Here is a 144179-nt window from a genome sequence, read left to right as displayed (position 1 = left end):
TCTAATTTGTTGTTGCATGTTTTACGTGGTGACCATGGGTATCTAGTAGGATCGCATCTTACTTACGCAAACACCACAACGGAGATATATGAATTGCTATTTAACCTTATCCAAGGACCTCCTCGGTCAAATCCGATTCAACTAAAGTTGGAGAAACCGACACTTGCCAGTCATCTTTGAGCAACGGAGTTACTCGTAGCGATGAAACCAGTCTCTCGTAAGCGTACGAGTAATGTCGGTCCAAGCCGCTTCAATCCAACAATACCGCGGAATCAAGAAAAGACTAAGGAGGGCAGCAAGACGCACATCACCGCCCACAAAAACTTTTGTGTTCTACTCGAGATTACATCTACGCATGAACCTAGCTCATGATGCCACTGTTGGGGAATGTCGCATGGGAAACAAAAAATTTCCTACGCGCACGAAGACATATCATGGTGATGTCCATCTACGAGAGGGGATTTCTGATCTACGTACCCTTGTAGATCACACAGCAGAAGCGTTAGTGAACGCGGTTGATGTAGTGGAACGTCCTCACGTCCCTCGATCCGCCCCGCGAACCGTCCCACGAACCGTCCCGCGATCCGTCCCACGATCTAGTGCCGAACGGACGGCACCTCCGCGTTCAACACACGTACAACTCGACGATGATCTCGGCCTTCTTGATCCAGCAAGAGAGACGGAGAGGTAGATGAGTTCTCCGGCAGCGTGACGGCGCTCCGGAGGTTGGTGGTGATCTAATCTCAGCACGGCTCCGCCCGAGCTCCGTAGAAACGCGATCTAGAGGTAAAACCATGGAGGTATGTGGTCGGGCTGCCTTGGAAAAGTTGTCTCAAGTCAGCCCTAATTGCTCCATATATATAGGAGGAGGGGAGGGGAGGCTTGCCTTGAGGCTCAAGGAGCCCCAAGGGCTGCGCCACCAAGGGAGGAGGAGTCCTCCTCCAATCCTAGTCCAACTAGGATTGGAAGGTGGAGTCCTTCTCTCCTTTCCCACCTCCTTTTTTTTCTTTTCTCTTTGATTTTCTATCTATGGCGCATAGGGCCTTGTTGGGCTGTCCCACCAGCCCACCAAGGGCTGGTGCGCCACCCCCAAGGCCTATGGGCTTCCTCGGGGTGGGCTGCCCCCCCCCCCCCCCCGGTGAACACCCGGAACCCATTCGTCATTCCCGGTAACTCCGAAAACCTTCCGGTAATCAAATGAGGTCATCCTATATATCAATCTTCGTTTCCGAACCATTCCGGAAACCCTCGTGACGTCCGTGATCTCATCCGGGACTCCAAACAACATTCGGTAACCAACCATATAACTCAAATACGCATAAAACAACGTCGAACCTTAAGTGTGCAGACCCTGCGGGTTCGAGAACTATGTAGACATGACCCGAGTGACTCCTCGGTCAATATCCAATAGCGGGACCTGGATGCCCATATTGGATCCCACATATTCTACGAAGATCTTATCGTTTGAACCTCAGTGCCAGGGATTCGTATAATCCCGTATGTCATTCCCTTTGTCCTTCGGTATGTTACTTGCCCGAGATTCGATCGTCGGTATCCGCATACCTATTTCAATCTCGTTTATCGGCAAGTCTCTTTACTCGTTTCGTAATACAAGATCCCACAACTTATACTAAGTTACATTGCTTGCAAGGCTTGTGTGTGATGTTGTATTACCGAGTGGGCCCCAAGATACCTCTCCGTCACACGGAGTGACAAATCCCAGTCTCGATCCATACTAACTCAACGAACACCTTCGGAGATACCTGTAGAGCATCTTTATAGTCACCGAGTTACGTTGCGACATTTGATACACACAAATCATTCCTCCGATGTCAGTGAGTTTATGATCTCATGGTCATAAGAACAAATACTTGACACGCAGAAAATAGTAGCAACAAAATGACACGATCAACATGCTACGTCTATTAGTTTGGGTCTAGTCCATCACGTGATTCTCCTAATGACATGATCCAGTTATCAAGCAACAACACCTTGTACATAGTCAGAAGACCCTGACTATCTTTGATCAACTGGCTAGCCAACTAGAGGCTTGCTAGGGACAGTGTTTTGTCTATGTATCCACACATGTATATAAGTCTTCATTCAATACAATTATAGCATGGATAATAAATGATTATGTTGATACAGGAATTATAATAATAACTATATTTATCATTGCCTCTAGGGCATAATTCCAACACAAAGAACAAGAGAAAGCCAAATGAGGTACCCATGAACAACACTTCTTCATGTTTCTTTGGATCGCATTTGTAACCCGCTTATATCTTTGACGTACAACTCTTGCAGAATTCTCCTCCTGCATCTGGCGGCTCAATAATGTCGACACTTCCGCCAATGATCCGTGTCCCTGGGTAAGTCCTTTGATAATTTTACTTTGACTCTGATGGTGATAAATTTTCAGTCCTTAAACGCGCCTCTTCCCTCTTTCAGGGCACAGGCGAAGAAGAGGAAAACCAGCGGGTCAACTCCTATCATAATCTCCGAGCCCATCAAAGAGCCGGCGCCGATCCAAGATAACCCGGACCAAGACAAACCTGAGGATCAAATGGATCTTCCTAGCTTGCCCAAGGAAACAATGGATGCCCCCAAGCCGCCAAGTCCATTGACAACAGCAGAAGACCCGGACGCTGTAATTATCACTGGTACCAGCTTCTCTAAACCGGCCACAGCGGTTTTATCAAAGCATGTGTCATCATCATCTCAAACCGTTCCTAAGTTTGGACTCTCCAAGGCTAAGCTCTCTGAATATGAACGTCTGGAATTCAAAGAACTTTGCTCTGGTTTTGCAAGTCGCCTGGAGGCGAGTTATGAGATGGAGAAAAGCCTGCTCCGGATGCTAAAAATAAACATGAGGTAAGTTTTGTTATATACTATATTATCCCCATTAACCCCCAAGGGCCGGATCATCAGAAAAAAGATGAGCCGGGTCTTGAGCACTAGAAAAACTTTTGACCAGTAACCCCCAAGGGCCGGGTCATCAGTAAAAAGATGAGCGGGGTCTTGATTACTAGAAAAACTTTCGACCAGTAACCCCCAAGGGTCGGGTCATCAGTAAAAAGATGAGCCGGGTCTTGATTACTAGAAAAACTTTCGACCAGTAACCCCCAAGGGCCGGGTCATCAGTAAGAAGATGAGTCGGGTCTTGATTACTAGAAAACCTTTCGACCAGTAACCCCCAAGGGTCGGGTCATCAGTAAAATGATGAGCCGGGTCTTGATGCTGTATAATTTTTTCTGAAAAAATTATACATTAGCCCCCAAGTGTCAGGGATATTGCTTGCAATAGTTCTGAGACTTGCCCCTTAACATGTACTTCAACAGGAAACTCTTATCCAGACTGAATCAACACTTGTCGACTTGAAGAAAAGCTTATCTGATCAGCAGGATGCCCGAGCCAAATCGGAGGAGAATTACCAACTGGTCCTAGCTGAAATGGAAAAACTAAAAGCCGATTTAAAAAGGGCTCAAGCTGACCAAGATGCTTCAATAAAACGAGCAGAGAAAGCTGAAGCCAAGCTAGCTACTGTGCAGCAAGAGCTGTCCGGTCTGAAACGTCATATCTCAAACATGGCGCAAGCCGTCTTTGGTAAAATACTCAAACCTTTGACCTTTTTAAACAAATAACTCTTATCTTGAGTCGCTGATTATCATTACCCCTTGTATAGGTCCGAGAGCCGCCAACCTTCAGGATGATTCGTGCTGATGCTGAAGGCGATTTACACGCTGACAGAGTAGCTATATACCGGCAGTGTACTAACTGTGAAAGCAGTGATGGGCGCCAAGGAGCCTATAACCTCCATAAAGAAGATGCTTGGCTGCCTATCCACGCTTCCTCCCCAGATTGGCGAGTTAACTCGGTCAGCCGCCCGGAAGGGAGTGCTGACTACATTAAGTCGCTGCTTAGCGTATGCTCCAGAGATCAACCCAGAAGAAGTAGCGGCGGGCTTTCCTCAACTCAAGGATGACGGGTCAGAATTCGCCGAAGAAGACTACCAGCGTGTCGTCAAGGATTCCCGGCTCGCGGCGACTCAACTTGCTGCAAGTCTGGACTTATCAAAGTACCAGGCTGCTTATGATAGTAAAAACAAGAAGGTCAACCCGCCAACCTTTGTGACGACCAGCTTAACCCCACGACGACCCAAGAACCCTTTTGACTTGGACGCAGATCTTTCATCAATCCTGACCGATGAAGATGACTTTGCAGCTCTGGCCAAGTGTAACTCGGTACTGGGCGACTTGCAAATTGAGGTTGGCCAAAGCTCGCAGCAAACTGATCCAAGGGCGTTAGCAGAATAAACTTCATTGAATTGGCCATAAGAGCCATGTAATAGGTCTCCTTTAGGAATGGGTACTGCTTTTGTGATACCTTCAAAAAGAATCCTTATGTCGCCCTTAAGGCGATTTGAAATACTTGATCCGCCGTTTGAAACTTCTTTGTAATGCTTAATCCACCATGGATAAAGTGATTCTGATCATCAACTTGTTCTAAGCTTGAAAAACATATGTGAAATCATCTTAATGAATAATAAGTGATAATCAAATATTTGAAGATGAATCAGAAAAAGTCTGGAAAACCTTGTGGCAGTGCCAGGAAGGTAAATAAAAATAGCAATTTCGTCGGCTCATAAGGTCGCGATAGGATGGGGTGAGTCAAAAAGCCCAAGCGCCACCCAAGAATGATTTCGTCGGCTCATAAGCTCGCGACAGGATGGGGTGAGTCAAAAAGCTCAAGCGCCACCCAAGAATGATTTCATCGGCTCATAAGGTCGCGACAGGATGGGGCGAGTCAAAAAGCTCAAGCGCCACCCTAAGATAATGATTTCGTCGGCTCATAAGGTCGCGACAGGATGGGGTGAGTCAAAAAGCTCAAGCGCCACCCTAGATGATAGTTTCGTCGGCTCATAAGGTCGCGACAGGATGGGGCGAGTCAGAAAGCTCAAGCACCACCCTAAGATAATGATTTCGTCGGCTCATAAGGTCGTGACAGGATGGGGCGAGTCAGAAAGCTCAAGCGCCACCCTAAGATAATGATTTCGTCGGCTCATAAGGTCGCGACAGGATGGGGCGAGTCAGAAAGCTCAAGCGCCACCCTAAGATAATGATTTTGTCAGCTCATAAGGTCGCGACAGGATGGGGCGAGTCAGAAAGCTCAAGCGCCACCCTAAGATAATGATTTCGTCGGCTCATAAGGCCGCGACAGGATGGGGCGAGTCAGAAAGCTCAAGCGCCACCCTAGATGACGGTTTCGTCGGCTCATAAGGTCGCGACAGGATGGGGCGAGTCAGAAAGCTCAAGCGCCACCCTAGATGACGGTTTCGTCGGCTCATAAGGTCGCGACAGGATGGGGCGAGTCAGAAAGCTTAAGCGCCACCCTAAGATAATGATTTCGTCGGCTCATAAGGTCGCGACAGGATGGGGTGAGTCAGAAAGCTCAAGCGCCACCCTAAGATAATGATTTCGTCGGCTCATAAGGTCGCGACAGGATGGGGCGAGTCAGAAAGCTCAAGCGCCACCCTAAGATAATGATTTCGTCGGCTCATAAGGTTGCGACAGGATGAAAAAATTGATCTCAATGAGGAAGCCCCCAAGTCGGGAAGCATTTCAATTTTATTACTTCATAATGAAACTGAAAAACTTACAAAATGCAGAACTTAAGAGCTCAAGTGTAATAAGGCCGCAAGTGGGCAATATTCCAGGGCCGAGTTGACTCAGCCTCCGAGGTTGGCCGGTTAAGCCGGAGATACACCAGATAATAAGAGCCGTTGCGAAGATTTTTGCTGACAACGAACGCTCCTTCCCATGGCGGTGACAACTTATGCATGCCAGCACGATCTTGTATCAACCGAAGAACTAAGTCGCCTTCCTGAAAGGTCCGACTCTTAACCCGGCGGTTGTGATAACGCCGTAGATCATGCTGATAGATGGCCGAACGGGCCGCAGCCAAGTCACGTGCCTCCTCTAAGGCGTCCAAGGAGTCTTGACGCGCCAGTTCGTTGTCTTGCTCCGCATATGCGGCAACTCTAGGCAAATCATGCCTTATGTCAGTAGGAAGAACGGCTTCTGCTCCGTAGACCAGAAAGAAAGGGGTAAAACCCGTGGACCGGTTCGGGGCGGTCCGGATGCTCCACAGTACTGAAGGCAATTCTTCGACCCAACATCCTGGGGTTTTCTCCAAGGGAACCATGAGTCGGGGCTTGATTCCTCGTAAAACCTCCTGATTCGCCCGTTCCGCCTGCCCATTAGATTGCGGGTGAGCAACCGCAGAAACATCAAGCCGGATATGTTCTCGACGGCAAAACTCCTGCATCGCCCCTTGGGATAGGTTAGTACCATTATCAGTAATGATACTGTGTGGATATCCAAACCGGAAGATCAACTTCTTCAAGAACTTGACCGATGTCTCCGCATTGCAAGTTCCAATAGGTTCTGCCTCAACCCACTTGGTGAACTTATCAACCGCCACTAGCAAATGGGTTTTCTTGTTGGATGACATTTTAAAGGGGCCGACCATGTCTAACCCCCAGACCGCAAAAGGCCAAGTGATGGGAATCATAATTAGTTATTGAGCCGGCACATGAGCCTGTCGTCCATAACGCTGGCATCCCTCGCACCGACGAACTATCTCTTCTGCATCTGCATGAGCCGTCAACCAAAAGAAACCATGACGGAATGCCTTTGACACCAAAGAGCGTGACCCGGCATGATGCCCACAGTCCCCGGAATAAATGTCATTTAAAATTATGCATCCTTCTTCGAAGGAAACGCATCATTGAAAAACTCCAGAGGCGCTCCGCTTATATAATTCGCAATTGATGATCACCATGGATTTGCTCCGCCGAACGATTTGACGGGCCGAAACTTCGTCTGTTGGTAACTCGCCTCGGGCGAGATAAGCCAAATAGGGAAGAACCCAATCCGGCGTGACGTGGAGAGCCGCCACGAACTGAGACTCAGGATCCAGTATTGCCAACTCCTCCTCCGATGGTAAACTCACGGATGGTTTATGCAAAATATCGAGAAAAACATTGGGGGGAACTGGCTTTCGCTGGGAACCAAGACGTGAAAGGGGTCAGCTTCCTCGTTGAGGCGCCGATCAATGTGGTCAACCTGATAACCATGAAAATGACCTGCCACGTCAGACATAGCTCTTCTGTAAGCCACCATCACGGGGTCCCGAGAATCCCAGGTACCTGAAACTTGCTGCGCCACCAGATCAGAGTCGCCAAAACAACTGACTCGTGTCAGATTCATCTCCTTGGCGAGTCGCAAGCCGTGAAGCAAAGCTTCGTATTCCGCAGCATTGTTAGTGCACGGAAACATGAGTCGGAGGACGTAACAGAATTTATCTCCTTGAGGGGATACCAGTACCACACCAGCCCCCGATCCTTCCAGCTGTCTGGATCCATCAAAATAAATAGTCCAATATGTAAGATCAGGCCTGTCCTCCGGGGCCTGCAACTCCGTCCAGTCATTGACGAAATCAACTAAGGCTTGAGACTTGATGGCTGTGCGAGGGGTGTATCGTACATGATGCGGCCCAAGTTCAATCGCCCACTTGGCAATCCGCCCTGTTGCCTCCCGATTCTGGATGATGTCCCCGAGGGGGGCGGAACTAACCACTGTGATAGGATGTTCTTGGAAATAATGCTTAAGTTTCTGACTCGCCATAAACACCCCATATACTAACTTCTGCCAATGTGGGTACCGTTGCTTGGAAAGGGTTAGCACTTCGCTGATAAAATACATCGGGCGTTGCACTGGGTACTCCTTCCCTTCCTCCTTTCTTTCAACGACCACTGCCACACTTACTGCTTTGGAGTTTGCCGCAATATACAGAAGCATGGCCTCTTTCTCAGTCGGGGCGGCCAGGACTGGCGGGTTGACGAGTTGCCGTTTCAAGGCTTCGAGCGCCTCATCTGCCTCATTTGTCCAAACAAACTGGTCAGATTTCTTTAGGAATTGATAAAGAGGAATCGCCTTTTCTCCCAGGCGGCTTACGAAACGACTTAGAGCCGCAATGCGACCCGCCAGTCGTTGAACTTGATTAACATTTGCCGGCTTTCCAAGGGATGTAACTGCTTCGATTTTGTCCGGGTTAGCTTCAATGCCACGCTCAGACACCAGGAAGCCCAACAATTTCCCTACAGGAACACCAAAAACACAGATTCGGCTTCATCTGATATACCCGCAGATTATCGAAAGTCTCCTTGAGATCCTCCAGTAGCGTCTCCCCCTGGCGGGTTTTGATCACAATATCATCGACATAGGCGTGGACGTTGCGACCGATTTGGCTGCGGAGGCAATTCTGGATGCAGCGTTGATAAGTCGCCCCCGCACTCTTGAGTCCAAAAGGCATGGACACATAGCAAAAAGGCCCAAAGGGGGTTACAAAAGCTATTTTCTCTTGATCCTCCACGGCCATCTTAATCTGGTGATATCCAGAGTAGGCGTGCAAAAAGCACAATCGTTCGCATCCCGCCACCGAGTCAATGATCTGGTCGATGCGGGGAAGAGCGAAAGAATCTTTCGGACATGCTCTGTTGAGGTCCGTGTAATCAATGCACATACGGAAGGTACCATTCTTCTTGAGTACCAAAACCGGGTTAGCCAGCCATTTGGGGTGGAAAACTTCCACGATGAATCCGGCGGCTAAGAGACGGGCGACCTCTTCCCCGATCGCCTTGCGTTGCTCCTCGTTAAACCTGCGAAGATACTGCTGGATAAGTTTTGCCTTTGGGTCAACATTAAGATGGTGCTCAGCGAATTCTCTCGGCACACCAGGCATGTCAGAAGGTTTCCATGCGAAGATGTCCCGATTCTCACGGATGAATTCGATGAGCGCGCTTTCCTATTTGGGATCCAGACCCGTCCCAATGGTGAACTGCTTGGATGAATCGCCGGGAACGAAATCGATAGTTTTAGTGTCATCCGTTGGTTTGAACTTGAGGGGCGACTCAGCATCTGTTGTTGGCTTCTTTAGGGGTGACATGTCCGCCGGGTCAACATTGTCCCGATGATGTTTGAGCTCCTCTGCAGCGCAGGCGACTTCCGCATAAGCCGCGTCCCCTTCTTCACATTCCTTTGCAATCCTTCTATCCCCATCAACCGTGATGGGTCCCTTAGGACCGGGCATCTTGAGCTTAAGGTAAACATAGCATGGACGAGCCATGAAACGGGCATAAGCCGGCTGCCCAAATAGCGCATGATAGGGGCTTTTCAATTTGACCACCTCAAACATCAGCGACTCGGACCTGTAGTTATGCGCCGTTCCAAACGCCACTGTGAGTCTGACTCGGCCTATGGGGTACACCGATTTGCCCGGGACGATTCCGTGGAAAATCGTGGTTGAAGGCATCAGGTCCTTTTCCAATAGGTTCATCCTTTGGAAAGTGTCAAAATACAAGATATTAATGCTGCTGCCACCATCCATTAGCACTTTGGACATGGTGTACCCCCCAACTTGGGAAGCTACGACCAATGCTAAATCACCAGGATTGTCAACTCTTGGCGGGTGATCCTCCCTACTCCATGATATGGTCTGTTCAGACCAATGGAGGTACCTGGGAAGCGCCGGCTCAGAGACACTGTACACCATGTGACTCACCTTCTTATCACGTCTGCAAGCATTGGTGGTGAAAACGTGATACTTCCCATTGCTTAACTGTTTGGGGTTGTTGCGGAAGCCTCCATTGTCATCCTGACCCTGCGGAGCCCCCTGTGGGGGCGGTTGCTGAAAGGCTCCTGACGGGTTATATCGTCGTTGGTGATGCACCGGATACTGGCCCCTGCTTGGCTGCGAGCCTCCCTGAGCCCCAGGTTCGGGAAAACCGCTAAAGGGGTTCTGTCGTTGGTTGGGTGCAGCAAACTGCTCCTGCCGTTGGTCCGGGTCATCATTTTGACTTTTCTTGATCGCCTCCGCCCGAAACTCTCGCATTACGAAGTAGTTCTCCCAGGAGTGAGTCGTCGGGCCGTCTGCCGTGGCATGGTGTGGGCAAGGACCCTTGAGTAACTCTTCATAGTTACGCGGCCTCTTACCACTAAATCCCCTGTTTTTCTTCTCACGTTGGTTGCCACTATTGGTGTTGGTATTGGCGACTAAATCCAAAGGTTCCTCTGACTTCCTTCTCTTGCCATTGGCTCCTTGATTGTGGCGGATACGTCCCTGGAACCGGGTATGATTTTTGGATGACTCGCCCTTCTTGGGCGAATTAGCTTTACCATCCTCACCGGGATCTTTGGTGTCATCCGCTTCAGCGTACCTAGTGAGGGTATCCATCAGCTCTCCCATGTCTTGGACCTTTCGCTTGAGTCATCCCAATTTTTGTACCAGGGGTTCGCAATGGCAATTCTGCTCGAGGATCAACACAGCCTGAGCCGCCGTAATGCCATCTGACGAATGGATAATTTCCGCAACCCGCCGTGACCAATGGTGGGCCGACTCACCGGGGCGCTGAACGCAGTGCTGCAGATCGACGATCGTCATTGGACGTTTGCAGGTTCCTCGGAAGTTTTTGATGAATCTCTCTTTCAATTTGGCCTAGGTCTGGATGGAGTTGGGGGGTAAGTTTTTTAACCAAGTACGTGCTGACCCCTCCAGCATCATCGTGAAGTATCTGGCGCAGACTGCCTCGTTTACGTCGAGCATGTCCATGGCGATTTCATAACTCTCGACCCACGATGCCGGCTCAAGGTCCGAGGTGTAGTTAGGCACCTTTCTTGGTCCCTTAAAATCCTTGGGCATTCGTTCGTTGCGAAGGGCGGGGGCCAAGCACGGCACCCCCACTCGTCCACCGCTCCCGACGAGAGGTGCCGGGGCGACTTGGATGTTCGAGAGATCCCGGCCCGGCGGGTTCTGATGATCAGGCGGGTTGTCCTGAGGGACGAGTCGCGACCCGCTGTTTACGGCGGGCTGGTCCTCTGGCCGACTCCTAGTGTAGCTCGCCTGGGGAGTGGAATGCAGCCTATCTAGGCTATGTGAGAACTGGGCGTTTTGAACCACCGCCGTCTTCAACATCTCAATGGCATTCCTTGCTTCTATCTCGGCAGGAGTGTTGCCGTGAATCGGAAGAGATTCCAAATGGCGAGTTGCAGCAAGGACGTTGTCCACCGGGTTGGAAAAGTGACCTTGAGGCATTCGGAATCGGGGAATGCGATCCTCAATTGGCTGAACCAGCGGGTTAGGCGGTTGACCCGGTCCTCCCCCTGGGGCGGCTCCCGCCCCAGGAGTTCGTGGAGTATCGAACAGGCGGGTCGGGTTGAGATCAGGGGGCATGCGACCTTGGTGTCTCCGTTGATGGACGGCGTCGGAGGCGCGCTGGTGTCTTTCGAGCCGCCAGTTGTCAGTATTTAAGCGAGTCCTTTCGGCCGCAATTTGAGCTTGCCGAGTCTCGATCATGGCGGACTCCACCTCGGCATCCCGATGAGCCTTTGCCACTGCTTCTCTGAGTTACGCCAACTCTGCGTTTACCTCCTCCTGGTTTTCCGGTGTGAGGGGAGTCGCCATCAGCCTTGTGATTTCCGCCGCTAGTTCCAGCAAGACAGCGGCCAGGCTTCTAGACGTCTTGCCGGTTCCGTCGCCTCCTGTTGGGTTTTGCGAGGGTTGAGTCGCCCTGCCATATAAATGGCGATCTGGCGGCGGGTTCCGTCAAGGACTTCGGGGTCCATGGCCAGCGACAAGCCCCCAAGACAATCCCCATGTAGAGACCGGATTGAATCTGAATCGCCCATGGATGATTCGTCATCAGTGTTGACTGATGTAGTTTCCTGGGATGCCGAGTGTTTTGGTTCCTCCGATCCCTGCGTGAACCCAACAAAGACCGGGCGAGTCAGATTTGGCGTCACTACCGGGCGGACGTACCTGGCCGGCTCGACGATGTCGGTGGAGATGTACGGCTCAGGCACGGATGATCTGATCATGCCGATGAAGATGTTGATCTTGCCGAAGGGGACCCTATAGCCAGATTCGATCGAATCCGCCTCGGGTCCCCATTGTCGGTTGTCGATGTAGATCTTCCCACGGTGGCTCCGGGTCATGAGCCCCGTCGCGTAACTCCCAAACCCTGGTAGGGCTCCCTTTGAGAACTCAACTCCACCGTGCGTAGGCCCCACGGTGGGCGCCAACTGTCGTGGTTTTGCCACGGCAGATGTCCTCGTGAAAGGACTTAGTACTGGAGCCATCGCACCTTGGTGGCGACTCAAAGGGGTTGAACAGGAGAGAGACGGCGATTTACCCAGGTTCGGCCCCTCGTGAAGAGGTAAAGGCCTACGTCCTGCTTTGAGTAGTATTGATGGAGTTTCGATTACAAGGAGGCATAACTCGCCAGACCTAGCACTCGATGATTTCTAACCTCCCCTCTCCTTCCCTGGGACTCGCCTTTATATACAGGTCGAATCCCTAGGGTTTACAAGGGTACTTTCCTTTCTACAAATCGTGACCTCTACGATATCCAAGTCGCCATCTTCCAAAGCTTGGAGACCTTCCCGAAATTATAAACCGCCATACAACCTTCGGTCTTGCCAGGCCAAGGCCCAAACCACGCTTAGATGAATCGCCTGATTTGGTGACCCGGCCCAACTAGGGGGGTTATTAACAGGTAATATTCCCAACATAGAGGGAAGCATTGATTTGAAGAGGTGCCAGAACTTGAGCTTTTAAAACAGAGATGAATCAAAATTTTGGGTGGTATGCTTTCATTGTCAATGTAACAACTAAGAGATCTCAATATCTTCCATGCTAAATACATTATAGGCGGTTCTCAAACAGAATAGTAAAGGTTTTACTACCCCTCCACCAATCGATCACACTCCAAGGCGGGCCAAATCCACGGGTACCGTCCATACAAACAACAATCCTAGGGGAGTTTTGTTTCATTAAATTTGATTTGACTTTTGAGCATGGAACTAGGCATCCCGGTTACCAGCCACTTTCTCGTGAATGATAGTGAATCAACACATATCTTGAGAATAACCCACTTAGCATGGAAGACTAATAGCCCCTAGTCACTACATGAGCGATTCGGGCATACAAAAGAAAAATATTCAATTGAAAATTTAGAATACGGCACATGCAAATTTACTTAGGACGACACATAAATACCGCATATAGGTAGGTATCGTGGACTCATATGGCGCAATTGGTTTCCAGGATTTTGGATGCACAAGCAGTCAGTCCGCTTAGTACATGCGAAGGCTAGCAAAAGACGGGGAAGCTACCAACTAGAGAGAAATAATGGTCATAATCATGCAGAGCGACAAAGCAACATTGAATCGGGCATGAAAGCGATATAACTATTCTGAAATAAAAAGGTCATCAAGGCTTGATAGACTTCTAGTCATAAACATGTGTAAGCATGTGCCAAGTCAATCCAAAAACTCTCCGAAGGGAAATACCACTTCAATACGCCAAACCGTGAACAATGCAAGTATGTCTCTGAGCCGGTATCCGCTCAAGTACCTCGAATCAACAGCCTATCCGAGGTAGAGCTCGAGCAAGTGCAAGTAATCTGTGAGTACCCAGACGTCTTCCCTGACGAGCTACCCGGAATGCCTCCTGACCGAGACATCGAGTTCATCATCGAGCTCATGCCCGGGTCAAGGCCAAATTATAAGAAGCCTTACAGGATGGGATCCGAGGAGCTAGCAGAGCTGAAGAAGTAGCTGGAGGAGCAACTCAGGAAAGGATTCATCCGTCCGAGTGCGTCACCTTGGGGATCACCTGTTCTGTTTGTATCAAAGAAGGATGGTACCATTCGACTCTGCGTCGATTACGGTTCTCTCAACAAAGTCACAATCAAGAACAAGTACTCGCTCCCCAAGATAGAAGACCTGTTTGACCAATTAAATGGAGCTAAGGTATTTTCCAAGATCGATCTTCGATCCGGTATTACCAGTTGAAGATTCGACCCGAGGACATACCCAAGACTGCATTTGTGACCCGATACAGTCTCTATGAGTGCACTGTCATGCCCTTCGGATTGACAAATGCGTCAGCTTACTTCATGTACCTCATGAACAAGGTCTTCATGGAGTATTTAGATAAGTTTGTTGTCGTATTCATCGATGACATTCTAATCTTCTCAAAATCCGAAGAAGAACATGAGCAACACTTGAGGATAGTTCTGGGAAAGCTTCGAGAGCACCAACTGTATGCCAAGTTCAGCAAGTGCCAATTCTGGCTGAACGAAGTTGGATTTTTGGGTCATATCATGACGACAAGCGGATTGGCAGTAGATCCATCTAAGATTACCACAGTGGTCAACTGGGAATCGCCGACGGACGTGAAGGATGTCAGGAGTTTCCCCGGACTCGCGGGATACTACCGCAAGTTCGTAGAGGGATTCTCCAGCATCGCTCGACCTATGACTCAGCTTTTGAAGAAAGGTCGGAAGTTCGATTGGACACCGGCATGCGAAGCAAGCTTCCAAGAGTTGAAGAAAAGACTGACTACCGCCCCGGTACTAGCTACCCCGGACATCAACAAGGAGTTTGTGATTTACTGTGATGCCTCCGGAACCGGACTCGGTGGAGTCTTAATGCAAGATAGCAGAGTCCTGGCATACTTGTCACGGCAACTGCGTCCGCATGAGGAGAACTATGCCACCCATGATCTCGAGTTAGAAGCCGTAGTGCATGCCTTGAAGACATGGCGACATTACCTACTGGGGAAGCGATGTGAAATATACACAGCCTGATCTCTCTGAATTTGAGCCTGATCTCTCTCCCTAGCCAACAAAACGTGTTGATATTCTAGGGTTTGCTTGAGAGGGCCTTCATCTACACTTCCACCAAGAGAAATATGATTCCCCACTAATCCCTTGCGGATCTTGTTACTCTTGGGTGTTTGAGCACCCTAGACGGTTGAGGTCACCTCAAAGCCATATTCCATTATGGTGAAGCTTCATGGTCTCGTTGGTAGCCTCCAATTAAGTTGTGGAGATTGCCCCTACCTTGTTTGTAAAGGTTCGGTCGCCCCCTTCAAGGGCACCACTTAGTGGAATCACGGCACCTCGCATTGCGTCAGGGCGTGAGGAGAATACGGTGGCCTTAGTGGCTTCTTGGGGAGCATCGTGCCTCCACAACATTCCAATGAAGACGTATTTCCCCTCAAAGGGAAGGAACTTCGGAAACACGTCCTCGTCTTCATCGGTTCCACTTGTGGTTATTTCTTACCTTTACTTGTATTACTTATTTCTTCTTATTGTTGTTGTTAGCATCACTTAGGTTGCTCACCTAGTTGCATATTGCTATCCCACAGACAACAGCGCCAGAAATTGACACATTGACAGAGGCTGGGCTTGCGTTGGTTCTTCCCTTGAAGAGGAAAGGGTGATGCAGCACAGGAGCAGTAAGTATTTCCCTCAGTTTGAGAACCAAGGTATCGATCCAGAAGGAGGGTCTCGTCAAGTCCAGTGTACCTGCGCAAACACAAACAAGCTTGCACCAAACGCTTCAAAGGGGTTGTCAATCCCTTCAAGATTGTTTGGAAAGTGAGATCTGAAGGCGAAAAGTGCAACGAAGTAAAAAGTGTGAGGCTGAAAATATGGTGTGGAGTAGACCCTGGGGGCCATAGTGTTCACTAGAGGCTTCTCTCAAAATAGCAAGTATCACGGTGGGTGAACAAATTACTGTCGAGCAATTGATAGAACCGCGCAAAGTCATGACGATATCTAAGGCAATGATCATACATATAGGCATCACGTCCGAGACAAGTAGACCGATACTTTCTCCATGTACTACTATTACTCCACACATCAACCGCTATCCAGCATGCATCTAGTGTATTGAGTTCATGACGAACAGAGTAACGCCTTAAGCAAGATGATATGATGTACAGGGATAATATCAAACCAATGATGAAAACCCCATCTTTTTACCCTTGATGGCAACAACATGATGTGTGCCTCGCTACCCCTACTGTCACTGGGTGAGGTCACCACACGGTATGAACCCAAAACCAAGCACTTCTCCCATTGCAAGAATCATAGATCTAGTTGGCCAAACAAAACCCACAACTCGAAGAGAATTACAAGGATATGAAATCATGCATAAGAGATATCAGAAGAAACTCAAATAAGATTCATAGATAATCTGATCATAAATCCACAATTCATCGGATCTCGACAAACACACCGCAAAAGAAGATTACATCGGATAGATCTCCATGAAGATCATGGAGAAGTTTGTATTGAAGATCCAAGAGAGAGAAGAAGCCATCTACTCCCTCCATTCCTAAATATAAGTCTTTTAAGAGATTTGACTAGTGGTCTACATACGGAGCAAAATGAATGAATCTATATTCTAAAATATGTCTATATACATCTGTATGTAGTCCAGCAGTGGAATCTCTAGAAAGACTTATATTTAGGTACGGAGGGAGTAGTTACTAGCTATGGACCCGTAGGTCTATGGTGAACTACTCACGCATCATCGGAGAGGTCATGGTGTTGATGAAGAAGCCCTCCGTGTCCGAATCCCCCCTCCGGCAGGGCACCAGGACGTGCCCCAGATGGGATCCTACGGAGACAGAAGCTTGCGGCGGCGGAAAAGCGATTGCGATGATCTCCTTATTTCTGGATTTTATGGGAATATATAGGCAAAAGACCTAGGTCAGGGGATGTCCAGGGGGGCCACAAGCCTGGATGGTGCGGCCCCGTGGCCGCGGGGTGGGGGTTTGTGGGGCCCCTGGGGCTCCCCTGCCTTGGCTCCCAAGTTCCTCGATCTTCTTCCGTTCTAAAAAAAATATTTTAAGGGATTTTCTTCCGTTTGGACTCCGTTTCAAAATCTCCTGTGAAAGGGGTCAAAAACATGGAAAAACAGGAACTGACACTTGGCACTGAGTTAATAAGTTAGTTCCAAAAAATATATAAAAGGCATGCAAAACATCCAAAGTTTGACAAGATAATAGCATGAAACCATCAAAAATTATAGATACGTTGGAGACGTATCAAGCATCCCCAAGCTTAACTCCTGCTCGTCCTCGAGTAGGGAAGTGATAAAGAATGAATGTTTGATGTGGAATGCTACTTAGCATAGTTTTCCTTTGCAACTTCTTTCACGTGACATGAATGTTCAGATCCGTAAGATTCAAAACAATAGTTTGCTATTGATATGAAAACAGTAATACTTCAAGCAAACTAGCAAAGTAATCATGAACTTTCAAAATAACAAGGCCAAAGAAAGTTATCCCTACAAAATCATATAGTCTGGCTATGCTCCATCATCCTCACACAACTAATGTAAATCATGCACAACCCCGGAATTGGCCAAGTAATTGTTTTCGCACTCTTACTTTCTCAAACCTTTTATAACTATCACGCCATACATGAGCGCGAGCCATGGATATAGCACTATAGGTGGAATAGAGTGTGGTGGTGGTTGTGAGACAAAAAGGAGGAGATGGTCACATTGACTCGGCGTATCAATAGGCTATGGAGATGCCCATTAATATATACCAATGTGAATGAGTAGGGATTGCCATACAAGAGATGCACTAGAGCTATAAGTATGTGAAAGCTCAAGAGGAAAACTAGTGGGTGTGCATCCAACTTGCTTGCTCACGAAGACCTAGGGCAATTTTGAGGAAGCCCATCATTGGAATATACAAGCCAAGTTATAAAACGAAGATTCCCACTAGCATATGGTAGTGACAAAGAAAGAAGCTCTCAATCATGAAGAACATGGTGCTAACATGAAGCACAAGTGTGGAAAAAGATAGTAGCATTGTCCCTTCTCTCTTTTTCTCTCTTTTCTTTTTTATTTGGGCCCTTAGGCCTCTTTTTTTCTTTTCTTTTCTCTTTTTTTTGTTTTTGGGCTCTTTGGCCTCTTTTTTTTATTTTTTATTTCCTCACATGGGACAATGCTCTAATAATGATGATCATCACACTTTTATTTAATCACAGCTCAAAGATCACAATGATGATGACTCCATAGGAAATGCCTCCGATAGTGTACCGGGATGTGCAACGATCTAACATGGCGTATGACGTTGAAACATCTCGCTATCTATCATACGATCATGCAATGGCAATATGAGAGTGACGGCACAAGTCATGAGACGGAACGGTGGGAGTTGCATGGCAATATATCTCGGAATGGCTATGAAAATGCCATAGTAGGTAGGTATGGTGGCTGTTTTGAGGAAGGGATTTGGTGGGTTTGTGCACCGGTGAGAATTGCGCAGCACTAGAGAGGCTAGCAATGGTGGAAGGTGAAAGTGCATCTATACCATGGGCTCACATTAGTCATGAAGAACTCACATACTTATTGCGAAAGTTTTTATTAGTAATCGAAACAAAGTGCTAAACGCATACTCCGAGGGGAAGGGTTGGTAGGTGTAAACCATCGCGATCCCAACCTCAACACAAAGGATGACAATCAATAGATCAATTATGCTCCGACTTCCTAACATAGCGGTTCACCATACGTGCATGCTACGAGAATCACTAACTTAAACACAAGTAAATCTAGATTCACAACACCCTACTAACATAACTCTCAATATTACCGACTCCACGTCTCAAAACGAATTGAGAGGAATCGAAACTTCTCTTTCTACTCAATGCACATGAAGATGGAGGTTTTTGCATCCTCTTTGGATACCTATCACATTTGGGACTACTTTCATAGCATAAGCCAACTACCAAGTCATGCACCGCCGTGCTCTAAAGATATAAGTGAAGCACAAGAGCAAAAGTATCTAGCTCAAAAGATATAAGTGAAGCACTATGAGAAAAAGTATCTAGCTCAAAAGATATAAGTGAAGCACTATGAGCATTCTAGCAAAATCACGATGAGTGCATGTCTCTCTCTCTCAAAAAGGTGTGCAGCAAGGATGATGGTGACACAACAAAAAGAAAAGACTCCTAAGATATAAGACGCTCCAAGCAAAACACATATCATGTGGTGAATAAAAATATAGCTCCAAGTAATGTTACCGATGTATTGAAGACGAAAGAGGGGATGCCTTCCCGGGGCATCCCCAAGCTTAGGATTTTTGGTGTCCTTGAATTTGGCTTGGGATGCCTTGGGCATCCCCAAGCTTGATCTCTTTCCACTCCTTATCTCTTTGTCCATGAGAACATCACCCAAAACTCGAAAACTTCACAACACAAACTTAAACAGAAACTTGTGATAACATTAGTACAAGAAAACAAACTACCACTTCTTTTGGTACTGTAGCAAACTTGAATTCCATCTATATTGATGATGGGCTACTGTATTCTCAGTTTTCCATGGCTAGTACCCCCGATACTAACTATAGTTTCATCAAAACAAGCAACCAACTCAACAAAAACAAAATCTGTCAAAAACCAACCAGTCTGTAGCAATCTGTATACTTCGTATACTTATGTTACCTCAAAAAATCTGAAAACTTATGAATGCCTGGGCAAAAGGCATATCAACCAGCAGAAAAAAGAATCAACTCAAAAGCTTTTTCTGAATAAAAATTAAAAATCATCTCCTGAGCGAAAAATTTCTGTCTTTTTCCAGCAGGATCAAACAACCATCACCAAGACTAGTCACAAAGGTTTTGCTTGGATCAAACACAAAAAGAAACACAAAAAAACACAATCACAACATAATTATGATGGTGTGGACACAACAAAACAGAAAGAAAAAGATAAATTCATTGGGTTGTCTCCCAACAAGCGCTATTGTTTAATGCCCTTAGCTAGGCATTGATAATTCAATGATGCTCACACAAAAGACAAGAATTGAAGCACAACGAGAGCATCATAAAGCATTTGAAAATCACATCTAAGTCTAACATGCTTCCTATGCATAGGCATTTTATAGGAAAACAGATTGTCAAGACAACCAATAGTTACCATATGCAAGGAAGAAGAAAGAGACAAGAGCAATCTCAACATAACGAGAGGTGACTTAGTGATATGAAAGTTTCTGCCACCATATTTTCCTCTCTCATAATAATTACATGTGGGATCATATTCGAATTCAACAATGTAACTATCACATAGGATATTCTTTTCATGATCCACATGCATGCAAAGTTGACGCTCTTCAAAAATAGTGGGATTATCATCAACTAAAGTCATGAATTCTCCAAACCCACTTTCAATATTATTGCAAATATCGTATTCATCATGAGGTTTAAAAAAATCAAGATCATAAGAAAGATCATCACCCCAATCATGATTATTGCAATAAGTAGTGGTCATAGCAAAACTAGCATCCCCAAGCTTAGGGTTTTGCATATTTTTAGCATGATTGTCACTAATAGAATTTATAGTGAAACCATTGCAATCATGCTTTTCATCCAAGGAGCCCTCGTGAATCACTTCATAAATTTCTTCCTCACAATTTTCATATTCACGCATCTCAAGCAAAACTCCATAAAGATAGTCAAGTGCACTCAACTCACTAGAAATTGGATCTCTTAAAGAGATTAGCAAGTGGATGATCATACATATCACTAGATTTTCAGCAAGTGAAGATGCAAGCATATTGAAGGCACATAGCATAAAAGCGAACAGAAAGCAAGAGAAATAAAAGGGCGAACGAAAAAGGCAAACAAAAAAGGCAAATTGTGAAGGGTGATGCAGCACATGAGCAGTAAGTATTTCCCTCAGTTTGAGAACCAAGGTATCGATCCAGAAGGAGAGTCTCGTCAAGTCCAGAGTACCTACGCAAACATAAAACAAGCTTGCACCCAACGCTTCAAAGGGGGTGTCAATACCTTCAAGATTGTTTGCAAAGTGAGATCTGAAGGCGGAAAGTGCAACGAAGTAAAAAGTGTAAGGCTGAAAATATGGTGTGGAGTAGACCCAAGGGGCCATAGTGTTCACTAGAGGCTTCTCTCAAAATAGCAAGTATCAGAGTGGGTGAACAAATTACTGTCGAGCAATTGACAGAACCACGCAAAGTCATGACGATATCTAAGGCAATGATCATACATATAGGCATCACGTCCGAGATAAGTAGACCGATACTTTCTGCATCTACTACTATTACTCCACACATCGACCGCTATCCAGCATGCATCTAGTGTATTGAGTTCATGACGAACAGAGTAACGCCTTAAGAAAGATGACATGATGTAGAGGGATAATCTCAAACCAGTGATGAAAACCCCATCTTTTTACCCTTGATGGCAACAACATGATGCGTGCCTCGCTACCCCTTCTGTCACTGGGTAAGGTCACCACACGGAATGAACCCAAAACCAAGCACTTCTCCCATTGCAAGAATCATAGATCTAGTTGGCGAAACAAAACCCACAACTCAAAGAGAATTACAAGGATATGAAATAATGCATAAGAGAGATCAGAAGAAACTCAAATAAGATTCATATATAATCTGATCATAAATCCATAATTCATCGGATCTCGACAAACACACCACAAAAGAAGATTACATCGGATAGATCTCCATGAAGATCATGGAGAACTTTGTATTGAAGATCCAAGAGAGAGAACAAGCCATCTAGTTACTAGTTATGGACCCATAGGTCTATGGTGAACTACTCACGCATCATCGGAGAGGTCATGGTGTTGATGAAGAAGCCCTCCGTGTCCGAATCCCCCTCCGGCAGGGCACCAGGACGTGCCCCAGATGGGATCTTGTGGAGACAGAAGCTTGCGGCGACGGAATAGCGATTGCGATGATCTCCTTATTTTTTATGGATTTTATGGGAATATATAGGCGAAAGGCCTAGGTCAGGGGACGTCCAGGGGGCCCACAAGCCTGGATGGCGCGCCCCCCTGGTCGCGGGATGGGGGCTTGTGGGGCCCCTGGGGCTCCCCTGCCTTGGCTCCCAAGTTCCCCGATCTTCTTCCGTTCCAAAAAATAATATTTTCAGGGATTTTCTTCCGTTTGGACTCCGTTTCAAAATCTCCTCTGAAAGGGGTCAAAAACATGGAAAAAACTGGAATTGACACTTGGCACTGAGTTAATAAGTTAGTTCCAAAAAATATATAAAAGGCATGCAAAACATCCAAAGTTTGACAAGATAATAGCATGAAACCATCAAAAAATATAGATACGTTGGAGACGTATCACATATCTAGACAACCTATTTGTTGCTATAACTAATTTGTTTTGAAGATTAGCTTAAAATTTGTTACTTGCCTGTTCACCCCCCTCTAGTCAACCATGTCGATCCTTTCAGAATATATAAAGAAAGTTTTGGACTCTACTAGTAACATCAGCACTATAATCCCGTGATGCATACTGTGTACAATTTCTAGATTATATGTAAGTAAAGTGCAAACATTGGATCATGATGGAGGGACGGGTCACAAATTCGTTGCTCTACTAGTTAGCATGCACGTGCGACGCACGTATAATCTTTGAAAATTTCCAAGTAAAGTTTTTCTTAATCCCCGAACTTGTAAGGATAGTTTGATTCAATCGCGATCCTCTTTCTATTCAGTTTTATTCAACTTATTATTGTAGTTATATGTAAGCAAGTTATTAAGCACTTCCAAGCATAGAGAAAAACGAACATATAGTTTGATCATTCTAGAAATTAGTCAAGCATTGCCCCCCTCCTAACGAAAGATCGTATATGCGTGTAGACGCCAATTAAGAACCTTTTTGCGTATATAGGGAGTATTAGCATACAATGAGAAGGAAGTGAAATCAGTAGAGCTCACACATGAGAGGAAGAAGCAGTGAAAAGAATACTTCAACGTACTACAATAGTATCAACAGTGACATAGGACATCAGGAAAATAAACCTTGTTTCTCCGTGTTTTGGATCCAGCTACTCATCATGGCCTCCATCAAGAGTAGATTTTCTCTGTTGATAGAGTTGTACTTCTCCTATCACCCATCACTCACGTTGTACCATCACCACCACCAAAACCACTAGAGAATCAAATCTCAACTCTAGAAGCAATGCTATGGTACCAATGATGCATGGAGTAATTATTATGAAAGGTTACATTGTACAATTGTGCCGGGAAAACACAAATGAAATCAAGATAGCTACCTCATTATGGTGATCTTGTTGTCAAAAACTCTGACACAAAATTAGCATCTCACAAACAAAGTAAGATAAAACTAGAGGTACACATTAGTTAAAAAGAATGTAGCACAAAATGTGACCCAGGAAAAAAATAACTACAAATACATAACCCAAAAGGTCACCTAGGAAAAAGACCACAGAAAGATTTCACGTCCACTATAATAAAAGGCAAATGACAGAAACAGTATTTTTGAAGGTTCATGTTGGTATCAATAAGAAAGCCAAATCATGTTGTAGATAACCAAGTTCAACCTCATGTCTTAGGTGGTCAACAGCTATACATTCTAAAATTACGTTGATGTAGCACAAATGAATGTATTAACATGGTTTATTATGATAAATAAGTTGTCTTTCCTAGCAAATACTTACTCTGTATCAAAATAGAAGACGTTTCATGTCCACTATAAGAGAAGGCAAATGAACAAAAACAGTAATGCTGAATGGTCACGTTGATATCAATAGGAAGACCAAATCCTGTTGAGGATAACCAAATTCAACCTCATGTCTTCAGCAGTTCATGAGCTATACATTCCAAAATTGCGTTGATGTAGCAGAAATGAATGTATTAACATGGTTTATCATGATAAATAAGTTGTCTTGCCTAGCACACACTTATTCAGTTCTTCTATATCAAAATATAAGGCATTTTTTGATATAAAAGGAGTACACAAAAACATCTTATATTTTGATACGGAGACAACATTCGTCATGTGTTTAGCATATATATTATTTAAGCTTAACTTTTGAATGTATCAAACTCTAACTATCTCTTCACAACACACATAAGTAGAGAGTTAAGAGAGTTGTGAAGACCTTGTACCTTGAAGCATATTATCAAATAGTAGAGATAATCAAGCTTGTTGAACCTCCAAAAAGAAAATGCTCATCAACAGAACAACACGTTGCTATGTTATCAAAATGACAAGAATGGGCTTGCAAGTACATAGGAGGTGTAAAACAACTTTTTTTCAATGTTTCAACATTAAAACTGGCAAGGATGAGCTTGCAGGTATAGAGATGAAATACTACTCAAAATGAAAAATGAATGCCCCTTGCAAAGGGGATCCATGCAATCGAGTAATAGGTAAAATCATGATGACATAAGAATGAGGAATACACACAAATTTTGTTGTTAATGGCACCAACAAGCTCGAAGTTTTTCACGTCGTTGTTGATGGACTGTGATACGTCTCAAACGTATCTATAATTTTTGATGGTTTCATGCTGTTATCTTGTCAACTTCGGATGTTTTATATACCTTTTATATCTTTTTTGGGACTAACTTATTAATTCAGTGCCAAGTGCCAGTTCCTGTTTTTTCTATGTTTTTGACTCTTTTCATATCTGATTTTGGAATGGAGTCCAAACGGAATAAAATCCCCGAAATAAAATTTTCCAAAACAGAAGAAGATCGGGGGACTTGAGGGCCAAGGCAGGAGGCCCACAAGGAGCCCAAAAGCCCTGACGCCGCGGCCAAGGGGGGCCCCACGGCAACCAGGCTTGTGTCCTCCGTGGCGCTCCCCTGCCCTAGCTCTTTCGCCTACATATTCCCTAAAATCCCAGAAAAAATCAAGGGCGTCCACGAAACCACTTTTCCGCCGCCGCAAGCTTCCGTTTCCGCGAGATCTCATCTGGAGACCCTTCCCGGTGCCCTGCTGGAGGGGACTTTGGAGTTGAAGGGCTTCTACATCAACATCATTGCCTCTCCAATGACTCGTGAGTAGTCCACTTCAGACCTACGAGTCCGTAGTTAGTAGCTAGATGGCTTCTTCTCTCTCTTGGATCTTCAATACAAAGTTCTCCATGATCTTCATGGAGATCTATCCGATGTAATCCTCTTTGGCGGTGTGTTTCTCGAGATCCGATGAATTGTGGATTTGTGATCAGATTATCTATGAATTATATTTGAGTCTTTTCTGATTTCTTATATGCATGATTTGATATCCTTGTAAGTCTCTCTGAGTCTTGGGTTTTGTTTGGCCAACTAGATCTATGATTCTTGCAATGGGAGAAGTGCTTGGTTTTGGGTTCATACCATGCGGAGCAAGGCACACATCGTGTTGTTGCCATCAAGGGTAACAAGATGGGCTTTCATCATAGATTTGAGATTGTCCATCTACATCATGTCATCTTGCTTAAGGCGTTACTCTGTTCTTATGAACTCAATACACTAGATGCATGCTGGATAGCGGTCGACGTGTGGAGTAATAGTAGTAGATGCAGAAAGTATCGGTCTACTTGTTTTGGACGTGATGCCTATAGATATGATCATTGCCATAGATAACGTCATGACTTTGCGCGGTTCTATCAATTGCTCGACAGTAATTCGTTCACCCACCGCCTAATTGCTTTCATGAGAGAAGCCACTAGTGAACACTATGGCCCCCGGGTCTATTCACAACTATCGTCTCCACTTTTACTTTTACTTTGCTTTGTTTACTTTTTGCTTTCAGTTCTCACTTTGCGAACAATCTATAAGGGATTGACAACCCCTTCATAGCGTTGGGTGCAAGCTCTTTGTGTTTGTGCAGGTAGTTGTGACTTGATGCGATCCTCCTACTGGATTGATACCTTGGTTCTCAAACTGAGGGAAATACTTACCGCCGCTGTGCTACATCACCCTTTCCTCTTCAAGGGAACACCAACGCAAGGCTCCAAGGCCGCGGGGGAATCCTTTGCATATTTGCCAAGGAAGTCCATATAGGCGTAGCCCGTAGCAGAAGGATTCCTGGCGCCGTTGCTAGGGAAGGTCTTTTGTTGTCGTAGCAGAAGTATTTCTGGTGCCGTTGCCGGGGAGAGATCAAGTCAAGATCTATCCAAGTAAGTGTCACAAACTCATCTCTTGCATTTACCTTTTTTGCCAGTTTCCTCTCGTTTTCCTCTCCCCCACTTCACATTTGTCGTTTTCATTTGCCTTTCTCCTTTGCCGTTTTCATTTGCCTTTCTCCTTTGCCGTTTTCATTTGCCTTTCTCCTTTGCCGTTTTCATTTGCCTTTTGCCGTTTTCCTTTGCTAGTTTTCTTGCTTGCTTGTGTTCTTGTTTGTTTGTTGAAGTCATCATGGCTGAAAACACCAAACTTTACGACTTCTCAAATACTAATAATAATGATTTTATTAGTACTCCGATTGCTCCCGCCACTAGTGCAGAATCATATGAAATCAATGCTCCCTTGCTGAATCTTGTTATGAAAGAGCAATTTTCTGGCCTTCCTAGTGAAGATGTCGCATCCCATCCCAATACCTTCATTGAGCTTTGCGATATGCAAAAGAAAAGAGATGTGGATAATGACGTGATTAAATTGAAGCTTTTTTCTTTTCTCGTTGCGAGATCGCGCAAAAACTTGGTTTTCTTCTTTGCCTAAAAATAGTATCGATTCTTGGAATAAGTGCAAAGATCATGCAGAACGAAGAGAAGTTAGTAAATATATTGGGAAACCCTTGATCGAGTAGTTCATCCGAAAGCATTTGATCCATCAGATCAGTGCTTGATCTTCTACTTAATAGGTTCAAGACCTAAATAAAGGAATGAAAACAACTGCAAGATCCGCTTACTTCTTTCTCTTAGTTAGCTCTATCTCATATTGCCTACGAGCTCTCGTTGTATCTCACAGCAGTATCGAATAATGAAAAGAAGGAAAGCTCTATTGAATAAGCCAAGGATAGAGAGAAAAAACTTAAAGAACTATTTGAGAAAAGGAATATACCTCTAGGTTATTCATTCCATCCTAATTTTCAATCTCGTGAATTCAATAAAAAGAACTCAAGGCTGCGACATCCACTTTAAGACTAGTTAAAAAGAAAAGGTTCCACCCTTGTAGTTAGACAACCGATATGCGACATCATACTTAGTATGGGAGTTGCCGCTGATCTGCGACATCAATAGATAAGCATGGTATGCGAATATGTGTTGTTGAGCTCCGCATCGCGATGCTACTTTCGTAGGGGAGAGCAGTCAGTCCCCACCAAGGTGAGTATAAGGGCTTTTTTGGGGGGGTAATTTCGCTTCGTTCATCTTCAAGTGCCGACAGTTTCTATTCCCGAGTGTGAAAAGCCAGTACTGGATAGACGGTTTAGATACGTCACTGAGTGCCCCATGGGTCATCTTGTTTCCTATTCATTGGAAGCTACATAAAGCATCCCTATATTAAGATGAAGTAAGAAAGCATCAGTCCTCTTATTTTTTTGTCTTCTATGAAAGAATGTAGCTCGCTCTTTCAACCCGGGGCCCCCTCTGGGGAACTGTTTGAGTTTTAGCATCGACCCCATTTCCTTTTGATCGTATTACGCTTGACTCGCTGCAAAACATTTCTCTTTCTGCTCCACGCTCGTACGTGGTTTACACTCCTTGCCTTTCATCTGACTTTGCCATCGGGCAATTGTTTGTTTTCAACTAGATTGGATTCCGAACCAAGAAAGATAGGCAACTTTCACTTGAAAGAAAGGAGCTTCAGAACTCTTGTATTCCATGGAATAAGAATAATAATAAGAATAAGAGCAAGAAGGGGCTATCTTTGTGAAGGGACCGGCACCAGAAAGTAGATCATATGGCCTTTCTTTCGCCAAAATCAAGTAAAGCCCCGACCCAAGAAATGCAGCAAAGCAAGTCGTCTTTAGTTTGGAGCTAAATTCCCGGATGTATAGGCTTGATCGAGTGCCTTACCTGAAATCGACGATATAAAGTGGGCTCTTTAGCTTGCTCCGACACAGGTCTCCTTCTCCCTTAGCAGCGAGACCAGTCCCTACCTCTTTTCAATCAATCTTTCATACCGTATGCCTTTTCTACGCCTAAAACAAGTTCATGTCTCTCCTATCTGAAGTCGGACCTTATTGAAAGGTAGTACGCTTTCTTTCATGGTGTTCAGGATCCCATGCTTTGTGTAGTTCACGCATGGCTTTCGCTAACGAAGCTAATGCCGAATTAAAGACCTTAAACGGAAAGACACAGGAGGTGGCGAAAAACGAAAAAAGAGAAAGAGCTTACAAACTTCTCTGAACCCGGTAGCCAGCAGAGCCCTTATTCATGGGTTAGGGACTAGCATTGAACAAAGTTGGTGACACCCGAAGAAAAAGTGAAAGGAAAGAGGGAAAGGGAGACACTGGGCAATCCGGAATCGATGAAATCACTGTTTTTTCGCCTTGTAATATGTCTGGTTACATTCCAAAGATGAATCAGACCAGGAGATAGATAAGCGCTATGGCGGACACATGCAATAAGAATTTGAAAAGTAATGATCAACTTTATGGATCCATAGGTAGATTCACTTGTGAAGCTATGGGATGGGACAAGATTCAAAAGTACGAAAAGTAAGTTAAGTTGGACGCTGAGTTCATTGCTGCGATCGAGGGTCCAATGCCAGCCAATTTGATGACCGCGTAGGAACGGGTCCCGAATGCTCACAATAATGTAGTTGGAAATGAAAAAAGGCTCCTAAATTGATACCTAATAATAGCTTAGCAGCTCCTTCATTTTACTAAAGAGCCAAGTTCGGACAAGCAACTCGGAAGGAGGAATGTGTTGAGATGCCTATGCCTAAGAGAGATAAGCGGAGGACGTATGATAGCCGAGATGATGTCGGTAAACGACGGAGTTTAAGGAGTTGTTTTTGAATTCGGCATGGCATATTTCATTTTTTAATGAGAACGTCGTCTCCTTGCTTACCCGCTTGGCCAATGGAAGGAATTAATTACCTTGGTCAGTCAGCGAAAGAAAGAATCTCACCAGTTCATCATCCCAATCCTTCCTATTAGTTTCATTAATTAATTCAGCCCCAGAGTGTTGGCAATCAAGGGCCAAGAAAGAATCCCAAGTCTATCCTATCTTGCCACGGTCGAAAGCACAATCCCTTTGTCTTCCTATACCGAAATCGTCGTTTCATTCCTCCGCAACTTCTATCGCGGACATGATCCAATCTACCTTGCAAGACAGATTAAGATATAACTTAAGGCTTTCCCAAGCTGGTGCATAACCTCTGGTAGAGGCATTCACCCAGAGACAGAGAAGTGGGAAACCGCGGATGAAAAGAATACCGAGGTCTTTGATAGCAAACTTCTACGCGAGCTTTCTAACTAAAAGGAATCTCTTATTCATATGGCATAAAATGGAAAAACTTGATGGAGATTTCTTCTCAATTTCCATGGTACAGTCCCTTTGCATGCTACAGTTCCATTACTTACTACCTGAATTTGCTATATATGAAATTATGACATCTACGGTACTTGTCGTCTACTTCTGGTGGAAGAAATTCCAAAGGTGAAGATAATACTGAGCCGAATAGTAATGAGGGGAATGCAAAATCTAGCAAAGGTAAGAAGGGTCAAGGAAGAATAGCAGTGACTTATATAAGGAAAGCACCGAATAAAAGTAAGGAGATCCGTCTTGATTTTTTGCATGTGGTCAATGCGTTTGCTGATTGATAACTGCCTAATCTTAAGATGGTTTTGTGGCACGTTACAAACATACATATACAGTCAAAATATAGCTATGTTGAGTTAGGTTGAAGAATTTTTACCAGATTTTTAAAATGAGATATAGTGCTTTCTTTGTTCGGTAGGACATTTTGCACTTTCATATTCTAGTTCCTCATTTGAGCGTTCTTTTGCTCTGTTGGTGGGGCATAAACTCATAAATAGTTTTTGTTTTTTCTTTAAATAATAGTAAAAGTATGCATTCAAGTAGTAGTTTTTTCTAAATAGTCGAGTAAAGTCGAGTAGGGCTGGCAACAAGGACTAGGAAGATACGGGCTAGTTTGTTTTTTTAGGGGAAGGCTTTATGCAAGATATGCACGTGAGTAGGTCAGTATATGCGTATTTGCCAATAGAGGAAAACATGTAGTAAGTAGGCCTGCTTTTTCATAGGGATAGGTAGCTTGACAAGGGATGCCTGGGATAGCACATAGGAAAATTATAGAAGGAAAGGCGGCGGGAAAGTAGCCATGGTCAAGGTAAACAAGTACTAGGTCTTTTATTTCCGAAGCAAGTCAAGGACAACTAGGTCAGTCTGGGGGGGGGAATCCTCTAGATCGATACTTCTCTTCCACACACTAAACCAATTAATAAACAATTTACACAGTATTCTTGCATTCCTATATGGTCTGCATCTCTCCTATCGAAACTATAATATAACCTTAATGGAAGGGCCCTGGTTCTGTCTTGCCAAACCGACAAATCCAGAAATTGTAGATGAATTCATCGGGCTTAACGTGTGATTTTGTTATAAGTGAACAGGCGTCGTCGTCCAGCCGTGTCGAGTTAGGATTAGAGGAGAGAGCTCGAATGGATAGGTCCAGTGAGGCGGGTGTGGAGCACGAAGGATTAAGAAGGTCCTCTTTATTTCCGGAATCAACAAGAAAGACTTAGCAGCCCAAATAAAGTAACCCTTTCCCCCTCCCGAGTCTATCGTATCCATAGTTTCAGTGGGTATCGAACTGCGAAGCGAGGAAGCTATTTCAATTGAACGGGCTTACTTTCTTACTTGGTTCTTTTGTAGAACAACCTTGGTATGAAGCTAGACGATTCAAACTATATAAGCATAAGCAATTCAAACTAGACATTTCGACCTTCATCCCACCCGAGAAATAATAAGGAAAGAGCTCGTAAGTCGGGCATAGAGAAAGCAACTCCTGAGATTGAGGGGGATAGGATACTATCTCCTAGCGCATATATGAAACGATAGCAGGTTTTATACCGGGGGGCTTTCGATTGTAATTTTTACAATTAGTAGTTCTTGCTTTCATAAACTCATAGTTAGTGTCGTTTGGTGTAGTCTTTGTGGCCGGGACGAACTGGATTCGAACCAGATAAGAGCCGTGCGTTCCCTTCTTTCCAAGCGTCCCTTTGGTTTCGCAGTTCCAGAAGAGAGGCAACCTCTATCTCTTTCTCTACATCTGCGGGCCGGTAGGCCGGCCAACTAACTCTTCAAATGAACCCTTTATCTTGATAACGAAAAAGAGAATGATGATGATGGCAACCATTCATTCCTCCTCTTGATTTGCATTTTGTTGTAGTTCGGGTGGGATCTTATCAAGCTCATCCTGAAAATGAAGCTTGATAAGATCCCATATAACTCTTCTTTGCCCTTCAGTGTCATCCGTCTGATTGACGAAATCAATTAACCCAGCGTCTGTTGAATGAAAGTTCTCCGAGATCTCTCGGATACACTTGTTTTTGACAACATCAGCATCTCCCACGTAGGCACATAATTGATCATAGAGCGGGGAAGTGGAATCATTCCTTTTGAAATTCTCGAATTGCTCGTCAATTCTAAAATCCTTTATGGATTCGGCATATTGCCTAATATCTTCCTGATCCTGAGCCGGTCGGTTCAAGTCAATAGTTAAAGGAGGCACATCGCTCCCACCCCTTTGGTTAACGCTCTCACTATCACTATCAGATGATAGCATTAGATGAACGTGTGGGGCTTTGTACGTTTCCTACCCCGAACGGGAAGGACTTTCAAGCCCCCTTGTGCCCACAGTCCCACATCGCTCCTGCCCCCAGAGGGCCGGTACCATTTCTTCAATCAGCGTGGCACCATATAGCAAAACATATTGTAAAAGTGACAGAATCACTTCCAGTAGTGCTTGCCTAACCTGATCTGTCACGATCAAGGAGGGATCCACTACTAAAGCAGCTATCACAATGATAACTATGAAAAGTCCCCCCCCATTGAAAAAAACAAGAATCAGATGATAGATCAAGTCTTACCTCAATTGGATTTCCTTTTCATGCCATATGTCGCTTATAATTTACTTTTTCCCCCTCCGCCCTTTCAAAAGTGGTTACTCCCGATCCGAAGCACCCCTTTTCCATTCATAGAGAGATCCAATCGTCAAAATCAATAAAAAGGCCATCATGGACCAAGAGAACGAGATATTGACTTTTTTGACATCTGTAACTACATTCTCACATTTCTTTTTTGATCTCATGACTTTTTATGCGATCGGACAACGAATGAGATTAGAAAGATAGGCGGACGACTTGACCATAAGGTCGGATGTTTCCATGAGCAGTAAGCAGTGGATCTCCCCTTTTTGGGGGAAAGCTGGTGGCCCTTTTGGCGTGTTAATTCTTTCGACGGGGCGACCTTCTTCGTTCGGTAGATTCGGTCGAGGTGGTTTTCGTTTACCAGCGCGTAGGTGGTCTAAGTTCCTATGACCGAGTCTTTCTGGCCCCTGTGAACATATTTTCTTAATGTATTAAAGAGGGCCTCTCTAACCGGTGAAAAGTGGTAGGTGTCCACTAATGGCTATTCCTGGCTCGGCTCCGATAACGCAATTCCGGGAGGAGTCGGTAGTTGGGCACTAGATCCCTTCGGACCTGGAGAACGTGTGACACTGGGTCCGGGTTTGGTGAACCAACAGGTCGCTCCTTTAGTTGAAGTATCGGGCCCCTTTTTCGTTGCCTAGGTTACACCTTCGGAATACCCCAGACGGGAATTTCGCTCTATTCCCCCCAATCTTCACTTTACGCCACACCGACTCTCCGTCGTGGAATTAGACCAAGGGTCGAAGACCCATACCATAGGACCCCGTCTCCGGTATCTTATCTTTCGCGCGTAGGAGATCGAGACACAGCCTTAGGGCTATGGGGAAAGTGGATCGATTTCCCTAGAATTACAACTACGTAGAGGGTCTCTACAAGTCTATAAAGAAGTTCAAAAAAATTGATCGGTAGTAGTCCAGTCGCACCCGAACAATAATATTCCACAGGGAAATGCACCTAAGATCAAATATTTTGAGCCGGCTTCCGTGGAAAATTCAGACTTTCTTTTTGATGCTGCGATCACATAAAAACATAAACTTTGAAGCTCAATAGCTAAATACATGGAAATTAAATTATGAGTCGGGATCATTAAGAGCATACTGCGAGTAGGAAGTGGAATTAATACAATGAATTCAGAAGCATCAAACCTCTTTTTTTCGAAAAAAATCGAAACACATCGAAATGGTACCAGCCGTACTTAATAATAGAAGGATTTGGCAGAAATATGTAAAATTGTCCCTCCTAAAAAATTATTCCAGAATAAATGGGCAATAGTTAGGAGAGGTGCGCCAGCGGCGAGCAGAAGCAAGGTTATTAGATACCGAAGGAAAGCCCGGCCAGAACCACACGTGCAAGTTTCCCTGCATGTGGCTCGTCCGTGATAACTTCTTCGGATTTGCGTGAACTAGCGGACCGATCACTAAGTGGTTAGTACCTCCAGCATGAGCGAACCTTTTCAGAACTGGTTAGGAATGGGCGTCACAATCCCAGCCCGGATCCAGCCAGGTTCTATTGATCATGTCCCCTTCCCAACAGTTGTATCTTGTCTTGGGGCGTCTTTCTTTGGCTTTACTATCAAGCCAGACGCGGCGCCCTTTCGCATTATCATCTACCGCCCTTTCTTTCCACCCGTCCCTTCACGCATGAAGATTGTCGTATGTATGTTCGACTTCGGTTGCCGGTGCAATAGAATTGGCGGGAGTATATTATGGCAGGATCAGTCACCTGGGCAAACCAAAACCCTCCTCCAAGAAGAATTGTGCTATGCCCCCCCTGATATCCCAATAGAGCGAAAGAGTTGCCTGGTGATCCCTAGGTTGCAGCACATCCGGTCGTTAACTCCTCGCTAGCTGCCGCCGTTTCTAGAACCGACCGACGCCTCACCTGCATGCACAGGTACCTACATAGTGTAGTGTCGGTCGCACATTCATAATAGCGTTCGGACTCATGTGCCTTCCTGAACCAGGGGAGTTCCCTTGCTCCTGCTGCGTACGATTAGCCGGTGTTGCGGCGGCAAAAGGATTAGGACGTCCCCCCATGCTAAGGTTCCCTGCGGTCCGGCCGCATTAGGTTAGGGAGTTGGGCGATAATAGCTCCTCCGCATCCCAAGCGCGCTGCCCTCCTAGGCGTGCAACACTAAGTAATCCAAGCCAACCCACATTACTAACTAACGGTGGATAATCATCTTTGTTAGAGGTACTAAATACAACTCCATGAATGAGCAAAATGAAGGTTGCGTTAATGATAAAGATCTCTGGGGAAACCGCTAAAAAAAGATTGAACATGTGGTTCCGAGTTTCGATAACTTCTTCTACTTTCATTTCCTCCGTCTTCCAAATCGCAGAGTTAATTCAAAAGCCTAGGTGTTATTACTGAGCTGCTGCTCTTTTTTCTCTAATTCCCTTCTCACATCCTCCGACTACTCCTCCTTATCCTACTCACTCGAAGTTTTGTTGGTCATTTATTGTTTTTTTAGCCTCTTTGACAAAGTTAGTAAGAAGAAAAACCTCGATATTTACTTCACACAATCTCGATTTGACTTATCATTTGGTGAACCGGGCATCTCGGACAAAGACAATAACAAGAAGAGATGGGAAGACCCTTCGCGGTCCTGCTCCCTGGTCTCTACCTTGCTTACCGCCCCTCGTAGGGGCCAGCGTACCCATACCGAAAACGATTTACTCTTTTTATGGGCGCTTTTGACTAGGCTCTCGTTAAGGAATCGGCCCAAACAAGACCGAGATTCCCACGAGAATTGCTACGCTGCCTGCAGTGAAATTGCAAGAATCACTTTATACGCTATTTCGAAATCGAATGAATTGAGCAACTGTATTTCCCTAGGTTTCCATTGGAAAAGGGGCTTTTTTTGTATGCAAGTGATGATCGATTGGCGGAGAAGCCGCTCCCGTGTGGGGTGGCCGTGAGAATGATTCCGAGTCTTCCTGACCAGACCCATGTGGAACTTGTAAATGATAGGTTTGTAAGTGCCTAGCTGAGTAATAAGATAAGTACCTTTGCTAATAATCCAAAACCTTTCATCTTCTCTTTCTAGATATAGCAGCCTACCCATATTGATAGTGGAATTATTGATCTCCTCTTTTGGATAGCCCATTTTGAATAAGTGTTATGGGTAAGGGCTTGACCTACCAGTTGAATGGAATCTACCGTTCTTTATGCTCTCGCTAGCTTTGAACTTGTTTGTACCAGTAATCAAACCCAGAATCTCATTTCCCATTGCTTTCATCGCATAGAGCCAGATGCCGCATCCACAGGCCTATTTAGTAAGTGGGGGTGTATCCTTGGTGACACTTGAGAAATAATCCTATACTTCCAATAACCCACTGCTTCCTCTATGGATGGTACATGGCAGGCATCTGCCGGAACTAGAGGCGAGCACTTTTCAATCAATTACGAGAGGCATTCGCTTCTCTGATCTTTAATAAGCGAAGTAACGAGCCTAGTAGGGGAAATACCTTCCTCAGGAATGTCATCAAAGCCAGGTTCTCCAATCGTAAAAGGGAATATTCCATGGCACAAGGGTTGTTTTTAGGTGCTGTCCTCGGCAGACCACCCCAAAAGGTCCGAATCAGGAGAAACTTCTTTTGGTGCCAGCGAGAAGTAGTAACAAGAACTCCTCCTCTGTTCAATATCAGCCTGGTTTAGGTCTAGGTCATAATGAATTTTCTGATACCTTCCTTCGTCCATAGATCAGCGTTATGCTTCTGTCCCGTGATGAAGAAGGATAGAAGAATGGTAAGATAGGATCGTATTAGTGAGCCATGGGAAAAGAGTTTTTTCGTACCTTGATTGGACCCACCCAAAAGCAACAGGAATCCCTTTCTCCTCCTATAAGGAAATCTCGTCGTTTCACTCTTCTTCAAGTACCATCGGATTAGTCAACTCAAACGCTGAGAGATTACTATAGAACCAAGGCGGCTTTGAGGCTGGCTCCACTCTCCAAATAGAGCAGTTACTTCATTGACGACAAGAACCCCATTTCCACTAGCCAAAGAGCAATTCATTTCTTTGACTCGATGCCTCCTCATTTGCTCCCATTCCCATATTAATAACAGAATTAGGGAAATGCGAGGGAAAAGAATGCCAAAAGCATTTAGAGAGTTTACTGGGATTCGTTCTGGCTTAGATGGCGAGGGATTGCTATAACTATTTTTAGAAGCATTAATGAGATCTCTTTTTTTCTTCATAAGCTTGCATCATGAATCCCACTTCCCACTTTACCTGCCTCTTTAGTAGTCTCACATCTCGGTTTAAGAAAGTGCTCGCTATATTCCCATACCTTCCTGTGCTTAATACCTAGCTTCAAAGAGCCCACTCTTTTATTTAATAGGCGAGAGGCATGAACGGTTGGGAAAAACCCTCTCCTGTGTGGGTCGTAAGAGTCGATTATCCAAGCGAGACCTTAGAGGGGAGGACACACCATAGCACCCATTGGTAGACTAGACTCCGGAGCTTCAAACAAACTTACAGTAAGCCTAATCAAAGCAGGCGCCCTCACCTCCCTCTTCACTGCCGGCGTCTACGGTTTGGGTGAAGGTATCAACTCTGATACCATGTGTGATAAATTCTTCCCATTTTCCTGTGATAGTCAATAAACACAACCCTTACGTATCTATATTTTGTAATCACCTTTCCCTTCCCGTCGCTTCCTTATACTAGAATTCTGATGACGCGTGCAACCCGAGCTACTTCGCTACCCTACTATTAACAATTACAGAGTTTAGATTGTTTATCCAATGCAGCTTAATATGGTTATGCCAGCAAGGAGCATGAACTGAAGCTGGTTATTTACTTAGAAGAGGAAACGGCTAGTCAGCAGAGCAGCGCAGCGGAGTCATCATATTATCATATTCTTGAGTCTCTCCCCACGGGATGACCGCTTCCACCAGACTCTATTTCTATTGGTTCACCTTAGATTTCTTGGTTGTCTACATCCGTCTAATCCTTATCTATAAGAACATAATCGCTAAGCTATGGATGCTTTGGCCGCACTCTCTACGCAGCTATCTGTTTCTACTACGTTGCATTTTGAAGGCCCGATACAAAAGAAAGTGGCCTTCCTTATTAGTAGTGATGGAGACGTCAGGTCCAAGAAGGAATAACCTAAAGCCAGTGATAGAATCTGTACAACTGGCAGGAGCGATTGATCAGATATCGCATACATGCTTATAAGCTGCTAATTCTCACACAATTAGCATATAAGGAGAATAACGTAAAGCTAGTCAATGCGTTCAGCACTTTCACTTTCCGTACATACCTTGATGGGAAGGAAAACTCCACTTCGGATGGGTTAAAGGTTTTCCAATTATGCCTTGCTTACGTTCTCAACTGGATCACTTTAATATCGTTCGACTCATTGTCATCAGAGAAAGATGTGCTATAGGAGAATTGACTTCGGATCAGAGCAGGAATCGAAACCAAGGAAAAGCTTCATTCCCGTGTGGTTTCATTAGTACTACATCTATAGGCCACTACTTCACCACTTCACTGGAAAGTGCATTCTCAATTGTAGCAAAGTTTCATAACCACTAAAGCGCATTCTCTCCTTTACTCTTATTCCGGCATGGATCCCGCTGAAGTATCTAGTTTTTGGTCATTTCCACATCCTCGTCTTCACTTTAAGACACAACTCTTCTCTTTCTCGGTCAAATGACTTGCGATAGTCTACCTTGAGTAGGACCATAGGGATCTTATGTTTGTGGCAAAAGATAAGTGGTTCTGTCACAACCAAGAAAGTTTCTATGAGTGAGCGACCCTTGATAAATGTCGATTGATACGTGTCAATGTCAATAAGTGGATGAGTGTTGTTAAAGACAATGTTTGTTCCTCTACTTTGAAACGATTTTCATGAATCTCGAGATGATACTGATTGGCCTGAAATCCTCGACGGTGTTGGCATCTTTTTTCCTTGGGAGGAGAGTGATGGATGCCTGGGTTAGCCTCCAAACATGAAGGCCATTGCTATGAAAGAGCTGCAAGAGAGAAAGCAGTTGCGGGTGGATGATGTCCCAGAAGGCTTGGATTGCACAGATTCTACCAGAGGATGTTGAGATGCTCCCATTGCAACTCACTGATGGAGAAGAACTGGAGAGCTCAGCTAGAGCTGGAGGAGGTGGTAGTACCTGTTCCCTACTGGTACCAGTGGTAGCTTGATCACTTCAAATTGGAGGGACTTTTGGGCCAAATTCCCATACTGTAAAAAAGGTTTTCTTTTCTGATATATCGGAGGTTTTGTGTGCAGAGGCCGCCAGGTTGAAGTTGGATGTTGCTTTTTTAGTTCCCAGTGAAGGATGATGCTGGGTCTATGATGCATTTTATTTGGATTTTGGCTGATAGTTTTCGATGAAGCCACAGATACTACTCTTGTCTGAGACCTGTTGGCTTCATCTAGAGGGAGATGTGTTCTAGGGTTCCAAAGTACTCTTCAGCTGAAGAACTCTCTTTGGGACAAGGGCATCATCAAAGCAAAGAAATCAGAAGAAGAAGTAGTCAGTAATGCAACGCGAGACAAGTGTCATGTAGCAAGGTGTCCGGAATCTATCGTATATCGTATATAGGGATTTTGGATTGCGATTTCCTTTTGGGGATCAGGCCGATTTGATGACAGGAATTTCCTTGTTTGTTGCAGCCTAAGATTGGGATTGGCCTACTCTTCTTCTATAACCGGGATCTTACGACTCTCGTGTTTAATAAGTTCGCACCTCGCATCCTGCCAAAACCTAATCCTCTTATTCTCTAGCTAGAGTTGGGCTCCTTAAGAAGATATGATACTTCTACTTTTGACACCCTTTTTTCCTATTTTTAAACTCAAATTGATAAAGCCACCTGGCGAGTAGGAATAGTTTCGAGTTTCTGGTCTGTTTTCTTTTGAGAATCAAACCTCTAATGGGTTTTTGCTACCAGGAGAAGGGGCCATGTTGATGGGGTCTATCTAAATAGAGAGGAACCTACAGGGCTGATTACTCGATCACTCCATTGTGATGACAATCACACCCATATTCTTTATTATTTCTAAATATAGATAACTGCCATCTCCCGGCATAAGAAGGAGTGACCCTAACGACAGCCCCTATAATAGTAGACACCACGTTTTAAATCAGACTGGACTGAACGAAGAAAGATCTTTCCACACAAGAGTGGAAGGGGTCCTTTAGAAATAGTTCTTAGCTCCAATCAAGCTTTCTCTGTTGTCTAGGATCGTTAGTGCTATAGTGGAGACACTTTTCTCAAATAAGAATGGTGGTCACATTCCCTTTCTGGTGGTAGTCATTGAGGATCTCAAAAACAGGGATCGCAAAAACGTGTCAATAATGACAACGCTGGGCGAAAAGGCTAAAGAAGAAAAACCTGTAGATTTGATTGCCACTTCCTTTGCTAAGATAGCTAGATTTGGATGTCCATTCCATAAGGTATAGCTGCATCTGACACTGAGTAGAAGTTACTAGCAGGATAGATAGGAAGCTCTGAAGGATGTACAATGCTTGGAGGGACAGAAGTTTCAAGAGAAATGGTCTCTTTTGATGGGCATTTGTAGATGATGGTTGATACTGCAAACAATGCCTTCTTGACAGCTCTAGCATCACCGGTTATCTATTAAGCATAAATATACATTCAAGATAACAATTAGTAGAATATAAGAAACAAAGAATAGATATTGAATAAAGAAAAAAAAGAGCAGATCCTCATAACCGTCCTAATAGAGATAATACCACGTTCGTCTTGTTCTTTACGCCGATCCAACTCGTGCTTTTTAGGATGGATCTCACACGGAATCAAGGGAGGTGCGGTATACGACCCATATCACATTCTTGTGCCATAGCTTGCAAAATCAAATAAATCTATCGAAGCTAGGGTGCCAGGCCTATCAGAATCAGAAGAACAATCCACACTAATGTAACCATAAAGAAATGGCGGCTCTAACATAGATTTTTCTCAATATGTCATTTTGTTGAAAAATCCTATGGTAGCATGGGATGATCGGCACTTTAGTTTTAGTTATTGATTTACGCATCACGCATTAACTAATATTTATGGGGCTGGAGACTTCGCTAAAGCATGCACATAAATAGATGAATGAGAGATTACAAGGCAAGGAGATACAGATCTGGGGGTTGACTCAGAACTTGTACATAGGTCAGCTCACTAATGCTTAATAACCAATAAATAGTCAATCAAGAGATATGCACCAGCAAACAACATTATACTGAAATAGTGTATTAGGCGGCAAATGGCACAAAAGAGTTTAGACGATAGATTATCTACAACAGGTAGGGATCGGGGGTTATACGCTCTTTTCTATAAACAAAGTAGGCTTGTGATTGTCCGCATCCATCACTCAATCATGCAATTCAAAGAAATGGTTTACTTATCTTCTTCTAAAGGATGGAATTGCTAGATTGTCAGTAATATCAATTGAGGAAGAAGCTAGTCCCACTTAAATTCGAAAAGAAGACCTCTATTGTGACAGAATATTCCTCGCCCACGGCATCTCACTTATTGATTGTGACATAGCTCTCTATCTCCGCTCATAAGAAGATAGTGTTTCATTCACTCGCTCTAGAAACCACAGGAGCTACTATTCCCAAGTTTATTAAGAATGGGCACTCACTGGATTCAGGCTTCCACCGTTCTAGCTTCTCTTCGTAGTTCACTAGAATGTATCGAGCATGTTTATCCGGATCAGGAGGCTTTACATAAATTGCTATGATTGCCAAGTCGAAAAAGAACTGGGCATGAAAGTGAAAGTGGAAAGAGAAGGGAGCGTGACTTGTTTCAAGAATTGGATGCCCTTGTTAAGGAAATCTAGTATAAAAGGATAAATTGGGCCTATTTATCACTTTTGGTACCTAACCACCTGAACTGGGAATCCAATACCCAACTCTCTACTTTGTTTTTGCACCCAGGGCGAAGACCAAGAGCTGGAGATAAGAATGGAAGAGAAGAAGGTGAGGCAAGCCAAGCTATCTACAAATCCTATAAGCATGCGATCCATCAGCCCGGTCCGGTCCTTTGATTATCGATCTGGAAAAGAGAGAAGAACCGGAGATGGGGGCAGATCCTTCTAGAGATGGACGCGCTTTTTCACTCGAGAAAGTACTAATTAATTAATAGGGGCGCACTTGAGGTGCAAGCCGTTTCTTGTTGCGCCAGAGGAGAAAGCGTGTCGACTGGCTCTAGTGAGTGGTCTTTAACAAACCTAGTCTAATCTTAGCCAACAGCCGATCTCTCTTGATCGATCAATAGAATATGAGACCTCCGGGTCAGCATTTCCTGTATCTGGTTTCGGGAAAGCTAAGCTATTCGTTACAAAGGAACCAAGTTAACCACGAATCGATGAGTGTGTATCACTTTGAGATGGAGAAAGCGGCTTTTTGGCCTTCACTATAAATGAAGAAATTTTTAACTGATCTTGACGTCTGCCTCATACTAGATGCGGTAAAAGCTCGAACGACCTTCAACCTCTCCTACCTGCCTGCCGGAACTATTAAGCTGATAGGAATGAGAAACAAGCTGAGTTGAAACATTACGGGCAGCTACATCTAGGCTTATAGTAAGCGATTCAAACTCTCTCTTTAGTGGACACACACGACATGATAAATGTGATGGAAGGCTAGAGACATCGCTCCATCGGGCATTAGACAGAAGCCAGTGGTATCCAGAGTGTGCTACCCCGGCTGGACCAAAAAGGGATTAATACTACTTCAAAGTCGAAAATCCGGTAACCGTGACCGCTACGGTGAGCAAATGCATCATCAGTGCTGTATTTAAATTGTGTGCTATCCTTGAAAAGGGCTTCACATTTGGATGGAATTGCAACATGCAGACTTTCTGACTACCACTGATGCTTGTTGTGGGCTGGGCAAGTATGGTGGCCTATTCGTATGTGTTCTTCCACAGATGGCGTGCAGTCACGCGTCAAGCCATGTCTGGTTGGATGAATTCCACCCGACAGATGCTGTGAAAAAGTTGTACAGCGAAGGTGAAAGAAAAGCAATTCCCTGAAGAACTTGCAATGCTGCATCAAAATTTCCCCTCTGATATTCCAGTCTTCCCAGCAAATCGGGCCTCCTGATATACAATCAAATAAACCTTACCAGTGAGCAAATCAGCAAAAGAAACTACTACTATTTCCTTTGAAGAGAGAGGGGTTCAGCCAAACCCAAACCTCATAATTTATCTCTCTAAGGTCTGATTCCACTTCATTTACGTGGCTATCATCAGGCGTCGCTTCTCGATTTCCTGTCCTCGAAGAACCATTTGCTGAGAAATCCCGTGTTGCAAGAGATTCTGGCAATCGAGGCATCTCTTCAAACTTGGATTGGTCCCCGCTGCAAGTACATAACATGATGGCAGCCATTTTCTGCTTTGCGGATACTTTCACTTAATTTAGATTAAAAATGTCATCTCTGTCCGAAGATCTTCCCTTGGGGCCAATGGTATTGACCATTCATCAATAAGAACCTGGGAAGGAGATGATGTAAGGGTCGGCAACAATGAATAAGGAATCGATCGGAGTTCGAGGCACAAAACAATTATACAGTACTGGGTATACCAAACAGTTGATCAGCAAGGCAAATGTCCACTAAACAAGCTAAACGGCTCACGAATTGTTTGGAATGCGACGGCAAATGTGATCTCCCAGCAATATCTCGAGTCCAAAACCTCACCCATCTACATATATCATCATCTGCGGCAAGAACATAGCAACACCAAAATCCTACCAGCAACTGCAGCAATGCACCCTCCTCACGACAGCCAACCATCGACGATGTCAGACTATGATTCAGTTGCAGTACTACTCCTCTTTGTTCTGTTTCATGTTTTTGGCGGTTTCGTTCTTGTGTCTGACTCCGAAGAAGACGGTGGATGTTGATCCAGTAGCAAAATTTTGCTTCCTATTGCAGGATTTATGTATCGTGCCGTGCGTAGTAGTGGTAGAGTATGTTCATGTGATTGATCACTAGCCTGGCCGATATGGTCGAGGAGAACATAGGTTATTTTGCTCTTTATCTAGTAGCTGAACCATTATATGATATGATCTGATCTGAATGGATGCAATTTTGCTTTCTGCTGCTACAATGCTTCTTGCTCTGCTCTGTCTGGTAATTTCTCCTCTATGGAATGCCCTTTCGCTCTGTGCTGCTATATTGCTCCTTGCGCTCTGCTATGCTAGTTCACCGTTGTATACGACCAAGGAGAATTGGTTTGCACCAGAGACTAGTAGGAAATCCTTGCAAAACAGAGCTTTATTAATTAATTAATTGGCCATGTCATGTCGCTGCACCTGACTGAGATCAACATACTTGATTCATTCTGTATTTTGGTGAGGTGTCCTGGCCCTCTTTTTTTCTTATACCTATATATATATATTATTTGCGAATCGTCCGGACGACTCAGAGATTGTCCGTCTTATTCCTTCATTTCATATTTTTTTTTGGTAAGATCTATTGACATCAAAATATAGCCATAAACATACTTCCACCTTCGGTGGGCTTCTAACTCAAGTTTTCCGGAAAGGAAAATGGTCATACAGTCACAAAAGCTATGGTACCAATCGAGCAAAGAGCCATTCTAGAGCGAGACCACCGAAGAGAGGTCGGCCCGCCATCTTCCGCCGAAGGAAGAATTGTTGGCGAGTCAGGTAGTAGGAAGCCCGCCCCCTCTGTCAGACCACGTACCATCATGCCTGGCGTAGATACGGACGACATGGATAAAATCCAGGTTTATGTACGACATGCTCTTTCCTTCCTTCATTCGGTGACGCACAGAGGTGGCAGAGTCTTGTTCCTGTAGTCGCTCACAACTTTTGGGAGCACCGAGATCCTGAATAAGATGCTGCACGAATTGGCTGAGGTGTTGGGAGCCCCCAATAGAGAAGGACGATGTGGAAAGGTATTGTGGGAATACAAACAGGCCTGGACAGAAGAAGTAGACGAAAGACCTCCAGGCTATGTCGTCATTCTCAATCCTAAAAAGGGAGCTCATAAACGCCTATAAAAGTAGAAATGTTTTAGTTCGACCCGAGCTAGTCAGCGACTTCAATGCCTTAAGCGATCTCGATGTCCCGATGCTTTAGGCTCCCGGTAGCAAAGAAGGGTTCCAATCATACCTTTCTAGTGCCAAGCACAGAAACAATCCATGGTTTCGTGTCCCAAAAAACACTTTCATCCCTTGAGGCTCCCTCTTCTGTACTTCTTCATCCTCCGAGTCCCATCTCTATTCTGTGTAATAATTGTACCCGCCGGGTAGTAATTTGCTTCTCCACCCCTATGGGAGATCACTAGCTCTCTCCTGCCACAACAACTTCCATTTTGGAACTTCGGTATTCTTTTACTCCGCGTCTGCAAGGCTATCGTCACCTTTGCTATATACCTTTGTTATCACTGCTTCTTCGCTCCAAAACTACCTCCTCTTTTCTAAAAAAATTGTCGTTAAGCTCCTTTATTCTGATCTGATTGATCGGTGTATTAAAAGCAACATGGCACCTTTTGACAAAACTTGAGTTTGAAGAGGTCAAGGTTGGATTGTACCTAACAGGATTTGAGTGGCCTTCTCTATTTAGAGCCAATCGTGGTTCGGGTACCGAGTCCTAAAAGTGTTTCATCTGGTTCCGAAAGAGTTGGGTCGTGCCTCGTTGGAGTTGCTGAAGTTGTTAAGCGATGGAGCGAATCCGTAATAGAACTTGCACCCAGTAAGAAATTGAAGTAGTGGTCTCGAATTCCTTAACAAAAGTAAAAATGAAAGTAAGGACATGGGAGAAGCAACATCTCATCTGGTCTGGTGACGGGTGCAGGCCTTGCTTGACTGTATGGCCTTTCTTTTGTTCGTTCGAAGCGGCTATTCCTGATTCAGAAAGGAAAGGTATGTGGGTAGACATTGAGTTAGAGATTGAATGAAGGGGCACACTAGAGAAAAGCAAGGACAAGTAGCTAGTTGACTAACGCTTTCGAGCACGTACGCTGGCGCTCTTTGATAGAGCATTATCTACAACCTTGAAGCGAACTATGAAAAAGAAATCTAGCAGTCTCTTCCAGTAATGAATTGTAGCAGGGCTTGGTCTCGAAAGGTATAGATACCACCAGAAGCTTGGAAAGAAGAAGGAATGTCGACCTACAGCTCCGTGGGCTTTGAACCTTGCTTTTCTGTCAAATTCTCAGACGCTATAGCTGTGTAAAAACAGTACTCGATTTCTCACTAGAAAAAACAACAGTCTTTATTGTTGTGTGCATATTAGTCACTGATTATAGCTTTGAATAGGACAAACTACTTTAGTAACTCTTGACTATTGCTTGAAACAAGCGTTGAAGCAATGGAAAGAAGCGAACGGTTAAGCTAATGCAGCAAGAAAAGGGATGCAGCAAGTGTCCAAAAATCGGATATGCCCGATGAAAATTATAAACAAGGCTGAGGAAGGATTTCGTACTGCCACAATGCTCTTGATAGAAGGAAGCATGAATACCGAAGGCCTACCTAGTTGAAATAGGAACAGCTATGGAAGTCCTCGGCCAAACGAATATTTCACGGAAAGCCGACACGGGATTTTCTTAATAACTGGGCACTTTGACTCTTTGGAACAACTCGATGAATTTAGTAGATCTTTTTAGGAGGCCTTCCATGACCATAGATCGAACCTATCCCATTTTGACAGTACGATGGTTAGCTGTTCACGGATTAGCTGTACTGGAATGACAACACATATGAGAATCTGTACATGATACAGAATAACGACACGACACGCAATCTTATGACTACAGTATGGCCTTCATCTTTGACAGAAATCATGACAGGCCGCGATATTAGCGTTAGAGAAAGGAAAGGACTTGAGGTCCGTCCACCTACAACTAATAAAGCTCCGCCTTTGGGGACTACTACAACAGATAGGAATTTGAAGGACCAAACCACCTACTGAGGACTTTGACACCCAGCCCTTAAGAAGCAGAATCTACAAATTTGGGGTACGTATTTACAGACTGCAAAAGATAGATACAATGTTGTTACCCACCATGCATGCAAATCTTAGTTCTATGGACTACTAGTACCAGGAACGTCATCTACTACTGCGAAACTCCCGGGGGACGCTTTTCTAACTGGTTTAGCCTCTAGAGTAGGGAGGAAGAACACCCTCTAGACCAGGATAACTTACTAATTCAATTGACAAAGCGTCCTATTTGCTAGATTTCTAGTCGTTAGCTCTTAGTGAAGACGAATTGCTATCATCTGCGGGCGGCCCGCATTATTGAATTTATCCGCCTTCGATGCAACCAAATTTACTATTGACTTACGAGTTTATGCATGCTTCATTCCTATATCCGCATGTATTATCCGTAGGCTGGTTGTGAGACATCTTCCTCTTAGTGCTACAAATGGCTTCTTCCTTAGTTCTTTATAGCTCTTTCACCTCTTTTAGACTCTTTGCAATGTTTAGTGCGGGGAACTCTACACTATTGTACTCAGATGCTATTCCTTCAAGAAAGTATCAGAAAGCAAAAAGGGACTCGTTCACCGTATCGCGTCCAATATAGCTATGCCACAAGTTGACCTAACCAACTGGTAAACAAAACCCAAGTTAACGGATCGACCTAGGAATAGGATGAATAGAACCATTGAATCGTCACCCAATGGAGCAGAGAGCCTTCCTTTAAGAAAGAAATAACTCCCTACAACAACCGTGTTTCAAAACTCGATTCATTATCATACGAGAAATTGCATGACAAGAACCTTCATTCCTACAGAGAGGTTGAAGCTAAGTTTCAAGACCTGCTACGGGCAAAGCGCAGTTCAAAACCTAAAGGATCAAAGAAAAGGGAATATCACGAAGGTAAGCACATTCTATTTTTCTTAATTGACAAAGCAAAGGGAGTTATCAACCCTTTTTTCCGAAACCCTATAACGGCTAGTTCCCAATGCTCGGGTTCCTACCTCCTCTAACAAAATCAAAGGTAATATCCTCCGTTTTCCAAGAAGTTAAGTTCTACGACAAAGGATGTCAACGGAACAGTTTCGGCAAAGGCAAAGCCCGGGAGAAATCCAATAGCGTATGGCGATAATGTCATCCCCACCGAATCCTCATCTTCAAAGCATTTTCTTGCAAGGGCCTATCGCGAAAGAACTCAAGCCAATACTTTTTCATTTTCATGTAGTAGATCCTAGGAAACATACGTACGAGATATTTACAGCCCTGCTTCGGCAAGGGTATCCGGTAAAAGGAGGATGGTTCCTAATCTTTTGATCGGCAAAGGGTTCGATGCATTAGTTTTCGACTATGAACGAGTCAATCAGCTAGATCTACTTGCGGCAAACGGCACCTTCCTTTCCCAGACAATGGTTATTATTGAAGTTCAGATCAGATCAGGGAATACCCTAGGTTTCGGCTTTTTCCACGGTTCCGTAACGGTAGGTTTCGGCTCCTCGCTACATCCCTTCCGCTCCTACTAAGGACGCTGCTGAACCGATAGAATTTGCCGAGTGAGCACTACCATAACTTATGGTATCTGACCAGTGTTAAGCATTAGCCATCCAGGGAATGAAACTATGCGACTACCTGCGCTGTCACATGGCTCCATTTATCGAAGAAAGGGATCAGACTGCTGCCATTAAGGCAATGAAATTGACAAGGAAGAGTAAGGAGTTTGGTTGCGCCAAAGCAGAGGAATGGAGGGAAGCAGCCGCCGCTGCACGGGTCCTGTGCATTATCAAAACCAGGCAATGTAGTCAATGAACAAAAGTTTCGTTTACCACTGGGGTTCTTCATATGCACAGTCAGCTCAGGTAACGTCCAGAGGTGTTAATACAAAGCAAGAATTGGATTCTAAGTATTGCCATTTCGTGTTCAGAAGTCTGAAGCACATCATTTGCGGGAAGCAGTGAGGAAGAAAAGCGTACCGTATTGACGGTAGTGCAGAATGATCTCCGTCACGATATCGTACGTATCTCCAGAGCACGAACGTACGGTATACAACCGAGTTGCCCGACGTTGGACACAACAAACTTTCGAGCACCCTGTTCATTTAGCCTCTTAATCGATGGAAAGAAAATAGAGGTCTGCAGCAAACAAGAGCAAGCGACACTAAACTACTGTAGTGATAAATTGGCGGAACCTTCTGATAAAATGACAGATTGGAAACCAACACCAACACGTCCAGAAAGTATGAAGGATAAGGCTTCTCTCGTCCAAAGAACGGTACTGAAGGTGAAAGATACTCAAAAATATGTCATTGGATCCAGCTGCAACAATGAAGAGCGCCGTCTTGAAGAAATCACTTGCTGCTTCCTCCACCATGTTCTCCAGTATCTGGTCTTTTCGAAGTAGCTTATTAGCTGATAAGCACTAGCTGAGGCATCTAGCTGATGAGGTAATCTCTGCATATAATATCAACCAAGTTGGTTGTTGTTACTACATGCTGCGAGCATTTGGGAAAATGACAGAAACATAAAATGGGTTTCTAGCTGCATAAGCACAATTATACACAAAGCACTCTCCTTTATTCGTATCTGGGGAAAGGGTTGGTTCTCCAAATTCTCTTTAAAGAATGTTAAAGCAGTACTGTAATTTTCTAGTGAAATGGAAAGTGGTTGCTACCATATTGTTTGTAGTGATTACATCATAATCCTTATCTGCAAAGCAAGGCTATCCACCAGGGCTTCCAATGCTAGGCTAACCTCGGCAAAGAACCCAAGGGATTTGCAAATTCTTGAATCGATAGACTTTCGTACAACGGCAAACAAACAAACGCGATAGAGGGTTTTACGCTACTTCACAGTCAGCAGCAAGAGTGGATGGTATAACTCTAGCCAGCAGGCGGGAGGGAACGAAGCTCTTTCCTGATCTTGAGCTAGAATCCTTGACGTTGGTTGATTTAGCTGTGGTGTAGCTTAGGATCTTAAAGCTATGCAGCTGGGTTGATCCCTATCGATGGAATGGAACTTATCAACTCATGAATAGCATGGATCGGCTTCTACTATACCGGGCTAAGGTGCAACAATGGAAGCATACCATGGATAATCCAGAGATACATCCTACCTATGCCGAGAGCACAAAGATCAAGCTAAGTAAACAGGTCTAGTTAAAGCCCACTGGAGTAAGGAAAATACAATAGGTTGCTTTTTTCCCACCATACCTGGCAATGATTGGTATCCCTTGATATGTTAACACAAACTAACCAGTTGTCCCTTCCCCTAGAGGGGTTTCCTATATGGATTCGTTCCCCTAAGCATCTTCCATGAATTGACGTATATGAGCGTAGCGATAGCGGTATCTTTTGATAGAAGCCCACATACCCACTCTTCTATCCCACCTATCCACATAGGGTATCGGTGGCCTCGTGATCTCCATGAACAGAGATCACTACACAAAAACTGCTTATGTTTCCAAATTAGTCCAACTTCGTACCTTTCCGGCATAAACCGTATATCTCAGAGAGGTCGTATTTCTGTGGGTTGGTAGTAATGGAATGGTTTCATTGTCTAAAATGAAGAACATTTCCCACCAAAAGATCAGTCCAATAATACCACTCACTGGTAAATAGCACAATACTTCTTCGTGAATCTCCGCTATTTGAATATTGAACATCATAACCACGAATAGGAATGAAACGGCAATAGCTCCTATATGAACTACTGGGGAGATCATAGCAGAGAAGTCGAGAGCTAACAAAATAAGTAAACCAGAAGTGTCGCAAAAGACTAGGATGGGAAACAAAACGGAATGTACCGGTGAATGGAAAATTGATTCTTGGGTAATTTTATTCTAGAAAAAAGGAGGAGAAAGACCCTCGCTCACGTCGGCAGGCCCCGTAGGGGCATTTGACGGAGGAACCAGGGCGGAAACTTCCCCACCAATTGGGTAGATGGAAGCTAGATACATATAAAAAAAAGGGACATACATAGGTACCCATGGAATGGGTATAGGAAAAAGCGGCTGGCCACTCAAATAATGAAAATGCAATAGAAATAAAAATTCATTTGATAAAAATTCTGCAATTGAAAAAAAAAGATTCATTTTATAAAAATTCTGCAATTGAAAAAAAAGATTCATTTGATAAAAGTGAAAGTAATGCAAATTAGCATTAGCGGTGAAATAAGGGATACTTGAAATTGGATTAGGGTTAGGGGGAGGAGGGTCATTTGGAGATTCTTCTTCTTCCAACTCCATGTAATTAGAACTCACACTTTCGCCACTCAAAGCCGGTCCATTGACCGAATTTGGGTATGACGAGGAAGGGTCAAATTCGATAAGCATCCCGTCTATTGATGATGGAAAAATCCAAGGATCCATCGTTACTTCCCATCTTTTTCAGCTCTGCTCCCGAAAAGAGAAAGGAGACTGATCTTGACGTCGGCGTTGGTTTTTCCAACGAAACATTCTTTCACGAACTAAATGCTAGTTGCCTTGTAACGCATACACTGGATTGTCCGGTGAGTGAGCCTACGACCACCAAACTCTTTTCAGGAAATAGGTCTACCGTTGCAAACTCATCTGCTTGTAAATTCATTGTGTAAAATAACTCGTAAATTCATTGTGCCAGAATTGATCACTGATCAGGTGTGATCAGTCTCATCCATCTAAGGATCCGGTGCGATGAGTCTCATCCGTGTAATATTTTGGAATTCCTCTTCCAACTCGTCCCGGAATGGGCGTTATGGCAAAGAACAAGAAGAAAAAGACAGAAGGAATTTGTCCAATAGTAACAAATGGTGCCTCCACAGGTTGACATCCGATCCAACCTAGTAGTAAGCAATCCACCAAAAGCAACCAAAATATTCCTTGGTGAATCGGTCGAAAACTTGAACTACGCACATACATTTCTTTAAAAAAAGGTAAAGCCAAGAGAGATATAAAAACTGGTGCTATTGCGGCTACACCTCCCGCTTTGTCAGGTATACTGCGAAGAATGGCATGGATCGGTAGGAAATACCATTCCGGCACAATATGAGGCGGGGTGGGCATCGGATTAGCAGGTATATAATTGTCGGGATGCCCCAAAACATTAGGAGAAAAAAATCCAAATGGAAAAAAAGATAGCAGAAGCTACCCGACCTACAAGATCCTTTACATAAAAATAAGGGTAAGAAGCAATTTTATCCATCTCAGAATGTACACCCAATGGATTATTTGATCCATATTGATGCAATGCGGCCAGATGAAGAAGACTGGCGCCTACTAAAATAAGGGGGAGTAAATGATGGAGACTACAAAAACGATTTAAGGTGGCATTGTCCACGGAGAAACCACCCCAAAGCCAAGTCACTATGGTATCTCCTACTACTGGTATGGCGCTAGCTAAGCTTGTAATTACCGTTGCTCCCCAAAATCTCATCTGACCCCAAGGTGGTACGTATCCTATAAAAGCTGTCACAATCATTAATAGGAATATGACAACTCCGAGACACCGAACAAATTCCCTAGGACGGCTATAACTCGCATGATATAGACCACGAAAAATATGAAGGTGAACCACAATGAGAAACATACTTGCCCCATTAGCATGCATATAACGGAGCAACCAGCCCCCTTCAACATCTCTCATAGTGTGTTCTACACTGTTCAAAGCTAGATCCACATGAGGTGTGTGACGCATAGCTAAAAAAACGCCAGTCACTATCTGGATGACTAAACAAATACCTGCTAACGAACCGAACCCCCACCAATAACTAAGATTGCTCGGGGTTGGATAATCTATCAAATGTTGGTTAAGTGTGGAGTATATAGGTTGTTTAAGAAGAGAGAATCGTTGGTTCCTTATAGTCATTTCTCTTTTCTATCGTTACAACTCCTCTTCCCCCTTATTTACCCCCTTGCCTTGATGGAAATTGACTTCGTTGCGCCCTGAATAATCAAAAAGCTGCATGAGAAGATTCATCCCATTTTGGCGAGAGGGAGGCAGCGAATCACCTAGGCTACGGATTTTTCGGTTAGTTGATTCTCGAAATAAGGTCATTCGGGAAAAAAACTGCCGGTTTCTTAAGGCTTCAAACGAACGACTAGTCATTAAGAAACCCATGAAATCCAAGTCTATTTTTTACCTTTCATGAAGAAGTTTTGCCTGCGTGCAAACTACCTAGCCCTTTTCAAAAGAACGTCGATTTCCATCTCAACAAAGAAAGAACTCAAAATAAATGAAAGCAATATTGTTGTCCTATTACTCTTTTTTCCTTGTGGAGCTTTGGAAAGGAGAGAATTTGAATAAAGTAACTCTCGGAAACTCTTATTGGATGAGAGAGAGTCAATATGATATTGGCGTGGGTTCTACCAACTAAATGAAGAAGTTTTTGATTGGATAAACAGCGTATAATGATAGACGCTTCTTCGGCACACATGGAGACATACCTCTCGTAGCTGACCCCTAAATTCAAGGATACTGCCGGCTTTGTTACTAACTGATAGAAACCCCTTAATACAACGTTCGTTTTTCATAAATGTCATAAGGTAGGTAGACCCGGTCTTGCGCTCGTCCGGTTAAGTGGCACATTGTGCTAAGTGCTCGAACCGTTGGCTGATCTCAGCTGTATCGCCTCATACAAATTAGTTAAGCGAGAAAACAAACGGCTACATAGGAGCTCTATGGTGGACCACCAGCAGGAAGATCGAATGGCTTAGCGCATCCTGTGCCTACTGGACCTGACTTCGTAGGATACTCTGATAGACTAGTCGAATGGCAATGGCTAGTGGTTGTATCTGCTTGTCGATTCCTATTAAGAATACGAGAGTGACAAATGAGATGGAGATCTTGGCTATCATCAAACCATCCTCCCTCCGCTTATCTCTTTCCTTTCTATATGATAAGTCTACTCGCGCCTCAAGGGCCGGTCATTTACGCTCTCCACTGCATGAACAGCATTCCCAACTAGATCTGTACGGCTTCCGTTGTCTCCTTTTCGATTCCCGACTCTATCTCACAGGTATCCATAAGAGCGACCAGCCCTGAATGCTTAAACCTATCAATCCTCTCCTAAATTTCTTTTTTTTTGTCGTTGGGCAAGGAGCAATCCATTCAGCACTTTCCGACGGGGACCAAAAGCCACTGGGCTACCAAGAAGTCGGATTAAGTTCAGTCTCATTTTCAAGATCCGGTTCAATGTTTGGGGATGGCTTGGTCCAAGCCCACATCCATAGTAGATGGACTTGAGCGGGCAAGTATGCCACCTACTGATATGATTGATTATGACAATTATGATATGGACTGGACGGTTGTGCAACCGATTGTACTGACTCGCTTACCCCCGAGAACACCTAAGACATGGGGGTTATTTACGCGAGTAAGCCTAGCAAGGACCAAGATCTCGATCTAGCCTAGTTGGTGATTTAGAGTCACATGACACAGTACCAAGAACGGGAGAACCAGTAACAATTGATACGGATTTCCAACCAACGGATCTTCTTACCTTTGGACTGGAACCTTTAGTTGTTTCCTACTCGGTCTACAGCTTGGTTTGAAATGAGGGAGCCATACCGTGTGGTTGAAGCAGAGTACCATTTTGCAGTGGATAGGGCACTATCTCTATTCGTAGCAGCATTGAGTATTGCTCTCACTAGGAAAGGGGGACATAACCCCTACTATAGAGCAGGAATGGAAGGGGATGAACGAGTCAGCTGCGGAAGGAATGTCGGCTATTTAAGCTTAAGGAATGGTGGACCCGGAGTCGATAATTTGATTACATTCGTATTCGTATTTCTATTACATCTTTCTATAAGCAATTATTCCTCGAGCCACAATCAAAGAAGCGCTTCGCTTCCATTTTCCTTCACCAAAATAACTGCCATGGCCAATATCATAAAGCTTGCCCACTACTGACAAGAGATTTTTTGAATTGAATGTCTCACATCATCGAGCACCAACCATTTTTTGTGTTTGTTTCGCACCATTTGTGAAGGTGGCTTGCCCACAATTGTTGACGTTCTACTCTTTCCCATCCTCACAGAGCCATTGATGCCACAGTTCTAGGATTCGAAAAACTCCTTGTGTGATGTGGAAGGACGCACCTGAGTCCACAACCCAAGTCAAAGCATCATCACGCACTATAACACTCTTCATCTTCAATGACTAAATAGTCCTCACATTCTGCAATCATGACTGAACTTGTCTCGCCCTCCGCAAGTTCTCTTTTATATATCCTGCACTCTTCTTGTGTCCCGGGAAAAAATTGCCTTTCACTTTCATAGGGAATCGTGCTTGTTTGCAAGGTGACTTTCCTCGCAAAAATAGTGTGTCATTTACGCTAGCAGGGATACGAAAGATATATATTGGATTGGCTAGACAGGCGTGTCAAAAGCTTCGATTTTCTCTTCTTGGTTCACACGGATTAACGGATGGTTCCCGTGCATCGCCGGCGTGGAAGTTTCCTTTTTTAGCACCCAAAAACCTGCAGTTTACTAGGAGAGTCTAGAATTGCTAGGTTTGGGTACATAGCTGGCATGGAAGTTTCCGAAAAGAAGCCAGTCTTTTTTGGATTGGGAATCCCCTGTTCTCCATCACAACTGACCACTCACACAATCTAGAAAAAGATTCCCGTTTTCATCTGGCAGATAAGAAAGACAACAAAGAAGCAATAGATGAAGCCATCTCGGAAGGTTTATAACTCTAATTCTAGTGTTTGTTGTTGGTTTTTCAGAGGATAAAACAGGTTCTAAGATGTTGTTCCTGAGTCCCGGGGTGAAGGTAAATGAAATGGTGGTCGTGAGGAGAATCACTATCTCATGAAGTCACGAGCGTAAACCTTACATAGTTCCAGCAAAGCGCAAAGACGATGGTGAAAACCTCTTGTTCTTGTCCAGACCTAAGAATGAAAATAGTGAGATAAACTCAGATGTTCTTGTTGTTAGGAATGCGACTCTTGGCATGCTAAACAAAGTGGTTTATTGTCTTAAGACAAAAAAACGGTTGTTAAGCTAGGACAGAGAGGACTAGATTTCAGATATCTAGTCTGAACAGAATGTAGCTCGAACAATTCCCAGGACGAAGCAGGTGAAAAACTTTGTTCTTGTCCGGCCGATGTTGTTCAAAGAAAACCTGGACAATGAGGGGCAGGTTATATTCCCTTTCTTCTGATCGATTGAGGAATCACTGATAATGACACCACGTCTGTAGCATCTACTGCTATTGCAAGGCCCGAAGCACGTGGGAGAATGTTCGTTTTTTCTGGATAGGATTAGCAAAAGCAAGCAAGCGTGTGATGTGGCAGGGAAGCCTAAAAGAAGACTTTGGGAGGCAGTGTGGTGACGCCTGTTTGGCGTGTGGGAATTCACTAATCTAATGATATATTGGTAACTACCTTTGGGTCCGCACACCACTCCTTATGTTCAGCTAAAAAGCCTTTCGGGTCGAATTTATTAAGAAATAATCCAAGATTAGAATGCCAATGTGTTAGAATGTCAATGGACAAAGCCAAGTCACAAATACAATGAAGAAGTGCTACTGCCAACAGACACAACCACGGATCCCGATTCAGAAGATTCTGAGAAAGGCGAGTTAGGCGAAGACTTAGGGAAGGCGAGTTAGTTATCACATGAGAGCCATAAGAGCTCTCCAGGAGAGTGATCGCCCGGTGTGACTGATCCAATTTAGAGTCGCATTCAAGGCTCCACACGGGTGGTAAATTCCAAATAATATTTTGATATCTCAAAGAGAACCCCAATAGAACCATTTAGATACTTCGATGAGAACCAATAGAACCATAATGGTGAGCGGCTACGCGTCGACGCCGGGTCAATTTATAGTTCTAGTCTACTGGCCCTAATTCACAGTCGCATTTATTAAACTTTTACATGACGAAAGCGATAGTGGTTAGAACGCGCTAGACTGGCTGATGCTATAGATTTGCTCCAGAGTCACCCAAAAGGACCTTATCTGTTGAATGATCGGTTTTATCCTCGAAGTCTTTCTAGCCCGCCCGTGCCAAACTAGTCTTCTTTCAAAGATGTGGATCCAACAAAAGTGTAGATCCAATTAACAATTAACCGCAAATAAGGGTTTTAGGAGAGTCATTATCTCCCTATATGCACACCGGTGGAAGAAACTCCTAAAGCAGGGAAGCACGATCTTGTTGCTTCTTCTGTTCTTGTGGATCCACGCCTGTGGTTAGCGAGGCTACAGAACACAATAAAATAGCATTGATAACGAGAGAGATCCGCGGGCCTATTACCAGTTTTTGCATGTTAGTAGTTTTGGTCATAATGAAAGCCATTTTAGGCCTATCAAATTCAATGAACATGTTTCGGATGGAGTCGATAAAGAGAGTGATATGATTGCCGCATAATAATAATGAGTCAGTACCAAAGAGTACGAGGATAGCCCAAGCCTTCCACAAGTTCCTCGCTAAACAGTGTCTCATCTACGCTTCATTTTGTACGTTTTTATCAAGAAAAAGGCCACGATAGACCATCTGATGCTAGCTCCTCAAATCATTGGCCAGAGAGGGAAATGGATACAACAAGTCCCCCCTCATCTACCAGAACGTGTTTGGAGTTATCTTCGCTCCCACGCATGCCTAGACAACCGAAAAACAGCCTAGCAAAGATGACTTCTCTTGGGCAACGCAAGGACAAGTAGCTCTGATTACAAAACACAACACAAGTTGGCATAACCCAAGTCAATATGATAACTCGATCATCCAGGTCTTGCCTGTGTCAGCTTCTTTCTTTGGATTAATGAAGACTTCGGCACCCTTGATCTTTTCAGATATGAATGAAAGTCGGTAAGCAATCTCCGAAACCACGAACTGATGGACATCGAACTCTTCCTTTCTTTCTAGCAGCATAGCAACATAGCCCTACGGGGGACCAAGAAGCCAATCTTCGTCAACCAATCATATCTATCTATTGATGCCTACTTACAATCGTGCTCTTCTTTCCCATGTCTTCTTCTCTTCCCTGAATGATCTTCGGAAAAACATAGGAATTAGGTCGATGTTGCTCAAAGAATAGCTCTAGATACCTGTGATTCCAATACTGACTTCAGGAACATAACGGTTCACTCCCTCCTATGGATCAGAAGTAGACAGCTCGATGTGATGATAGCCATTTCCCAATTTATAAGGTAGAGCAAGTCCAAAGCAAAGCGGTCTGAAGTAGTACCCCCACCCCAATACTCGCTTGTTTCTCTGGTATCCTGTACTTCCCGAATATAGCGCTCATTAACCTATGGAAGGAAAGCAAAGGTCTCATCCAACGAATTGACACTTGATCGATATGCTTCTTTAACAAGAGCGGAACATGTCAGGCGATCCTCGGTCGAAAGATACTCATGAGGTGCGTGAATGCAAGTGAACAGTGTTTTCTTTACTCTAAAGTACTAATTAGATGGGGTGTCTGCCTATTAGTTACCTAACTTGGGTGGGGGATTTCTTTCAGCTAGAGCTACTACTTCCAATTCCCAATAATCGATTAGATTGCACCAAGTCTAGATATCAGTAGCTGATGTCGGTATCAATGATCACATGTGAGTGAATCGATTCAGAGGCCTATTTGTAAACTAGAGAATTTCCGATAGGGGATCTGCATGATAGATCATTCATTTGACTATTATGGACCAAGGGAAGAGACCAAGGTATGGAACTAATTGTTATTGGAATGGCTAAACCAATGAATTTGGATTTCCAAATCGTTAGCGGCTGGTCTTTCTTCTTCTGGGCGAGCTGCGGATCTACTTTTTATTTCCTTCATTCCATCTGTCTCTGTATGCTTGGGTGAATGCCATAAGCGGATTTATATGCCCCGGTTCCCAGGGTTAGGGTATTCCCTATGTTGAGCCTACTCAGATCAGAACAAAACTTTTGGATTCTCTTTCGCCTATCGGCCGGCTATAAACAACCTTCACATTTCCTGCTGAGGTCCCAAGTCTCCAAGTGGGCCCTCTTGGCCACCCAAGACCTTGGCTTTTTAGAGAATCCCGCTCCTGTGTCGTAGGACTTGTAGCTCGGTAGTCCATCGGGTAGGTTTTTTTATCCTTCCTTTTTCGAGTGTCTTCTTGGATAGTTATAGCGGGCCATAGGCGCAAGATGTACCTTGTGGAGGGCGGCGGTCCCCTGGACATAGCATAGTCCTTTCAGGCAGTGGCCGTTTAGTCCATGGTCCGTTGGATGGTCGGTGCAAGGCCAGAAATTGGAACACATTGATTCCGCTTGTTCCTGTCCTTCGCTTCAGGGCCTGTCCCTCGGTGTGGTCAGTACTCCATACTGTCGGGCAGCAAAGCTTACACTTGTTCACTTATTATGACGGTTCACCAGGGCCTCTTTCCTCCTCCCTTTTCTGCTCACTCGTAGGGGTTCAGACACCCACAAAGGGGGAGGGAGTCAACTAAACATCTCAGCCATTGGTGGGAATTTCGCCCGCATCCGATCCCCAATTCTTGTTCACCCCGGATGATCGTGTTGGGTAAATTGTGACCTCGTACGATCGTGTCAGGTGAGCAACAGCCGCTTTGTCACAGTACTGACTTATGGGCTAACAGGTCACACTTTGGCCAAGTATCCTACAAAGAGACTCCCGAGAGCCAAAAGTATTAAAGGAATGGCCATAGGAATGGGCGCATCATGACATCGTAATCGGTCTCGCCCGAATGAAATAGTTGGTACTAGAAATGTTAGAAATAGTAAACGAAAGGAGTAATAAGAAGTGAAAAGGACAGAGACACTTCCCAACCAGAAAGCAAAGTTCCCACTGATGGTATACTTTGTGTAAGCGAGCTCTAAGATCACATCTTTAGAATAAAATCATGTTAGAAAAGGAAATTCAATAAGAGATAAGCTGCCCATGAGCATCATGGCATAGGTCAAAGGAAAGGAGGAGGCAAGCCCCCCCCCCATCTTCCGCATATCTTGCTCATCCGACATGGCATGAATCACCGAACCCGCATTCAGGAAGAGTAATGCTTTGAAAAACGCATGATTCATTAAGTGAAAGACGCTAACCGAATAGTTAGAGATGCCGCAAGCAAAGATCATATAGCCTAATTGACTGCAACTTGAATAAGCTATGACCCTCTTTAGATCGTTTTGTAATATTCCAGTGGTTGCCGCAAGGAATGACGTCATAGCTCCTGCAAAAGTAATAACAATCAAAGCCGTAGGTGAGTATTCAAATAAAGGGGAGCACCTTGCTATCATGAAAACGCCAGTAGTGACCATAGTAGCTGCATGAATCAAAGCAGATACTGGAGTGGGACCCTCCATTGCATCGGGTAACCAAGTATGCAATCCTATCTGTGCATATTTCCCAACAGCACCAATAAAATGTAAAATACAAATCAGAGTTATGGCATTCAATCTCATATTGCAAAAAATCCATTCATTTCTGGGAGCACTAGCACAAGCAAAAATGGTTGAAAAGTCTACTGTTTGAAAGAGAGTAAAACAACCAAAAATCCCAAGAGCTAATCCAAAATCACCTACTCGATTGACAAGCATAGCTTTTATAGCAGCTTTATCCGCCTGAAGTCGTGTAAACCAGAAATGAATTAACAAATATGAAGCAAGACCTACTCCCTCCCATCCCAGGAATAATTGAAGAAAGTTATCTCCAGTCACCAACATTAGCATAAAAAAAGTAAAAATGGATAAATAACACATAAATCGAGGGCTATGCGGATCCTCAGACATATATGAAATGGAATAAAGATGGACCAAGCTACTTATGAATGTAACCACAATTAACATCACTACGGTCAGGCTATCGAACAAAGAGTCAAAAGTGAATTACGAGTCAGGCCAATCTGCGAATCGAGCGAGCTCCCCTTGCAATGATGTGGTGGTGAACCTCTCATTCGTCTTCAGTGCTCTCCAAACCGTGCGGGAAGGTTTCCCATCACACGGCTCACCAACTTGATCTTCTGCGGGAACCTTATGTAAGAACAGGCCTGGCAAAAGAAGTACGGTCTCGCTTTCCTTTGCCACTCAAGTGTACGGGATCTGCCGTGCTTAGGCCCCTTCTTCCCTTCCCTAATCCAAAAATGAGTCCACTGCGTGCCTGGCACTGTATGGGTATAGGTATGGTGTGCAGGCCAGCCTCCCTTGGATTTTAGGTGATTAACTACCGAAGCGAAGAAAAGGCTGGATCAAGAAAAGGGGGGGTACTAATAGCCCTCTGCCCCACGCATCTAACCAGCTCGCGTGGTTCACCGGTCCCACCGACGTCACCCTTAGATAGAGTTATTCAGTCGATACAGAGATGCACTTAAAGTGGGGGGTGTGTTGTCCCTATTGGGTTGGGCCCTTCCCCATAAGGCCTCACCATCAGGGCCTAAGCGCCCTCTTGCTACCCATATGCAAGGCGCCGTCTTAGCCTTGCCTTCCCAGGATCGCTCCCACACCTGTCACGTTCGTGATCGGCCTCCTCAACTGTGTATCGATCGAAAGGCAGGGCGGCAGAGCCCCCAATCGACGGGAGTAGTTACGTCCAGTATGTCCCCCCTCGATTCCCGACATGCTATGATACCCCAGGGTGGGTAGGAGCGGGTCGAGTCCGTATCACCGCGGAACAACTGCAGCGTCCGGATCTGATCTATCTACTCGGCAATTCATCCGGTGACTTCACGGTCGCCAAAGAAGCCCCAAGAAGCATCAAACATTTTCGATGAGATCCATGGAGCTATTCTGAGATAGCAAGCACTAGCTCCCAGTGCGACTTCATAAAAAGCAATCAAAGATAAGATCGAAGAAAATGAAACGCACATGGTGGTCATTATAGCGGTTCCTTCAGATCCTAGAAAATGTCCGAAAAAACCGGCTACGGAACTACCGAGCAAAGGCAAAAAGACAATAAGTAGATACATAAGATCGAGTCTCTTAAAAAAAATCAGACAATGTTCAAGCGGCCTGTCATTGAGACAAAAACGTGTTAAGCATATAAGCACTTTCGACTTGATTTGCAGTGGTCAGTTACGCAAGACGGGAAGAGAGTTTCCTTCTTCAGAGTCCTTTTGTCCCATCCCAATATTAAGGATAATGTGTGGGCCTTTACTGAAAGAAGATGGTTGATCCCCTTGCCGACTCATTCCATCCTCCCCCCGGTGGGTCGTCCTCTTATTCACTCTCGCGAGCAAAGAAGAAGAGAGACAGCATTCAAGCCAGCAATGGACTGAGGTATGAGACGAAGAAGCCAGCAATAGACCTTGCATAGCATGTATGAAATAACTTGTGAAGAGGATTTACTAGAGTCTAAAAATCTTGTACGCAAGTTGGCACATCGCTTTCAATCAATCTCGCTCATCTGGTCTGCCCGGTCAAATCAGCGATCATGCCCCCCTTATCCTAGCGGAGGAACAGCTTCATCAGATTCATACCCTTGCTAATCCGCCTTCAAGCCTTGTTCCTTCTTCCGCTTCATCTATGTAAAATTCTATATGCCACAAATAGAAGTAGAAAGAAATCCTAGCAGTCATTGAGATTGAATCGAGAGGAAATCGCAATCCAATTACCGTGAGAGCGAATTAACAGAGTCAGTTCAACTAAATGGTCAAAATCAGAATAAAGGAAGGTAACGAAATACTTCATTAACAAGGCCCGTTTAATTAACAATTTTAGCTTTCTTTGCTCACCAGCTTTTTTCTGCGCCCCTTCACTCACTTCTGAATGACTCCTTTAGCACTCTCTTTTGGTTGGTTACTTCATTGAAATAGAAAGTACATCTCTAACTCCTGGCTAACGCGAATCATTCAAAAACTACTACTTATTGGGTTGGGCAACCGACATCACATGCATCTTTCTCTAGTAAAAAGGTTTTAAAAAAGTAAGGAAGTGCTAAAACTGGTGCATGCGTCATGGCACTCTTAAGCTGCTCAAATGCCATGTCTTCCTCTTGTCCCCAACTCCACCCTCCTTTCTTCAATTGCTCCTTGAGTGGTTTACTAATGATGCCATATCTCTTTACAAACTTCCTGTAGTATCCCTTAAGTCCCAAGAAACCACGCAATTCTTTCAGAATATAAGGTCTAAGCCAACTCTTTCTAGCTTCAACCTTTCCTGGATCAGTCGATACCCCTCCCTTAGATACAATATTACCTAAATATTCTACTGAGGTCACGTCACGCCAAAGTAGCACTTTGAGGGTTTAGTGAAGAGGGCATTCTTTTGTCAAACAGATAGGACCATTTCTAAATGGCTCAGATGAGAGTGCAAATCGGGACTATAGACTAGTATGTCGTAAAAAAATACTAGTAAAAATTTCCTGAGGTAAGGGGAAAAGATTTCATTCATGAGAGATTGAAAGGTAGTCCTAAGCAAGCTACTGCGTCTGTGAAGGCAATTGGCTTTTTAGTCATGTCCTTTCATTGGATTGATCATGTTGAAGGAGTTCTTTAGTAAACAGCTAGCTACTGTGTCCGATCAGTCTATTCACTGGCAGGATGCTCGGATTCGGGTATTGACTGCCCCTCTTGATCGTTCACAATTCACCAAACTGTTGATATCCTGCTGGGCGATTTTGAGTGCAAGACGACGGGCTATTCACGAAGGAGAGTTCCAAAGCCCTCTCTCTATGTTGGGATTTATTAACTCTTATCTGAATGAACTTGGTGAGGTGTCCATGGTGGCTAGGCCAGTGGGCGGTCGCTGTGTGACTAGTCCTTCGGGGTGGACGCCGCCTCCACCGGGCGTGGTCAAAATTCATGTTGATGGTGCTATTGCTCGGGCTGGGTTGGGCGCAGTGAGGGCGTTCTATTCCATTATGGTTCACATACTTGGCTGCTACCCGGCCTAACTATCAATAAGTACAACTGCCTTCTAGCTCTTCTCTCTCGACGAAAGTACGGGGAAGATGCAATTCTAGGGAAGAGGTTGGTACAATCTCTCTAGAAGTATTAGTCCCTCTAGAAGTATTAGTTAGTGGCTTCGCCCTTCAAAGGGCAGCACCATACCTGCGGGAAGAAGAATCCACTTGCCTAGTTTCATAGACGAATCAAGCCTTCTTCGGCCTTTGGTTACCAGGAGAACGGGATGCATCACCCGCGTGCGAGATAGGAGTGGTGGGTACGATCTCAATCGAAGGAAAATAGGTGTAGGTTGCGCTTTCGCAATAGTGTAGTACTTGAGGCAGAATCCACCACCTAAGAATTAGGCATGATTGATACAAAGCTTATCTGTAGACGGATAAGTGAGTCTCCAACCTTAGCTAGTTGTACAAGGCACATTGCCAAGGCGTATGTATTAACTAGACCTACAAATTAATTACCATGATTCCCCATCAAAGAAATCTGTTCCTTCTCTTCCTAAATTCTAAACCAAAGCAAGTGGTGAACTTCCACAATGGTCGGCACTCTCTACTCTTTTCCCTCTATTGACTAGAGTCAAGAATTAATCCACATCTACTGAGCCCTATTCTCTGGTATCTGCTGACCCTTCGTTTGTTGAATGAATTATACTTAGCGTACCACCATGGCATGGCTAATAGCACGACCATTGTCTATCTCTACCCTTGCATGAAAAACAATGTCTTGAAAAAACTACTTGCTTTTTGAAACTATACATCAGACTATCAGGCATTCAGGCTATCAGGCAAGCAGTCAAGTAGGAGGGTGCCCATGAAGAGGTTGTCTTACACCGCATCCAGGTGCTGCATCATTACCAATAAAATCAGGCAACGATGGCGGATGTTATCTTAATTAGAGGTTCACTTTCCTTGGATTGAATATTGGGGGTATTTTGCATGATAGATGAGGTGCCTATTGATACACCGAAAGAGACTAACGCTATGCTCCACTTTCTTACTTTTATTCCTCAGCTCGCTTACAAAAACTACATATTTTTTTTAGATATGGACCTGGGGTTCTCGCTTTTGTGCAAGCTATTTCCGAACTTGCCTGCCTTCTGGGAGATGGGTTGGGTCATACGCGGGACCTACCCCGAGGAAGGAGGCTTGAGGCGCGCTAAATACAATTGTTTTATCAACACGGGGTGGAGAAGGCATTGCAATTTCCTTCTTTTATGATTGCTTCAATTCCTCTGATTCTTCTTCTGACAGGAATTACCAATCCTTTATTGGCTATGTCATCCTCTGTTTAGTAGATGTATGGCATGGTATGGTTACTAGGTAGTGTTGATCGATACCCGAGCTTGCACCAGTATTAGCTGGCTATTCCACTATTGCCAAAAGAATTCTGGCTATTGGCTTTCCAGCTTTCACCTCTCTGCAGCTTCTGGAGCTGCTTAAGCGCTTAACTTCTACCAAAGTGTGGTATACATTGGATGGAATTAGAGTGGGCGTGGCTACCTACATCGGGCAAGAATAGGAGTCGTATTTAGTTTTGTACCACCGAATAAGATAGCGAGAAATCAGATCAAGAATGGAACCTGTGGACCCTCCGGCAGTACGAGCCCTTGTTCGCTTGGTTGCTCAACCCCTATCTCCCAGCCTACGACCTATCGCATTGCCTTCGATGAGTCTATATCGGATGGGTGTTCAAGTCTTTTGAAAAACCAGCCCATTCTAGTCTATCTGTCCCACTGCCTTTAGCTTCTTAATTGGAAGTGCAAGGTGGACCCATACACAACCACCAGATCCTTTAGGTTGATTCGATCTATCGATAACTGATAGACAGACGCCTTTGACACTTCCTCTAGGTGGAGTTGATTAACACTCTCATGGTTGGTCGATGGAAATAGCAAGACGAGACAGACATGATAATCTGATAAATATATGTGGTGATCCCTTAAGCAATATATAAGAATTCAATGTGTCCAAGATTCAATTGATTGGTTGAAGCCAAGGTCTCGAGCTAGTCCATCTTCCTATATGATATTATTAATAATGCGCAGCACCAAGCCTGAAATTGGGGAATGAATTGAATCGATTGCCTTCCTTTCCTGAACCGATGGACGGACAATAAAGATATCGGTACTTAACTGTAGGGACACAAAAGCTCTGAATCCTTCATTTGATGAATTTATAATCGAAGCAAGCAAGAGATAAACAAAAGGTTAGGAGTTTGGAATGACAACTAGTCACTTCTTGCTGAAGATCTGTTCAGTGAAGGAAGCTTCACTATGATGTGTTAATGCCAATGGAAGATATGTTGCATGTTTAGTGTCCAAAGAAATGAGGATACTGGAACGAGCTTCTGGGGTCCAAGGATACCTCCGCCTTTCACTTTCATAGGAACCCAGTCTTGTTCGAGTCAATCTTATTGATGATTAGAAGCAGAGTTCACGCTTTGCTCTAAACTGAGGTCTAGCCAGTAGATAGTAGAGAGGAGGGCTAAATCCAGGTTAATGTCCCGTCGCTCAATCCATCTATTTTTCTTTCGCGCTAGTGAACTCTGGCAGTTGGAGGAGGGAAAGGAGCATACTTTTATTACGCAAATAGAAAGTGCGAACAAAGTAGTCAACTTACTGAATCACCAGTGTCAATCGGTTTTGAAGCGCTCGATGGGCGTAGTTCGTCATCATCCTCTATTGGCCTTGTATCGACCAAGGGAAAAAGAAGGAAAGAATCTCTAAGCGAGAGTGCCAAGATGGGAACCTATTCTTTGATCGACTACCGTGCTTCTTATCTTTTTCCAATACTGCGAGCCAAAGGCACGCTGCTATTTAGTCACAGTCACATGCTCACCCTTGACTCTATAAATAAAACCAATAGCTTGGGCTAGCGAGTATAGTTCCCTGGCGCCGGGCCCTCAATAAAGTCCATCGTGGCCATATCCCATGGTTTCTCTTTCTTAATGCTGACCCCAATGTTGATCGACCGTGCTTATTATGATATTTTATTCAATTCATACCACTCAAAGCCCACGCCATTGGTTGCGCCGCTTTCTGTAACTCGTAGTCACAAAACCTTATTAATCTAAGTGATTTCTTGTCAACGGATCGCTATCGCTTATAAGAACGGATGCAGAAATGGGACACCTGAAGGTGAAACAAGAGACTCATACCCATGGCCATCTGATTGATCTACTCGGCTTCGGTACTGAAATGAAAAGGCCAAAGGCCAAACAAAAGACGTTTCGTCTGCTCCAGACGAGGTAAGAGCGAATGATATTTTTTATGATTTCCATCGTAAGAAGATCGACTTGTAGAAGTCTAAAAATGGGGAGCAAAGGAAGAGGCAGGCTGAGCTGACTCTTGTTCAATATCATTCTCATGATGTGTGGTGCAAAGAGAAGATTCTTGTGGAAATCCCTTCTTTCTAGCTTGATCAATTTCTGTAAGAATGAAGCTAGTGACATTAAACTTCTGGCTCTTCATTATGAAGTCAACTACATGCCAAGACCCTTTATTCCAAGTAGATTGCATCTGCATTTCCTTGGGGAAGAAAGTTCCGTCAGACGGTAGCTTAGCCATTCATCAGATACATGTCGGAGATCCTTCTCTTGCGTAATAGTAATATCGATTGTTCCTCTACGAGAGCCAAGTGAACAAAGCCAATTACACAGCGAGTGATTATACCGAGACTAAGAAACAGCTAGCAGTATCGATATGACCGCAATAAGATAGTGAGTGAAGACAGTGCAGGTGTCGCAAGAGAATATCCACATGTGTACTTTACTGTAACCACGGGCTTTGTGGCATTCTATCTTTATCGAAGAGAGCTTATTTCTCAGTGTTTCTACCATTCGAGGGGGAAGCCATTACGAGGATGCGAGCTTGCCAACAGAAGATTTTCCGATTGGAAGTCCCGGCAATGGCGCAAGGAGGCTAAGAACTGGAAGCAAAGCGGGTTATTGACCACACAGCTATAGTCAAATCAGAGAAGAATCCATGGCACAAGCCTAGTGTGAATAAGAAAGTGGATGTCAAAAGAAGAGTGGGATAAAAGTCAAGTAGGGAAATGACTTGCCTAAGGCATTGAGAAAACCAAATCCTCCACCAGCTCCCCTTAAAGACAGGCAGATGTGAGCAGTAATAGCGAGCTATGAAAAAGTGAATCCACCAGTTGCAGCTTTAGACTGACTAAATGCTCTTTACTTCCCTTTCGTTTAGTTTCTATCCATCCGTGCTTAGAGGAGAGAGGAAAACAAGAATCAGAACCCATTTGAATCTCCCTTTCATTTGGTAAATATAAGGCTAATGTGGTGGGACTGGGAGGCAGCCAACCCTGCGTAGTGCTAGACTAGAACACGGTCAGCCGCATGAAAGCGTAGCTACATTTCTCTTATTCTTTTTTAGCAAAGGCATGAGATCCTAGTCTTATGACTACTCCAGTCATCTCAAATTAAGTACTATGCACATACTATTCTCTAATAGGGAGGATGTACCAGTATTCCATATCGCTATCTTCTAATTTCATTAGACTAACGTATGCCGCCTTGGAGGTTTCCTCCTCCGAACGCGAAGGACTTCGATTTTCCGTCAACAAAGTAACGCTATGCAAACTCATCTGATCCCACCCCGAAGCTATTCTCTCACCTTGTATATCTCCTATTGTCCCAATTCCTACTTCCTTTGGTTTCAGCTCCGACATAACCTCTCTTAGTACCCCCAATATCTGTTTTCTGTTGGTCATTATGCTGGTGATCAATATAACTTGTCGAGGACAGACTACTGGGTTGTATGTGTCACATCTGACACCAGCGCAAATGGTTAGTGAATTGATACATATTTAGCCATTCAACTTGCTAATATTGGAGTGCTTTCACTGATTGCTTCTGATGGGGAGGCACAAATGCTTCGGTTACAGCGGATAATCAGTTGTTTGACAAGACTTATAGTGCACTTTTCTTCCTCTTGTTTTACAGCATAAAGTATTGTAACAGAGTTTATCTGTTAAAGCCCTATGCGAAAGAAAGTAAGGTGTCAGTGCCAAAGCTTCTTCTCAAGCATCAACACATCAGACGAATAGGAATCGAAAGCCAGGAAAGCAACATCAAAGACTGGAGAAGTAGGCGAGTCAAGGCAAGGAATTTCAGTTCTAGTATTTCTCGTTGCTAGGTAGGTCTCACTATCTCTTCATTCAGTAGTTGAAGCTTATCCGTAGAGAAGTTATGTTACAGAAGTAGGAGAAAATCGATCTACATTTTCATTCACTTGAATTCGTAGATCAAAGGTTTACGGTTACCAACTCGCCCCGGGTGGGTTCTAGGAATGAGAGCACTTATGTATCAAGGGGCTTTAGCACAAAATGAAGTAGCTAGCTAGCTAGCTAAGCTATGATGGAAGGACGGGGCTAGGGGAAGCAAATCTCATTGATTACTTATAATGCCAGATGAAGCAAGTTACAGCGTTGGTTCTTTCGTGATTCACGTATATTGGAAATCTCTTTCTTTAGGAAATGGGATGGCATTCAATTCTAACTTAGGGATTCTCTTCTTCCTGAACATTCATGAAAATAAGGACTCTGGCTTTAATGCTAAAGTTTAGTACTGGGCCGAGCGTACTTACCTACTAGGACTCGGCGGGATACTTATAGATCTCTATGAGCGTAAGGCAAAGTGGGCAAGACTACTTCCACAACTACATTTTCGCTTAAGCAGGACGTGTGAGACCTCGAAGCAACCGTCTACTACTAGTTATAGATGCTATTTCTAATTGAATAGAATGGATGCTTCACAGCGGTTATGCGACAGGCAGGGCAGCCGGGTGAACATAGGCAGCTGTTCCTATAGAACACAAGTCTTCCTCTAAAGCACGACCTTCCGATTGGACTACGTCTGGTCTCTATCCTTTTCGTTCCTAAAATGGGTCCTCGATCAAAATGATCTGGTGCCTATGTCCATGCCTAAGGTTGGTAAACCCTATATCTATTGCGGGGTGGTTTGAGGAAGGGACAGCTTGTAACCCACGACTTACTACTATGAAGATTCTGGCGGAGAGCTTTTCACATATAGATAGGTCGGGATGAGGAAGCTCCGTAGTCAACTAATAGCTAGAAAATCCACCTTGTGAACCGTGTTTGTCTTAAAGTACTGTCTGAGAAGGAATATACCTGTTCCAATCCCTCTAGTGGCTATATTGACTGACATAGGTAGCTTTCGTAGTCAAAGCTCACAGGGCCAAATGCTCTATTGGAGTGGGCACGAACACACACAATCAAGGTTCGAAGAACTTCTACTTCACACCTTGAGGATTCTATGACGCTCACTCAATGGTGTTGTGGCAATTGCAAGCAATCAATAAACGAGGAAGCCAAATTATGGATCCAGTAAGGCTGCATCAGAAGGAAGAGTAGGTGTTGCTATGCCATTGGCTGGGACTGAGACAGAGAGAGGGGAGCATAGCCCCTATGATCCCGGTAAAGAGTTCCAACTAAGCTCTTCTCAGGTTCTTTCTTTCTCTTCCATTCTTATGTTTATATATTAAAGTGTAGTTTTCTTACTTAAATATAATAATATGAATCTAATATGCCCATTGGTGTTCCAAAAGTACCTTACCGGATTCCCGGAGATGAAGAAGCGACTTGGGTTGACTTATACAATGTTATGTATCGAGAAAGGACACTTTTTTTTAGTTCACTGCCCTATACATAGAAAGAAGTGCATTTCCACCGGTATCAACATTCTATCTGGAATCAGTAGCGATAATTGTTGTATTGTGAGCCAGCCCCGTAAGACACTACGCACCTCCAAATTAAATATGATTTTTCCAATCATTTCATTTATACGACCTGCAAATAAGATAAGATCTTGGCTCTCCCTACAAAAAAATAACTATATGCCCTATAAACTTGCTTGCTTCTTCGAATCTCGAAATAACATATAGAAAGTGTTGATGTGATGAGACCATTCTCGATCGATAAATGCGATAGGAGCCTATGTGTTTCACGGGCAGCCGGCCAATAGGGGAAGGTTGTGAATCCGGCGAACCGACCGCTTTAAGAACGTGATTGTCTTCTCTCACTCAGTTATCAATTGACAAAGATGACCCATTCTTTTTCGCCCTAAAAACAACAATGGTATGGTACTTTTTCTTCAAATCGAGATTGTGTGGGTGTCCGCTCATGTTCACGTTACATGCTAAATCAGGCTTTCCTTGGAAAAACCAAGGACAACCCCTATCTCAGTCTCCTTTCTCTTTTCGGGAGCAGAGCTGAAAAAGATGGAGTTACCTGGAGATGAGATTGATTTCTACGGATATGAAGGATAGAAATATGCTATTTGCTGCTATTCCATCTATTTGTGCATCAAGTCCGAAGAAGATCTCAATCTATAATGAAGAAATGATAGTAGCTCGTTGTTTTATAGGCTTTCTCATATTCAGTCGGAAGAGTTTAGGTAAGACTTTCAAAGAAACTCTCGACGGGAGAATCAAGTCTATTCAGGAAGAATTGCAGCAATTCTTCAATCCTAACGAAGTAATTCCGGAGGAATCCAATGAAGAACAACGATTACTTAGGATCAGCTTGTGAATTTGCAGCACCGTAGTAGAATCATTACCAACGGCACGCTGTGCGCCTAAGTGCGAAAAGACAGTGCAAGCTTTGTTATGCCGAAACCTAAATGTAAAGTCAGCAACACTTCTAAATGCCACTTCTTCCTGCTGCATCCGTCTTCAGGATGATATAGTCACAGGTTTTCACTTTTCAGTGAGTGAAAGATTGTATCCGGGTCTACGTTCAAAGCTTCTACCATAGACCTAATTCGAGAAGGCTTGATAGTCCTAAGGAAGGTGAGGGTGGGGGGTTCTATTTAGGAAGAATAAGAAGAATCTCATTCATGTGTTCATGCTAACAGAAGAGCGGATCCAATACACATAAGACTTTTTATCAGGAAATTCCTAATGTAAATGATGAATTTGGGATGTCATGCCCCACAAGTTAGTTGCCCAAGCGCTCCCTAGGAGGGCAGTCTACCACAAGATAGAGTTTGAGCCTGGAGCCAAAGCCCCAACCCCTCCATTTTAGGTTTTTATCAGGAAAGAATTTCTGGAAGTCATATCGGCCAGATAAGCCTCTGACGGCTCCATATTGATTTTTCCCCAGTTTTCTTTCAGAAGAAGCGGGACCCATTTTGCATTGAAACTCGGTATCAGCAGACTCATATCTTGAGAAAGACTTCTTTCTTATTTATACAAGATTTTAGAGAACATAGTGAATCCCTCAAAGCGCTAACAAAGTCGTAAGTAGAGAAGTTTTCCAAAAAGATACCTCGTTTTTCCAGTAAGTGTGCGTTGTCTGATGAAGAATAACGGGGGAGCCCACTCAATAACCTAGCGGAGGAACCGTCCGGACTTGAAACAGCGGATGCAACCCTTGCATTTCGTTCTTTTGTTCTTTACTCTATTTTCGCTTTGGCACTCACTTCCTTTGGAATAAGGGCATTTTTCTTCTCTACTCGTTCCGTTGACCATCAAACAGTTTCTTAATTATGTTATGTCAAATGATGGGAAAAAGGAAGGAGTAATCAAAAAAGACTAGAACTACCCGATCCGTTGAAATACGATACGAAGGAAACGGACTTCAATCCCTCATTCTTATTGTTTGTTCTTCTGATCCCCTTGTTTTTCACTCGCTTAATTTGGAAGAGGAAAACGACAGCAGCTAAAGTGAGAAATAAACAACTGCTCGGAAAGCTTCGGTTTGAGCGTTGGTTTTGATGACAGTGAAGAAAGCTCGCCCAAAAGACGTACGTGGAACCAATGATACCAAAAAAAGAATCAAATATGAGGAGAACTGGGTGCATTGGTAAACGGCTCCGCCATAGCTTGTACGACTTCTGAATCCTATTAATGGCGCTCTCCGAATAAATAAGTAGATACAGGCGGACTACATACATGTGCTCTCCGAGTAGGGAAAGTGAGAAATCTACGGTCTTCCATCCGCGGATGTGACAAATCCAATCCAATTTGGTCTTGTCCCATGGCTCGGACCCGGTCGCGTAAATGCAGCTACCACTATGACGGGATACTCTAGTTATCTACTCTGTTTCAATCCCTATTTGGCCATTCAACAGTAGCGTACGGCCTTTGGAAAGCATCTCTTTCTAGAGGGGACTCCCGCTTGTGATCTTCTTCCTTGGGTCGGAGAAAATATAACTTACCAATTGGAAATGGAAATGCCGAATGAATTGAACCAAACTACGGAAACTGTGGTTGAGCTTGCCTGTCATCAACGAAGGATGGTTGTGAAGTTGGTGGAAGAAAGCAAACCAATGAATGCAGCTAGTCACCCCGAAAGGCAAGCCCATGTCTTTTGAGAAACTGACACAAGTTGTTGCCTTGACTTATCTTATACTAAGGGTCCGTCCTAGCCAACAAGGGATTTCTCATAATTCTAGGATGAAACAACATCATATCTCAGCTTGATTATGAGAGAGATTGAAGTGAAAGAACCCGGTTTCAGAGCATGGAAACGGAAAAGAATGAGGTGAAAGGGCCGACCCATGCGGCCCACTTAGAATGTGCTTTTACTTCCCCAGGTTGTACAATAGCACTATTTTCTGGACCCAAGTTCGAAAGGATTAGGGCACTGGATTGAAGAATAGCTCAGTCCGATAGAAACTTAGGTTGGGCTGGCGGAGGGATGAGTGGAGCTTCTGTATGACATGTACTGGTGTTTCATTAGTCCCTTGATCGGGTACCCGAAGCTCGCTTTGAGGAAGCAGTGCTATTTGGTTCTTCCTTCTTTCACGTCCATCCCCGAATGATTTGATAATTCTTTTCATCCCTGTTTGGATCGCAGACTTGACCATTGTCTATAGAAAGGAAGTGCTCACTCGTTTTCTGTTTGTTTTCATGTGCGCATACACTCAGCCTAATTTAGTAAGTGTGAAGTGGAAGGGCGAGTACGAGTGAAAGCCCACTACCTTCCGGATAAAAGATATGCTCGATTTATAGATAGCTTTGCTTCACTATATAGCGTGGGACGAATTGATAAGCTCTGAATGCGGGAAGGGAAACCTTAGAGATTTCTTCGCTTATCTTCCCAAGCAGACCATATGATTCTCATTATTCTATTTCTCTGTCTTTCCAACCAGCATTCCCGCTTATTCTGATCGGAGTGATGTGTGGTACCGGGGATAATGCAATTGATGGTGCTTGTGGCCCCACAGAATGACCGTATAAAAGGAAATAGGCAGCAAGGGAGTTGGGTAGACTAAAGATACTGCCTTTAGCCCTCTGCGGCCTTTTTTAAGTCAAGTCGTAAGGAAAGATCGATAGGATTTGGTCCATTTGGTGTCCTTCCAGACAGAGAAGCCAGAACCCTTTCTGCTTTGACCGCTTGCCCTCCTGGCACAGATGTGGGAAAAGGTCTCAGCTGCGGAATCAAATATGAATGAAGTTAGAACAATCAGCGTAAGCTCTTTCTCTAGGGCCACTATCAATAATGACAAGAACTCTTACCAACTAGCTTAACGCATCCGGTCTCCTTCTCCTTCGTACCCCTAGCGGATATGAATAATAGGAAGAAACAGATCCTTTCTAAAGGCGGGCATTAGACCAGAGTTCCGTGAGCCAGAGAAGATCGATAAAGCTTAGAACTTGCTCGTTTGCAGGAGGAGGTAGTGTATGACTCCGTCCGTTGAACGAGCATTTCGTGCCACCTGTTCGGCGTCCACATCCACTACCATTTTATGATCCTAGTATCTATAGCAAAATCGCTATTTGCCTCACTCTATAGAAGGCCTCCCGTATGTAAGATCACCAACCAAGTTCCTTTCTTCTTTTGTTTGTGCCATCTTTACCAACTTCTACTTCTTGGCTGGCTTGATGCTTACAGGTCTTGCCTCTGCTGATACTGGTCATGGGGACAAGAACTCTGTGGGAAGAGAGCAGATACCAATCCTAAACAACCCTTAGAATGGCCTCATCCAAACGGATGATTGTCATTGATAAGACGGGCAGGTGGTATGTTGATACTGAGCCGCTTCCCCTGTAGTTGTTAGCTCGTTCTTGACAAATCCGATCGGGTCTTCATAATCTGGAGTAAAAGGATTCGAACCTTTGCATGCCGATACCAAAAACCGATGCCTTACCACTTGGCTATACTCCAAACAAACGGTAGGTTCCTGGAGAACTGTGGAAACTAGTTAGTTCAAATCAGACTCAAAAGCAATGCGCATTATCTACACCTTTTTTGATTCACCAAGACCCGCTAAAGGCTGATACAAACGAATAGTGGGAGTTCTTTCTTACGAATATAAATGGAGGAAATATACAAAGTACCTTTGTCCTCTGCAAAGATCATAAGATCAGATGGAGTTGGATTGATTTCTCGCATCTACTAGATCAGAGATCAGAGTCAGGGGAGCTCTCGTAAGTGAGCCTAAGTAAGTAGTGTGGTTCGAGCGGATCAATCACCGCTGAGTTCTGCTTTCCTCGCATAGTTGGTTTTAGCCGGAACCGCGCTCTTGCCTTCTTCTTGTGCCCCTTGATTGTTGATCTGAATTCAAGTTAGATTAGATAATACCGGTGCCTTTTGATCCACCCTTAGGTTTTCGAACTGTGGAGGTTCAGTTACAAAATGCAGTTTATGAGACTGCTTTGTATGCCAGTGTGCAGGAAGGAGAGTTGGAAGATATACCTAGATCCCCCAATAGAGAAAAGAGCGAGCAGGTTACCTACTCTTGTGGTGGATGGCGACACTAGAAGTTGATGCTTTTTATGGACGGACATAGAAATTCGATTTCCAATAGAGCTGCAAACGCTACTGTAAGCCGAAGATGAATCCTGGCCAAAAGTAAGCAAAGCAGGAGAGGCGTCGTTTCCTTCAGTTGGTCAACCAACAGGTCTCCTCACTCTAGCATTTCTTCTTTGTTCGGTCACAAGGCAGGGAAATGGAGGATTTGTTTCTGCTCTGTCCTTTACCGCATCGATGGATTCAATTTCAGTGGATAGAGCTCAACATGTTGCCATCGTCATTTCAATCACAATTCACTTGGTAGGTAGACGCTTGTTCCGACCTCCATAGTGGCACTTTGACCTTTTCTCAACAACATCTACTTCTAATCTGCTTGAACGACCCTCTTGTCATTTGACCCAGAATTGAACGAGATGACACCCACCAATATCTTCCAACACAGGATCTCCCTTACAGGGTCATCCTTCTCTCTTTCTTCCCAAGAACATCGGGGGTCTGTTCTCTGAACGAGTCAGCACCAGCCGCGTTACCAATACGGGGATCTCGGCCATGAGAACTTGTAGAACTTGTCTCTTGAATTGCACCCCCCTAGGCCGACCAGCTAAGTAGGACCCACTTAGCAAAACAGGTCTATAGGGCGCTAGGGAAGGGGTATAGAATGGTACTTGAATCTATCTATAGACATAGGATCCCCCAGCCAGTGGAATCCATTGGTTTCTGTCTCAATTCGTCATTTAAACTGGAACTAACCACGAAGGGAAAAGAAAAGAAGGATTCTAGTTTGCCACTACTTGGACTCAACTTGGACTTTCGGAGGAGAAAACCATTTCCATTAATATATGACTCAGTCATAGCCAAGAGATCATCATTCTAATAACAAGGATCTAGTTTATATATCTCGAATTGGGTTCCATAAGATGCCAAAATAGTGGAAGTGCCATCACGTCTACCTAAAGCAAATGGTTTCTATAGATTGAGAAATGGTTTCTATACAATGAGATATAGTCGAATGTACCTTTAATACTTCACGTGCATTCTTCGCTTATAAATTTAGCCAAGATCCAAACATCTCAATCTCTTCATACGTTCTTCCTGTTGAACTCTTCTTTTCGCTCAACAAATGCAAGTTCGTCAGGGTTTGGTTACTAGTTTTCTTGGAAGGTTCTCTCCCTTGATCTTTTCCCTTGTTTTATGATTGGAATGAAAGTAGGATTGTTTATCCAATCCAAACTATTTATTGAGGGAAAGTAAGATCATTAGTTGGCCCTATTGTCTGTGCTCTGTTCTGTTAAGGATTTCTGTATTGGAAGCATAGGCATCCTGCTATTCCCTGCTCTAGTTTCAGTTCAGTCATAAACCTATTGCCCGGGTCCTTTGATACTTGATTTCCTGGCTCAACGGTACCTAGATTCCCCTTTAGCTTGATCTTACCTTGGATTTCTGATTGGAATACAGATTGGATAAACAAGAGGAACTTGGAAAAGAGGGTTGGCCAAAGCATAACGATAGTGCATTCAATCGATTCCACTCTAGTTTTTCATATCTTTTCCCTCAATAAATAGTTTATATATGAAAGAAAGTGCCAACTTATTGTTCTTGGAATGCTGATTTCCATGGATTTCTTCTTGGCATATCCCCCCTGATTTGATGACCTGGCTAAAACACCTATTCCTTTTTTCTGGAATTGCTGCCAAAAGCCTGTTTGCAGCATCCATAGCAATACGTGTTAGTACTCAATTTATTTGATTTTTATTTGATGAAGTGAAGACACTTATCTATATACCATTTATAGAGTGGTAGAGTAATCTTGCAATGCGGCATGAATTGGATGAATTAATAGTTTTTTGCAGTTTAGTACTAACATGCCTCTGTGGTGAACTAACTACCTTGGGAAGCAACAAATATGCCCCCAATCACGCTGCCTATGTGAACAAATTCTAAAACTTTGCATAAGCAGCTTAATTAAGTAGAAAAACCTAATCGATAGCCTACTACTTATACTTCTTACTTTCACTTGGTTTTTCTTCCTTCCCTTCGGTACTCCTTAACTCGGAGATACTCCTTCGGTACTACTTGGCTACTACTTGAACAGATGGGTTTAGTCCCTTCCTTCGGGCAAAGTTTTCTCCGGGTACCACCGGCTTACCACCGGGTTGAAAGAAATCCCTTACTATTAGGACATAGTGTTCGGTACGACTTAAGGCTACTGGATTGACTTTCTTTAATGTTGCATCTGCTTTCAACTATTTCATAGCCTCCCGTCCCGAGCAAACGTCGAGAGCAGGGTGTTGGGCCAAAAAGTAAAATCCATAGAGTTGGGGACTAAAGAGACTCTTTTTTTACAGCCAACCATGAAGAGAAGAGAGTCTCAGAGTAGATTCGGTAATGTTGAGTCGATCTAGTATGGAAAATTCCTCGCTGTGCGCTCGCCTTTTGCCTGCTTCTGCTTCATCTGCAGATCAGATTCCTTCCCCAGGGTTCTTACTTATAGGCTTTATAGCCAAGCAGTCCAATAGAATAGCTGCTTCTTCTAAAGCGGATTAGAGTGCGACGACCAAAGCTACGGAGCAGCCTCTACCGCTTTCCCTACTGTTCTGGTTGAACTAGGGCTTTGGCTGAGCGGCCACCTTCTTCCAGTATTCTTAGCTTACTGTCTGCTTCCTGCCTGATCGGTGCTGACTGACTGTTCTTGCTTGTCTTGGGCCTGCTCTAGTTTTGGTGCTGCTAACTAAGGGTCGAATTTCGTGACTTGATGAAGAGGAAGCCGAGTATCTTTGGTCTTGAAGAGTCAGGACAATCCAACCGCTTGCTCCTGCCCAACTCAGTCTCAGTCGTACCATAATGCGCCTGGACTCAACACTTTTCTTGCTCCAAGACCACCCTCTAGCCCTCATGTAAATTAGATGACAGAATTGTAAACAATCATAGAATGATTTAAGCTGAGGAACATAGAGGTCTCTCCCACAATTTTTGTCATATACCTCTGGAATAGTGTTGAAATCACACGCCACTAAGCATTTTTTTAAACCAAGTGGTTTATCTTAGTGTGCTAGCCGCTGCTTCATTTTGTATAGCGATAACGCTTTCTCTTCCTTAGCGCTCCACCCCGTGGAGAACTCTGGTTGCGCTTTGGTTGGCTTTCTCTTTTTTCGATTTTCTCTGACTTGACTCAGCTTGACCTACTTGACTCAGCGTTTAGAGTATCGCTTTCATACGGCGAGAGTCATTGGTTCAAATCCAATAGTAGGTAAAACCGGCCGAAACCCCCGCTTTTGACAGCATGACAGCAAGCACAGACTGGCATCAAGGAGTAGAATGACCAAAGCATCGGTTGCTTCCACTTGTGTGTTGCCTTCTTCGACCGACAGACAAGGTACCCCCCCTCTTTTTCTCTTGCGAACCTACGTTGAGCTTGGGACAACCCGCGACTGGCATAGGATATTTCAAAAGCGCCAGGATCCATCCTTCTTATGAACCAAGAGCACTGGAGAAGCGAAGGGGCTCGTGCTGCGACGAATAATGCCATTGTTCATCATCTCACAGATTTGCTTCTCGATCTCTGTTTTCTGGTGGGGTGCATATCTATATGGCCGGACATTGACTGGCACTGCACCTGGCACCAACGGAATTTGGTGGTCACAGGCACGACGAGGGGGTAATCCCTTTGGCTCCCGGAACAAAGCATCAAACTCCTGTAGCAGTTCTTGAACAGTTGGAGGTGTCTGCTCTGCAGGATCAGCATCCAGAGTAATTGCTTGCAGATCATGCTCCTGGTGAATCTGACGCACTTGCACACACTGGCTAACAGCACCCCGTTTCAGCAATCCTTGCAGCTTACGGACAGAGATTGGACGGCAGGAAGGATTATCTTGAATGCCATTGAGAGTGATGCGGCGCCCTTTGTGCGTGAATTTCATACGACGATGACGCCAATGTACCCACATCGGGCTATGGTCTTCGAACCGCTCTTGCCCTCCCCTTTCACTTCCATAGTGGTCTTCTTTGGCCAGCCCACTCATTTCACTCTCAAGCTCTCTGAGAAGAGAGAATCCGATTCTAGATGTTTCGAATTCAGCCTTTCCTTCATGTTCGTGCTTTAAGTCAGTTCGTACTTTTCAGTATATAAGAGAATGACTTGGTTTTCTTCTTTGCCTAAAAATAGTATCGATTCTTGGAATAAGTGCAAAGATGCTTACATATCCAAGTATTTTCCGCCGGCTAAGATCATCTCTCTCCGTAATGATATCATGAATTTCAAGCAACTTGATCATGAACACGTTACACAATCTTGGGAGAGGATGAAGTTAATGATTAGAAATTGTCTTGCTCATGGCTTGAGTTTGTGGATGATTATACAAATCTTTTACGCTGGTTTGAATTTTGCTTCTCGCAATATCTTGGACTCCGCCTCAGGTGGAACGTTCATGGAAATCACGTTAGGAGAAGCTACAAAACTCCTAGACAATATCATGACCAACTACTCTCAGTGGCACACTGAAAGGTCACCTGCTAGCAAAAAGGTACACACTATAGAAGAAATTAACTCGCTTAGTGCTAAGATGGACGAGTTGATGAACTTGGTTGCTAGTAGAAATGCTCCTTTAGATCCTAATGACATGCCACTATCTTCCTAGATTGAGAGTAGCAACGCTAGTTTGGACGTTAATTTTGTTGGTAGGAACAATTTTGGCAACAACAATGCTTTTAGAGTAAACTATGTTCCTAGGCCTTTTCCTAGTAACTCCTCTAACAATTATGGCAATTCCTACAACAACACTTATGGAAATCACAACAAATTACCCTCTGATTTAGAGAGTAATATCAAAGAGTTCATCAACTCTCAAAAGATTTTCAATGCGTCCATAGAGGAAAAACTACTAAAAATAGATGATTTGGCTAAGAGCGTTGATAAGATGTCTTGTGATATTGATGCTTTGAAAGTTAGATGTGCTCCTCCCAAGGTCAACTTGGATGAAACTTTAAAAGCTATGCGTGTCTCCATGAATGAGAACAAAGAAAGAACCGCCCAAATTCGCGCTAGGCATGAATGGTTTAAAAGGGTGCGTTCTAGTGATGCAAATCACGAAGATCTTAAAGTGCTTGGTGTGACTCCTCTTGAATCTTTGTTTTCGCATGTCAAACCTATTGATGAAGGGGCTGGATATGAATCCACTTTGGTTGAAAAACGCCCCAATGATTCGGAGTCCACCTATCTTGATGATAAAGGTGTGGAGAGTGGAGTAGAAGAAATCAAAATACTGGGTAGTAATGAAACTCCCACTTTGGATTTCAAGGAATCCAATTATGATAGTTGCTCCTTGTTTGAATGCATTTCCTTAATGCAATCCATTGCAAACTCTCCACATGCTTATAGCCAAAGTAAAGCCTTTACCGCACATATCGTAGATGCTATGATGAAATCTCTTGAAGAGAAACTCGACTTAGAAGTCTCTATACCTAGAAAACTTCATGATGAGTGGGAACCTACTATCAAAATCAAAATCAAAAACTATGAATGCAATGCTTTGTGTGATTTGGGTGCTAGTGTTTCCGCGATTCCAAAGTCTTTATGTGATATTCTTGGTTTTCATGAGATTGAAGAGTGTTATCTTAATTTGCATCTTGCGGATTCTACTGTCAAGAAACCCATGGGAAGGATCAATGATGTTCTTATTGTTGCAAATAAGAACTATATACCCGTGGATTTCATTGTACTTGACATAGATTGCAATCCTTCATGTCCCATTATTCTTGGTAGACCTTTCCTAAGGACTATTGGTGCTATCATCGATATGAAGGAAGGGAATATTATATTTCAATTTCCTCTAAAGAAGGGCATGGAGCATTTTCTTAGAAAGAAAATAAGATTGCCTTATGAATCTATGATGAGGGCTACTTATGGTTTGAGCACCAAAGATGACTATACGTGATTCCATCACCTTATGCCTAGCTAAGGGCGTTAAACAATAGCGCTTGTTGGGAGGCAACCCAACGAATCTATCCTTTTTCTTTCTATTTTGTGTTTTCCACACTTTCATAATTCTGTTATGATTGTGTTTTTGTGTTTCTTTTGCGTTTGTGCCAGCAAAACCATTATGATTAGTCTTGGGGATGATCGTTTGGTCATGCTGCTCACGAAAAGAATTTTCATTTTTTTTCTGTAAGAGCTTTTGAGTTGATTCGTTTTGCTGCTGATTGCTACGCAAATTCTTCAGACTTTCATAAGTTTTCAGAATTTTTGAAGTATTAGAAGTATACGAAGTATACAGATTGCTACAGACTGGTCTGCTGTTAACATATTTTGTTTTTGTTGAGTTGGTTGCTTATTTTGATGAAAGTATGGATAGTATCGGGGGTATTAGCCATGGAAGATTGAAAATACAGTAACCCAACATCAACATAACTAGAATTTAAGTTTGCTACAGTACCTAAGGAAGTGGTGGTTTGCTTTCTTATACTAATGATATCACGAGTTTCTGTTTAAGTTTCGTGTTGTGAAGTTTTCAAGTTTTGGCAGAAGTTCTTATGGACAAAGAGATAAAGAGTGGCAAGAGCTCAAGCTTGGGGATGCCCAAGGCACCCCAAGTTGATTCAAGGATGCCGAAAAATCCTAAGCTTGGGGATGCCCCGGGAAGGCATCCCCTCTTTCGTCTTCAATCCATCGGTAACGTTACTTGGGGCTATATTTTTATTCACCACATGTTATGTGTTTTGCTTGGAGCGTCTTGTATCGTAGGAGTCTTTTACTTTTGTTGAGTCACAATCTTACTTGTTTCACACCTAGAGAGAGAGACATGCACTCACCATGATTTTGTCGAGCTTCACTTATATCCTTTGGTTAGACAATTCAGCTCACATGTGTATCACTTATATCTTTTGAGCTAGTTGATTTTTGCTCTATGTGCTTCACTTATATCTTTTAGAGCACAGCGGTGTGTGGCTTGGTAGTTGGCTTATGCTATGAAAGTAGTCTCAAAAGGGGTAGTTATCCAAAGGGATATAAAAACTTCCACCTTCATGTGCATTGAGTAGTTAGAGAAGTTTGATTCATCTCAATTAGTTTTGAGTTGTGGTTGTGGTAATATTGAAGTTATGTTAGTAAGGTGTTGTGGATCTAGAAATACTTGTGTTGAAGTTAGTGATTCCCGTAGCATGCACGTATGGTGAACCGCTATGTGATGAAGTATGAGCATGATTAGTCTATTGATTGTCATCCTTTGTGTGGCGGTCGGGATCATGCGATGGTTTATACCTACCAACCCTTCCCCTAGGAGTATGCGTTGAATGCTTTGTTTCGATTACTACTAAAACTTTTGCAACAAGTACATGAGTTCTTCATGACTAATGTTGAGTCCATGGTTTAGATGCACTTTCACCTTCCAGCATCACTATCTTATTTAGTGTCGTGCAACTTTCGCCGGTGCATAAAACCCACCATTAGCCTCCCTCAAAACAGCCACCATACCTACCTACTATGGCTTTTTCAAAGCCATTCCGAGATATATTGCCATGCAACTACCACCATGACATGTGCCACCACTTCTACATTGCCATTGCATGATCATAAGATAGCTAGCATGATGTTTCCATTGATGTCTATGCCATGCTAGATCATTGTCACGGTACACTACCGAAGGCATTCCATAAAGAGTCATCATTGCTCTAAGTTTGGAGTTGTAAGTGTGATGATCATCATTGATGGAGCATTGTCCCATGTGAGGAAATAAAAGAGGCCAAAGATTCCCACCAATATATATATATATATAAGAGGCCAAAGAGCCCACCAAAAAATGAGAGAAAAAGAGAGAAGGGACAGTACTACTATCTTTCCACACTTGTGCTTATTAAGCACCATGATCTTCATGATTGAGAGTCTCTCGTTTTGTCAGCACCATGTAGCTAGTGGGAAATTTTCATTATATAACTTGGCTTGTATATTCCAATGATAGGCTTCCCAATGGGGTTGAAATTTGATACTTAAGGGTTTTATAGGGTGGACTACAAGCACAAAAAATTTCAAGAGCATTGGGACACGAAATAGTGCGGTTGTAGTACAAAATGCCAATCCGGTCCAAAACAGAAAACAAGAAGTGGTGCTCAAATATTTCAAGGGACCAATATATATTTTTGCAGAAAACTCATTCGTATAAACATCTTGACCTCTACAAAGTTTTACAGAATTATAAAAGACTTTAATGAAGAGGTTGCGGTGCAAGGTACCTTCGAGGACCAGAACAGAAAAGATATCAATGAGCAATATTTTACCAAAATACTCAGCTGGGTTTTTGCATAAAACTCATTTGTATTAATCCCTTGGCTACTACAAATTTTGGTAGAATTTGTGGAGACTTCATTTAGGGGGTTATAGTACATATCTGCCATTGGACCAAAAAGTAAAATTAGTTAATTTGCTTAATCCTACCAAAACACTTGGCTATATTATTATATAAAATTGATCCAGAAACATAGTAGGTAATTTCCAAGCTTATTGTGAAATTTTTAGAAGACGTTAACAGGTGGTTGCAGTTCAAAACTGGACCCTTAGAAAAATAAAAAAACCAGTTTTGAATAAATCGAATTGGAAGATAATATTTATAGAGAAACCTTCTCTGCAATATTCAGTGTAGGAAAAATATTTGAGTCAACACTCAAGTCACATAAAAGTTTTCAAAAAGCTCCAGCTCACAAAAGAGTTATTCACAAAACCAAGAATAAGAGAGGTTTTGAAATCAACAGAAACCCTAGAAATAAAATTTAACACAATTTAGGCCAAATTTATTTTAAAAAAATCTTGGCAAAAATTTGGGGTGTTACAATACGTCTTCTAGTATCATCAATGGAGTCATACAATTCAATGGTAGAGCTCTCACTCTCCCCATTGGACAGCTTGTCAAAGTACTCTCCCCATCTATGCTTAATCTCCTCGTTCTTCATGAGGAGATGATCCACTCCGTCCTTGATGCATTTGATTTGATCAACATCCCTCGTCTTCCTCTCTCATATCTTGACCATCTTATAGATGTCCCTTTCGCGTTCCTTCAGGTCAAACCGCTGGTAGAGATCCTTATACCTCCGACCCCTTGCTTCACTTATATCTCGGTTTGCAACCTTCTTTGCCATCTTGTACTTCTGTATGTTGTCCGCGCTAGAGAAAAACTAACTGGACCAATGGAGTAGTTACATACCAAGAATTAATCCCTAAAGAACATAAATGATGTTCCAAGCTAATATCTTTCTTTCAAAATTCATTGATAAACTTCCAACAAAGCACATATAAACTCAAGACCTGCATCGACTAGGCTTTAGCTATTCAAGTGTCCCACTTTCCCAAAGTGAACTTCTGCTTTTATGTGAATCTACTAATGATGTTGTACAGTCCTACATCTTGCCATCGTCATTTCAATCACAATTCATTATTCCTGAATTAAGGGAATGCAAGAAAGATTTCTCTAGTTAAATTTTTAAAAACAAAACAAATGGTTATCGATAGAGAAATAAATGAACAACATTTACACAGCAAATAAATAGGTTTGACCAACGAAGATGGAGCATTGAGTACTAGCGAGGTCCTTATCTTGTTTGATTACGAAGGAAATAAATGGCATTTAGTTTCTCCCCACCTACATCTCTATATAAATAACTCCTCAGAGGCCACACAACCAAAGTACTCTCCTCTGATCCTCTTCTCATCTTCTCAACAATCAGGTAAATGTTTGTGTTCCTTAATTCTGTGTGTTCCTCCTCTTGCGTTGTGAAAATAGATCTACATAACCCTTAATCTTTTTGTTCTTGCTAATCTTTAGATTCAAGCACTTGTCGGTGGCAATATTCGAGAGAAATAGGTTTGAGATGGAAAACATTCAGGATGAAAGCATCGGCTCATCATCTCCTAGTTCATGTGTATCATCTGACAACAGTCCAGTTGAGATGATGTATGGGGGGTGTCCGCGATGCTATCTACATTGTCTCGTGCGTAGGGACGAGTTCCCCATGTGCATCAAGTGCAAGCAGCCAACGCTCCTCAAGTTGCAAACTATGCTCGACAACATGCAGCGCCCTAAGCGTCAGTAATCAAGTGTAGGGCTATGATGGCATACTTTGTTAACATGCATTATCCTCGTGTATCTGTGTTAATTAGTGTTGAATGCTTATTTCTTGCCACATAATTCATCGGTTTTCACATGTAAACATATTAATTAATGATATTATGGTAATAATTTTCTTCTATTTACGTTGTTTTTACATATCGTGAAATTGTTGCTATAAAGTTTGGACTTGCATGAGTTTATTGTCTTTAACTAAATAATAAAAATGTTTCAATAAGGTTTTATAGAAATCTCGTTCCTCGGCTACCCAAACTATGAAATCTGGAGTTGTTCTTCTAGAATTGTAGGTTTAACTTTTCTCTATGTTATAACACATGAGTGCTACTTTAACTTCATATTCTCGGCCTCGGGGTTCTTGCAATCTTCTCTTGGATCGCTGGGTACAACCTCTTGGTGGAAGATTCTCGCCCGTTATTATTGGCACCGGCCTTCTTGGCTTTGGAAGCAACAAAGTTTCTTGGTGCTTTGGTTCTCATGGTCTTTCCATCCTCAGTCTTTTGGCTTTAATGCACCCCTTCGTAATTTTGGGGCCTTTCTATTTGGAGCATCACGGTTCAAGGTGCCCAATTGAATGGTTGGAGGGTTCACAACCTTGAACTTTACTTTGCTTGGCTGGTCCATGTTCTTCCTATTATTTGTTGTGGAAGATATTTTTGTGCATCCTTCCAAAGCTTATGGTAATTGCACATAGATATTTAGGGTAGTGAGATGTCACCTTATGACATCAGATCAATACGGCTCATCAGGTTTACCCATATAAGGTAGAAAACAAGTAGACTAAATACTTAGAGTCTCGGTGAGTTGGGAAGCAACTCATCTAGTTCTATATGGGATATCTATATGGATTCTTAGATGAGTATAGTTAAGATTTTAGTCTCTGTAATCAGTAGATGTTGTGTGGTCCTTCTTCATGGTTCTAAGTGTGCTTTTATATGGAGCCTAGGCTTGGACCACCGATTTATACTCTTGGTGCTCCACCACAGAAACTATTCAACTCTTTGTATGTCTATGGCTCCTGTTTTAAATATCAAGGCTGGCACACCTATGGAAGTTAATCGCCCACGCATGTGCCCCTACGCACACACATATATGAAAATAATAACCCAAGATAGGGCATGTGCGACATAGGGATATGGTGGAGAAACAACTTCAAGATAAAGTTGAAGAGACTCCACAACCCAAGGGAGAGTATGAGATGCATAGGAATATGTGTGTGTGTGTGGTATAGGGAAGAAACTGAAAAACAAGACCAAAATTTTGAAATTGACTTTGATAAAGTTGAAATTAAACAAGGTATATAAATAGAACTCTGGATTCACGTGTATATGGCATAATTTGATGAATCCAATAAAACTAAATACGATGAAAAATTTGCAAACTTTCTTGAATTAAAAACTTTGTACCTGCAAAACTCATATAATTATGCTTTAAACTTTGCACATTATTCCAAATGTATGAAATACATTGTCTCAACTAACCAAAAAATACCTATTTAACAAATATCAACCATGCTTGCGAAAAAAATGTTGCCAACTCATATAGTTGTTCTGAAAAAACTCAAAAGGCAGATTACAATAATAGAATATGTAGTATTGTACAATCACACTACTACTGTATGATGATGGAACATTTAAATCTTTAAAATCTTACAATTGATTAACTTGAAAACAAGCACCTACACACTTTAAGATTGTCGTTATTGCAATAAATGAACAAAATGTACGAATCAAATAAATTGGTTTGACCAACGGAGATAGAGAATTGAGTATTAGAGAAGCTATTATGTTTTTTAATTATGCATAAATATTATGGAGTAAATAAATGTCACTTAGTTGTCCCCCTCTACACCTCTCTCTATATTTTTGGCAACAATAAAAATTTATCTTTAAATTTTCACCGTACCATTTACATGTAATTGCGAAATAAAGTCATGGAACAAAAATATCTCGAAAACTAGAAGGTCTAGTAGGATATGAGTTATTTACTAACACATCTACCACTATTTTTAATTTCTGGTAACAATGTATGGCACCCCATCTCAGAGCAACATGTTTACCTTGCATTGCCACATCAGAGATCAAGTCTTATGGCAAGACACAACAACTTGGTACAGAAATATAACCGCTTTATTGATCTCTTGTGGATACAAAGGTTTAAGATAAATGAGGCCAAGCGGCTCACATGGTGTGGCTACATGAGGACCCACAAGTATAGGGGATCAATCGTAGTCCTTTCGATAAGTAAGAGTGTCGAACCCAATGAGGAGCAGAAGGATCTGACAAGTGGTTTTCAGCAAGGTAAAATCTACACGCATTGAAATTGTCGGTAACAAGTGATTGTGTGGTGAGATGATTCGTAGCAAGCAACAAGTAACAAAAGTAGCAATGGTGCAGCAAAGTGGCACAATCCCTTTTGTAGCAAGGACAAGCCTCGACAAAGTCTTATAGGTGGAAAAACGCTCCCGAGGACACACGGGAATTTCTGTCATGCTAGTTTCATCATGTTCATATGATTCGCGTTCGTTACTTTGATAGTTTGATATGTGGGTGGACCAGCACTTGGGTACTGCCCTTACTTGGACAAGCATCCCACTTATGACTAACCCCTCTCGCAAGCATCTGCAACTACGAAAGAAGAATTAAGACAATGTCTAACCATAGCATTAAACTAGTGGATCCAAATCAACCCCTTACGAAGCAACGCATAAACTAGGGTTTAAGCTTCTGTCACTCTAGCAACCCATCATCTACTTACTACTTCCCAATGCCTTCCTCTAGGCCCAAATAACGGTGAAGTGTTATGTAGTCGACGTTCACATAACACCACTAGAGGAAAAACAACATACAACATATCAAATTACCGAACGAATACCAAATTCACATGACTACTATTAGCATGACTTATCCCATGTCCTCAGGAACAAAAGTAACTACTCACAAAGCATATTCATATTCATGACCAGAGAGGTAATGAGTACCATCAAGGATCTGAACATAAACTCTTCCACCAAATAATCCAACTAGCATCAACTACAAAGAGTAATCAACACTACTAGCAACCTTACAAGTACCAATCGGAGTCGCGAGACGGAGATTGGTTACAAGTGATGAACTAGGGTTTGGAGATGAGATGGTGCTGATAAAGATGTTGATGGTGACGAGTTCCCTCCGATGAGAGGAGTGTTGGTGATGACGATGGCGACGATTTCCCCCTCCGGGAGGGAAGTTTCCCCGACAGGATCGTCCTGCCGAAGCTCTAGATTGGTTCTGCTCAAGTTCCGCCTCGTGGCGGCGGCGAATCCACGAAAAAGCTCCTCCCTGATTTTTTTTCCTGGACGAAGCCCTTCATATAGCAGAAGAGGGGCCAGTGGGCCAGCAGGCTACCCACAAGCCCTCATGGCGTGGCCTGGGGGGGTGGCCGCGCCGTGCAGGCTTGTGGGCACCTGCACGCGCCCCTCTGGCACTTCTTCGGCCCAGTGTTTTTTATAAATCCGGAAAAAAATCCTCGTTGATTTTTACGGCGTTTGGAGTTGCGCAGAATAGGTCTCTCAACTTTGCTCCACTCTCAGGCCAGAATTCCAGCTGCCGGCATTCTCCCTCTTCATGTAAACCTTGTAAAATAAGAGAGAAAAGGCATAAGAATTGTACCGTGAAGTGAAATAACAGCCCAAGAAGTGATAAATATCAACATGAAAACATGATGCAAAATGGACGTATCAACTCCCCCAAGCTTAGACCTCGCTTGTCCTCAAGCGAAAGCCTAGCTCAATAAATATGTCCACATGTTTAGGGAGAGAGGTGTCGACAAAACAAGATACGAACATGCATGCATCATGATCATGATCAGAACAGCAATACCAACATATAATCTCTCATGCTAAAGTGATAATTCCTTCACAAAGTAAAGCATGGATCAAGAACCTTACCGAGAAGTAACAACCGATAGCCTTTAGTCATTTAAGCAATTGCAATTTATCACAACACGAGGAACAGTCAAATAAGAGCTTGTAAAGCAAATCCACATACTCAATCATTCTTTCGTTCTCTACAATTTCTACAACTCACGTGGTACTCATGAGATCAAAGTTTCAGCTGGACACACAGAAAGATAGGGGCTTACAGTTTTGCCTCCCAACTGCTTATCTCAAGGGTAATGTCAACAATAATGATTCATGAATACTTACCTCCAAGTTGACATATGAATATAGATCTTTCCCAAGCATATGACGTTAGCCAAGATAAAGATGAAATAAGGAATTGGTGAAGATCACCATGACTCTTTCAAGGGAAAAAAGTAAAGGTACAAGATAGGCCCTTCGCAGAGGGAAGCAGAGGTTGTCATGCGCTTTTGAGGTTTGGATGCGTGTCCTCTTAGTGCGGAGGAACGTCACTTTATATTGCCTCCTGTGATAAAGAACTTTATTATGCAGTCTGCCGCTTTTATGTCTTCCTCATCACAGGTTCGTACAAAGCTTATTTTCCACACACTAATAGATCATACATATTAGAGAGCAATTTTTATTGCTTGCACCGATGACAACTTACTTCAGGGATCTTATTCAATCCATAGGTAGGTATGGTCGACACTCATGGCAAAACTGGGTTGATGGTTTATGGATGCACAAGTAGTATCTCTACTTGGTGCGGGAGGTTTTGGCTAATATGTGGTGGAAGCAATCGTCACATGCTAAGAGATCTCTAATCATATAACATTATTCGGAGCCAAGCAAACACAATTCACTATGTTGTCTTCCTTGTCCAACATCTACTTCTAAGCATGCAATAGTTTAGCGAGTGTTGAAAACAATTACTTGGCCAATACCGAGGTTGTGCATGATTTAAATTCGTTGTGCAAGGATGATAGAGCATAGCCAGACTGTATGATTTTGTAGGGATAACTTTCTTTTGGCCTTGTTATTTCGAAAGTTCATAATTACCTTGCTAGTTTGCTTGAAGTATTATTGTCTCCACGTCAATAGCAAACTATTGTTTTGAATCTAATGGATCTGAACATTCACGTCACGTGAGAGGAGTTACAAAGGACATCTATGCTAGGTAGCATGAAAGCATCAAAAATTCATTCTTTATCACTTCCCTACTCGAGGACGAGCACGAGTTAAGCTTGGGGATGCTTGATACGTCTCAAACGTATCTATAATTTTTTATGGTTTCATGTTGTTATCTTGTCAACTTTGGATGTTTTATATACCATTTATATCTTTTTGGGGACTAACTTATTAATTCAGTGCCAAGTGCCAGTTCCTGTTTTTCTGTGTTTTTGACTCTTTTTAGATCTGATTTTGGAATGGAGTCCAAACGGAATAAAATCCCCGAAATAAATTTTTCCAGAACAAAAGAAGATCGGGGGACTTGAGGGCCAAGGCAGGAGGCCCACAGGGAGCCCACAAGCCCTGATGTCGCGGCTAGGGGGGCCGCGGCGACCAGGCTTGTGGCCTCCCTGGCGCTCCCCTGCCCTAGCTCTTTCGCCTATATATTCCCTAAAATCCCAGAAAAAATCAAGGGCGTCCATGAAACCACTTTTCGGCCGCCGCAAGCTTCCGTTTCCGCGAGATCTCATCTGGAGACCCTTCCTGGTGCCCTGCCAGAGGGGACTTTGGAGTTGGAGGGCTTCTACATCAACATCATTGCCCCTCCAATGACTCGTGAGTAGTCCACTTCAGACCTACGGGTCCGTAGTTAGTAGCTAGATGGCTTCTTCTCTCTCTTGGATCTTCAATACAAAGTTCTCCATGATCTTCATGGAGATCTATCCGATGTAATCCTCTTTGGTGGTGTGTTTGTCGAGATCCGATGAATTGTGGATTTGTGATGAGATTATCTATGAATTATATTTGAGTCTTTGCTGATTTCTTATATGCACGATTTGATATCTTGTAAGTCTCTCCGAGTCTTGGGTTTTGTTTGTCCAACTAGATATATGATTCTTGCAATGGGAGAAGTGCTTGGTTTTGGGTTCATACCGTGCGGTGACCTTTCCCAGTGATAGAAGGGGCAGCAAGGCACGCATTGTGTTGTTGCCATCAAGGGTAACAAGATGGGCTTTCATCATAGATTTGAGATTGTCCATCTACATCATGTCAGCTTGCTTAAGGCGTTACTCTGTTCGTATGAACTCAATACACTAGATGCATGCTGGAACGTGTGGAGCAATAGTAGTAGATGCAGAAAGTATCGGTCTACTTGTTTTGGACGTAATGCCTATAGATATGATCATTGCCATAGATAACGTCATGACTTTGCGGAGTTCTATCAATTGCTCGACAGTAATTCGTTCACCCACCGTCTACTTGCTTTCATGAGAGAAGCCACTAGTGAACACTACGGCCCCCCGGGTCTATTCACAACTATCGTCTCCACTTTTACTTTTACTTTGCTTTGTTTACTTTTTGCTTTCAGTTCTCACTTTGCAAACAATCTATAAGGGATTGACAACCCCTTCATAGCGTTGGGTGCAAGCTCTTTGTGTTTGTGCAGGTACTTGTGACTTGACGAGATCCTCCTACTGGATTGATACCTTGGTTCTCAAACTGAGTGAAATACTTACCGCCGCTGTGCTACATCACCCTTTCCTCTTCAAGGGAACACCAACGCAAGGCTCCAAGGCCGCGGGGGAATCCTTTGCATATTTGCCAAGGAAGTCCCTATAGGCGTAGCCTGTAGCAGAAGGATTCCTGGCGCCGTTGCTAGGGAAGGTCTTTTGTTGCCGTAGGAGACTGCATGTTTGACTACTCATGGATATTTCTTCTTCACTGAATCTGAATGATTTAGTCGCAAAAAACATATTTCGCAAAAAACATATTTTACAACAACACTTAAAACTTGTAGAAAGGGTTGCAAGCATGTCGCTGAAGAACCAAAAAATCATTGGAGTTTGCTATAACCTAGAAATATATGTGCTATCTGTTGGGGAATGTTGCATGGGAAACAAAATATTTCCTACGCACACGTAAGATCTATCCATGGTGATGACCATCTACGAGAGGGGAGATCAGATCCACATACCCTTGTAGATCGCTAAGAGGGAAGCGTTAAGAAACGCGGTTGATGTAGTCAAACGTCTTTGCAATCCAAATCGCAAGTCGTCCCACGATCCAATCACGATCTAGCGCCAAACAGACGGCACCTCCGCGTTCAGCACACGTACAACTCGATGACGATCTCTGCCTTCTTGATCCAGCAAGAGAGATGAAGAGGTAGCTGAATTCTCCGGCAGCACGACGGCGTGACGGTGATGATGGTGGAGCTACTCCGGCAGGGCTTCGTCCTGTCGTACCAAAATAACTACGGGGTGTCACGAGGAGTTGGAGGGAGATAGGGCTGCGTCGTGGCTTGTGGTACAAAAAGCCTCTCTACCCTCCACTATATATATGAGGGGAGGGAGGTGTCGTGGGTATAAGTCTGACAGTAGATATGTAGGGTACGAAAGGATAGGCAGAGCCTTAGCTACGGCGAGGTTGTATGAGTTCAGGCCCCTCTACGATGGAGGTAAAAGCCCTACATCTCAGTGCTCTTGGGAGCTTGTTGTCGAGTGGAATATGGATTACAGTGAATTGCTAACCCCTGCACCAGTGGGGAAGGGCGGCTTATATAGAGTGCGCTTTCCTTCACAACGGTTCGGTGCACAGAGGTGGAGTAGTGGCGATTAAATGCCTACGTTACAGGTAAAGTATGTCTTAAATGCTAATAAAGGTACATGGAAACGTATGACCGTTGCCCTCCAGGGGGGTTACGATGTACAGAGTGGAATCCAGTCGGTAAGTTTGATACGCTCCGAATGCTCATCTCCGACTGGATGATGGAGCAATCGTCACCGACTGGATGATGGGAAGTCCTTAGTTCAGTCGGAACTGACTAAGGGCCTTATCCCTTATGAAGGGTAGTCCTTGGGTAGGACCCATAGGGCAGGCCTATGACCCTACCCTAGGACTATAACCCCATCATTAGTCCCCGAATGGATTGGGGTTGGAACGACGAAGCGATGCTTGGAGTACGGATCCGACTCGTATGGATGCGACTTTGACGTTGTTTGCCTCGATCCATTTTATCCTCTTGACCAGTGATCCGAGTGGATGTATTTGTGAAACGAACCGTCAGGGACCGAGTGCTTCCGTGGAATATTTTGACGTGACCAGTCAACTGACAGCGACGGATTTTCTGGGATCCTCAAATTTCGGTTGCCGCGCACTCAGCGGGGATGATGACATCGTAATCGAGTAGTATCTGCCGCCTCGAGTTCCGCGCCTTCATCTCCTCCACTAATATCGCAGCAACCGGTCGGGGGATAAGATTTCGGGGCCACCTGCTAGTGACCCAGTCAGAACCTTATTTAAACCTCTACAGCGAGGGTTTTTCATTGCACTCGCGTGATAACTCGCACTTGACCCGCTTCTCTCGTGACCTCCTGCGCATCCCAAGCTCCTTCCTTCCCCTCCTCCCCCGCGGATCTGCAGCCTCCACCATGACGAAGGGGCAGACGAGCAAGCTCGAGGTGCGGAAGAAGAAGAAGAAGGCCGCTCCTGCTCAGCGGCGGCAGCGAGCACTGCCGGCGGGTTGGATCCAGGGGATTTCCTCCCCTCCACAGTGACGAAGGAGGACATGCTGGAGCTGGTGGAGCAAGGCATGATCGAGCACAAGACGTGGAGGCTGCCGGCGGAGGGCGAGACGGAGCCGACGCCCCAGGAGGGGGAGCGCGTCTTGCTGCTCAGTCACGTGTACCGAGGCTTCTCTCTGCCTCCTCATCCCTTCTTCAGAGGTATAATGAACCACTTCGGGGCGCAGCTCCACCATTTTCCTCCCAACGCAATAGCTCATCTCTCTGCCTTCGTCGTGATGTGCGAGTGTTTTATCGGCTGTCCTCCCCATTGGGGGCTCTTTAAGCACATCTTCTCTGCTAGATCTCAAACCATCAAAAGACTTAGCCAGTCGGACGACAAAACTCACCTCCTCCAGCTCTGCGGAGGCTTAGGCTTCCAGAAGAAAAGTAAAAGTAGCTATCCCGCTCTTCAGTTGTCTGAATCCGTTAGGAACTGGCAGTCGACTTGGTTCTACTGCCAGGACGTTGCTTGCCCGAATGCCGCAACTAGATTGCCACCTTTTAGCCTAGACCGACCGGCTCCGCCTAGGCAGCTTGCGCTCACGAAGATGGAGAAGATCCAGATCCAGCCTCTGGTCGATGCGCTGGTAGAGGTCGTCCGAAAGGGGGTCACTGGCATAAATTTGCTGGAGATTTTTTTGGGTCGGCGTATCCAGCCTTTGCAAGCTCGACACCACGCCATGTGGCACTACACGGGGCCTGAGGACTCCACTCGGACTAACCCCGAGTGCGTGACCGGGGAGCTCGTGATGTCGTGGGTCCGCAACATCACAGGCGCTTGCGATAACCCCAGAGGAGCCCGGCGAGTGAAGCCCTTCCGCGCGGACAACCCTCCTCCGAATGAGGTGAGTATAACTTGTCGAGTGCACACAATTGTCTTAGATTTATCGCTTTTTCTTGCATCATTGTCTGACGTCTGATGTTGTCGACTGTATCTCGTGCAGGCGTGGACCAACTGGTTTTCTCCTGTCTCGAACGGGAATCCGGCTGAGGAAGAGGAAGGTAGCCAGGAGGGCAGCGTGGAGAGCGTCGAGTACGTCTCCGACAGTGGGGAGATGAAGGAGGAGTCCGAAGAAGAAGACGAGGAAGACGAGGAACAGAACTCGCCACCCCCACCACTAGAGCCTCGAACTAAACGCCGTCACGAACCCGTGGCTCCTCCAGCGGCCTCGAGTGCCCCGCCAGCTCCTCATGTGGTTCCGAGTGCCTTGCCAGCTACTCCCGTGGTTCCGAGTGCTCGGAGCACAAAGAGGACCAGGGACTCTGCTGCCGAGCCCGCGGGCCAGCCCTCTAAGGTGGCCAAACCGAGTGGATCTAAGCCTCGGAAGGCTTTGCCGCGGATGAGGATCGCCGTTCCCGTCGCCTCAACATAAGTGCATTGTCCTTCTATCTTCTTCTAGTATTTGATTGAACTCATGCTTATTGGTCGAGTGAATTTTACTCGACAGAGCTGCCACCTCCACCACTTCTCTGCCACGCCAGGAAGACGATCCCATGGATACAGACAACGTTGCCACGTCCCAGCAAGGTACGTCATGGCGACTCCGAGAGCTTACATTATTGTTTCACGAATTCTGTCTTCGGTCTTGCCCTTTTTCCTATGGTCTCACATAGTTTGGTCGGGCTTCCTTCAGAGGTGATTCATGTGGAGGAGGACGACCAGAAGAGGTCCGAGCAAGCTGCGGCGCCTGTCCTTGAGCTGTTCCGTCTGTTACTACTCCCGCCATGGACGCGCCGCCAACCGAGACGATGTCGTCGACTGAAACGGCGCTCATCGCTGCTGAACCGACTGGAGCAGGACTTGGGATGCCCAAGGAGTCTCTTGTGGTGCCAGGTCCGTCGACCGTCTAGTTTGACGCCCAGCGCCTTCCGGAAGATCAGGTGGGAGCTGCCAAGGAGGCCATGGTGCAGGCGGAGTTGATGGCGGGTGATGCCAAGAGAGCGTACGACTCCATCGCGTCTGTGTACAAGCGAAGCTTGGAACTCCGGGACGATATCCGAGTAAGTGGGCTAGTAAGTATTTGCTTTCCCCTTGTAACCCACTGGGTGTTTAAGCAATATACTCGGATACACAATTATTATTTTGCAGTGGGTTCACTCTTAGTGAACCCAGTGGGTGTAGTCCCCGAGACTTCTGTCGAGTGCTTGCACCGGCAGTTCTCTTTATATACATTTTCTTTAAGTTGATCAGATCAAAACTAATATGTTCGAATGTTACCGGTGGGGGCACTCCGAGTGCACCTACTGGATTAGTCCCCAAGAGTAATTTTACTCAGGTCGGGTAGTAGTAGCCTCATAGGCTTGTTTTTGTTATGTATCTCAATAGGGCGGACCTGTTTGAGCTTCAGCCAGTGGGGTCACTCTTAGTGAACCCACTGGGTGTAGTCCCCGAGACCGCTATCGACTGCTTGCGTCGGCAGGGGTCTGAAGAACTTGGAGTTTTTTTTATTGTTTTCCTTGTTGAATTTGTCTGATCTTCTGTTCGCGCTGATTTGCAGAAGACTTGCGAGATGGGATCAGCGTACAACACTCTGAAGGCTGAAAAGATTCAGCTTGCTGCGGAACTGGAGGCAGCAGTGCATGACTTGGCTGGTGTGAAGGGCGCTCTGGTTGAACGAGAGAAGTCCTTGGAGGAGTCCTGTGAGGCAAACAAGGCATTGGTGGCCGAAATGGAGAAAATGGGGAAACAAAGAACCGAGCTGATGGGACAGATGAAGGTGATGAACAGGCGGTGCATAACACAAGAGAAGTACGTCAGTGACTGGGCAAGGAAGATGATTGCGCTTCTCGGTGGTGAGTTCTGTTTTTTCGAGTGCTTGTTGACTGTGTATTTCATTCTACGCTTACTTTCTGCTCGTCTTGTCTTTGCAGATTTTTGTATGGACGCTGAGGCTGAAGCAGCTGACGTTGAGCGGTCGGTTATTCCGAATGTTCCACTCGGCGACGACGCCAATGGAGACATCTCCGAGCGCACATTCGCCTGGGTAAAGTGGGACCTTTCATCGGTCGACTGAGAGAGGTCGTCGGCCGAATCGACAAGGAGCTGTGGCCCGAAGACGAGTCCTGGCAAGAGATGGAAGGGTTGATGACTCGGCTGGAGGACGTCCCGAACCGAGTGCAGACGTGGAAGAAGTCTGCTGCTCGCTGTGGTGCGGACGTGGCGCTGTTGCTGGTCCAAGTGCACTGCAAGGAGGCTCGCGAAGAGAAGCTGAAAGCGCTGCAGGTCGTCAACACGAAGAAGCTTCGATTCGAAGACTTCATGGAGACCTTCCTTGAGAGCGCCACTCGCATCGCAGACGGGATCGACCTCGACACTTTCGTGGAGCCTGCCAGTCCCAGTGCCAGTCCTGACGATGCGTGAAAAAACTTTACCTCGGTATGCCGAGTGGTAGTTGTATCAAACTTTGGTCACTGCCGTTGGCCGTCACATTCGTGGTTCGGTGTGGATAAGCTTGATCTACACCGAACCAACTATCTTTAGACAAACTTTGAATTTGAATCGAATCTTTTGCTCTTCCTTTGCCAAAGAATTGTTGACACGATTTTGACTCGTGGTTTTTGTTTGGCATTTCTTGGTGAAGCCAATGGCAAACATGCGGAGCATGTAATTGTCAGTTGTCTTGACATCTGCATGAGCCTCACTGAGGGTCTGCTGAGTCTCCGAGTGGATCTGTAGGATACACTCGAAGGCAATTGTATACTTCGAGGGCGACTGTAAGGTCGTACTCGGAGCGAGTTGCTACTCATGTAATTGTCAGTTGTCTTGACATCTACATGAGCCTCAATGAGGTTCTGCTACTCATGTAATTGTCAGTTGTCTTGACATCTACATGAGCCTCAATGAGGTTCTGCTACTCATGTAATTGTCAGTTGTCTTGACATCTACATGACCCTCAATGAGGGTCTGCTAAGCCTCCGAGTGGATCTGTAAGATACACTCGAAGGAAGCTTTCTACTTAGGCGATTCTTGGTCGCAGACAAGTCCTCGAGTGCGACGTTTAGTGCACACTCGGAGAAAGTTAGTACTTAGGCGATTCTGGATCGCGGCTAAGTCCCCGAATGCAACGTTTAGTTCACACTCGGAGAAAGCTTGTACTTAGGCGATTCTTGATCGCAGCTAAGTCCCCGAGTGCGACGTTTAGTGCACACTCGGAGAAGGTTTGTACTTAGGCGATTCTAGATCGCATCTAAGTCCCCGAGTGCGACGTTTAGCGCACACTCGGAGAAAGTTTGTACTTAGGCGATTCTTGATCGCAGCTAAGTCCCCGAGTGCGATGTTTTAGTGCACACTCGGAGAAAGTTAGTACTTAGGCGATTCTGGATCGCAGCTAAGTCCCCGAATGCGACGTTTAGCGCACACTCGGAGAAAGTTTGTACTTAGGCGATTCTTGATCGCAGCTAAGTCCCCGAGTGCGACGTTTAGCGCACACTCGGAGAAAGTTTGTACTTAGGCGATTCTTGATCGCAGCTAAGTCCCCGAGTGCGACGTTTAGTGCACACTCGGAGAAAGTTAGTACTTAGGCGATTCTGGATCGCAGCTAAGTCCCCGAGTGCGACGTTTAGTGCACACTTGGAGAAAGTTTGTACTTAGGCGATTCTGGTTCGTAGCTAAGTTTTTTTTAAGACCGGAGTCTGCGAACGCGGAAGAATTTTGAATCTGCAAAAACTCAATCTGCTTTGTATTACTTCAACGATACTTGTTCTTTACATTGCTTCAGTCGACGGTCACGTGTAGAAGCGCTTCAGGAGATCTCCGTTCCATGCTCGCGGCTCGTCCGTTTCCCTGTCGAGGTTGTAGAGTCGATATGCTCTGTTGTTCAGCACCTTGGAGATGATGAAGGGTCCTTCCCAGGCGGGAGCCAACTTGTGAGGTCTCTGCTGATCCACTCGGAGCACCAGGTCGCCTGCTTGGAATGTACGACTCCTGACGTGTCGCGCGTGAAAGCGTCGCAGATCTTGTTGATAAATGGTTGAGCGAGTCAGTGCCATCTCGCGCTCCTCCTCTAGAAGATCTACTCTGTCTTGCCTTGCTTGCTCTACTTCAGCTTCGGAGAAGAGCTCAACTCGTAGAGCGTTGTGAAGCAAGTCACTCGGAAGGACTGCCTTTGCTCCGTAAACGAGGAAGAACGGGGATCGCCCTGTAGATCTATTTGGGGTTGTGCGGAGACCCCAAAGCACCGAAGGCAGCTCGGTGACCCATGCGCCGGCGGTATGTCCCACTTCTCGCAGGAGTCGAGGCTTCAAACCTTGCAGAATAAGTCCATTTGCCCGCTCTGCTTGCCCGTTTGTTTGGGGATGCACCATAGATGCAAAATCCACTCGAATACCTTGGCCTGTACAGAAACCTTTGAATCTGTCCGAGTCAAAGTTTGTTCCATTGTCAGTGATTATGCTGTGAGGTACCCCAAATCTGGAGATGATGTCCCTGACAAACTTGATGGCCGTAAGGGCGTCGAGCTTCTTGATGGGCTTGGCTTCAATCCACTTTGTGAACTTGTCGACTGCCACCAACAGATGTGTGAATCCCCCTTGGCCTGTCCTGAATGGACCGACTGTATCTAATCCCCACACTGCAAACGGCCAAACAAGAGGGATTGTCTTCAACGCAGATGTTGGCTTGTGGGACTTGTTAGAGTAGAACTGACAGCCTTCGCATCAGTCGACCATATCCTTCGCCATTTCATTCGCCTACAGCCAGAAGAAGCCAGCTCTGAATGCTTTGGCGACGATTGCCCTTGAGGAGGCGTGATGACTGCAGGTTCCCGAGTGAATTTCTTCCAGGATTAACTGTCCCTCCTCAGGGGAGATGCATCGTTGAAGGACGCCTGAAACGCTTTCCTTGTACATCTGGCCATCAATGACAGTGAACGACTTTGACCTGCGGACGATCTGTCTGGCTTGGACTTCGTCTTCTGGTAATTCTTGCCTCAGGATGTATGCAATGAACGACACAGTCCAATCAGGGATGATGGCAAGAATCTCATGATCAAATCAACCACAGCAGGGACTTCGACTTCAGTCGGATCTGTCGAGCTCTTTGGTTGTACTGGTTCCTCTGTGAAAGGATCTTCTTTAACTGAGGGAAGGTGGAGGTGCTCGAGGCAGACGTCACTCGGGACTGGTCTCCGAGTGGATCCGAGTTTTGCCAACTCATCAGCTGCTTGGTTTTTCAGTCGCAGAACATGGTGGAGTTCGAGACCTTCAAACTTTTTCTCGAGCTTCCTCACTGCATTGCAGTATGTGGTCATGGTGGGGTTCCCGACGTCCCACTCTTTCATCACTTGATTAACCACCAAATCCGAATCGCCATAGACCATCAGGCGACGGACGCCGAGTGCGATGGCCATGCGCAGTCCATAAAGGAGAGCTTCATACTCTGCCTCGTTGTTGGAGGAATCAAAGTGTATCTGCAACACATACTTGAGTTTGTCACCCTTTGGCAATATGATCACAACGCCAGCGCCGGAGCCATTCAACATCTTGGACCCATCGAAGAACATTGTCCAATGAGCCGAGTAGATGTGGGTCGGTTGCTGTTGTTCTACCCACTCTATTAAGTCAGCCAGAGCTTGAGACTTTATAGCTTTCTTGGCCTCGAACTTGATGTCGCAGTATAACATCTCCACTGCCCACTTCGCCACTCGGCCCGATGCGTCCCGATTGTGTAGGACTTCCGACAACGGAGCATCAGAAACGACAGACACCGAGTGGTCTTGGAAATAATGAGCCACCTTCTTCGCAGTCATGTAAATCCCGTAGATAAGTTTTTGATAGTGGGGATACCTCTGCTTGGAAGGAGTCAGGACTTCGGAGACATAATACACTCGCCGCTGAACCTTGTATGCTTTGCCTTCTTCTTCCTGTTCGACTGTGAGAACAGTGATGACGACTTGATTTGTAGCCGCGATGTACAGAAGAAGGGGTTCTTTACTAAGCGGAGCAGTAAGAACCGGCTGGGTGGAAAGTAGGACTTTGAGGTCGTCGAATGCGATTTGGGCTTCGTCTGTCCACTCGAAAGTATCTGATTTCTTCATGAGTCGGTACAGAGGAAGTGCCTTCTCGCCGAGTCGACTGATAAACCTGCTTAAAGCCGCTAGGCAACCTGTGAGCCTTTGAACATCGTGTATTCTGACCGGCCGCTCCATTCGGACGATGGTCCCGATCTTTTCGGGGTTGACATCGATCCCTCGTTCGGAAACGAAGAAACCGAGTAACTTTCCGCTGGGAACACCGAATGAACACTTGGCTGGGTTGAGCTTGATATCGTACCTACGAAGATTAGCGAATGTTTCTGCCAAGTCAGTCAGCAGGTCGGAACCTTTGCGTGACTTGACTACGATATCATCCATATACGCCTCCACATTCCGACCGATCTGGTCAAGGAGGCATTTTTGGATCATGCGCATAAAGGTTGCTCCTGCATTCTTCAAACCAAATGGCATAGTGATGTAGCAGAAGCACCCGAATGGGGTGATGAAGGCTGTTTTTAATTCATCGGGGCCATACAGACGGATCTAATGATAGCCCGAGTAGGCATCAAGGAATGACAAACGCTCGCAACCCGCAGTCGAATCGACAATTTGATCGATACGGGGGAGCGGAAAATGGTCTTTCGGGCTGACCTTATTGAGATGCTTGAAGTCGATGCACATTCGGAGCGACTTGTCCTTCTTGGGCACCATGGCAACATTGGCGAGCCACTCGGAGTGGTGTACCTCGCGAATGAAGTCGGCTGCCAAAAGCTTAGCCACCTCTTCTCTGATTGCCTTCCTCTTGTGCGCGGCGGACCGACGCAGGCGTTCTCGGACAGGCCGAGCGGCGGGATCCACATGCAGTCGGTTCTCAGCCAACTCCCTGGGTACACCTGGCATGTCAGCGGGCTTCCATGCGAAGATGTCCCAGATCTCACAGAGGAATTGGATGAGCTCGGCTTCCTATTTTGGATCAAGGGTGGTGGAGATGTTCGTCGGGGCAGCGGTGTCGTCCGTCGGGTGGATGCTGACCTTCTTCGTCTCTGTCGCCGACTGGAATGCGGACTCCGAAGCTGGCTTCTTCGAACGCATCAAGTCAGCGGGGTCGACTGTTTTCTTATACTCGTCAAGCTCGAGGACAGCCATCTGCTGATCGGCGATCCTCGATCCCTGCTGCAGACACTCCTCGGCCCGCTGCCGATTGCCTGTGATAGTGATCACACCTTTTGGGCCTGGCATCTTCAGCTTCAAGTACACGTAACATGGACGAGCCATGAAACGCGCATACGCCGGGCGGCCCAGAATTGCATGGTACGCACTCTGGAAGTCCACCACCTCGAACGTCAGCTTTTCCTTGCGGGAGCCGAAGACGACGTCCAACGCGATCTGGCCGAGTGACTTGGCCTTTCGTCCAGGGACGACTCCATGGAACTGCATGCTGCTCTCGCTAAGTTTGGACATCGGAATGCCCATCCCCTTGAGAGTGTCAGCGTACAAGATGTTCAAGCCACTGCCGCCGTCCATAAGGACTTTGCGCAGTCGGACTCCTTCCACCACCGGGTCGACGACAAGAGCCTGCCTCCGTGGGGTGGGTACGTGTGCTGGATGATCCGACTGGTCAAAGGTGATCGCAGTCTGAGACCATTTGAGAAACGTGGGGTTGGTCGACGTGGCCATGTTCACCTCCCTGTTCACCAGCTTCAGTCGACTCTTTCTCTCAACGTCAGCAAAAATCATCAGTGTTACATGGACTTGGGGGAACGAATCCTCCTTGTCCTCCTCATCCTGTTCATTGTCCTTTTCACTCGGCTGCCCTTCGCCGAACCCCTGGATCAGGAGGCGACATTGCCGAGTGGTATGCTTCGGAAATATGGCGTTGCCCTCTTCATCCATCTTCGTGTGAATTGGACATGGCTGGTCCAGGATGTGGTTTCCGAACTGCTTCTTCTTGGGGGTGAACTGAGCCTTCCCCTTGCCCTTGAACTTGGCATTGGTAACGGCTGCGGCCTCTGCATGCGGAGTGGACGGAGCTTTCTGCTTCTGCTTCCGAGTGTTGTTCCCATCTCCATCGGCGACTGCTTTGTGCTTGCCGCTACGAATGCGGTCCTCTTCTTCGCCATTTGCATAGCGTGCCGCTATCTCCATCATCTTACTCATGGAGATGTCGCCTGTTCGACCGAACTTCAGGTACAGATCTCTGTACCGCACGCCTGCCTTGAAGGCGCAGACTGCTTGGTGCTCTGTGACGTTCTCCACCGTGTGGTAGAGGGTCGTCCAACGTTGAATGAAATCGCGCAGGGGCTCATTCTGCTTCTGGACACAGTGCTGGAGCTCCACGAGACCAGCAGGGCGTTTGCACGTCCCTTCGAAGGTCCTGATGAAGACTCGGGCCAGATCTTCCCAGCTGTAGATGCTTGAGGGAGCCAACTGGTTCAGCCACGCTCGTGCCGAGCCGTCGAGCATCAGGGGGAGGTGTTTCATGGCGACGTGGTCGTCCCCTCCTCCAATCTGGACTGCCACTCGGTAGTCGTCCAGCCAAGTTTCTCGCTTGGATTCTCCTGTAAACTTGTTGATCCCCGTCGCCAATCGGAAGTTGGGAGGGATGTCAGCCAAACGGATGGCTCGACTGAAACACTCGGGACCAGAGACGATGGTCCTGCTTCCACTCGGACGGTCCATATCGTGACCATCGCGGTGGGCCCGGCCCCTGTCGACCCTCCTCTGGGCGATATGCCCTCTCGCGTCGGGCCTTGGATCATAAGTGTCACTGACTGAACGCCGATCATCATGATGTCGGGGCCCGTATGGCCCACCCTGCGGAGGGGTGCGTGAACGGCGACGATCTTCGGGATTCATGGAATGGCTGCCGCCCCTGTGTCGCTGATGAGAACTGGGGCTGTGAACTGACCGATGCGTGTTCGCGTGAACAGAACTATTGTGGATCCTGTTGTACGACTGGGAGACCGTTGAATTTTGTTGTTGCACCGTGTGCAGCAGGGCACAGATCTGCTCGATCCCTGTGCCCGCCTCTGAATCAGTCGGCTCGAGGGAATCGGCTATTTTGGCAGCGGTAGCCAGGTTGAGGACGGGTGTGCGAAACACCTCCACGTTGCTCCGACGAGTGTGCCGACTGGCAAAACGGCGGGGCTGACGGCGAGCGCCGGATGTTTCGCCGACCTCGTGCTCGTTCCGGCCAGTTTGGCGGGGACTTTCATGGGAGTTGGCCATGTGCACTTCGGCTGCAGGCCCGCGACCCAAGTACTCAGAAGGAAACTCAGTCGGAACTGAGTCCGAGCGCTGGGACGGCGGCGCAACCACAACCGACTCTAGGACCGCCACTTGTGAGGACGCGTTCTGGCGCGCCTGGCGTGTTGCACCCAACGCTGGAGCCGCGGACGGCGGGACCGCTTGTTGCGGCGCGTGACGGCGGCGTAGGTCGACACCGGAGCCGACTGCTGGAGAAGAAGGATACCGCGGGCGCCGGCACGGAAGTGCGTAGCCCCGCGACTGGGGAGCGCCTCGACGTCGAGAGGGGCATCCCGAAGCCATGCCGAATCGTCGACGATGAAGGAGAGAGCGCCGAAGAGGATCTCGCGACCCATGCTCAAATCTCCACCAGATGACATGATGAAAAGATGTAGTCGCAAACTCGCCGGAAGTCGCTTAGACGCCTGCCCCATGGTGGGCGCCAATTGTCGTGGGTATAAGTCTGACAATAGATGTGTAGGGTACGAAAGGATGGGCAGAGCCTTAGCTACGGCGAGGTTGTATGAGTTCAGGCCCCTCTACGGTGGAGGTAAAAGCCCTACGTCTCAGTGCTCTTGGGAGCTTGTTGTCGAGTGGAATATGGATTACAGTGAATTGCTAACCCCTGCACCAGTGGGGAAGGGCGGCTTATATAGAGTGCGCTGCCCTTCACAACGGTTCGGTGCACATAGGTGGAGTAGTGGCGATTAAATGCCTACGTTACAGGTAACGTATGTCTTAAATACTAATAAAGGTACATGGAAACGTATGACCGTTGCCATCCAGGGGGGTTACGATGTACAAAGTGGAATCCAGTCGGTAAGTTTGATACGCTCCGAATGCTCATCTTCGACTGGATGATGGAGCAATCGTCACCGACTGGATGATGGGAAGTCCTTAGTTCAGTCGGAGCTGACTAAGGGCCTTATCCCTTATGAAGGGTAGTCCTTGGGTAGGACCCATAGGGCAGGCCTATGACCCTACCCTAGGACTATAACCCCATCAGGAGGGGTGGCGCCCTAGGGACTTGCCCTAGGGTTTGGATGGCGCAAGAAGGAGGGAGGAGTCCTCCTCTAAGTCGGTTTGGAGGAGGAGAACTCATCTCCTATCCGGATTGGCCCCACCTCTCTCTCTTTAGTCACAATGCTTGCAAGGCTTATTGTGATGTTGTATTACTGAGTGGGCCCCGAGATACCTCTCCGTCATACGGAGTGACAAATCCTAGTCTTGATCCATCCTGAATCAATGGACACCTTCGGAGATACCTGTAGAGCACCTTTACAGTCACCTAGTTACGTTGCGATGTTTGATACACACAAGGTATTCTTCTGGTGTCAGTGAGTTACATGATCTCATGGTCATAGGAACATATAGTTGACATGCAGAAAAACAATAGCAATAAAACGACACGATCACATGCTATATTCATAGTTTGGGTCTTGTCCATCACATCATTCTTCTAATGATGTGACCCCGTTATCAAATAACAACACTTGTCTATGGCTAGGAAACCTTAACCATCTTTGATCAACGAGCTAGTCAACTAGAGGCTTACTAGGGACAATGTGTTGCTTATGTATCGACACATGTATCTGAGTTTCCATTCAATACAATTCTAGCATGGATAACAAACGATCATCTTGAACAAGGAAATATAATAATAACTATTTATTATTGCCTCTAGGGCATATTTCCAACACTGTCAAGAATAGACCGTTAGAGCACTTGTGTCTTCTTGATTACCCATTTATATTTCTAGTGAGAGAAGCTTTGGTGAGTGAACTTTAAATAAGGTAGAACATTGAAATTGTTCTTGGGATCATTATACACGACAAATGACATGAGAGTAGTTGTACCTTTATGATTCTACCTCTGTTTGAAATTCATATGCTTCAGAATACGCCAGTTATTTAAATATTAATTTACCTGAGAACAAGCAGATTAGCAGTATTGATTTACCTTGCTATTGTAACCACAATTAGAAGCGCCCCAACCATAGTAATATTCTCGAATTGCAGTTTCCTGGTACTCAGAGGCACACCAATTCGCGTGTAACTAAAATTTTGCCTCCCAAAAGTGTAACAAGAGAGCCCAAATACACACACAACAACGTGTAATCACCAACAAGCACATGCATGGATCCAATCCAGGGGATGAGGAGTGAGGTGGAGGAGGACCTCGAGCTGGGATGCCACTGGGACCTGAGTTTGGGCGTCGGACCACATGAGGACGGCTGGCGATGGGCTTCGATAGCACCGGCTCCGGAGCTCAGCATCGCATGACAGCGGAGAGCTAGGGAAAAATGGCGTGCTATACGCGGAGTGGACGAGCTCATTAGGGAGGTTTCAGATGTGGCACTCGCCCTAAGAAGAAGCGACGATGCCTCCCCACGTCCTTCCCGGATGGTGTGGCCCCCGCATCGTTGGAAGTGGTGATCAGCACCACACCCGTGGTGGCTCACATATCGTTGACACATGCGATGTACCCATGCTGTGCAATGGCTGCAGTCCCGGGACGTCCCCTGGCGCTGGCGGTGCGGTGGTGGCACTCCTGCGACTCAATCGGGGATGGGAACGAAGGAAGTGCGTAGAGAGGCTGGCGTCCGGAGCGGCGACAAACAAGTGGTGGACGGGGAGGCGTGTGGCGGGCGACGGGTGATAAATTGAAAGGCAGAGGAGAGGAGTTGTTGGCCTTGGACTCCCTGTCTCCATGACCGAGTCGAGGATGATGGGGAATCGGGAGAGAGATGGGATCATGAGTGTAGAGGTTAGGGTGAAAGACGTGGCAACGTGAGAGGGTGGGCGGCGGTAGTTTCTTTTTCCTAAATGCGGGTGATAGTGTGGTTAAAGCATGATTTGCGTTAAACATGGAAGCAACGTGGAGTGTAAGATTGCATGCTCTCGAGGGTAAAGATGAATTGGATCTACCGCTCTCATGTTTTTATATAGGGCGATGCTCTGCTCCGGCGCGCCGGTCGAAGCGTGCGGGCCGTCCGATCTGCCAGCTGTAGGCGGGCCGCGCCGTTAGATCTCCATGCAACATTTTTTCTTGATGCAACAAATTTCGACGCTATGCAACAATTTTCGTCAACGGTTGCAACAAAAAAAATTATGGCAAAAAAAAATCTACGTGATCGTAGCAAAAAAACAAAGAAGATGATGCGTGGTAGCAAAAGTCAAACGTCGGTTGTAGCAAATATCTACGTGACGTGTATGCAAATTTTTTAGTGAACGGTTGCAGCAAAAAATGATGCCAGTTGTAGCAAAAAATAACACGATTGTAGCAAAAGTCAAAACGCCGGTTGTAGTAAAAATCCAACAAACTCGAGTTGCAACCAAACATATATGCAACTTTTTTACTGAACAAATGTAGTAAATAAAAAATGCTTGTAGCAAATATGAACGCTGGTTGCAACAAATTTAGACGAGAAAAAAAGCTGCATGAAAAACGTTTGTATCAAAATAACACATGGTTGCAGCAAATTTAACGAAAAAATGTTGCATGAACATGCCGGCGAGACGCGCGGGCCGCGCGCGACCGGCCGAACGATTCGGCCGACGCGCCGGGTGGAAGCGTTTACCTTTTATTAAAAAAAAACAAGTCAAAAACTTTTTTTTTTGAGAAAAAACTGGTTTTTGTTTTGTTTTGAGGGGTTTTATTTTGTTTTGAGTAAAGTATAAAATGTCAGCTCGCCGTCGTCCAGGCCCAGCTTGCCCACTAACAAAAGCCCAGCCCAAGACATTTGCACGCCTGGAGAAAAAAAGCCCAACCCGTTTCCCCTTCCAACCCCCTTCTCGTTTCTGAGTCTGACCTTCATTTCCCGGGGACACCCGTTCCGGTCCGATCCCAACACCCACCGCCACCGGTGGCAGATCTGGATCGGAGCCCGCTCCGGCGACCCCGAGCCCGATCCCCCCGACGCCGGGATGGAGGCCATCCCAGCCGCGGCGGCACCCCACGACGGGCAGAAGCAGAGGTTCGACCTCGGGGTCTTCGTCGGCGACCTCCCCCTCGACGACGACGACGCGGCCAGGTCCGTCCGTCCGTCCGACCACCAGCTCCTTCTCCCTCCCTCCCCCTTGTAGCAACATCTCCTCGCCTCCTTCACGCGCCTAAGCTTATGCTTGGTGGTTTCTCTGGCAGTGACAATGAGTCGCTGGAGGGGCTGCAGCAGGAGCTCGAGGACTGCAAGAACGACCAGGTGCTTATTTACAGTATCATTCTTGCGTCAGTCAGTAGCTTACCAAGGCCTTTTCAAAAGCTCGAGGGTTTTCTTCCATCTTGCCATGTTTATCTCTCTGAAACAACTAGCTGGCTGCAACATTTCGGAGCAAGAACAGTGTGCCATTCTTTCTTCCTTGGACGATTTTTGCTGCTTTAAAAGTTTCTGCGTGCGTGCCTGCAGGAAGTGGCAAACATCCTGGCTAATGGCATCAAGATGCGCGATTACACAAAAGGTGTCGAGAACAGCATACGCCAAGTCGAGCTGGATTCTATACAGGTAATTGCTTCTGCCAGGCCTCAGATATGCAAAGCTGCCATGGTTCTACTGCCTTAGAGCTGATTTTTTTTTTCTTCTATGAGTACAATGTGAACCTGTTGCTTAGCAAGTTAGCTAATTTATTCATTCCTCCATTCTTATCATCAGTATATTAATTTGAGGCATCAAATAATTGCACAGGCGCAATGAATTATTTGGAAAACATGGAGTTATGATGTGTCTACCTTCTATTAGTGCTGTGCTGCCTAAATATAAATCACCTGTACCTATCATGTTTTTCTTATGCAATGCCGTCTTCCTTTTTTCTTTTGCAGGATTACATTACAGAAAGCGAAAACCTTGTGTTGCTGCATGATCAGATCTCTGATTGCGATAATATTCTGTCACAAATGGAAACTGTTCTAACTGGATTCCAGGTAATTGCATATTCACATCTGCTGTGACAGCACTGCTCGTGACATTCTTGTCGTAGTGGATGCCTGAAACAGTATCTGGATGGGATTTACTTGTCATCAACTTTTGGTGCTACTGTTATTATAAGCAAATATATTTATCATCCTTGAAATGTTTACTGTTGGAAAAATGCTGCCCACTGTGAAGCGTGAACTACCAGAAAATCAAGAAATAGCACGTCTCTGCATTTTCAGCTCGTCCTTTTACAAACCATAACATGAACAAAATCCGGAGTGCTTGGAAGTTTAACATTTTGTATACCACAATCTAAGCTTATAATACATGAGTGATTACAAACTCTATTCTCTTCTTAATTAATAGACGAGGCAAATCTTATGCCTCCGTTTTGAAAAAAACAATCTAAGATTAATACACTTGTTTTATTTTATTTATTTATGTGCTCCATGCTAGAACTCCATGACCGTATTTGAGTGGCACCATTTCTTTTGACTTACTATGCGTACAATATTTTTTTATCTAGATCTACATTTAATTTTAGTACCTTTAAACGGTAGTTAACCAGTTCATTTCGTTTTACTAAATCACACTGCAATTCTTTAATTTCTGTGCTAGACAGAAATTGGTTCTATAAGCTCAGAGATAAAGGTACTTCAGGAGAAATCTATGGACATGGGATTAAAGTTGAGAAACCGTAAGGTTTGATTCGTTTCTCTGCTGTATCTTTTATGTTCTCCATACATCGGATGTTTGGTTAATTTTTGTACACACATCTTCCTTATAACCAGACAGTAGAATACTGATGCATTGAACTCATTAGTCTTTATCAAGTTAGAACTTTGAAGTACTATTTTATGTATCTTTGTCCCGCAACATAACTTCTATTCCATAACAGTGCCGCAAAGAATGTAGGAACCAGTTCACTGTATTCATAGCTTTAATCAATATCATTTCCTACTTCATGCTGAATATCTACCCGGATTCATTGGAAAATTTCTGCAGGCTGCAGAATCGCAACTGTCAAAATTTGTTGAGGATATAATAGTGCCGCCAAGAATGATTGATATAATTGTTGATGGAGAGGTCATTACTTGCATTCTATCTTCATACCAAGATTTTTTTACCTTATTATTGTGTCTATACTATGTCCATTTACTTTAATATTATACAGTTACTCCTTTCTGGACCTAGTGCCTATTTGTTTACAACCAGCAATATGTGATCACTGATTACTTCTCTCTGAACTTAAAACCAAATACATAATTTTCTGCTATTTGTGGTACTATGTTTACTTATGTATTTCTCTTTCAGCATGGTGTTTAGTACTTACTCCCTCCGTCCCAAAATAATTGTCTCGAGCTTAGTACAACTTTATACTAAAGTTAGTATAAAGTTGAGACATTTGTTTTGGGACAGAGGGAGTATTTCATATGCCATTATATCCTGTCTTCGGTTATATAACCATTGTGATGACATGTTTTGCTTTGCTGGATGTATTCATTTGTTCAACCGGTGTCTTATTTTTCCTAAGTATTATTTTATTTGCTTTGATTGGATGTATTACATGCCCCAAGGCTTTCTTTGTTAGTGTAACATCATTATCAGCACCGCTCTCTTGCAGTTAAAGTTGTGTTTAATTCAATATTCTTTGATGGATGTTTCTCGGAATAAAGTATTTTGATGGGATCACTGATAATGGCTTATCCAACAATCCCACAGGTTAATGATGAATACATGAAAACACTTGAGATTCTAAGCAAAAAAATCAAATTCATTGAAGCTGATTCGATGGTTAAAACATCAAAGGCTCTCAAAGATGTTCAGCCTGAGGTTGAGAGACTTCGGCAGAAAGCAGTATCGAAGGTCTGAAAACAGTTTCTGGTTTTCTCTTTCTAATGATTCAAACTCGAATGTCCATAAGAATGTTAACATATCATCTTCCTGTATGTGCATTATGTATCTCATCTACATATGTGCTTATTTGGTGTAAAGCATTATGTCTTCTATGTTTATTTTTATAATGTGGCGTCGGGGATAATGTGCTAAGCCTCTGGCTTGCATAATTATGTTCAGACAGTCGGCATGTGCTACAATAGCTTAGATTGAGGTGTCAAGGTGTATCTGGTAGAACTGAATGCTTATTATGAAAAAGGGTTACATGATACTCATCATTATTTGTTCAGGCTGATGATGTACTTCATGAGGTTGATGGCATTAAAAATGCCGCAAGTGTGTCAATTACTAGTGTAGAGTGGTGTTGTCACTTGTCAGCCACTGCCAGTATACTAATTATACTGGTTGCTATTTCCATATGAAATAAGGAATCAACCTGATCTTTGTTAGCTTGCCCTAATATGGTATGGTGGTTTTCATGGAAGCTATGAACAAGTTTACCTGCAATCAAGAATTGCATCCGCTGTGTTTCTTGCGCTTTTTTTTTTAATGTTTATCTAGCCAATTGGACATCATAAAGTTACAACATGGTTCTATTGCTTATGCTTTCGTAATTTTCCTGCAGATTTTTGAGTTTATCATCCAAAAGTTCTATGCCTTGAGAAAACCAAAAACAAACATTCAGATTCTACAACAGAGTGTCCTTAAATACAAGTATGCCAACTCTCTTGCCTTGATATTTATTTTCCACTTTTAACCCCTGTTTGTAGAATGTCTGCAGTGCTTCTCATTTTAGTGTACTAGATGAGAAATTACTTTATGCCAGATTTCTTTAATTTGGAATCCTCACAAGTGGACATACATAATTCATGGTTTTTGGCATAGAGCGTTACCGAGGGCAAGTTTACCAATCATAAAGAGCCATATTTGATTAACTATTGCTAATGTAACATCAGGACTTCTACTGAAATCGACGACTTTGGCATTATCGTCTTTATGAAACTGAGACCCCCTTGGTCGAAAACCCAGAAAGCTAGGATTATTCTAGGATTATATAAGCCTTCGCGAGACCATCCGTGGCGAGCTTCAAGAGTTGAATTGGGATCGTAGGAGTCCTAGTTGAGTCAGGGAATTGAGTCCTAGTGAGGCAAGTATGAGAGTCCATGTCCCAGTTGACTGGGCTATTGAGTCTGAGTGGTATTCCTATTGGCGGGAAAGACTATTATAAAGATCCAGGAGCCTTAAGCTATTGAACTATGCATATAGGAGAAGAAACAGCTATACTACCTTGCCTTCCTTGCCGAGAGCTGTCCCTCTAAAATTCTTTTAAACCTTAGTTTATAACACTGCATATGGTCATAGGATTAAATTGCCATTTTATTGTTGGTTGACTTATCTGTATGTATGTGTTACTCTCTCACTCTTTCCAACTGTATAATGTCTCAATTTGTTTCATTTGTCCTCTCCACTGTAGATACACAATAGTTTTCCTTAAGGAACATGCTAAGGAGATATATGCAGAAGTTCGCACGGCTTACATTGATACCATGAATAAGGTGAGTGCTACTGTGAATGTGATTTGAATATGTCTTCTTTCATTCATCTGCCTTTAGTTTTTTTCTCCATTTACAAGTGGAATAGACAATAGAATAACCCGGTTGAAGTCCAATGACCATACATCTGTAACTCAATTGTATGTCCCAGAATATAGGTCCTATTCTTCTACCCTCTCGGGTAGTCAATGGCTATGAAGAGCTGCTACCTTAATCCAACAGAAGAGTTTGACCAGTGCTTTGTTTCTGTCTTGGTGGATCCAAATTCCACATTAAAAGTATACTGATTCTTCCAATGAATGAAGACATATTTCTGTAAATATCGTTTATATTTGATTTGTATATTGTATTATACTCCCTCTGTCCCAAAATAAGTTACTCAACTTTGTACTAACTTAACTTTAGTACAAAGTCGAGTCACTTATTTTGGGACGGTGTTGTCGCGCACCTGGGCTGCCCCATCGTCGACTTCCCGCTTACTTACTTGGGCATCCCGCTCACGCTGCGTCGCCCCACGGCTGCCCAACTGCAACCCGTCGTCGATAAGGTCGCTGGGAAGCTGCCCTCCTGGAAGGCCTGGCTAATGAACAAAGCCGGCCGCCTTGCCTTTGCCAAGGCTGTCTTGAGCGCGATTCCCATTCATCAGCTCCTTGTGCTTGCGCCGCCAAAGAAGACCATCAAACTCTTGGAGAAGATTGAGAGAGGATTTCTCTGGGCTGGCCGCGCCGAGGCCCACGGAGGCAATTGTCATGTCAACTGGCGGCGCGTCTGCCGGCCTATCCAGTTTGGGGGCCTCGGCGTCCACGACCTCGAGCGCACTGGCCTCGCCCTTCGCATGCGGTGGCAGTGGCTCAGCCGAGTCGATGCTGGCAGGGCCTGGAGCGGCCTTGACCTGCACTTCGCGCCCGAGGAGCGCGCGCTCTTCTTCGCCTCTACCACCATGGCTGTCGGCAATGGCCAGCGCGCCCTATTCTGGGAGGACCGATGGATCAACGGACGTGCAATCCGAGAGATCGCGCCTCTCCTTTTTGATCTCATCCCCAAACGGCGTCGCAAGTCAAGAACTGTTGCGGACGGCCTTCACGCGAACCAATGGGCCACGGACATCCACGACATGATTGGCATCCCGGAGATTGGAGAATACCTGCGCCTCTGGCACATGCTCGCCGAAACTGTCCTCACTGACGCACCAAACAGCATTCGCTGGAAGTGGACCGCGAGCGGCGAGTACTCCACCAAATCCGCATACCTCGCCACTTTTCAAGGCTCTGCGAGATGCCAAGCTTGGAAACTTACCTGGAAGTGCTGGGCACCGCCTCGGGTGCGCTTCTTCCACTGGCTTGCCAACCTCGATCGGTGCTGGACGGCCGACCGCCTCGCGAGGCGCAACCTGCCGCACCCACAGCGCTTCCCTCTTTGCGATCAGGCTCCGGAGACGATTCATCATCTTCTCCTGGAATGCCCTTTCAGCCGTGAAGTGTGGCACGAGATCCTCTCATGGCTGCGCCTCTCTTGCCCGCTGCCCAACAACGATGCCACTCTACACGACTGGTGGTGCTCTGCAGGACACGACACCCCTAGGCCTATGCACAAGGGATTGGCTTCCGTTGCTTTGCTCGTCCCTTGGATGATTTGGAAGCATCGCAACGGATGCGTGTTTGAGGGTGCAACACCGTCGGTTACCTCCCTGGTGGCTACGATTAAGGAAGAGGCCGGCCTCTGGGCCAGAGCGGGCGCCTTGGGGCTTCGGGCCATCTTGCCACAAACATGGGATGTCCACTAGTGTGCATGTGTTCACCTTGTAAATATGCCTCCTAGGAGGATTGTACTAAACCCCTTCTTTTCAATACAATGAACCGCAAAAGTCTTTTGCGTTTTCTCAAAAAAAAAAAAACTTATTTTGGGACGGAGGGAGTACCTTTTTATATTCTAGGTGTATAGAATAGGTACCATGCTATCAACTTAATTTGTGGCAAAAAATGTAGAATTTTGGCTTAGCACTACATTGTACTCCCTCCTTTCCAATAACTGGCCTTGGCACCCGGCAGTCTATGTTTTGAAATAACTGTACATTGAGGAAATCAATTGTGTTATTTTAATATAATGTTTCCACTTTCTAACCCTACTTGGATGTGTTTGGAAGAGATTAATTTGTTGCTGCCTGTCAATAATGAGGGGATTTACTATGAAACCAAGGGTGTACTAGACATAGAGGCTTGAGAATGAGAGAATCCAAAGACACATCTGTGCTGCAATTACTGCTGTTTGTCATTGCTTTATTCTAGTTCTTACTGCTATGCGTAATTGCAATTCCTCTTACCTTTATATGTAGTGTATGCTGACATCTTTATTATTCCTGCATGTATTATGTTAGACAGCTAGCATCTGTGATAAGGTTCATATCTTATTTGGGCAGTACGAGCAAATATAGACATAAAGACCTTCATTTATTTCTTGGATATCTTGCCCTAAATTATATCTATTCTGATTGACATTTCTACTATCACTTCCAATTTTCAGGTTCTGAGTGCACATTTTCGTGCATACATACAAGCTTTGGAGAAATTACAGCTGGATATAGCAACCTCCACCGACTTACTTGGAGTTGAAACTAGAAGTACAGGCTACCTTTTCTCCATTGGAAAAGAACCTCTGAAAGCCCGTTCTTCGGTGTTTGCTCTTGGTGAAAGAATAAACGTCTTAAAGGTATTTACTAATGACATAGTGACACTTCAGTTAGATAATGTAATTTAATTCATCAATCAGTTCATGATTTTGAAATTTGTGACTCAAGCAATACATGGGAGCCCAGAGCTATACTGGGTTGTGTGGCTGCAGGGTTCTTGGTAACTTGTATGAATTTCTGTAACACCAACAAATTATATTTGAGCGATAACAAAAGCAAGCCACATAAGTCTAGCATGCAGCATGAGCATAGCCGATTCGGTTGGTTCATGACATACATACAGAATAAGTACGGCTAATTTCGAGACAAGTCTTTGAACAAATTCGAGGACATGCTTTTCTCTAGTCTATGTGCACACTGAAAAATCTAGTCAATTAGTGAAATTTCTTTGCCATGTTCATTCTGGCTTGTTGCAAATTTTATAAAACCAGAGTTTAGGTTATTTTGACATGCTCTAATGCCTCTACCAGTATATTGTAAATTTGGTGGAAAATGATCCACGATTGAAGAATTAATTTTGAACTTTAAACTCCATACTGTTGCTGAATGATTAATTTACTCTCAAGTAACAAGTGCAATGGTATAATTTCTGTGTGCCCTGCTTTTGGTATATCAGGATATTGATCAGCCTGCGTTGATACCTCATATATCTGAAGCTAAGTCACAGAAGTATCCATATGAAGTTCTTTTCAGAAGCTTACAAAAACTTCTGATTGATACAGCTACTTCTGAGTAAGATTGCTGTTTCCTTGTTTTTAAATTTATACAGTGAATAAGTGGCAGCCTGATGATATTTCAACCGACTACAGGTACCTTTTCTCTGATGATTTCTTTGGTGAAGAATCTTTATTCCAAGATATATTTGCTGGTTTGTTCCATCCTGTATTGGCATTTTCTGTTTTCTTTGTCATTCCATGTTGTAAAGCTGCTGCCTTGTGACCATGAGGTCACGCATTCAAGTCCTGGAAACAGCCTCTTGCAGAAATGCAGGGAAAGGCTGCGTACAATAGACCCAAGTGGCCGGACCCTGCGCAAGCGGGAGCTACATGCACCGGGCTGCCCCTTTTTTTTTGTCATGCCATGTTGTATCTTATGCAGTAATTTGTGTGTGTGTGTGCATCTTTAGGTTCTACTAGCATGTAAACTCTCACTGTGTCATTGGATGAGATTTCGGTTATTTGTAAAATGGCTGTGCATGAATCCATGTGCCACTCACAGTCACATGCCATTGTATCTGACCCATCCATAGGTTTAAACAACCTACCCAGGTGTCAGTTGTAACTTTAGCACCCAAAGATCTATTTGCACTAAAAACTCCCCTTGTTTGCTTTGCTATTGTCTGTTTCCCTGAAAAATCCCAGTGTCAGCATAAGACAGTAATGCATGCTAAGACAAAAACTGATAGGCATGCTTTTATTTAGTTGGTTGTACTATTCTGGATTATATGAGTGTACGACTTGTTGATATATGGGTTTATTCTGGTTGAGATGCTTTGTAATTATCATAGTGCAAACTAGATAAATCTCCACTTCTATAAATTTCTGAGTTGGTGACGGTCCGTTCACCTTCGGAGATCTGCCATACCACAATTACCGTACACTCTGTTGTAGACAGATGCACCACGATTTTCGGTTAGTTGATTCGCTCAATGTATATTTTGAGATATCTTTTTATTTGCACAATTTAGGGGCTAGGATGACAAATGTGTTTAAGCATTTAAGAGAACTTGTACAGCAACACACGGGTATTTAGCTAGTAAACTTAAAAGCCCACTCTTGGCTACATCCTTTTTTTTTGCAGTAAAGCTATTAAGTTAGTGTGCATGTTAAGTTAATAGTTTAGAAAGGTTGAGGAGCTTATGAGTTACTCCAACAAACACTTGTCTTATATTCTTATCCTTGTCATAATAAAAGTGCCACTATGTTGGTGAATTTAGCATTGACCTTACCATCTTTCTCATAATTATGGTGGATGCAAATGATTTGAAAGTTTCAGTTGTTTCATTCAGGACCAATTCAAGTTGTCGATGAATATTTCAATGCTGTACTTCTGAACTGCTATGATGCAATAGGAATAATGCTTATGATTCGGATAATTCATCAGCACCAGGTATTTCTCCTTTTATCTTATGAATGAATGAATAACTAGATAGAGTTTTATTCCTGTTGTAGGAGTAAAACTTAAGAAAGCTTATGTTCTGAAAGCGGTTGCAGGGTTGCAGCCTTTCATGTTATGTAGAGGGATATCCCTGTAATTTATAAACTAGTACTAGTCCAATATTTACTGTTAAACAGTCCAAGCAGCAAGGGAGAATTGTCATTTTGCTAGATTATTCTGGCTGATTTTCACCAGAAACTGGCCAAAATTACCCCCTTTCCCCGTAATGTTTATTTTATTTCATTCTTTAAAGAGTAACTGATAAATTATTTGCAAGAGCATATCTAAATCTCTATATGTTATTAGATTCTTTCAAGTAGTCCATAAAGTGGTGCAGCCCTGTGTAAATTGGTAACTGAATGTGTGGCAAAGCATGCTAGCATGACCCGTGCGAAACATGTATCTGAATGGAATTTATGTTTGTGCAGCTTATCATGTTTAAGCGGCGAATTCCATGTTTGGACTCTTACCTAGACAAGGTTTGTTCTGACTTCCTCCTTGTTTACTCCTTCAAATTCTATATCAACTTTACTTGAGAGTTACCTTTGTCAATGTGGGTGTTACCATTAGGAAAGCTCATGCTAAATTAGATGAGAGTCTGTCTTCTGTTCCACATTCCAAAATTAGGCTGAATCATCTTTCATGTTGCACAATGGGCAGGTTAACATGTCACTCTGGCCTCGCTTCAAGATGGTCTTTGACTTGCATTTGAGCAGCTTGCGGAATGCTAATATTAAGACTCTTTGGGAGGATGATGTGCATCCTCACTATGTCACAAGAAGATATGCTGAATTTACAGCGTCTCTTGTTCATCTCAATGTTGAATATGGGGACGGTCAGGTTAGTTGATCACATCCAGGTCAACCCAATATTCTCCTTTCTGGAATTCTTCAGCACATTGCCATGCAATAGGAATACCTTTTTTTTTGTAGCCTATGGGAATTTAAGAAGTGATTTCTACAATTGCAGCTTGATCTAAATCTTGAGCGATTACGGATGGCTATTGAAGACTTGCTTGTTAAGTTGGCCAAGATGTTCCCTAAACCAAAGATGCAAACTGTTTTCCTGATAAACAACTATGATTTAACAATTGCCGTATTGAAGGTTGGTACTATCGATTGCAGTCGTTTCTGTTGGAAATGTTTGTATTAACGTACAAAATTACTATATGCATTGCCTTTCCAAATCTGTTGTCATCTTTTGTCATACAGGAAGCTGGCACCGAGGGTGGAAAAACACAACTTCACTTCGAGGAGGTTCTTAAGAGCAACATTGCAATATATGTGGTATGCACTTTCTTTTACTGATGGCATGGAACATCTTTGTGGCCAGAGAAATACCGCCCACTACATTTCTTGTTGTGTGTTGATTCGATGCATAACAAACATTTATGCAGGAGGAAGTGCTTATGGAGCATTTCAGTGACTTGATCAAGTTTGTCAAAACGCGCACATGTAAGTAGAATTCTATTACAACAACATCGTGTGCTTTTTTTTTTCTTTCTCTCTTTATTCACAATGACATCATCTCTTCTTTGAATGAATGTTATTAGCGGAAGACTCTGCCTCGAGTTCAGACAAGGCCAGCATCGGCGACGTGGAGCCGCTGGTGAAGGATTTCGCGAGCCGATGGAAGGCCGCGATCGAGCTGATGCACAAGGACGTCATCACATCCTTCAGCAACTTCCTGTGTGGGATGGAGATCCTGAAAGCGGCTCTCACGCAGCTGCTCCTGTACTACACGAGGCTGACCGAGTGCGTCAAGAGGGTCAACGGCGGCTCGGCCCTCAACAAGGACCTGGTATCCATATCCTCCATCCTGTATGAGATCAAGAAATACTCTAGGACTTTTTAGTAGTCACTGCTTCATCCCTGGCCCTGCCATGCCGTGTACACACACTGTAATGGAGACTCTGATCCATGCCATGCTACTTGAAGAAAGAACATCTCGTCGGGTTTCACCCCTTTGTAAGTACAGAGCCATGTGTTCTTCCGCTGTTATAGGTGTACTGCCAAGTGTTTGTTTACAACGGCGGTATCATGTATCAAGGTTACTCGATTGTAATGTGATTTTGCAACAAGGGTGTATGCTAGTTATCCTGAGATTTCTATGGGCCCCATGGCCCGGCTTAAGACGGCCATGCCTTCAAGAAGGGATAAACGCTCTCACACCATGCTCTATTATGTCAATGAACACGGTATTTCAGAACTGACAGGCTAAATTACTGTAATTTTTTGATACTTTGGGTTTTTACATACAATACTTTGCTATCAAACGCAGCCTTAGCTTTTTCAGCTGCTCTGTCAGCCGAGCGATGCCCGGCCGTCTGGTTTCTCCTGCAGTTGTTCATCTTAACTTAAATAACTTAGTATGACTTCTGTAACAACGGTGGCATGCATCTTATTTTGGGTGTGTGCATGCATCTACTGCCTGGCAAGCTGATCACCATTTCCGTTCGAACGGTGAGGCACTGACAATGTTGTTTGGCCCTCCATCAATTCAGTTCCCTCTCCATTGCTGGTTTGAGCTCCTTGTTCTTCCATTTTCTCCTTTTCTTCCCTAGGCCCAGATCCAGATTCATTCTTGTCATCCCGTTTGTTTCCTACATTTTGTTCTCGTTTCTTGTAGCTGCTCATCAGCATGGCTACGAAAAGGGAACCGGTTGTCACAACTCCAGTTATGAGGAATAATCCCCCACAACTTTCGAAGTTGATAGCGCCTGAACCGTCACCGTTTTCATCCTTATTTTGATATATCCATTTCTTTTCAATCTGGATGATGGTATCTCCTCCTGTTATGTTGAGTATTGCAGTTGACATTTCAGCACGTAGCGGAGAATTCTTGGGAAGCACCTAATCGGAAAAGAGATCACTGTCAATACGCTGCACATGCTAACATATAATGGTCAATATGATGGTGTTACTTCCCCTGTCTCAAAATAAATGTCGTTGATCTAGTACAAAATTTATACTAATTTAATACTAAATCCACGTCACTTATTTTGGGACGAAGGGAGTATTATTTGAACAAACAATACAAAATATCCCGTACACGCCGCCAGGCTTAGCTTATGATCGTTGTGCAGCGTTACAATGTACTTATTTTAAAGTTATTCTGGAAAGGTTATCAAAATTCTATTGCTCTGTTTGGTAAATCAAATTAGAGTAAGATGAAGATCTCATATGTTCTCAAATGTAGATAAAAAGGATAGGCCCAATGCTAGAAGCTCCCACAACAGGTGGGGTCTAGGGAAGTATTATATGAGGTCTAAAATGCAAATATCTACAAGGGGATAGCGAAACACCCATATATCTAAAAGTAAACCAACCAACATAGACAATTTATCATAATCCATTGCAATTCCAATCGGAGCATCATTGTGATCAACTGCAAATACCAGCTCATGTTAAGGTCTTTGATGTAAACATATGGATCTATGTTGTGGTTTCTCCAAGCCTCTTGTATATATGTTGGCATGTATGGTAGTTAAATTTATAAAAACGTGATATTGTGTTGCTTTTTTTTTTATTTCCTCGTCTGGCCTTTTATCGGAGCTACTTTCAGCAATTTCTTGTCCTAAAATTGCATCATTCCAATAGGAAATACTTCATTTCGCTATTAGATAGCCATTCAATCCATTTTTTATTTTCGCAATATGGAACATGAGGGTAACTACCCCGGGTGATAGGATGTATTTTCCCATGTCCATCCCTGTCCAATTCTACAACCATGAGTTGAAAACGTAAGAAAAAATAGACTTGAGGTAACATTACACTCTTGAGGAAGGAAGTTTCTCTTTCATCATATGAAAAGATGTGAGGTAATTTTACAACATGCTTGATGTAAAGTTACGTTCTGCATGTGTGGAAAAAATATGGTGCGTCAATATAACATTAAAAGTTTTTTCGGTAATTTCATATTAGAAGTAAGGTAATTTTACATCATGCATGCTAAAAAGTTACGTTCCGCATGTGAGAATAAATGTGGCTCGCTGAAATAGGTAGGGTGAGGAATAAGTTATTCTTCACCCTGTGTGTCTAATAACGTGTCTATATAATAATAATAATAATAATAATAATAATAATAATAATAATAATAATAATAATAATAATAAATTTGAATTTTGAAACTGCAATTTGTGGTGAAATGATGCATAGAATTGAAGGAAACACATACACATAGCATTTGTGTGGCTCGCTAGCAAACTTTTCAAGAGAATAGTGACTAGTGTGTATAGTTAAACTTACAAATGCAAAACCCGCACTCTTGTAAATAGGCCCCACCATTGTGTAACCTTTGTTGTACTTTGCGAGAAACAATTTGATGTATGGGACTTCAAGTACAACCGCAGCAACGCTTCCGTTAGAAAGAGCACTATAAAAATCGGCAGGTGTAGCATAGCCCTTGATCTTTGATCTATCAAAACCAATCTCCACCAGTAGACCATCTATATAGGAACCTTGATGGAACCCTACACATTCTCCATTCTTCTGGAGTTCATGAACATCAGTCACTGTTGGGGAAAGCTGTTGTACAGTAAGCATTGATGCAAAACTTGCTGTATAACTTGATGCAAGTATCACGAGAACAACCATCCATACACATAGAACAAATCTAGCTAGAAAACGTTCCAGCTCATCCTCTGCAAAAACGACAATCAAGGCTTTATTAAGGTACTAAAAAAAATTATAAGCTCTGCAAACCACACATTCCAGGATTTGCTAGAAAGCATATGTATATCATATTCTTTAGATGATAAATGCAAGTCATACCATCAATGATACAAAGCTAGGATTAGTTCATTTCCTCCCTATGATTCTTCATACTGCCTTTGTTAAGCATTGATAGATCTAAATTATTTGTTGTGTGGATTTTTTGAAAATAAATTTAACTACAATAGAGTCCTAGAGATGTTTAGTCAGATCAATGTAGTAGTCTTTCGATGATTCTTCTTATTTTGATATAGTGCAACATATCCTTTGCCTATGCAACTGAAATACTTGTTCACAATTCTACAAAGATCTAAGAAACTGTAATGTTTACTCAACTCTCTTCGCAAATGGAGAATATTGTAAGCGCCAGTTGTCTAAGTGAAAAGGGACCATGAGCGTGTTCATTGCCAATTAGATATTCCAGCAGCCAGACAACAACTCCTGTGTACATAAAGAACATGATGGTGCCAAACCACATCGTAGTGCTCAATGGTTTCAAGAAGAGCCACATATCCGTATTCATGTTTTCCTTCACCGGAACAATCATCCCTACTCCGGTTTCCGTGTATGGTACAGTGAAGTCGACATACAATGATCTATTGTATCTTATAGTAATATCTGCAACCGCCATGTCGTATTTCTGCAAGGGCATTAGTCAGTTTTATATGTTTAATAAAAAAGGAAAATCCACATTTAAGATTTATTAGACAATGTAAGGCCAGTTATTCAACAAACAGAAAATATTTTAGCAAGCAATAGAATTTTGGTTTGCTTTGCCTTGAGAAAAAAAATAGAGTGAGGCTTTCAGGTTGACACCCTTTTGTCTATAAAATTAAATAATTGCAGCCCGAAAGCAGAACAAAATGTTGGATGGAAATGCGAAACACAACTAATACATTGTAAAATGTATAAACTACTAGACCTTTTCTTTTGTAACAGCAAAATGTATACAACTTCTAGTTTCTGCACATTGGTAGTTTGAGAAAATGCCTATTAAAAAGAATTTCTTACCTGAAGATAGACTTGATAAACAAAATCATTGTAGCTCCCCGAACCTGTTGTATCAGCTCTGTCAAATTCTAGGTATTCATAAGGAAGTGGACGATGTAGCCTCTTTACTGCCTCCTCAAATATGTCGATTGACAGGCCACTCGCTGTTGTTTTGTTTGTGTGAAGTTCTTTGTATGCCTTTATAAACTCTGGATTTTCGCTCGAGCACACGCCAACTCTAAGCTTCTTACCAGCTCTAGGAACTTCCCAGCCCAATGGTATCTCGGTCGACTCTCCTGGCCAAATTACAGGATTTAAATCAAGTATTGAGGCTGGTCTTGTTTTTTTTAAATAATCTTTGTTTGAATGTCCTGAAAGTCCACTTTTCACACTCCAAAGCCCGATTTGTCTCCAACCTCTCCCAACCACATTTATTATTTGGAACGCAGAAACTTTAAGCTGTTGTCTGCGTGTAAGGTCAAAGTCACCACTTAAACCTCTGAACTTGTTTCGTACGATTGCTGTTAAGAGTTCAGGACCCTTGATGGAAATAGGTATGGATTCCAAGCATGTGGAATTTTCAATGGACCATGGTTTCTTATCTCTGCCACCAGATATCCCAACCTTTTCTGCTGCTTGTGCCAATGCCCATATTGTATCATAGCCCCATAGTCCAACAATACTTAGTTTATTAAAGGGTGATTCATCTGGGTTATCCTGTTGGTACATTCTGTTCCACCTTATGGATAAATTATCAAGTTCTTGTGATCTGGGAACATGATACCTTACTCCTAGCACACCATTCATCGCGTCAATGGCAGTTGGATTGAGTGAGTCAATGATGTTTGCCACTCCATTTGTAGTGATCCACGCAAATCCTTTGTTCATCATGCCTACCTCTTTTGCCTTCGTAAACAGAAGGGAAGCCATAGTAGATGATATATGCACAATAAATACCCTTGTTCGCATTGCCAGCAACACACTGAGTTCTTGCATAATCGTTTCGTTTGTTGCCGCCGAAGGGATGACACTGTGATACGGAACACGAACATCAATTTCTTGAAGTGCATCAGTGAGGTATGGTAGAATGCCTCTCCCATAATCAGTGTCTTCATATACTACCACCACTTCTCTCCATCCATAGGCTTCTACAAGAGCGGAAATGCTTCTCACCTGAGCTGAGTCATCCAATGTTGCTCGTACAAAATATGGCATACTATCAGAAGCAAGGGATGGGCTTGTTGCTGTGAATGATATTATGGGGACTTGGGTTACATTTCCAAGATTAGATATGAACACAGCTTCCGATGATTTCTGGGGACCAATTATGGCTTGCACTTTGTAGTTCTCCAGTAATTCAATAGCTTTTAGAAGGGCACAAGAAAGAAATACTTGTCAAATAATATCTGTGGAATAATATGCAGTATCAACATCATAACCGGTTCTTTCAAGATAGGGAAAATGTTAAGAAGAACTTAGTTTTGGACCTTCCGGTTTTATTAGTCGATACTATATTTTTCAGTCTTGCCTCTATGCTCCTTTGATATGAAAAAATAGCCGAGTAATGCTACAAGAAGCCAATATTCGACAGAAGACACAACACACATGTGCAATGAAATACAAAATTAACCTCTTACTCCCTTCGTCCCAAAATAAGTGTCTCAACTTTGTACTAGCTCTAGTACAAAGTTGTACTAAGCTTAAGACACTTGTTTTGGGACGGAGGGAGTATTATTTAAAATAGCAGGGGAGAGCCCCTAGTGTTTGTTACATATATATTTAATGGTAACAGTGTGACACCATGACGTCATATTTACAAGCTGATAGTGTTCACAACACGAGATACAAGGCCAAAAATATTAACCCATTCACTCAGAAATGTCAGTTGAGTTTATGAGGCATTCTAACTCTTAGTCAAACCTGTAAGGAATGTGATGAGTATAATGTACTCCTTCCATTGCAAAATGTAGTGCGTTATTTTTTCGTGAAAGATGCTAAGCTTGTGTCTTGATAGATTGATAGAAAGAATTTGAAATTCTTATATAACATGAAAAATAGTTAAAAATTATAATCACAAGGAAGTGCGTTTGAATACGAAGTTGAACTCCATTTGCATTAAATTGTGACATAATCCACATATAACTGGATGGCAAGTGCATGTGTAATTGGACATGCCAATAAAAGCACCCATGATCGATTTTTTGACATGCCAAATGTCATATGTTTCGTTATGGAGGTAGTATTTTTCTATTTCCTGTGGGATTTTATCATCGGTTTGTGGAGGTTTTCAATACTTGTTTCAATGATGCATTAATAATGACAATTTTGCAATGTTTATCGACCACCTCTCGTGCTTTGTCGATTCGTCCTTCATTCCACAACCCAAATACGCAGGAAAAATCTCTCACCCCATTGTACCTTTTTTTGTACGCAGGAACATTGGCATAATCCCACTAATCCCTCACCCATTTCCTCTCTTGAATCCGTTCTCTCTCTTCTACCGGCGACTCCGCGACCCACCTTATGCCGATCTCCCAATCCACTTGCATTGCCCCCACGCCACCCAGATTTGATCCCCTCCACCGCACCACTCCTCCACATAATAGGTGTGGGATGGTTTAGAACTATTCCAGGGATCAGCACTCTGATCCTTAGTAGTTCCCAAATATTGGTATAAAGATAATAATGTAGAGCCATAGTTCTAAACAAAGGAAGGCCACCATCAACAGTATATAGTGTGGTAAAATGATGGCAGTAATAATCGAGAGAGCCAAGTCGGAGGATCTTATCAATGAATTACTATTCTAAATCACGCCGATGATACCATTCTATTTATCGATCATGACATCAAGAAAGCAAAGAAAAATGAGCTGGAACTATTGCTTGGCACACTCAAGCAATTTTCTGCTGGTTTAAATTTATTTTTCACAGAAATGAGATCTCATATTTATGAAAAACTTCAAGAACAAACTTCTTAAATACAATATCTGAAGTTCTAGATTTCTTCTAACTTCCTCAAGTTTGACCAAGTTTGTAGAAAGAATTAATAATAATATCCACAACATCACACAGACGAGACTAACCAAGCAATAAACACCTCCATGTAGCTCAATATAAGTAAATAAAATACCTTTATTTGAAACTGTATAGTCATATTAGGAATTTAGCCTTTATTAAGGGAAGATTTATTTTAGAAAGTGTGGTTAGGGCCCATGAGGTCATTCATGAGGTTAAGAGGTTAGGCACCCAAGGGTTGGTTTTAAAACTTGATTATGAGAAAGCATACAACAGAGTTAGCTGGACATTTTTGTTTGACATGATCCAATCGGAGTGAAGTGCATGTAGGTCCCTGAACTATTTCAGGGGTGTCATTGTAGGTTCTCAAACTATGAAAATCCATATGCAGGTCCTCGAAGTGCAGTAAGTGTGTCATTTAGGTCCAAAATCCGTCCTATCTGTCTGATCGACCAGCTGGCGTCGTTGACCAGTGTCATGTTGGAAGGGGGGCCCGCAAGGTGAATATGAAAAAAAATCATGACTTTAAAAATATATTCAGGGGTGATAACTTTTTTTTAAAAAGAAAATATGTTCATGAATGATGAATTTGAAAATATGTTCGTGAACAACAAAAAATGTTCGCAGATATGGATTAAATGTTCTCGAACCATAAAGTGGAAAATATGTTTGCGAACCACAATATGTTAGCGAATATGGAAAAGATGTTTGTGACTTCAAAAAAGTGTTCATGAAAGATGAATTTGAAAAACAAGTCCGCGAACGATGAATTTGGAAAAGCTATTAACAAGTTTTATAAAGTTTGCGAATTTTAAAATGTTCATTAATTTGCAAAAACAGTTGGAGCTGAAACAATGTTCATGAATTTGAAAATATGCTTATGAATTAAAAAAATCTTCATTAATTTGAATGTTCATAGTTTCAAAAAAATATTCTCGAATATTCATGAACATTTTTTGAAACCATGAATTTGAATTTATTTGGAATGAAATGCATTTATCGTTCCCCAAAATTTATTTGAATTTACTTGCATGGTCGTTACCTTGCGGGCCCTCCTATCCGACGTGTCACACATCAACAACGCCAGCTGACCAGTCAGGTGGGTTGGGACATAATTTGGACCTAAAAGACACTCTTACCGCACTTTGAGGACGTGGATACCGTTTTTTATAGTTGAAGGACCTACATGACACCCATGAAATAGTTCGGGAACCTACAGTGCACTTCTCATCCAATCGAGAGGGTTTGGTCCTAAATGGATATCCTCGATTAAAACAATCCTGGTTAATAGCACATTTAGTGTGAAGATTAATGATATAGTAGGTCCCCACTTTGTGGGGGGGGGGGGGGTGGAGGCCTTAAGCAAGGGGATCCTTTCTCCCCCGTTCTATTTAATGTAGTGGCTGATGTTTTTACTAAAATGCTACATAAAGCGAGAACTCAACATTTAATTACGGGGTTTCTGCCTGAGGTTATTCCAGGACATCTAGTTAGTCTGTAATATGCGGATGACGTTACACTATTCCCGAAGAACTCAGTGGACAAGGCCAGGAACTTTAAATGGTTATTATCATGTTTTAAAAACCTTTCGGGTATGAAAACAAACTTCCATAACTTTGACCTTATGACAATTAATATAGACGAGGAAATTGCTATAGAATTTGCCCATATCTTTTGCTGTAAGTTGGGCTCCTTCCCTATCAAATACCTTATAGTGCCTATGCACTTTGACAAACTTGAGAGAGAAGATTTACAACCTATAATTGATAGGATCATTAAAGGCCTAACAGGATGGATGGATAGATTTCTCATATATAGGGGTAAAAGTATTTTGCTGTGTGCTTGTATTATTAGCATTCCTGCCTACCTTATGGCCATGATTAAATTCCCCAAATGGGCTATTAATGCAAATAACTCACAAATGACCCATTTCTTTTGGGGGAACATGGGTGATCAACACAAGTACCACCTGGCTAATTGGGGTCTAATATCTAGGAAAAGGGAGTTCAGAGGTATGGGTATTCCCAATATTAAGGAATTTAACATGGCTTTATTGGCCTCGTGGGGTAAACATTTCTATGATGGCTCTGATAAATACTGGAAGAAGATCATTTCATATAAATATAGAGTGAATCCTCCCAACATTTTTGGGGCCAAGGGGGAGTCAGGCTCGACCTTTTGGAACAATATCACTTGGGCTTTTGCTGCATCCAAAACTTTTTATAGATGGAAATTGGGTAATGGGGAATTGATTAGCTTCTAGTATGATACTTGAGTGGGGATTGTTCCCTCAAGGTGCAATTCTGGGACCCGTTCAGGATTTCTAACCAACAACCAGATTCCACGGTAGCACAGGTTTGGGGCAGTGTTAATTTGAAATTGACCTTTAGGAGATGTGTAGATCAAGCTGGGCTAGATCTCTGGAATCAACTAGTTGAGCTAGTGTGTCGGTTTCCTCTTCTTAATGATATGAATACTCCTATTTGGACTCTAGAACCTAATGTGTTTATTCAGTCAAGTCTCTCTATGCTGAAATTGATTTTGATGGTATAGTATCTGCTATTGGTGACAAGTTATGGAAGATGGTTTGAGAAAATTCATGTTTTTCTTTGGCTGTGTATATACAATAAGGTGCTTACACGAGATAATTTGGCAAAATGTAGGCCAGTGAAAGTTGCCACTTGTTTATTCTGTGGGGAGGATGAATCTATCCAACATCTTATTTTTGATTGCGTGGTTGCTCAACAATTGTGGGACTTTGTTTCCGAATTCTTCCTAACTAATAGAATTACTGGATTTGACGTTATCTTCACTTTGTGGCATAACCCCAAAAGGAATGTGCTTAATTTAGTTGTTGCTGCCTCCTTGCGGAGCATATGAAAACTGAGAAATGAGTTTTTCTTTCAAGCACGTACATGGAGAAGTGTCAAGTGCATTCTTGCCAAGTTGAGCGTTTATCTAAACCAATGACAAGTTCTATGCGCCGATGCATAGGTGGTGCTGCTACAACGTTGCATCGATCCTTTTGCGAAACAAGCGGCGTGGAGAGTTACTTTGGATTGCATGGAGATGAAGCGAGAGATGCCATGGAGCCGTTGCTGAAAAACTGCTGGTTATGCGCACACTTTGAACTTATGATGGTTTCTTAGCTTTGCTCTTTTGGAACTGTAATGACTTAAGTTTAGTGTTTGAGGGAACTTTCGCTCTCAATTCACTCATGCCTCTCTTAGTAATTGTAAGGCTATGAGGCCCGTATCTATCAGAAAGGTGCCATAGCACCCGGGTGTCCCGACATCCGGTTATCCGGGGCGTCTAGTTTTTTAAAGATTCGAGCTGAGGACTAACAACAACAGGTCATTGGCGTCTGCATGTTAATTAAGAGCAAGTACAATGAAGCTGATTCAGCTGGCTATAAGGAATAAACTACTATAATTTTGTTTAGTTGGAGGAGAGAGAAAATGAGAGGGAAGGTAAGCGGGCTCTTAGTTAAGAGCCAGCTCTAGCAAGTGTTCCTAGACACTTTGTGAAAATGAAATGTGGGTCATATAATAAAAAAGTAGTATATTCTTCTAACCAACTATTATACAAGTTAGCTATAAGATGGGCTATATGTGACATAACAATATCTTATAGCCAACAGCTGGCTATACTATTAACCATGCTCTAAGTAGTTGTTTTACATAGCAGAACAAAATCGGTCCTAGCTAGGTTGCAAGAGACAGAGTAGGTGTGACACCACCGTGGTAGCCTGGCACATGGAGGTCAGGCCCTGCTGCAGTCCATTTTTTCGGACACTGTACTAGTCACAAGTGAGGACATGTAACTGTACCAGTCACGGGTGAGTAGTGATACGTAGACAGAAGTAATGATAGCAGACAAAAGAAAAGTGAGGAGAGAGAAAAAGTTTGAGGAAAAAACTATTTGTGGTTCTTTCGTGGTAGTCGATTTCTGAGGTTCTTTCCTTCGGGTTTGATTCAGTGGTATGGTGTTTCTGTTAAATAAATCATGGTAAGGTGAAACTTCATGCTCACTATTGTGCCGCTCTGCAGTCATGGTGAACTTTGTTGTCTATTCCCTTCGTTCCTAAATATAAGTCTATTTAAAGATTTCACTAGAGGACCACATACGAAACAAAATAAACGAATCTACACTTTAAAATATATCTATATACATCTGTATATAGTCTGTTGGTGAAACCTTTAAAAAAACTTATATATAGAAACGGAGGGAGTACTATTGAAGTCACAAGACCCAATATGCAGGTCCTGTTTGGATCCATGTGTTAGAGTTAGTTTAAGCTAGTTGGGATTCAAATAGCCCTAAAGTATCAAACATGAAGGCTGGATTGAAGCTAGTTGCCTCTAACCCACCTAAAAAAATTATCCCACCTAAGAGTGCTAATTTAATCTAGTTGTGGTGAGGCCTACAAAAAAGTTACTTTTTCCCCTCTTATCCAGCCGCACCAGATGTGACCACACCAGATCCGGCCACACAAGAGCCGGTCACACAAGAATCGACCATATAAAATCCGACCACACAAGAACTCGAAAGTGCATTTAACCCTGTCATTCAAACATCACCTTTGGCTAGAGTTAGTTCATGGTTAGTCACGAGTTAAAAACTAACTCTAACCTCTAGCCAAGTTAGAGTATCCAAACAGGACTATAGATGACTAGAAGCTCTAGATGTAGCCGTGTGCCCGTGTTAGACCAACAGTGCATATGCAGCTTACTGTTTGCGTTTTGAAAATCACAAGAGTCTAGATCTCAAAAGTACTCGAACTGACGTGAACGGTTTCGATAATGGGGTGTCGGGACACCCGGGAGCTAAAAATCCAGTCTCAATCTATTCCTTTTAGCTGCGTTCAGTTTTGGAGCAGTGCGGTGCTGAACTTTTGTTGGACTGGTTGCTTCATTCTATAAAAATGGGAAAGGGAAAACCGATTTTGATCAAAATATGTATATACCACCTTGTTTTTATATATAAATCGTTTTAGATATATTTTACTAAGAGACTACATACGGAGCAAAATGAGTAAATCTACACTCTAAAGTATGTCTATATTCATCCGTATATAGTCTTCTAGTAAAACATCTAAAAAGACTTATATTTAGGAACGGAGGGAGCAGGAATTAAGTAGTAGTACGTAACAAACAAAGTCCTTGGTTTTTCATAAATCCTTACAGCGTGACATGCTGCAGATAGACACGCATACCTGCCGATGCAGCCTGAACATCACTGCCCACGGAGTCCATAACGTGGAGGACGAGCTTTGTGCTGTGGTTCTGGTGGACAGCGTAGAAATCCTGGGCGGCCAACAGCACGCTGGTTCGCGCCACTTTCCCCACCAGCGATCCCAGGTCGAGGATCACCCCGACGTGGAATTCATCTGCTTTGCCGCTGCCGTTTTGGGCTGCGCCGAAACCGGCAACCAGCAGTAACAAGAAGAAGATGGCTCCACGTCCTCTCTCCATCACCTGGGGCCTGCAAGGTTTACCCTTTTCTTGTGCTGGGATGGTGCATTGCGCGCGACCTCTTATATGACTCTACTCGTTGCTTCCCAAGGATAAATACTATAGTAAATCTGAAGCTGCGAGGTAGATTCGCTGATTTGTGACGGCCTTAGTTAGTTTATTACTCTTCCTCACTGGACTTTGGAGCTTCAGCCGGAGTTGGCGATGGATAAATACTATAGTAAATCCTTGCATGCATGAGACGGGAAGATGGAACAAGATACATATGACGAATGCTGTCGATGGAATCTATCCTCACACGATTGATCAACGCGTTTTGACGTCTCCGAGGGCGGCGTGGCGACGTGTCTTTTGATCCTTGATTGGTCTCCACAAATATATGAATTTCTGAAACATGCAGTCTTGTTTTAAGGAGACTTAACTACACAGCTGCGTCGCATGCGAGCCTTCCCATTAACGGCTTCTTTAATTCAAAGGGTTTTTAAAGGAATTTCAGAGGATTCTAATCCCTAGAAATTTTTGTATGTGGGTTGTTTGATTCATAGGATTGTGATCCATAGGAATTTTGTCATAGGATTCATTTGCACTAGATTTCATAGGAATTTTTCCATCCGCTCAAACCTCTTTAAAATAATCCTACATTTTTCCTATGCACAATCAAACACTCCTACAATCCTATAGGATTCAAGATGACATACAATCCTATATGATTCAAGATGACATGCCACTTTAATCCCACGTTTTTTTCTATTCCTGTGTTTTGGAAATCCTATGAATCAAAGAGGTCCTAATTCACTCTCTGTATCATGCATGCATGCAATGACTTCATCAAGAATCTCTCTATTGCCTGGAAATCTGATTTTTTTTATTTCTAAGACCGTCAATTGATATGTTTTCATGTTGGCTTTGTCGCAAGGAGTTGGTACGATTGGGCGGCGGCTGCGGGGGCAGCGTGGCGTCGGCCATGGTGGTGGCGGATCTGCAGTTTCCCACCCCAGATCAGTTTTCCACCACTACACGGGGAAGCCTGGGGCGGCGATCCTGGGTTTGGCGGTGGTGGTCATCTCCTTCGTCGGGGGTGGTCGGCCTAAAGGCTGGGTGGTCGGATATCAAGATCTGTCATCTAGTCCCGACCATGAGCTTGGAAGACATAGTTGCTGGTGAAAACCGAGCCGATGGCGGCGTTCTTGAAGGTATCTTATATAACTACTGTCGATGAAACCCTAGGATGGTCTTCTAGATCAGACGATGACGGCACTGCGGTGTAGTTATTTTCTTGGGAGCATCATTTGTCGAGTATCGCTCGACGTCAGAGGCAGGTGGAGCAGCTCCATCTTGCATGAAGCTTTGAGATGTCAAGTCATGCCTGACCGAGAGGTGCTACGCCGTATCATGCCTGTTCGGCAGGTGCTATGCACGACAGATCTTCTAGAAAATTCAAGTTGTGTCCGCTGGTGGTACTTGGCGGCACGATGCTGCGGTGTACCGGCAACGGCGACCGGGAGGTGGTGTCGTTGGACGCCATGGTGGCGTCGACAGATGGCCGGAGTGACAAGGATGACGCAGATCTCTTTTTTAAAGATGGGTAAACGGTTCGATAATGATTGCGGCTTCTAAAACGCATGCACATGTGGTGTACGCTTTATGTTTGCTGCAATGACTATAGGTTCCGATACGTTTGGATCGATGACGACACATGTTTTAGACATGTGAAGTGACATCACTCCACATTATGAGTTTGTAGGTGTGAATGATGACTTGAGATGGCTTATGTCTATTCTTGTCAGACTTTTGTTGAATAATTAATAAAGATGACTGTATGCATCAATTGATGTAGAGGCCGAGTTTTTTTTACATCCTTAAAAGAAAAGTAGTCACTGCTTCCTCCTCCTTGTCCTGCCATGCCATGTACACACACCGTAATGGAAACTTTGATCCATGCTACGCTAGTTGAAAAAAGAACATCCGTCCGGTTTCATTCCTTTGGAAGTAGAGAGCCATGTGTATCCATGCTATGCTCACACGATTTCATTTGCACTAGGATTTCATAGGAAATTTTCCATCCGCTCAAACCTCTTTGAAATAATCCTATGTTTTTCGTATACACAACCAAACGCTCGTGCAATCCTATAGGATTCAAGATGACATGCCACTTTAATCCCATGTTTTTTCTATTCCTGTGTTTTGGAAATCCTATGAATCAAAGAGGCCCTAATTCACTCTCTGTACCATGCAAGCATGCAATGATGTCATCAAAAATCTCTTTATTGCCTTGAAATCTGAAAAGTTTTATTTCTAAAACCGTCAATTGATATGTTTTCATGTTGGCTTTGTCGCAAGGAGTTGGTACGATTGGGCGGCAGCTGCGGGGGCAGCGTGGCGTCGGCCATGCATGGCGGCGGCGGATCTGCAGTTTCCCACCCCAGATTGGTTTTCCTCTATCGCACGGGGACGCCTGGGGTGGCGAACCTGGGCTTGGTGGTGGTGGTCATCTCCTTCGTCGAAGGTGGTCGGCCTAAAGGCTGGGTGGTCGGATATCGAGATCCGTGATCTAGCACCGACTAAGAGTTTGGAAGATATAGTTGCTGGTGAAAACCGAGCCAATGGCGACGTTCTACGCCGTTACCTTGATGAAGGTATCTTATATAACTATTGTCGATCCACTCATGTTGTTCCGGCAGAAACTATATGATGGTCTTCTAAATCGGACGATGGCGACACTGTAGTGCAGTTATTTTCTTGAGAGCATCATTTATCGACTAGCGCTAGATGTCAGAGACAGGTGGAGCAGCTCTTAAGGAAATAGGCAATTTTCCGAGCAGATTAATCCATAAAATAATTACTAACATGGCATTGACTAGGTTCATGACATACTGATCACGGAGTATACTTGCAAGTACTACGCATATAGCAGAAACATCTACGCATATAGGCAATACTACTAGTGGAGACAGAAACAGGAGAGAGACAAACACATCATACCCTCCGATCGGCCAGTTGGCCGTAGCAGCAGCAGCGGCGGCGGCAGTATCCTCTGCCGCCTTCTTCTCGGCTTCGGCCTTCTCGCGGAGACGGTCAGCTTCGCTTGGTGAAGACATGGCGATGACGGGGGCGACGTGGACGTAGACGAAGCAGACGGATGGAGGCGAGCAGTCGCGTGATCGCTCCCCAAAAACCTAATCGCTCCTCTCCCGTACAGGAACCGGAGAGGCGAGGTTTCGGAGGCCTGCTCTCCCGTCGACCGTGTACGCGGTAAACGGGACGGAGTCGCCGGCGGCAGCAGCAGTCAAGGAACGAACGCGTGAGGCAGATGTGATCTGATTCTCGTGACGACTAGGGTAGGCGATAGCCTGCTTATAAAGGCGGCTGGGTGGAGAGACGTGGGCCAAACCCACGTCCGAGTCGGTAACAGCCACGATCCGACGTCTCGGATCGTGCCTTGTCCATTACGTATTCTCTGTTCCTGACCGGCAAAAATAAGCGCGTAGGTATGAGCTCGGCTCGGCTCATTCCCGCAACCCGCGGCGTGTCGTGACGAGGCGTGGCATGGCGGGTGGCGGAGGAGGAGTGCGCGAGGGCACCTTCTCTTCTCACTCTCCAATAGCATGTGGAAGAGAGACCCTTATAAAGGGGTCCAACTTCTCCTCCACTAGCGGGCTGGGACTAAACTTCCCACCACCTTATCATGCCACCACCTACATGGGCCCTTGGATATTTTTCTGAAATTTGTCTTATGGGCCTAAGGCCCATCTCTAATTTCAACAGTCCCCCACCAGATCTCAAGGGCACATCGTGTTACCTCGTTCCAAACATTGTTTTAATATACCAGCATTTCAGTGAAGACCTGTTAAGGTTGAGCTTCACCTAGAGCAAGTAGCTACACCCCTTTACAACTGAACAATGGACTATGCCTTGAATTGTCAGTTTGGCGTAAAGGAGCTTCACCACAAGTCTTACTAGTACTAGGCTGCCGAAGGTGACCCCTCGGGTGGAGCATATTAGTCACACTCCTGGCCTATTCATGAGTTTACTAGAGATCACCCAAATCTCATAGACTGTGACCAGCAGTCAAGCTCATATAGGTGTGTTCCTCCAAAGATCGCTCTGTAGGACAGCATCTTGCTTACATATAAGCTTTAGAACACGTTAAGACAGTAGTCATCCTACCATATAGTATCCGAGAGTATTGCATCTCCAACGGAGTGGGTTAGTAAAGTTACTCTCCTCAGTTCACCACTGGCTTGTTTTCCCAGGTCCTACTTCACGGGATCTCCTATCATATAGGTTGGGTTACTGCCATGGCAACTCCTGAGGGTCTCATACCCATCTCCCTCGATGCACTGTCTATCACAACACGTGATAGCCCTTTAGTAAAGGGATCTGCCAGATTCTTAGCCGTTTGGATGTAATCCAATGCTATCACTCCGGAGTTTCTCAAACGTCTGACAGACTTCAATCTCATTCTTATATGTTTGTTGGACTTCATATTGTCCTTTGAACTCTTCACTTTAACAATAACTGTTAGATTATCGCAGTTCATAAGGATAGCCGGAACCGGCTTCTCAACCACAGGTAAGTCCATCAAAAGATCTCGAAGAAATTCTGCTTCGACACCAGATGTGTCTAATGCTGTTAATTCTGCTTCCATTGTCGATCTTGTCAAGATCGTTTGCTTGCAAGACTTCCAGGAAACAGCACCACCCCCAAGAGTAAACATATACCCAGTAGTGGCCTTCATCTCATCAGCATCAGAGATCCAATTCGCATCACTATACCCTTCAAGTACCGAAGGGAATCCCGTATAGTGAAGCCCGTGGTTGACAATACCTTTCAAGTAGCGCATAATTCTTTCAACAGTACGCCAATGAACATCGCCCAGGTTTGCAACAAACCGGCTAAGTTTGCTCACAGCAAACGCGATGTCAGGCCTCCTTGCGTTAGCTAGGTACATAAGTGAACCGATAATTTGGGAGAATCGCAATTGATCTATAGCTGTGCCTTTAAACTTTCGAATAAGCAAACTAGGATCATATGGTGTTTGAAATTTTTTGCAGTCTGAATATCCAAAGCGACTCAAAATCTTATCAACATAGTGGGATTGCAGAAGTGTAATCCCACCCTCATCATCTCTCAACAGCTTGATGTTCAAGATAACATCAGCCACCCCAAGGTCCTTCATCTCAAAGTTTTGAGACAGAAAAGACTTAACCTCCTCAATTACTTTGAGGTTGGTTCCAAATATCAGTATGTCATCAACATAGAAGCACAATATAACTCCTTCGCCCCCACCATGGCGATAGTATACACATTTGTCAGCTTCATTAACAATGAAGCCAACAGATGTCAGAGTTGTATTAAACTTCTCATGCCATTGCTTAGGTGCTTGTCTCAGACCATATAAAGATTTCAGCAACTGACACACCTTTCCTTCCTGACCTTCTATCACAAAGCCATATGGTTGTTGCATATAGATTTCCTCATTTAGCTCTCCATTCAGGAAAGCTGTCTTAACGTCCATTTGATGAACGAGAAGACCATGAGAGGCCGCCAATGAGAGTAGTACTCGAATGGTGGTCAGTCTAGCCACAGGTGAATAGGTATCGAAGAAATCTTCTTCTTCTTTCTGGGCATAGCCCTTGGCCACAAGCCTAGCCTTGTACTTTTCAATCGTACCATCGGGCCTAAGCTTCTTTTTGAACACCCACTTGCATCCCAATGGTTTGCAACCATAGGGACGATCAGTGATTTCCCATGTCCCGTTAGCCATGATGGAATCCATCTCGCTACGGACCGCAGCTTTCCAGTAATCAGCATCTGGAGAAGCATACGCTTCTGAAATAGAAGTGGGATTATCATCCACGAGGTATACGAAGAAATCATCACCAAAGGTCTTTGCAGTCCTTTGTCTCTTGCCCCTACCACGGGCTTCCTCGTCATCCTCCTCAGGATTTTCATCATGTGTTTGTTCATAGTATTCCATAGGAATGACAGGCTCAGGAGTTATCTCAGATTCCTGTCTAGAAGTGCTTTGCATATCTCTCATGGGAAATATATCCTCAAAGAATGTAGCATCCCTCGACTCCATTATTGTACCGACCTTCACGTCAGGTACCTCAGATTTCACTACAAGAAATCTATAGCCTACGCTATTCTTAGCGTATCCCAAATTAACGCAGTCCACAGTCTTTGGTCCAAGCTTACACTTCTTGGGGATCGGTACATTGACTTTAGCCAAGCAGCCCCAAGTACGTAAGTACGAGAGCATCGTCCTTCCCTTCGACCACTCCTCGTAGGGAGTGACCTCATTATCTTTTGTAGGAACTTTATTCTGGACAAGACACGCGGTCAATATAGCCTCCCCCCACCATGCCTTGGATAAACCCGATGTATCTAACATGGCGTTAACCAAATCAGTTAGAGTACGGTTTTTTCCGCTCGGCAACCCCGTTTGACTGGGGTGAATAGGGAGGCGTCCTCTCATGAATAATGCCGTGTTCCGCACAAAATGAATCAAATTCGTTTGAGAAGTACTCTCCACCACGATCAGACCGGACTCGTTTAATTTTCTTTTCAAGTTGATTCTCAACTTCTGCCTTATAGATTTTAAAGTAGTGTAGAGCCTCATCTTTAGTATTTAACAGATACACATAGCAAAATCTAGTGGAATCATCTATCAATGTCATGAAGTATTTCTTTCCACCTTTAGTCAACACACCATTCATCTCACAAAGATCAGAATGTATGAGTTCTAATGGTGCCAAGTGTCTCTCCTTTGCAGCGTTGTGAGGCTTGCGAGGTTGCTTTGCTTGCACACACGGATGGCACTTAGAACCTTTGGCTAAAGTGAAAGTTGGGATTAAATTCAGTTTTGCTAGCCGCGACAAAACACCGAAACTTATGTGACAAAGACGTGAATGCCAAACTTCAGATTCATTAACACTCGAATGAATATTGTTCACGACTTTATTACAAAAATCTGCAAGAGAAAGGCGGAACACACCTCCTCATTCATAACCTTTTCCAACGAAAAGTCCATATTTCATAACTACTACTTTATTAGACTCGAATACCAACTTAAACCCTTCTCTGCACAGAAGGGAGCCACTAACAAGATTCTTCTTGATGGCGGGGACATGCTGCACGTTCTTCAGCTGCATGATCCTTCCCGAAGTAAACTTCAGATCGACCGTGCCAACACCAAGAACAGAAGCACTCGCGCCATTCCCCATCAATACGGACCCACGACCGGTGGCCTGATAAGAAGAGAACAATGATAAGTCAGCACACACATGAATATTTGCACCCGTGTCCACCCACCAATCGGTGGACTGACAAACTTTAAATACAGGAAGTAAATTACCGTACCCAGATGCACCACTTTCATTGTTGCCCACAATCTTATTGGCAGACTTGGAGTCCTGTGTCGGCTTCTTGTACTTGTTTGGGCATTTGTTCGTCCAATGTTCCTCTGAACCACAAGTATAGCAGCCATCTCCCTTCTTATTCTTCTTGAAGGGCTTCTTTCCCTTCTTCTTGAAGTCGGTATTCTGTTGGACAGAATTCTTTCCCTTGGGCTTGTGGGAATTGAAGTTCCTCTGATGTACCATATTGGCAGCAGAAGAGCTTTCCACCGCTTTTCCATTGGAGTCCTTTGCTCTCGAGTTCTGCTCAACACTCAGATGGCCGATGATGTCCTCTACTGAGAACTCACGCCTCTGATGTTTCAGAGTAGTAGCAAAGTTCCTCCAGGAATTAGGGAGCTTAGCAATTATACAGCCTGCGACAAACTTGCCCGGCAAATTGCACTTAAGAACCTCAAGTTCCTTAGCTATGCATATTATCTCATGAGCTTGTTCCAATACAGAACGGTTGTTAACCATCTTGTAATCGTGGAACTCCTCCATAACATACATCTCACTCCCAGCATCGGTGGCCCCGAATTTAGATTCGAGCGCCTCCCACAAGTCCTTGGCAACATGCATATGTAAATATGCATTAACCAGCTTATCTCCGATCACGCTAATGACTGCTTCAAGGAATAGGACGGTGGCCTCCTTAAACATCTTCTCCTGTTCAGGAGTGATAGTTTCCGTAGGAGTGACACCGGCTACCCAGAACACGTTCATAGCTATGAGCCATAATGTGGTTCTCGTTTGCCAACGCTTGAAAAAAGTACCGGTAAACTTATCCGGTTTCAGTGCAGCAGCAAAACCATTACTCGAAAAATTCCTACAGACATTAGGTTTTTGGATTGTTAAGGAAATAGGCAATTTTCCGAGCAGATTAATCCATGAAATAATTACTAACATGGCATTGACTAGGTTCATGACATACTGATCACGGAGTATACTAGCAAGTACTACGCATATAGCAGAAACAACTACGCATATAGGCAATACTACTAGTGGAGACAGAAACAGGAGAGAGACAAAGACATCATACCCTCCGATCGGCCAGTTGGCCGTAGCAGCAGCGGCGGCGGCAGTATCCTCTGCCGCCTTCTTCTCGGCTTCGGCCTTCTCGCGGAGACGGTCAGCTTCGCTTGGTGAAGACATGGCGATGACGGGGGCGACGTGGAAGTAGACGAAGCAGACGGACGGAGGCGAGCAGTCGCGTGATCGCTCCCCAAAAACCTAATCGCCCCTCTCCCGTACAGGAACCGGAGAGGCGAGGTTTCGGAGGCCTGCTCTCCCGTCGACCGTGTACGCGGTAAACGGGACGGAGTCGCCGGTGGCAGCAGCAGTCAAGGAACGAACGCGTGAGGCAGATGTGATCTGATTCTCGTGACGACTAGGGTAGGCGATAGCCTGCTTATAAAGGCGGCTGGGTGGACAGACGTGGGCCAAACCCACGTCCGAGTCGGTAACAGCCACGATCCGACGTCTCGGATCGTGCCTTGTCCGTTACGTATTCTCCGTTCCTGACCGACAAAAATAAGCACGTAGGTATGAGCTCGGCTCGGCTCATTCCCGCAACCCGCGGCGCGTCGTGACGAGGCGTGGCGTGGCGTGACGGGCGGCGGAGGAGGAGTGCGCGAGGGCACCCGCTCTTCTCACTCTCCAATAGCATGTGGAAGAGAGACCCTTATAAAGGGGTCCAACTTCTCCTCCACTAGCGGGCTGGGACTAAACTTCCCACCACCTTGTCAGGCCACCACCTACATGGGCCCTTGGAGATTTTTCTGAAATTTGTCTTATGGGCCTAAGGCCCATCTCTAATTTCAATAATCCCCCACCAGATCTCAAGGGCACATCGTGTTACCTCGTTCCAAACACTGTTTTAATATACCAGCATTTCAGTGAAGACCTGTAAAGGTTGAGCTTCACCTAGAGCAAGTAGCTACACCCCTTTACAACTGAACAATGGACTATGCCTTGAATTGTCAGTTTGGCGTAAAGCAGCTTCACCACAAGTCTTACTAGTACTAGGATGCCGAAGGTGACCCCTCGGGTGGAGCATTCTAGTCACACTCCTGGCCTATTCATGAGTTTACTAGAGATCACCCAAATCTCATAGACTGTGACCAGCAGTCAAGCTCATATAGGTGTGTTCCTCCAAAGATCGCTCTGTAGGACAACATCTTGCTTACATATAAGCTTTAGAACACATTAAGACAGTAGTCATCCTACCATACAGTATCCGAGAGTATTGCATCTCCAACGGAGTGGGTTAGTAAAGTTACTCTCCTCAGTTCACCACTGGCTTGTTTTCCCAGGTCCTACTTCACGGGATCTCCGATCATATAGGTTGGGTTACTGCCATGGCAACTCATGTGGGTCTCATACCCATCTCCCTCGATGCACTGTCTATCACAACACGTGATAGCCCTTTAGTAAAGGGATCTGCGAGATTCTTAGTCGTTTGGATGTAATCCAATGCTATCACTCCGGAGTTTCTCAAACGTCTGACAGACTTCAATCTCATTCTTATATGTTTGTTGGACTTCATATTGTCCTTTGAACTCTTCACTTTAACAATAACTGTTTGATTATCGCAGTTCATAAGGATAGCCGGAACCGGCTTCTCAACCATAGGTAAGTCCATCAAAAGATCTCGAAGAAATTCTGCTTCGACACCAGATGTGTCTAATGCTATTAATTCTGCTTCCATTATCGATCTTGTTAAGATCGTTTGCTTGCAAGACTTCCAGGAAACAGCACCACCCCAAGAGTAAACATATACCCAGTAGTGGCCTTCATCTCATCAGCATCAGAGATCCAATTCGCATCACTATACCCTTCAAGTACCGATGGGAATCCCGTATAGTGAAGCCCGTGGTTGACAGTACCTTTCAAGTAGCGCATAATTCTTTCAACAGCACGCCAATGAACATCGCCCGGGTTTGCAACAAACCGGCTAAGTTTGCTCACAACAAACGCGATGTCAGGCCTCGTTGCGCTAGCTAGGTAAATAAGTGAACCGATAATTTGAGAGAATCTCAATTGATCTATAGTTGCGCCTTTAAACTTTTGAATAAGCACACTAGGATCATATGGTGTCTCAAAAAATTTGCAGTGTGAATATCCAAAGCGACTCAAAATCTTATCAACATAGTGGGATTGCAGAAGTGTAATCCCACCCTCATCATCTCTCAACAGCTTGATGTTCAAGATAACATCAGCCACCCCAAGGTCCTTCATCTCAAAGTTTTGAGACGGAAAAGACTTAACCTCCTCAATTACTTTGAGGTTGGTTCCAAATATCAGTATGTCATCAACATAGAAGCACAATATAACTCCTTCGCCCCCACCATGGCGATAGTATACACATTTGTCAGCTTCATTAACAATGAAGCCAACAGATGTCAGAGTTGTATTAAACTTCTCATGCCATTGCTTAGGTGCTTGTCTCAGACCATATAAAGATTTCAGCAACTTACACACCTTTCCTTCCTGACCTTCTATCACAAAGCCATCTGGTTGTTGCATATAGATTTCCTCATTTAGCTCTCCATTCACGAAAGCCGTCTTAACGTCCATTTGATGAACGAGAAGACCATGAGAGGCCGCCAATGAGAGTAGTACTCGAATGGTGGTCAGTCTAGCCATAGGTGAATAGGTATCGAAGAAATCTTCTTCTTCTTTCTGGGCATAGCCCTTGGCCACAAGCCTAGCCTTGTACTTTTCAATCGTACCATTGGGCCTTTGCTTATTTTTGAACACCCACTTGCATCCCAATGGTTTGCAACCATAGGGACGATCAGTGATTTCCCATGTCCCGTTAGCCATGATGGAATCCATCTCGCTACGGACCGCAGCTTTCCAGTAATCAGCATCTGGAGAAGCATACGCTTCTGAAATAGAAGTGGGATTATCATCCACGAGGTATACGAAGAAATCATCACCAAAGGTCTTTGCAGTCCTTTGTCTCTTGCCCCTACCACGGGCTTCCTCGTCATCCTCCTCAGGATTTTCATCATGTGTTTGTTCATAGTATTCCATAGGAATGGCAGGCTCAGGAGTTATCTCAGATTCCTGTCTAGAAGTGCTTTGCATATCTCTCATGGGAAATATATCCTCAAAGAATGTAGCATCCCTCGACTCCATTATTGTACTGACCTTCACGTCAGGTACCTCACATTTCACTACTAGAAATCTATAACCTACGCTATTCTTAGCGTATCCCAAATTAACGCAGTCCACAGTCTTTGGTCCAAGCTTACGCTTCTTGGGGATCGGTACATTGACTTTCGCCAAGCAGCCCCAAGTACGTAAGTACGAGAGCGTCGTCCTTCTCTTCGACCACTCCTCGTAGGGAGTGACCTCATTATCTTTTGTAGGAACTTTATTCAGGACAAGACACGCGGTCAATATAGCCTCCCCCCACCATGCCTTGGATAAACCCGATGTATCTAACATGGCGTTAACCAAATCAGTTAGAGTACGGTTTTTCCGCTCGGCAACCCGGTTTGACTGGGGTGAATAGGGAGGCGTCCTCTCATGAATAATGCCGTGTTCCGCACAAAATGAATCAAATTCGTTTGAGAAGTACTCTCCACCACGATCAGACCGGACTCGTTTAATTTTCTTTTCAAGTTGATTCTCAACTTCTGCCTTATAGATTTTAAAGTAGTGTAGAGCCTCATCTTTAGTATTTAACAGATACACATAGCAAAATCTAGTGGAATCATCTATCAATGTCATGAAGTATTTCTTTCCACCTTTAGTCAACACACCATTCATCTCACAATGATCAGAATGTATGAGTTCTAATGGTGCCAAGTGTCTCTCCTTTGCAGCGTTGTGAGGCTTGCGAGGTTGCTTTGCTTGCACACACGAATGGCACTTAGAACCTTTGGCTAAAGTGAAAGTTGGGATTAAATTCAGTTTTGCTAGCCGCGACAAAACACCGAAACTTATGTGACAAAGACGTGAATGCCAAACTTCAGATTCATTAACACTCGAATGAATATTGTTCACGACTTTATTACAAAAATCTGCAAGAGAAAGGCGGAACACACCTCCTCATTCATAACCTTTTCCAACGAAAAGTCCATATTTCATAACTACTACTTTATTAGACTCGAATACCAACTTAAACCCTTCTCTACACAGAAGGGAGCCACTAACAAGATTCTTCTTGATGGCGGGGACATGCTGCACGTTCTTCAGCTGCATGATCCTTCCCGAAGTAAACTTCAGATCGACCGTGCCAACACCAAGAACAGAAGCACTCGCGCCATTCCCCATCAATACGGACCCACGACCGGTGGCCTGATAAGAAGAGAACAATGATAAGTCAGCACACACATGAATATTTGCACCCGTGTCCACCCACCAATCGGTGGACTGACAAACTTTAAATATAGGAAGTAAATTACCGTACCCAGATGCACCACTTTCATTGTTGCCCACAATCTTATTGGCAGACTTGGAGTCCTGTGTCGGCTTCTTGTACTTGTTTGGGCATTTGTTCGCCCAATGTTCCTCTGAACCACAAGTATAGCAGCCATCTCCCTTCTTATTCTTCTTGAAGGGCTTCTTTCCCTTCTTCTTGAAGTCGGTATTCTGTTGGACAGAATTCTTTCCCTTGGGCTTGTGGGAATTGAAGTTCCTCTGATGTACCATATTGGCAGCAGAAGAGCTTTCCACCGCTTTTCCATTGGAGTCCTTTGATCTCGAGTTCTGCTCAACACTCAGATGGCCAATGATGTCCTCTACTGAGAACACACGCCTCTGATGTTTCAGAGTAGTAGCAAAGTTCCTCCAGGAATTAGGGAGCTTAGCAATTATACAGCCCGTGACAAATTTGCCCGGCAAATTGCACTTAAGAACCTCAAGTTCCTTAGCTATGCATATTATCTCATGAGCTTGTTCCAATACAGAACGGTTGTCAACCATCTTGTAATCGTGGAACTGCTCCATAACATACATCTCACTCCCAGCATCGGTGGCCCCGAATTTAGATTCGAGCGCCTCCTACAAGTCCTTGGCAACATGCATATGTAAATATGCATCAACCAGCTTATCTCCGATCACGCTAATGACTGCTCCAAGGAATAGGACGGTGGCCTCCTTAAACATCTTCTCCTGTTCAGGAGTGATAGTTTCCGTAGGAGTGACACCGGCTACCCACAACACGTTCATAGCTGTGAGCCATAAGGTGGTTCTCGTTTGCCTACGCTTGAAAAAAGT

The 144179-nt window shown here is 44.2% G+C and overlaps 2 protein-coding genes and 2 pseudogenes across 2 annotated transcripts; 2 read left to right on the top strand and 2 right to left on the bottom strand.

Moving 5' to 3' along the window:
* Nucleotides 1-58202: 58202 nt before the first annotated feature.
* On the bottom strand, nucleotides 58203-59675 carry LOC123396090 (annotated as a pseudogene).
* A 9680-nt stretch (nucleotides 59676-69355) lies between these two features.
* On the top strand, nucleotides 69356-70458 carry LOC123395855 (annotated as a pseudogene).
* Nucleotides 70459-106961: 36503 nt separating this feature from the next.
* On the top strand, nucleotides 106962-118486 carry LOC123399264 (vacuolar protein sorting-associated protein 52 A). The gene is made up of 19 exons (XM_045093682.1): nucleotides 106962-107186; nucleotides 107297-107354; nucleotides 107559-107654; nucleotides 107969-108070; nucleotides 108681-108764; nucleotides 109068-109148; nucleotides 109785-109928; nucleotides 110584-110672; nucleotides 111433-111514; nucleotides 114032-114217; nucleotides 114814-114929; nucleotides 115007-115065; nucleotides 116206-116306; nucleotides 116783-116833; nucleotides 117015-117194; nucleotides 117324-117458; nucleotides 117566-117640; nucleotides 117751-117808; nucleotides 117907-118486. Exons 1-19 carry the CDS (start codon nucleotides 107080-107082, stop codon nucleotides 118206-118208), a joined length of 2106 nt encoding a protein of 701 aa, XP_044949617.1. The 5' UTR covers nucleotides 106962-107079; the 3' UTR covers nucleotides 118209-118486.
* A 291-nt stretch (nucleotides 118487-118777) lies between these two features.
* LOC123396927 (glutamate receptor 2.8-like) lies at nucleotides 118778-130545 on the bottom strand. The gene is made up of 5 exons (XM_045091687.1): nucleotides 130287-130545; nucleotides 122078-123420; nucleotides 121457-121706; nucleotides 120602-120996; nucleotides 118778-119206 (listed from the first exon to the last, which is right to left on the bottom strand). The coding sequence occupies exons 1-5, from the start codon at nucleotides 130543-130545 to the stop codon at nucleotides 118778-118780; spliced, it is 2676 nt and encodes an 891-aa protein (XP_044947622.1).
* Nucleotides 130546-144179: the final 13634 nt, after the last annotated feature.

This window comes from Hordeum vulgare, chromosome 5H (genome assembly GCF_904849725.1).
Source record: "Hordeum vulgare subsp. vulgare chromosome 5H, MorexV3_pseudomolecules_assembly, whole genome shotgun sequence".
Classification (NCBI taxonomy): domain Eukaryota; kingdom Viridiplantae; phylum Streptophyta; class Magnoliopsida; order Poales; family Poaceae; genus Hordeum; species Hordeum vulgare.
The sequence above is the reverse complement of the archived record's forward strand: the minus strand, read 5'-3'. Positions and strand labels throughout refer to the sequence as shown.

What these genes read in the sequence shown, in the direction of transcription:
- LOC123399264 (XM_045093682.1), top strand. Translation starts at nt 107,080, where the DNA reads ATGGAGGCCATCCCAGCCGCGGCGGCACCCCACGACGGGCAGAAGCAG. An exon ending in TGGACTCTTACCTAGACAAG is followed by an intron (nt 116,834 to 117,014) that starts GTTTGTTCTGAC and finishes CACAATGGGCAG; the next exon opens with GTTAACATGTCACTCTGGCC. An exon ending in GCAACATTGCAATATATGTG is followed by an intron (nt 117,641 to 117,750) that starts GTATGCACTTTC and finishes ACATTTATGCAG; the next exon opens with GAGGAAGTGCTTATGGAGCA.
- LOC123396927 (XM_045091687.1), bottom strand. Translation starts at nt 130,545, where the DNA reads ATGGAGAGAGGACGTGGAGCCATCTTCTTCTTGTTACTGCTGGTTGCC. An exon ending in TGTTCAGGCTGCATCGGCAG is followed by an intron (nt 123,421 to 130,286) that starts GTATGCGTGTCT and finishes CCCTTCTAAAAG; the next exon opens with CTATTGAATTACTGGAGAAC. An exon ending in TGGCAATGAACACGCTCATG is followed by an intron (nt 120,997 to 121,456) that starts GTCCCTTTTCAC and finishes TCGTTTTTGCAG; the next exon opens with AGGATGAGCTGGAACGTTTT.